This window comes from Mustela erminea, chromosome 10 (genome assembly GCF_009829155.1).
Source record: "Mustela erminea isolate mMusErm1 chromosome 10, mMusErm1.Pri, whole genome shotgun sequence".
Taxonomy (NCBI): domain Eukaryota; kingdom Metazoa; phylum Chordata; class Mammalia; order Carnivora; family Mustelidae; genus Mustela; species Mustela erminea.
This window is the reverse complement of record NC_045623.1, coordinates 91,573,650-91,695,545: the sequence shown is the minus strand read 5'-3', so window position 1 is coordinate 91,695,545 and position 121,896 is coordinate 91,573,650. Positions and strand designations below refer to the sequence as shown.

At 54.5% G+C, this 121,896-nt stretch overlaps 1 protein-coding gene, 1 long non-coding RNA gene and 1 pseudogene across 5 annotated transcripts; all 3 read right to left on the bottom strand.

Moving 5' to 3' along the window:
• Positions 1-914: 914 nt before the first annotated feature.
• On the bottom strand, positions 915-60,846 carry RUNX3 (RUNX family transcription factor 3). 4 transcript variants are annotated; one of them, XM_032361788.1, is made up of 6 exons: positions 60,706-60,846; positions 29,401-29,690; positions 27,341-27,497; positions 19,455-19,559; positions 8,791-8,949; positions 915-4,057 (listed from the first exon to the last, which is right to left on the bottom strand). In XM_032361788.1, exons 1-6 carry the CDS (start codon positions 60,761-60,763, stop codon positions 3,525-3,527), a joined length of 1,302 nt encoding a protein of 433 aa, XP_032217679.1. In that variant the 5' UTR covers positions 60,764-60,846; the 3' UTR covers positions 915-3,524. The 4 variants fall into 4 exon arrangements, with proteins under 4 accessions (XP_032217679.1, XP_032217678.1, XP_032217676.1 ...); XM_032361787.1 differs by lacking the exon at positions 60,706-60,846 and adding an exon at positions 31,393-34,540; XM_032361785.1 differs by lacking the exon at positions 60,706-60,846 and having other exon boundaries at positions 29,401-31,454.
• Positions 60,847-94,034: 33,188 nt separating this feature from the next.
• Positions 94,035-106,793, bottom strand: LOC116567914. The gene is made up of 4 exons (XR_004276423.1): positions 105,860-106,793; positions 103,634-103,744; positions 97,150-97,188; positions 94,035-94,470 (listed from the first exon to the last, which is right to left on the bottom strand). It is a non-coding gene; the product is annotated as an uncharacterized LOC116567914 (long non-coding RNA).
• On the bottom strand, positions 103,990-104,695 carry LOC116567913 (annotated as a pseudogene).
• Positions 106,794-121,896: the final 15,103 nt, after the last annotated feature.

The following is a 121,896-nucleotide window of genomic DNA, read 5'->3' as shown; positions in this document are numbered from 1 at the left end:
GGAGAGCCCTCGCAGAAAAATTCTGCAGCTGTGGCTGGAGGCTTATTGAGAGGCAACCTGCCGTCCCTGGGGCCCAAGGGGTGCCTTGGGGGCAGGGGCCTGGATCAAAGTTTTAGGTGGAAGAAATGGAAACTTCTGTTAGGTGTTGGGTTTCAGGTAGACCAACCTAACGGAAAGGGGCAAAGTCTTGGGATTAGTGTTGAAGTATTCTCATTAGAGAATAAGGTTTGTTCTTATGAAAATTCCCCTTGTCGGGTCCCACCTGGACAGGTACGATGGGGGCGGGGGCAGGGACCAAGGTGTCAGGGACCAAGGCAGGTGTCAGGGACCAAGGCAGGTCCCCATGCAGTCACACACACAGTGCCTGCCGCCAACCACAAACAACTCGGGAGATGTGAAGCCAGGTGACACCCCCCTCTTTGCACCTTAACTGTCTCATCTGCAAACTGGGGGAGTTGACAGAGCTGCCTGCTTTGTAGTTCAGACCGCTGTTAAACTGTCCCTGTTCCAGTGAACACAGGCCCCAGAGGGGGCCCCGCGGCTGCACTCCCTCCACCCACCTCTGCCCCTGCCTCCCTCCGAGCTGGGGGAGAAACATGGGGTACACTGCTCCTCCGGTCTACTTATGAATAGTCATGGGCCACTTGCGAGGGGCAGTGGCACCCTGAAGACCTGTTTGACGTTCCTCCTGGGTTTCGGCCACACCAGGAGGGGGCCTCGCTTGCCCAGAGCGGTCTCTGTGGGCATTACTGATGAAGCTGGATGCACGGAGGCCAGGGTGCTGGAGGTCTCCTAAGCAGTGGGTTTAGTCGGATTCTTGTTCCCAGATGCTGCCCTGTTCGTCCTTGGCCACAGTGGGAGGTCTCCCTGCCCTTCCCCCCGCCCCCCCCCAGCTCTAAAGTCTGGCACTGGGATCCTTCAACACATCTCAGAGTTATATTATTGTAACAAATCAGTCAAAATTCCATTTTACAGTTAAATAGACAGAGAATGAACAGTGTACCATACAGCAAGTTGTGCATCGAAAACAAACACATTAAGCAAATTATAGTGCAAAGCAGGTTCCACCCTCCCCCCACCCCCTTCCCAGCTCTGGGACGGTTTTACCGAAGATGTGCATGTGGCAGGTGTTAACACCTCGACATGACAGTATGTCACCAAGGGTCTGTACCCGCCACCACCAAGTTTACAGTAATATGGTTATCAAAACTTCTCCATTTCCTTGTGCTTTCTAAATCAGTGTGTTCGCCTGGGACAACTTTAAAGCAGCCTTGTAAATAAGGACCCATTTCTAGCAGCCGGAGCTGTCTGCACCCACTATGGGCCTTAAAACCAGACTCGGCATGGCTGTCATCACTTTTACTTGTGGGAGGGGGCGCGGGCATGTGGGAGGAGGGATGCATTTATTTCCTGTCTCTGCCCCTACCAGGGCTTGGCTCTCAGGAAGGGCTAGTAATCCGGAGTGGGGCTACAAAGTGCTGGGCACTGGGAACCCAAGGGTGCCTCCTACGCAGGCCTGGGGCCAGTCTGCAACCACGGAGAAGAAGCGAGAGGGGGGGGAGTGGGTGAGGGGACCAGGGCAATGGATTTGCAGCTGCTTCCTGAGAAGGGGTGGGGACCCCCCCCCGAGTGTGGGGAGTCAGCAGGACACCCCAGCAGCTATCTTGAGATGGAGACTGTTTTTTTCCAGTGAGGACAGGCCCAGAGAAACTGCAGCGGGCCGGGTGTAAGATCACCAGAAGGACTTCCTAACTCGCCAGAGTGCATAGCCAGGCACATCAGCTGCCCTCTGTTTCAGGTTGGGGGCGGGGGTGTGTGGCGTGGCTGGCAGAGAGCTCTCACAGAGACGACGATGGAGGAGGAAAGGTTGTCATATCCACAGAGGATGTGGCTGAAACAATGACTGAAAACCACACGCTACGTGCTGTCTAGCCCTGACAGGTTTTCTCAACCTTTTCCACTTCTGCCTTTTTTGAACTAAACTCAGACTCGAGTATCTGTGTAGCCTGAAGCCCCGGGCAAGTCCTGCTTTCCTGTCTGCAAACTGAAGGGGCAACACTTTCCTTCCTGAGGCTAGGGGCTGTGCCGAGCTGAGGTGCTGGCCGGCCCTTCTGCCGCCACCCCACTTCTCTACTTCCTCTTGGGTGGGTATCTGAGAGCCGCAGATGTGAGTTCTAGTGTCACCTGGGGTTCCCTTGGGTCCCCACCAACATGGGCCCTTGGGTGGGAGTTGGTGGGATGCCGGAGGGCCTGACAATGCCACTCCCAGAAGGCAGAGAGGATGCTGTTCGCTACTGCAAGGCTTTACCTCTAAGAGACCGGGGGTTTGAAAATATTTGATGTTTCTTATTCTAAAATCAGCTTTAAAAACTGGTTTTTGTCCAAGTCTGCTTTTGGAGCCCAGACCGGTTCAAGATGGAACCCTGTTAGAGGCTAGAAGATCTGACCGGGCCGGCCCACAAGCCTGGGGTTGTGGAGTGTGCACAGCTTGCCTGGACCAAGGTGGGACGGGGAAGCTGAAATCTGACCCTGTGACCTCTCACCAATGCCTTCTGGTAGGACCTTTCTGGGCCCCGTGCTCTTTCCACAAATGGCAATTCTGAGACCAGCCTGGGGGCAAGGGTAGGGGGGATCTTTGGCCCTCCACCAAGAGAACAGAGGGCAAACGCCTTGGGCTGGTAAAGTGCACAGAGGACCTGTCTGCAGGTGTTTTTCCTGGTTTTAGGGACCTGCTGCCATTGGCTAGTCTCCTGGGGGGCCTGGGACCCGCAGATAGCTGAGACAGGATGGGAGCTTTCGGCTGTTAGGAACTCTAGGGAAGCAGAGCTGGCGGGGGTAGGTCTCGGGGCGGTGGGTAGGGGGCGGGGGGGGGGGGGGGAGACTGGCTTGAGGGTGTTCTCATCCCATCTCTGCCAGTGATTTCCAGGGGCCCTTGGATGGACCCTGTCCCCATCCATACAATGAAGGGAAACCCTTTCAGGGGTGGAGAGACCTTCCAGTTCTGATTCAATTTGCATAAATGCTAAGGAAGGGCTGGGCCCACGGGTACAGGGTCTTTGAGGAAGGGGAGCGGGTGGGGAGGTCTTTCCAGGGCCCCGTGGGTCAGAGGCCAAGCCGTGTGGGCAAAAGCCACCTCTCTCTGGAACAGAGATGGTCTCTGCCCCAGGGAACCTGGGCCCTGTGATAGCACCGGGCATGGCTGGGGAGAGCCAGGTCATTCCGGGGGCGCGGCAGGAGGATAACCTTCCCACAGGAACGTGGGATGAGATGATGAGGGTCTGGGCTAGGGGCAGCGTCCTGAGGGAGGTCCCTACCTATCTGTACAATGACGTGGCTGGACTGGATGCTCTCAGAGCCGCCCACCAGCACTAGGCCCCAGGCCTTGTGGCCCCTGCGCCCATGACTGGCCTGGAGCGGTAAGTCCCACTCCTGCCTGGAGCTTCGAGCCGGGCCAGCCACTTGTCCGGAAGTTTCGTGGGATCCCTGCCTCCGCCGGGAGCCATCTGCTTGGACCCCGGGGGGGGTCAGTAGGGCCGCCACACGGCCTCGTCCATGCGGCCCGGCGTGCTCAGGGCGGTAGGGGAGTTGCTGTGGCTGCCGTCCGCCTCCACGCTGTCGCTCTGGCCGCCCAGGCTGGGGTTCATGAGGTTGCCCGCGGCGACAGAGGCGCTGCTGGTGCAGGAGGCCAGCATGCGGGTCGGGGAACGCTCGCCCCCGCTGCTGCTGCTGCCGGCCACCATGGAGAACTGGTAGGAGCCGGAGGACGCGCCGTAGTACAGGTGGTAGGGAGACGGGTTGGCCTGGAAAGGCCCGCTCTGGTTCTGCGGGGCCCCCGGGTAGGGCGGCGGGAGGTAGGTGTGGTGGAAGCGGCCGGTGGTGGGCATGCTGGCCACGCTGAGGCTGCCCGAGGGCGTGGCGCTGTAGGGGAAGGCGGCCGGCATGGCCCCGGGGTAATGCATCCTGGGGTCGGGGAAACGGCTCTCCGTGAAGGTCTGCAACGCTGGGAAGGAGCGGTCAAACTGGCGGGGGTCGGAGAACGGGTTCAAGTCCGAGGTGCCTGGGGGACAGCAAGGGGGACAGTCCGTCATGGCCTGGCAGCACCCCAGGAGGGCCTCTTGACGAAACGACCCGCGGAGGGGCGTCTGGGCGGTCCTGCTGGTGGGGTGCCTGACTCCGTTTCGGCGCAGGTTGTGATCTCAGGGCTGTGAGATTGAGCCCCGCGCGGGGCTCCAAGTTCAAGGGGAATCTGCTTCAGACCCTCCCGCTGCCCCTCTGCGCTGAGCACATGTGCTCTTTCTCTCTCTCACATAAATAAGGAAATCTTAAGTGGGGGAAAAAAAGACTGACCTCGGGGCTCTGTTTCACAGGCCATTTGCAGGACTCCCTGCTTCTAGATTTGCCTGGGCTCTTCCCGCCCTGGGCTGCTGGTGCGTTGGAACCTGCCTGACTCGGAATCCAGCCCCACCTGGGAGGCAGGTGGGAGCGGCTGCCTGGGCTGTAGGTGGCCATGGGGACCTCCCCGGACAGGTGGAGAAGGGGGAGGAATTTTCTTTCTCCTTGTGGAGTCCTCTTTATAGCCCAGCAGCTCAGAAGCATTCTAGAGCATGAAGGTGGGTCCCCCCACCCCCCGGGGCCCCTGGGGGTGTGAAGAGCCGCTTCTGCCTTCCTCCCTCCCCGTTAATAGCTCGTAAGACCGCGGGTAGGAAGAGTCTCCAATGGTGCTCTGAGCTTGGGAGCTGCAGCTTGCTTTTACAGATAAGGCAACTGAGGCCCAGGAATGGTTTTTCCTAATGATGCCCAGGAAGGACTGGAGCTCATCGTGGGGCCTCTGCTTTCCACTCCCTGCTGCTGGGTGCAGGCACCTCCCCTGCCCGGGCGGGGCTCAGGCAGCTTCCCTCGCCCCGGGCCTGGGCCTCCAGGGCTGTCCTGTAGACTGGGGCTGACTGGTGGCCCGACAGGGAAGAGATGCCACCTTCGTTTGCCTCAGCAACAGTGAGATGGCAGCTGGAGGGGCCTGGTGGCCCGGAGCCGGCCTTCACACGGAGGGACCCAGGGTTCAGCCCCAGTCCTGCCCTAGTGTCTGCAGGTATGGCTCTTCTCTGGACTCCCAGACAAGGGTCTCTTTGCCTCTGTCCCCTACTCTTGCAGTTGCAGCCCCCCCCCCCAAAACCTCAGCATTCAAAGGGGCTTTAGGATTGAGTCTAACCCCTTCGGCAGGAAAACTCAGGCCCAGAGAGGGTGAGGCACTTGCCTCAGGGTTACACGGCACACTGGACCTGGCACAAAATCCTAGGGCTCCTGTTTTGAGCCCTGACATGTGCCTGATAGGTAGCTGTCCCGTCTCTGAGGCAGCCCAGCCCAGCACTTGTCTTGGGTCTGATACTTACTGGGCAAGTCACTTAGCTGCTCTGTGCCTCAGTCTTCCCACATGAAAAAAACAGGCAGTGACAGTGCTAGGGATTAAGTGAGTTACTACACGGAAAGTACTTAGACCCGCACACAACAGAGGCCACTGAGGTTGCCCTGTGCACTGGCTGGGACACCTCTTGCTCTGGGCACCCAAGAGAACTGCCCCATGCAGGGCCCTGTGAGGACGCGTCCCTGACCCTCCTGCCTTGTGGCCTGGTCGAGGGGTGACTCTGGGCAGCAGCAGAGAGGTGGAGGAACCCCCAGCAGAGGTCCTAAGGGCAAGTTCGTCTGGTCCCCTTCCCTCGTGCCGCCCCCACCGAGCAGGACACAGAGGGAGACCGTCCCTGTCACGTGGGCGGCTCCCGGTGTGTGCCGCCTGCTCTGACCATGGCTTGGCTGGGGGCAGTGAGCTGCAGGGACCCTCAGGCCTCTAGTTCCCCCAACTCTGCCCAAGGTGCTGTGGGGCCTCAGGTGACACCTGTAACTTCTCAGGGCTTTGGGCTCTTCCTGACTCCACTGGGGGTGTTGCCTTAGCAGTGGGCTCTGGGTCTGGTCCCGACCGTGAATCAGAACAGAGCAATGCTCCCAGGCTACAGGTGGGTGGGTATAGGGTCAAGGGGCCAGATGAGTGGGGCCTTCTGGAACATCTAGTATTCTCTGTAACAGGGCCCCTGGCCAGTCCGTGCTGCCCTGGAGTGCAAGAGATCAGAGAGGTGCTTAACTCCCCACTGTCATCTCAGTATGACAGAGCAGAAGGCCTTGGGGACAGGGGCTGGCTCCCCGAGCAGAGCCAAGCACGAGGCTGATACACCCACTCAGAACGCAGGAAGTGAGTGCCGCTCACGCCTTGGGAGCGCCATTCTCCAAACAAAGGAAACCCAAGCAGGGACCCCAGAACGCAGCAGTAGGTCTGCAGCCCAGGAAACATAGGGCTCAGGAAGCTCAGGGTTGTGCAAGGTGGACCCGGGCCTGGTGTGGCCCCTGGAGTTCCCATGGGCTGTGGGCTCTGAGCTGGGCTCACCCAGACTGCCAATGTCCTCTCCTGCCTGGCTGCCAAGCTGGGGTGGTGGAGGGGGGAGTATCTGCCCTCAGCACCCCTGTGGGTGCGGCCCCCATTCCCCCAGCCCAGTAGCCCCGGGAAACCCGAGCTGGTCGGCTGAGGAGCAGCCAGTCCCAACACTGGAAGGAAATGTTTATTTTCTTCTCCAAATTGCCCCAGCTGCTGCATGGTGGCTGAATGAGGCCTTTGAGCCATGAGAAGCCCCTACCGTGGGCAGCCACAGCTGAGGGGGCTGGGGGCTGGCGTCTGGAGAGGTCGGGGCCTCAGCACTGCTTACTAGTGACCAAAGCCAGGGGGTCAAAGCTATTAAGGGGCGTTGAGACAAGTGACAGTGGGGTGTCACTTGAGGGGGATCCCCAGGATAGAGTCTGAGGGCGAGGGCTCATCCCACCACAGGGGCAACACCAATGAGGGGGCCCCAAACCCAGCCCTGCCAACACCCCTCGTCTCCCCACATTACAGATGGGAACACTGAGGTTCAGCAAGGTGAGGTTACCTGCCTGAGATCACAGCTGGTGCCTGACATAGCTGGGTCCCTAGCCAGGTCTACCTGATGGCAAGTTCACTCCAGAGAGCACAGGCCCGGGGAGGGGGAGAGCTGGCAGGGGCAGAGGGCCACACAGGCTGCCGTGGGTGTGGGTGTGTGTGTAGGGAGGGGCCACAGGATGCCACAGAAGGGGAAGGACTGGCTCAGCCACGCCCCATACAGGCTCAGCCTCCTCTCCCCACAGCCCCAGGTAGGGGCAGGGGTTCTGGCCTGGCCCTTCTGGACAGGGGGTGGGGAGGCTTGCCTCAGGCTCTTGTAGGCACCGATTTCAAAGCCATGTCCATGCAACTGTGGCCAGGGAGAGGTAGGTTTTCCTTCCATGGGAGCTGCTGCCCAGGAAGCCACTGTTCACCCTCACCTTCTAGATTCTGGGGCTCCCTGGCTGGGCTCCGATACGCACTGGGTCCCAGCTCTGCATGTGGCAGGGAAAGGCCTGGAGTATTAGGCTACTGCACCTGGACAAGGGCTGGCCTACGGGACATGGAAGCAAGGATGGCTTTCGGGCAGGGGGCGGGCAGGAACCTGGAGAGGAGATAGCATCTCCCGGTCTCTTGAGGTCCGACCCCCATGCGGCAAGCCCCCCTCATCGGGCTCTAGAGCCACTAACTGTCTCAAACTCACTAGCCCATGGGTCTCTCCTCACCTGAGGGGCTCAGCAGGACCAAGAATAGAAGTTTCCTGTCCCAGCAAAGAAGGGGTTGTACCAAGGCCCGGCCACTGTATCATGCCTGGCACACAAGGGCCGGGGGCAAGGCCTCCCTTAGTGGAGAGCCCCAGTTAAGCCCCAAGCTTGGCCTGGAGTCAGCTCGCACCCCTACCTCGGGCTCTTCCTGTGGGGGCTCCCTCGTCTGCACCCTCAGCAGTGCAGAAAGTTCCTGGAAGGAGGTGCTATGGGGACTTTGGACATGGTCATCGATGGGCTCTGGCCCCCACAAGTGGCTCTTCATCTCTTAGGCCTCAGTTCACTCATCTGTCAGATGGGTCGTAAGCAGGCCCCGCACGACCGGGAAAGAATGGCCACTCACGGGATTGGCTCTGTCCGGCACCGAGGACCAGGGCTCTCTGCCCCAACCCAATCCAAGGGCCCAGAGAACAGTCAATCCTCCTCACCCAGCCGTGTATGGACCTGCCCCGTGCCAGGCACCCGTCCACTCTGCAAGGCCTCAGTGTGTCTGCCACAACCATCCAGGCAATGGGGACACAGACGCTGTCTGGGGACCCAGCTGAGAAGCCTCCCTCGTCTTTCCTGTTTGGAAGAAGTCTCTGGGCCAAGGGGGGACTTTTCCTAGGCGTTGCTGGGTGTCCCCAGCGCTGCGACATCACTATGCCATTTACAAAGTTTATCTGAGTGCAGTCATGGCATCAGAATGTTGCCCCAGCCCCGGGCAGAGGCACCCACCACTGCCCCTCCCTCAGACGGGAGACACGTGGGCTCTTCAGCAGGGACAGGTCTGTCACAGGCTCCTTAGACAAGTCATACCCCAATTTTAACGGGTACACTCGGGGATTAATGCCTACGTCACTCAGGAGACCGTGAGCTCCCGGAGGCAGGGCCTGTGTCTATCCGTGAGGGTCCCTGGGCCTATCCCAGGTCTGGGCAGAGTATCCCTGGAAATCATCTGGAGGAGGCCATGAGCAGGACTGTCCTCCTTCATAAAACAAGGCAGTGCAGTGAATGACCTCCAGAGGAGCCTTTGTTCTGGGGAAGCAGGGCCATGCGCAGGGCCCCCTCCACCATCCCGCCCCCTGCCCCCCGGCTCCCCCAGTGCCGTACCTTGGATGGGGGTCTGGGCCTGGCTGCTATAGTGGCTGGTGGTGCTGATCGAGCCACGGGGACTGGGCGTGCTCGGCGTCACTCGCATGCGCAGCCGTTCCAGGTCCCCGAAGCGGTCAGGGAATGGCTTGGTCTGGTCCTCCAGCTTCTGCCGGTGCCCTGCAGAGCATGGGGAGCCCATCAGTGCTAGTTCCCAAGAGTCTCAGAGAGACACCACTGCCTCACTCTGCTGGGAGGTTCTCCCCGAGGTCCAACCTGAGACATCCGTAGGGCAATCCTCAGGTGACTATCAACCCCTCTGCTGAGGTTCCCCACGGGCTTTCTGGAGAATGGCCATGACATGCTGCCTTGGGGCTGTCGTGATGGTCTGTCTCACCCCTGCCTGCCTGAAGAGGAGTTCATGTTCTTCTATCTGAACCTCTAGAACCCACTGTGCAGAAGGGGAAACCGAGGCAGCAGGCCTGTGTAAGTAGCTCAAGGGGGCTCCTGTGGGACTCGGGCTGTCACCCTCTGCCTCCCAGTGTTCCAGACCCCCCCCCCCCCCGCCACTGCCCATATCTAGAAGAATAACGGGACGTGGCCCTGCAGTGGGACCACCAGGTGCACCAGCCCTAAGCCACCCTGGGACCCCCAGGGCGCGCCTCTCTTGTCCCCGCCTCAGACAGAAGGGAAAAATCCAGGGGGGTGAGAAGAGACATGGGGCACTTCCGGGCAGGGCTGAGCTCCCGCCTCTGACTGGAAGCTGTGGGCAGGGGACCAGTGCCCCTGGCTGGGGGCATCACACCTGGAGAAACTGTGAGCATTTCCCAGGACTTCCCTCCCAGGGACCACTCAGGAAGGGGTCCAGCTTCATCTCCCAGGCCCCGGGGGTGTGGGCCAGGTCGGGTGCTCATGCCCCTGCCTCTGTACAGCTAGCTGAGGCTCCCCTCACGGCTTCCTGAATGACGTCAAGCTTGTGGGGATGCCCCCCGCCCCGCGCACTTTTTCAATTACTCATTTTACATTTCATAAGTGACACACGAACTTCTACAAAAATGAAAGCATTACAGAACTACAGGTCAGGCTATGGCTCCTTTCAGACTATGGCTCCTTTGACACCCCCTAACTTCTGGGGAGGCCCCCCCATATGATCGGTTTGGTGGTCTTTCTTTCTAGTCTTGGAAAGATGTGTTAAAACACAGAGCAAGTTTCTCACAGACCCTCTTGAACGGTCTCAGCCTGGTTTGCTCACAACAGAGCTCCTGCTCTACCTCGGAAGCCCTCCCCGGCGCAGAGGGAAGGCTCAGCGAGGAGGAGGACCCAACACTCAACACTCAACACTCGCCAGCAGATGTCCCTTGTCCTGCCGGTCCTGGCCCTGGAGGCTGCAGCTCGCTCAGCCCGTCATGCCCTAGGATGGGTGATTACGTGGTTTGCCCATTTCCTCCGTTATTCACCTGCGGCCCTCCCAGGAACTGTACGCGTCCGGGCCCTCTTCACACCTCTTTGTGTCTCCCGTGCAGACACTAGAATGGGCTGATCATCCAAACACCAGCCGTTAGCCCCAGACCGGGATCCCAACCCTGGCCCGGAGGCAGGAGGCCAGGCAGGCAGGGCGGCCAGGTTCTCCTTTCACAAAGAGAACTGCAGCTCAGAGAGGTGAAGAGGCTTGCCTTCAGTCACACAGCGAGGAAGGGTGAAGGAGGTCCTGTATCTGGGGTCCCTCGGAGAAGAAACATGGGGAGGGGCTAAGGGAGAGGGAAGGCTTGCCTGAGTCCTCGCGTCTGCGGTGACATGCCAAGTTTTCTAGACTAACAAGGAGGGAAGAGGAGAGAAGTTGATGGGAAGGAAAACAGAAGCCCTCACTGTCCGTCCTGAGGCCTGGAAACATGCTGGGGGCCTGGAAAAGCAAGAAATGACTAATGACCGCCCTTGGGAACGAGGAAACCGAGCTGAAGGCCTCAGAATGGGTTTGATTCCTGATTTTCAAAATGGAGATGTGATGGATTCTGGCACCAGAGACGCCCATGCTCCCTGCCCATCCCTACCTCAGACGGGCATCTGAGGGCTCTCAGAGACAAGCATGTAGTCCTGGGAGGGCTCAGCAAGTCATCAGGAAGCAGGGAACCCACTTTCTCCTCGGAGGATGCCCCAGACCTGGAGCCCAAGGGACACTGTCAACTGGGATGAGACAGCTTGGCTTCTAGCCAGGCTCCCTGGGCTGCTCCCAGGACCATTGCAAAGGGGCCAAATGGAGGCTGGGGGTGACTTTAGCTGGAGCTGGAGCTGGGGCTGTAGGCTCTGATGCTTGTGGGGACCCAGCAAGTCACATAAGTGAGGCACATGGGACGGGTGGGGAGTTGGGGTGGACTGGAGAGGGTGTGCCTTGTGGAAGGGCCAAGTGCCACTCGGGCCAGTAGGGGTGGGGCCAGTGTGGCCAGAACTTCCAGTTTACCAGAAGAAACCTGCTTTGATGTGAAATGTTTATATGCTGGCAATTAATTCTAATACTGAGAAGAAAAAAAAAAAAAACCAAACCCCCGAACCAACTTGTAGGATGTGTCCCGCTTACGGGCTGCCAGTTTGCAACCTCAAAGTTCGAGATTTCATTTTCTGGTGGGTTGGGTAAGCTTAGCCACTGAGGACTGCTTAACAGATACCCCTCAGGGGGTGGTCACTAGGGGAGTGTCATGGGGCCTGGGAAGATGTGTTGTTGACACGGCTGCGCCGGCCACCGAAAATGGCAGGGCCATGTGGACAAGCTAGAGGACAAATGAATTCGGGACAATCTCAACAGGCAGGAAATCGGCCGGATAGACGTGGGGACTGCAGACTGACCTGAGTGCAGCTCGGGTGCAAAGATTCTGGGTGTCTTAGTCAACCACAAGCTTGCCGTGAGCCAATGGGGCCCCACGAAAACTGGTGCAAAACCTCAGGCCTTGTCATTATCGTCACTGTGGGACAAAGTCGTGTCTCTGAGTCACACTGTGTACCAAGTGTTTACAGTTACTCCTGCGGCCGGAGGAGGGAGGGCAAGGCTCATGGCCCACGCAGGTTCGAGGACAGGCCTGCCGCCTGTGCGGCCTGGCGGCCTCACTCGAGTCCCACTCCCTCCCCGCTGCAACCCGAAGCTGTAGTGTCCCCTCTATGGCAGAACAAGGTCTATGCGCGCGCTCCCTCCACGTGGGTCACTTCTACCCCAGCACATGCCATGGGAGGCAGGGCCACATCAGCGACGGGGAGTTGGGGACACACAGCCAGGCTGGCAGAGCCAACCCCGATGCGCGGGCCCCTGAGGCTGAGTCCGGGGAGTGTTCTTTCTCCTGATGGTCTCCTCTTAGCTCCCACTGTCCAGGGGGGGCTGCGGAGGCCTCTGGATGTGACCTAGGCGAAGCGGTTGGTCTGGGACAGAAATCAGGTCGTCTGGCCGGAGCCTTCGCCAAGGACACGCTTCCCGGAGCGGGGCCATCCTCACAGGACGCTGGGACTTGCTTCCTCGCCACCGTGGAACTCTGTGGCCACTGGCAGGGAGGGGCGGCGGGAAGCTGACGTGGCTCCACGTGGCCAGGGCGCCAGAGAGTCTCGGAGCCACGGGGCCCGGCCGCCACATTTGGAGCAGAGCGGAACTTCCCGTGCCCGAGGGAAGATGGCCCTACAGAACAGACCTCTTTGATTCGGCCGCCCACCGGGGGAGCTGGGGGGGGAGCTCTGGCCTCGCTCCCTCAGTCACCTGGGGCCCAGCCCTGTCACGCCATGCCTCAGTTTCCCCCCGCACAGCTGGCTCACGGAGGCCCCTCCAGCTTTGCAAGTCTCTGGCTGGAGATCAGGAAGCTCAGCCACCAGTCCTGCAAGGGCCTCCAGGAGGGAAGAAGGCTCAGCCTTCTCTCCACCCTCTTCTTGGGCTGCCATGCCTGGCACTTCTCAAGCGTCTCCTGCCTCTCACACGTCAGAGCCACAGCGCAGGCGCAGCCCCTGCTGGAACGCTTCCCTGCCCTTCTGGGCTCACCCCGAGAGCCCCTCCCCTGCAGGCAGACCCCCTGCCCCTGCCCCGAGCCCTTGCAGCACCTCTGAAGGCTCTGAGCAGCAGCTAGCATGACCGGAAATTAAAGCAGCAGCCAGAGCTCGCAGAATGCTTCCTCCGCTCCAGCATCTAAGTCACCGACGGCCCTGCCTGGTTCCACCTTGCATGGTCCCTGCTGTCCCTGTCCTGCAGGTGAGGAAACGGAGGCTGGCTGAGGGTCAGGGACGTGCTGAGGTCACGCAGATGGCTTGAGACCATCTCTTCTTCCTGGAGGCCATCCTGCTAGAAAGGGGCCCCGGTTCTGATCATCAGGGGCACCAGACAGTGGGTTCTAAGGCCTAGCCTGGCCCAGGGCCCAGCCTGGCTCTCTGCAGGGTGGGTCTGAAGAGAAGAAGGGAGGGTCTCAGTGGACTCCAGCAGAAGCCCCGTCCTACTCTGAGACTCAGGACCAAGAGTCCTGCTCTCTAACCACAATTTGCTCTGACTGACCTCCTCCTCTGGGCCGCAGCTGCCACACCTGTACTGTGGTTTCATACCGTCCAGCCCCCAATGTGTGGGTGAGCTGCAGGACAGACCCCCAGGGTTTAAAAGTAAAGCACTTTGCAGGGAGGATGGGGGACCACCTAAGTAAGACCCCACCGTGGCCCACCACACCAAGCCTAGTGCTGGCCTCCTGCACCTACAACATGGCTTCCCTTAGAGCTGTGACCCCCCATTTGTGGAAGGGTGGGTTCCAGTGGCCCAGGCCTGTACGAGTCAGCTCTCACCCACTGGTGATCAGGGGGGAGATCACTTGCCCTTGGAGCTTCAGCGGTCTCCTCTGTAAAATAGGAGATCTCATTCTAACTCCCCAGGGTGTGGACGTGCTGCAGGAATTAAACAGGCAGTCTGGCCTTGGCCCTGGAGGAAGGCATTCTGGGCTCCACAGTTCTTCCACACCCCTCCTGGGGTGCCCAGCCTCACACATGTATGAGGAGGGTCAGAAAGAGGGGAGCTGACACTGGGGCCCAGCCAGACTGGGTGATTCACCCAGGGTCACACAGCGTTGGAGGCAGACGACAAGGGCTAAGTTCTGGGTTGCGGGCTCCCTAACCACCAGTTCCGGGACATCCTTCTTCACCACCAGCTGGGCCAACATGGGGTCCCCGCGCCTCCCAGGAACCCGGTGCTTCTAGGGGAACCATCGGGGCCATGGCCCTGCCTTCACGCTGGCCCACCGCCAGCCCCTGTGATGAGAGTGGCAACCACTTGCACAGGCATCTACCATCTACCATGGGCCACTGTGCTAGGTGGGCCGTGCCTGTCTTCAAGGGTCACAACCCTCTGAGAGGCTGCGACCATTGCCCCATTTTAAGGATGGAAAGTGGAGACACGAGGTCAAGGTCACACCTGTAACTGTCAGCATGTTGCATGAAGCTTGGCTTCCCAAGACTTCCAGGAGAGGAGTGCTATGTTGACGGGCGGTGAGGCTCCACTAGCAGGAGGCCAGCTCAGCATTCTGCCTCCACTGGGTGGGAAAGGGACAGGAGGCAAAGGGGGCAGGCAACAGGGAGAACCAGAGTTGGGCAGGGCTCAGGAACAGGATGGGCTGCCGGGAACAATGTGGGCCCCAGTGACGGGGCCTTCACCCATCTGAAGACACTCGGCTGCCTCCTCGGCTGCCTGGCCCAGCTCTGGTGCGGTCACAGCCCAGACACAGCAGCCACTGTCCGCTCAGCCGCGGGGTGGGGCACCCGGGCCCAAGGCCCGCTCTGTGGCCTGTCAGGAGATTTACACCCGACTCTTAACAACCGCGCGCGGAATCGCGGGCGGGTGCTGGGCCCCGGGTGGTCTGCCTTGAATCGGCCCCCTGTGAGCAGATGAAAGCTGGTCGGTGGCTGGGCAGGGAAATGGGCTGGCGGGGGGCCAGCGGGCAGGGCGGCAAGCGGCTCCCTCCCAGGGCTGCAACTGGGGCTTCCAGCAGGCCTGGGGTTGATTAGGGGAAGCCGGGAGGTCTGAGGTTAACCCCTTCCCTCCTGCTGGGTGCACTCCCCTGGGGATCTAGGGGATCCTGGGAGCTGGGGCCACAAACTGTTGCTTCTCTACGACTCGGGTGTCCCTCTGCCTCCCCATACCTGGTGCTAAGAACAAAACTGTGGCAACTTCAGGACACTCAAAGGCCCAGAGACAGGCTTGGTTAGGGTCACTTCCCCTGCCCATGCTGTCTGGGGCCCTCAGCAACCACTGGCTCTGGGCTTGCTTCCTTCAGACCTCTCTGGTCCAACGTCACCTCCGCTCCCTGCCCACGCCCCATCCCTGCGCTCTCCACCGCTCCCCCCAGCTCTGTTTTTCTTCCCAAGATCTCTCACTACCTGAAATTAAGTCAGTTAATCATTTATTTATTTCATTTATTCAACAAAGAGTTACCGAGTACCTCCTAAGTGCTCACGTCTGTATTTTGGGGTCTAGGTCAGTACCTGGCAAAGCAGAGGAAAGAAACTCTGCCCCGTGGAGCATATACACTGGTCAGGGGAGATAAGAAAGAAACAGAATGAGTGAACTCTATAGCATCTTGGAAGGTAATCGGGGCTCTAAGTTAAATCGAGGCTGGTAAGTATGGGCAGGGGTGTGTATGATTTGAAACGACATGTCAGGGGAGGGCTCACTGAGAAGTTAGAGTAAAACCTTCATTCAGGGTGGGAAAGAGCAAGCCATGCGTCCAGGCGTCTGGGGAGGAGTGCTCCAGGGAGACAGAAGAGCAGTGCAAAGGCCCTGAGGCAGGGATGTGGCTGCCCAGTTGGAAGACCAGCCAGGAGGCTGGGGTGGCCAGAGTGGGGTAAGCAAGGAGGAGGATGGCAGGGAGGAAGGCAGGGGGTAATGGACACAGAACAGGTGGGGCCCTGTGGGCCACGGTGACTAGAGTACTGTTCACCATCTTTCCCTACCTCCAGTGTCTAAGACCCAAGAGGGACGGAGCCTGTCTACTGGGTTCACTGTGGCATCCCCAGCTTCTAGAATAGTGCCAGACACATGAAAGGTGCCCAGGAAAATATTTGTTGAAATCATTCCATTTACATTTTTGGGAAGAAAGGGCCCACAGGCAAGGTGCCTAAACCACCCGCCTCTGCCTCAGGCAGGATTAAGAACTTGGGTCCTACCCTTTCAGGTACCAGCACCTGCTAAGCCTGGAAGATGGGGGAGCGATTCTTAAACCACGGTCCTTGCCAGAAGTGCCAGGCCCTGAGCTGCCTCCTGTCTGAATCCTGGATCCTGCTCAGCCACCTGCTTTTTTAACCAGCCCCTGGTGACTGTGAGGGACACCAGCACTGAGAACCTCAGAAACCAAGGCCACACAGGCAGAAAGCCACCAAGCCAGCCTTCAAACCCAGCCAGCCACCTGGCTGCAGGTCGGGCATGCTCTGCAGGGCACCAGAGGGGAACGACCCAGCCACAGAACCCACAGCTGGGCCTCAGGGATAGGTAGACTCCCACTCCTTGGCTCCCAGGACCAGCCCCTACTCTCACCCCACAGAAGGCTCAGCCCTCACATGGGGTTGGGAGTCACCAAGCGGGAGAAAAGCCCAGAAAGGAAATCCTGTGATCATCCATGAGGGTTTGGGTACTTCCTGCGCGGCTGGGCAGCTGCAAGCTCCTTTCATGCCCAGGACAGACATTAATAGCTACTATCATCCCCATTTCACAGATGAGCACAGGGAGGTGGGAAGGCCCTTCCAAGGAGCCCTCACTTCCCTGAGTCCTAGACTGGAGCCCCTGGGGGGGGGCATTGAAGCTCACACTTGAGCAAGGGGCTCTGTATCCTGCCCTATCCCCTCCTGGGGTGACTGAGGACCTGTTAGCAGGGACTTTGCACCAGGCCTGATGCATGGGGAACGTCTAGCAACCAGCAGTGTTGAGCTGGTCTCTTACCTCGTATAGGTGGGGAAAGAGAGGCCCAGAAAGGAAGAGGATTTGTCCAAGGTCACACACTAAAGTCCAGGTCAGGGTTAGAAGCCAGGGTGCTGGTGAGACCTGACCTGCAGGCCTGGGTGGGCAGTGAGGGGCAGGAGAAACGCAGGGCCTCGGGACGGGCGGCCTGGAGAACTGCTCCCCACCACCCCACCCAATGGCGGCTCTTTTCTAGAAATCAGCTTCTGCTAAGATTTTGTTTGAACAAGTCTCTTTAAACACATGGGTCTGACCCAAGTCCAGGCCAACGGGCGCCAACCACCTCAGCACACAGAGCCAGCCTAGCCTCCGACTCCAGGCTATCTCCTGGCCCAGCTTCCTTTCCTTCCTCTTGCTGCCTCATCTCCCTCTGGCCTCTGCTGCTTTGTCTTGTGTCACCCCTTCCTTCCTCAGCTCACTGCCCAGAAGGGCTGTCTCAGGTCTGGGGGACCCGGGGAGAGAAGAGCAGGCAGAGGATTCGAACTAGGGGCTCTCAAAGGCAGACCTGAGTCTCTCTCCTCATCCAGGGGCCTCCAGGGGGAGGGTGGGCAGCTCTGGGCCGAGCAGGGCTGGACGTGGAGGCCCTGAGGGGTTTCAGGCATTGCTGGGCCCCAAGGGAACGTTCCTAGCAAGCTCCAGGATCCCCAGCTCGCAGGCCTCCATGGACCGGCTGCTTTGTGGAGTGGCTGCTAAGGGCGGCATCAACACACGGAGCCCAACCGTGGCTCCCATCTGCCCTGATTCTGCCCCTGGAGACAGACTGGCATGTCACCTCCATTACCCCTCTAAGGCCATGGCTTAGGTTTCTCAGCAGCCACGCTGCTGCTGACCCAGAGAGGGTCACCGTCCCCGAATGGTGGTGGTGGTGGTGGTGGGAACGCATGGCAGCGGTCAGGTACTGGGGATAACAGGACACCGTAGATCCAGTGACTCACCCGGATCCTCCCTCTGCCACAGCCAGATGCTAGCCACATGCTGTCACTGATCTCTAGGCCTGCAGCGTGGGGGGCATCACCCCACTTCTGGGAGGAGGGGTGGAGGCCCAGAGATGCCAGTAACTTGCCTGGGGTCCTTCAGCCAGGCCGGCTGACTCAGAACTTGTTCTCTGCACCATGGAGGCCTGTAACTCACAAGGGCTTCCCAACCATCACCACCTGAGACTCTTGGGACTCTTGGGATCACCCACCCAGTTCACAGATAACAAAACTGAGGCCAAAAAGAACACATGGGTTGTCCAAGGCCATGGAGCCCAAGGCCAGGGGCATGGATCCACCCAAGGCCAATCCTAACAGGAATATGGCCGGAGCAGATGTCAGCCTGCGAGCCTCATGGCCAGATGCAGGAGCTCAGGAGGTTGGAAGGTGTGCCCTGAGAGCCTACAGGGAGTCATCCCGGGCCACTAGGCCGAGCATTATGCCCTTCCTAGGTGGCCAGTCCCTGGAATGGAACCAGGAATTGGATAGATGGGGAGCCAAGCCAGCCCGATTCCCAAGAAGGAAGGGGCCAGCCCACCGGGCAGGCCTGGGTGGCCCAAACTGATGACACCCTGGCATAGCCACACCCCTGTTCAGAGCTTCCTGGGCTCAGGTCCCCATTATGTCTTCCTGCCCCAAGTCCACCCAGCTTAGAATGGAAATCCAAGACTGTCTCTGGGAAGACAGGGCACCTCTCAGCAGACCATGGGAGGCCCTGGCAGGTTCTCAACATCCCCTGGCCTAGATTCTCTCCTCACTCGAACTAGGGTGACTGTTTGACTCTGCTCTCACAAGGATCCCACGAGATAATGAATGCGAGAGGGTTTTCTGAACTGCAAAGGGCCACTATCACAAAGAGAAAGTCAGGGCCACTTTCCATACCCCACACTGAGCACGCTGCAAATCTGGGGGCGGTCCAGGCAAACATGCTGGTCGGAAAGCAGCCAGTCCAGAGAGGGCCAGCTGGTTCTCAGTTTCATTCATTCATTCATTCATTCATTCATGGAATGCAAGCCTCTGGCCCACTCTGCGGCAACCGCCCCACTCTCCAATTTCTCTGATGTAAATCTGCAAACTCCAGGTCCTTCAGCAGGCAGAAGCAATGAAACACAACTCTGATGCTAAAACACACACATCAGGACTCCCTGCACATAGTAGGTGCTCAATAAATATTTGCAGAATCAATTTGCATTCCTGAGTATGGGTTTTGGGGTCAGAGTGCCTGGGCTCTGTGTGACTTAAGTCACGTAACAGATCCAGAGAAAGTTTCCAAGGAGGGGATCCGGCCTCGCAGCCAGACCAGCTCCTGTTTTTGATGGCTCCCTCCCTCAGCCGCTGGCAGAGGAAGCTGGAGTGGAGCAGCGCAAACCTGGCCTGGCCCCCCTCACAAATACCCTATCTGAAGCCTGTTCCTTCCCTGAACCCTTTCCTCAACAGACGCAAACTGCAAGTCCATACTCCTCTAACTGTCCATCTGCGCACCCTTCCACGGGCAGGCGTTCCTCAGGGAAGGGCGCCAGGCTAATTCTGCCTTTTGCCCTCCCAGCACCCTTGCTGGCCTCCAGGAGTCCAGAGCTAAGCACAGAGGGTCAGGTGTTGCTGGTGTGTTTTGGGATGTGGAGCCCAGGACTGCAATCCCACGCGCGAATTCTCCAGGCATCCAGTGCCATCTGTCTGACCTTGGCTGCTGCTCTCCCCGACCCCCACTCCCACCCACACGGGGCTCTTCTCCCCCACCCAGGGGGCTTAGTGACTTTGGCACTTACGTCTGGGTTCTCGGGGTCCATCCACGGTCACCTTGATGGCTCGGTGGTAGGTGGCCACTTGGGTGGGGTTGGTGAACACGGTGATGGTCAGTGTGAAACTCTTCCCTGGGGGGAGTGGAGAATAAACGCAGAAGGTTGGCACCTGGAGCGATGAACAATACTCTGTTCTCCCTTCCAGAAGGGGCAGATCTCTCTCCTTTGAACCTGGCAGCAGATGGGGCTCTAGGTGAAGGTCTAGCTGTTGGCCTTGGCATTCAAGGCCTTGGAGGTCTGGCATCATCCTCCCTGCTTCCCTGCCTTTGTGCCATTCCTTCTACCCAGAGACCTTCATGATTTTGGAGTGGGGAGCGTTGAAGTATATTTATAAAAATATGCATAAAAATACAGATTTGGGGGGGCACCTGGGTGGCTCAGTCTGTTAAAAATCTGCCTTTGGCTCAGATCATGATCCTGGGGTCCTGGGTTAGGCTCCCTGCTCAGCGGGGAGTCTGCTTCTCCCTCTCCCTCCGTCTGTCCCCCAACTCCTGCTCATGCTTTCTTGCTTTCCAACAAATAAATAAAATCTTTTAAAAAAATACTATTTTCTTTTCCTGAAAGTAATTATGACTTTATAAAAAACTGGAGGGGAGCACAGAAAAATTACCTACAGTTCCACTAACCCAGAGATAAACACTGTTAGCATTTGGGTGTTTTTGGCTCTAGTCCCTTTTGGGTGGGTATGTATGTTTACAGAGTGGCAAGGACTCCAAAATACGTATATTTATACCCTGGTTGTGTTTTTCTTCATTTAACCTCACATCGTAAGCACTTTCTGGTGTCATTAAAAACCCTTCATAAACTTCATTTTAATGCTGCAAAATACTTCAACCCACAGAAGCCTCGTCTTTTCTTTATCTGCCTCCTTCCTCCCTGGGGCACGGGCCCTGCAGCCTCCTCCTGGCTGACTCCTGGTTGGGGGGTTGGGGGCTGGGAGAGCGCTGACTGGGGAGCTGCCGGCATTTCATTTGTAGACGCAACTGTTATTTCCAGAGCTCTGTTCTATTTTTAGATAGACATTTGGCTCCAAAGTCTCCATTCAAAATTCCTGAGAGGAAAAACTTTTAAAATAATAATTTTCTTTTTTTTTTTACTATTTAAAATAAAACGAAAATGACCTTTTGTTTACAAAAATCTTTGCCTCCATCTCTGCTTATTTCCTCAGAATAGATTCCAAGAAGTGGTGAGTGATTTCGTTGCATCAGAGGGCTGGGATGCATTCAGGGGCATTGATCGCTCCAGTGAGCGGACAGAGCCTCGGAGAGAGTCACCGTGACTGTGACTGCAGCGAGCCACCCCCGCCCCCCAGCCCAGCACAGCAGCACAGCCGCCTATCACACTCCTGACTTCAGTCTGCCTCTCTGCCGTGCCTAGGAAGATTGAAACTTTTTATCTGCTTATGGTCTGTCCCAAACCCAACACAAATGATCACTTCAGGTTCCTTCATGCTTTCCTCAGTCGTGTTTTATTTATTTATTTATTTTTTTCCTCATTCGCGTTTTAGTTCCGTTTGGAAATCAGCTGTGCAACCAGCTTCTCAGCTTCACATTCTGCCTTCTGACACCGAGCTGTATGGCATTTTCAGCTCTTGCCCCTGTTGGTGATTTCTCCTAGTGTTTCATGTTTGGGCAGCGCTCCCCACCTGAACTGTAACAAGCCGATAAAGGTTTACCTTCGATAAACAGCGTTCTCGCTACCTTCCACCTTTAATTCCTTGATTCTTCTGGGGGTTTAACTGGTGGGTTTGGTAGAAGGTAAAGATAAGGGCAACCCAATTCTCCCAGCAGCTTCACTGAAGGAGGAGTCGTCCCTCTCTCCGGCCCTCTTCTCTATCAGCATCAAGTCCCCCCCACCGTATGAGATCGGGGAGGCTGGGGTGAGGGCTTCGCCCATCTCCTCTAAGCTTGGCCTCCTCCTTCTCTGCCTCCGAGCATCCCTATCTCTGGACCTCAGTTATCAATCAGGGACTCCCTAAGGGCAGGGGCCTGCGGCCCAGTGCACCTGTGCCCACCCAGGGCGGGCAACTAAGGGAGGCTACCCGCAAAGGGACAGCACAGGAATCCAGTCCCTGCACTCTGGCAACTCTCCAAGGCGGGCAGGCAGTCTTGCTACCCCCCTTTTACCAGCGGGAGATGAAAACTCAGGGCAGGGAAGGATAGCTTGTGGTTCTCCTTGCCAGGCTGGATACGGTGATCATGTGAAAACTCGAGCCCCAGAAACAGGAAAATCCAGAACGAAAGTAAACCAGCCAGGCTTCCAGGACCGCACCACGGAACCCCAGGGTTTCTTCTGAGACACCGAAGAACTGGTGTATAAATGGGGTGGTTTAAATTGAGGCGTGACTCAAACTGGGCCAAAGTGGGGCCTTTCTGGAAGAATCTTCCTGAGCCAGCCCACTGAAGGCAGGGATGGAAATGTACAGCCCCTGCCCCTGGAGTCCTGGATCAGAGGAGATCGAATCCCTCACTCGCAGACTACAGGGGGCACTTCCCATGGTTTCTGGAAACCAAAGTGTATAAGGTCTAGGGAAATTCGAGGCAGGGCCCACCTCCCCTTCCTGGGATCTGCCTTCCCCTCTCTTTGGTCATTTTTCTCCTGGACTTTTTCCTCCCCTGCCAGACTCCCTATCACTGTGTAGACACTGCAGGGTGCCAAGTCAGATGGGCCCCAATTACTTAAGTGCTCCTGTGTCTCCCTCATTTCCCTCGGGTCTCTACTGAAAAGTCACCTCCTCGGTGAAGCCCTCTCTGGCCACTTTATCTAAAGCAGGCATTTTAAACTTGGCATCTGGGGCTCCTTCTTAGGATTAAGTGGGCCCTGTGAACAGGGACAGGAAAAAAAAAAAGACGGCTATGTTGTCTCTAACCTCTGGCTGCAATTTAGTATCTCCTTCAAGTATGGCCATGGGCAACAAACCACAGAGGTATTACAGAAGTCCCTGTGACCTTGTCACCAACAGACGTCACAGATATTTACATATCACATTACAGACATTGCAAATTTCTCTAAATATCTTTTATGCTCGTCACAACTTCAAAATCATGGTCGTCATCAGACCCATTGCCACATCTTATTATTTAAAACACTAATAAAAGAGCACATTTATCCCAATTTTTTTAGACATTTTGCTAACTGTGTTTTATTATAATTGGTTTCCATTGTAATCCTTTGTATTTCATTTATTCTTTAAAACACATTATTCCGAAACTGTCAAGTTGACCCATGGGGTAAAAAAAAAAAAGGTTAAGAAGCTCAGTGTGAAACATCAGGGACCCTCCTGCTCTCTCCCTACTTGCTCCAACTTCCCCCATCATGCTAATTATTTTTGGCAATTCCTTTACTTATTTTCTGTCTCCCTCTACTAGATGGTAAACTCCCTGGGCACCAGAACTTCTGTCTTGTTCACTGCTGTGTCCTAACCCTTAGGACAGCATCTGGCACATAGTAGGTGCTCAAGAAATGTTTGTTAAAATCATTAAGGGAGAGACAACTGTGTCCATTGTACAGATGAGAACACTGAGACTCACAGAGGGGCAATGAGTCATCCAGGTCAACAGTACAACAGTATCTAGGCAGGGCCAGAAAGGTTAGAATGTGCTGGAGTCCCCCGCCTCCCCCCCAGCAGCCCCCCCACCCCCGCCTCAGCCCCATACTAAGGACCCGCTCCTGGGCAGTGAGAGGCCTCCACTCTCACCAGGCAGCAAACCACAAACTACCCCTGAGGTCATCAGCCCTCCTCCACAGCTTCCTCCTGCTTTCCAGGCCTGGCACCACCCCTCCCCGGTGCCCAAAGAGAGGGAGGGCGGAGGACAAAAGGCAGGGGCTGGGACCTGGGAACAAGAGTGGAAGGGAGGGGTGTGTATCAGGTACCATGGGAAGCAGGGGTCCCCAGAACGAGTTGGGGGGAAGCTGTCTCCCTGAGAGCCCCTCAGCTCTCTCTCTTTGCCTGCTGGTGAACGCCTCCTCCCACCTCACCCCGTCTCGGGGCAGGAAGCTGTGATGATGGAGAAGGTGGAGGACTTCATGCAGGAACCTCAGGCAGACCTGCCATCAGCCAGAAGTCTAGGAACTGCTAACCAAGGCACTCCGGGGACTGGTCCTGGCCAGAGGGGAGAAGTCCCAGTCTGGAAACAGCTACCCCTCGGGGACTTGGGTGACTCCAGACAATCTCGTGGGCCCCTGGACCAATCAGCACGTACAACCAGGTCTGGCAGTGTGGCTCTGGGCCAGTCCCTGTTCCCCTCAGCCCGGGTTCTCATGTCAGAAAACCCCATCATGGGAGCCTCATGGATAGGAGGAACACATCTCAGGGGACCTCTGGGTTTTCTGGACATTGGTCAAGAAATCTATAAGCCAGACCCACACATCTCTCCTCAAATCTCCCTCTACCTACTAGCATTTCTTTTCAAACAGCTAATGACTGTTCAGGAGCTCCCGCTGTTTTCATGTTCACCTAGGCTGCCTCCTAGAGGACATTTTGGGAATTTGTGGCATGTGGTCCTCCAGAGGGGTGTAGGGGGTGTGGGGGGGGGGGTGGAGAGGAGCGGAGGAGGCATGGGTCCAGCTGGGTACAGGGCACCCAGGCAGTCATTCCTCCTGTGTGTGAAACACCTGTTACAAAGATTCTCCGAGCCATGAGCCTAACTCAGCTTTACATAACATAAAACCAAGTTTTTTGCACACTTTTAGTATCTGTTGAATTTTCCAGGATGGAAGACAGTTTTTCCCACCCCCCCCCCGAAATTTTGTTCAGAACTTTGCCAAGCACTGTTCGCCCCTTCAGAAAACCATGTCTTTGAAGGCAGTGGACTCTTGAGTCCTGCACGCCCAGGCTGGTGGTCTGCCGCGGCGCTCCCGGGGCTTCTGCTGGCTGGCCAACCTCCCACTCACCACAAGGTGGTCTCACCCCACATTTATATATTCAGATGAATATTTTATCACAAATCACTTTTTTTTTTCTCCATGAAAGCTATGGACTTCTATGGATTTTGAAACTGCATATAAGTAGGTACATTCCATTAGTTACACGTATCATTGTAGGACAATGAAAAGTGCGTTATATAGTATTTGTTGTAAGAAGAGTGGGAATCTCGGCCCTAATCACTGCAGGACACACCAGTGACTTGGTTTCTTTCCCTCCCTTCTTTCTTTCCCATCTTCAGGCTTATCATGAGGGCTCTGTGGTGGTGGTGTCTATGTCCTCCATGGAAACCTATCTTCCTGGAATTAAGACACCATCAAGGAATACGAGGCAAGGAAACAAACAGAAGTTTCCGTCTGGCTTCTCGATCTTGGCAGAAGTCCGAGGGCCAGGGAATGGCTCCGGGTCCCAAACTCCAACCTGTCTCAACTCTCGAAGCGCCCCACTGTCCGGGTCAATCACTGATTTGTCCTCTCGGTGGGAATTTCCCAGTGGGCAGCAGGGGCACAGCGGACAGGCTGCTGAGAGCCACAGGACCCCTGTGCCCTCCTTCTCACTGCCAGCCGCCTCCACTTCTCCCACTCCACAATTCACACCTTCTGGGTTTCCCCCGCCCCCGCCCAAACCGCACCATAATCACAGAATCAGTGACTATACCACTCAAAGGAACTTCAAAGATCTCCAGTCATAGGCATTCGATGTAACAAAATCTGTAACCCGTGTCCACCTCTCAATACGTGCCAAGTGATACACCGGGGCCAATTTCCTTAATCCTTATAAAACCTCGGGAGAGAGGGGTCCTTATTGCCCCCTTATACAGCTGGGAAAACTAAGGCACAGACAGGTTTAACCATTTGCCTCATGTCATCCAGCAAGTCACCGGCGGAGTTAGGACTGAATCCAGCTAGGCTGGTTGTCGAGTCCACGTTGTTCAATACTGTCAGACTCTGAGGTCTGAGAGTCTGCTCAAGTCCCCAGGTATTGGAACTCCCGCTCAGGCCCCTTCCTGCCCCCGCCCAGGACCAGGGAGACTGATGGGAGAAGGGCTGTGAGAATGATTTATAAATGGCCTCCTGCGTCCTCCAGAGCCATAACCCCAGCCTCAGCCTCGCCTGCTTCAAGCGCACCAGCTAAAGGGTGATTTGCAAACCCACTTCTCTCCCCCAAAGTCCTGCAGGGTGAGTGCAGGTCCGTGGGCATAAATGCCACAAAGAAATCACTTTACGCAGCAAAAAGGCCAGCCAGCCAGCCAGCCAGCCATGCCCTTGGTCACTTGGGATCACCGTGTCTTCTCTTTCTCAATCTCACCTCCCAGGACAGGGAGTGAGGTTCCATGTTCCTGATGCTTCGCTGGGCTCCCGGGATGGACCTCCCCTCTGCCTGTTCCTTCAGGGGCTGCAGCTAGGGCGGGCGGGCCTCCCTACTCCCCCCAACCCTCCATATCCTCATGCCACCTGGCCTGCACACCTGGCCACCGCCCCAAATTCAAGCTGCATCCCTGCCAGCCACCAACCGGTGGCCAGTGACTCTCCACTCAGGGTTGCAGCTGGGATTAAGTTGCAAAAGGCTGGAGAGATTGGGGATGACAAAAGGGGCTTGGAGACTAATTAGGAGCAGCAATGAAAGCTTAATTCATAAAAGCAAACATTTTCCATCCATCAACCTGCAACCAGTTAAGGGCAACGTTTGAAAGAAATCTGTGCGTGGGGAAGGGAGCCAACAGGAACAGGAAATGTTTGAAAGAATGTAAACTATTTCAGTTTCATAAAAAGTAACAAGTAAACAGTTATTACATGCAAATAATGCCCTGGTTTTAATTAATGCTGAAAAGTCAAAATATGTTTGACATTTGTATGTATACATTGAACGGCTGGAGAGGGAAAAATGGTGCCCAGATGCCCACTGCTGAGCAGGGCTGTCGGCTGGGAGCAAACGAAAACCTTGAGAAGGTCTTGTTTATTGGTGATGAAAAGTACAATTCTGCCTCAGCCTCTGTGGAGGCTGGGGGCAGAGGGAGCCTAGCGTACTTTCTTAACCCAACTGGGGGGGCAGGCTGGGTCTTGCGACTGGGCACTCCCCGCTTTTCAGCAGGCTGGTCTTAAAGGGCCAGCAAGTCCTTGAGCCTCCATTTCGCTGGGGCAGGGTTTCTAGGGCTTCTCCACCCAGAAGTGATGATGGGTTTCGGGTCCCAGCAGCCTCCCACCGGAGAGCCCTGGGGCAGGAGCCACAGCAGGCGGGCTGGTCCTGCCTTCCTTCCTATTGCCAGAGGCCAATCACACAGGCAGGGGGGCACTCGGGGCTTCGGAGCGGGGTGGGGGGAGGGTGGCAGCCTGCAGGCTTTCCCCGCATTGCATTCGTGTCTCTCCTAAACCACCTTAAGGCTCACAGGGCTGGGGAAACTGTGACTTGGGGAGACCACAGCTGGGGAAACTGTGACTTGGGGAGACCACAGCTGGGGAGAGGCAGCCTCGGCTGGCTCAAAACTTGAAGCTTGGGGAGATCCCAGCCCCGTGGGGAGAGTGGCTAGGGTGCTTGGGCCCCCGCAGACCAGCCATTCGTCTAAGCCTGCTGCTAAGCCCTCTTGCCACAGAAGACCTACGAGGTCCTCCTTAATCCGTGATCTCTTCCTAGTGTCTTTTATGAGGCCAGAACATTCAACCATCGGGAAAGAGGGGTGACACGGACAGCTACAAGAGTTAGTAAACCCCAGAAGCTGGAAGCCAATTGTGTCTTTTTCTGGCCAAGGACCCGCATCCTCAAAGGGTTTTGTGACACTCCCATGGGGCTCCAAACCGCTGTCTGAGACCAAGCCGGGCCTGGGCACTTGTTTCTGGGGCTCCCATTTGGGACCCGAAGGGCTTGCTCTCAGCTTCCTTCCTAGACCTCTGCCATTGCTGGTGTCAGGGTGCGCAGACTCCCTGCAGCTCACCTCGCCCACTGCGGCCCACGAAGCGAAGGTCGTTGAACCTGGCCACCTGGTTCTTCATGACCGCCGAGGCATTACGCAACTCCGCAGAGTAATTCTCATCATTGCCAGCCATCACGGTCACCACTGTTCCATCGGGCACGTCCCCCAGCGCCACCACCTGAAGGCACAGGGGTAGGGGGACAGCTTAGAAGGGTAGGGGAGGCCAGGGAGAGGCGGGGAGGGGCCAGGCAGCTCCCCTATGTCCCAGGTGCACTGCAGGATTTCTCAAAAGCAGACGGAGAAAAGGCTAAACCCCAACGGACACCCCCCCCAAAAAAAAACAAAAACAAGAAGCCGAAATCTCCACCTTCCACACCCAAATCCTAGCTCAACTGGTTAAGTCATGTCCTAAGAAATTATCCTTGCAATGAAATCTGCGTGAGAGCTGTGAATGAGCTCGATCACTGTGGCGTGGGGTGCAGTTCCCCTCTTTCCTTGGGCCTGAGCAAAAGAGGAATCAACGCGCTCCTAGCAACCACGTCCCTAAGTAAAAATAATATCAACAACAATAATAACAGGACGGGCTCCCCATGCTGAATTAAAACTAGAGCCCTTTGGGGTATAAAATTCGGCCCTGAAATGTGGCCCCGGCCCAGTCTGCCGGCCTCTGCAGAGACTGAATTCGTTATGCAGGGAAAATGCAAAATGTAAAACAAACCGGTGTTTTGAGAGGGGTTGTACAGAAAACCCCTTTAAAGAGAAAGAGGGGCTTTCAATAGGAGAATGCACCTGCTGGGAACTGCATGCTGGGGGAGGAGATGCCCCCCTAATATGATCTCCCCCACCCCTCACCCCAAGCAGCGGGCAGAGGCAGATGCCTTTTGAAAAGGAATCACGCTGCAAATGTAGTCACAGCCATTTAAACGTGGCCACCGTGTGCAAGGACTAGGGATCCAGATGGTAAAAATTTCAAGGAGAAAATGTTTGGGGTCTGATTAAAAAGGCCAGATTTCCTGTCAACATCCTGTCTTCTTTTAATTTCAAAGATTCCTTTTAAGCTCCAAGTGACAGTAAAACCTCCGATCTGAGGATTAAAGTCACACGGGCCTCCCCCTCCCCCTCCTCCCCGGGAGAGTTTCCCCACTGGCATTTTAAGATGTCACCCGGGAGACCTCCAAGAGCCACTCATCCTTTTTTTTTTTTTTTTTTTTCCCCCAATTTGGAGTCGTCTTAATGGGAGCAAGGACGGCCTCAGCTGCCAGGAGCCGCTGTTTCCAGCCACCTCGCGCACTCGCCACCCCCAGCCACTGGCCCTTCCTGCCCTGCCCTTTCTCACGGCAGCTGTGAGAGGTTTAGGGGAAAACCAAGGCGTTTTCGTTTCATCTCGCTGCCCCCTTAAAAAAATGAAAATGAAACAGTCGCCTACTCCCTAGCAAAGAGAAAAAGATCCTCTGAATGACTGGGGGGTGCCAGGGGTGGGAGCGCCCCCCCATTTTTGCCCGGGCGTTCGGGATTCCTGCCGCAAACGTTTAGGGTTCGGTGCCCCCCTTCTCAGTCCTAGAGTCGCCCGGTGTAAAATTTCAGAAGCCAGAGGTGGAGGGTGTGAGCAGGAAGTGTATCTGAAGCGGTGCAGGAGGAGGGGTGCTGGCAGGGGAGGTTAGGCCCTATCCACCCTCCGCACCCCACCTCCGGGGCCTCGCCCTGGTCCCGGGGCTCTTCTTCCCCTTTGCCCGCAAGGCTGTGTCGGAGGGATCCCGACTGGGGAGGAGCGAAGCCCCCATCCGCCCGTTTCCTCATCAGCGTCTTTCAGCCGGGCTCCCCGAAGGTGGAGGGGGCAACCCCCGCCCCCCGCCCCGAAAGCCATCTATGCCGGGTGCATCTGAGGGGGAACACCGAAGTCCCCTGGCGGAGCGCGCAGGAAGACCGAAAGCGCTCTGGGCCCGGCCGCTGGGTTCTCGCGGCGAGGCAGCGGGCACTTTCCCCTGCCTTCCCCGGCCGGGGCCCCGGGGCCCGTGGGTCCTGCAGCTGAGACGCCCGGATCGCCAGGGCCGGCGTCCGCCCGCCCCCGGCCCCGCACTCACCTTGAACGCGACGGGCAGCGTCTTGTTGCAGCGCCAGTGCGAGGGCAGCACGGAGCAGAGGAAGTTGGGGCTGTCGGTGCGCACGAGCTCGCCCGCGTGGTCCGCCAGCACGTCCACCATCGAGCGCACCTCCGGCCGGGCGCGCCCGCCCGGCCCCACGGCCGCCTGCGCGCTCAGCGCGCCGCTGTTCTCGCCCATCTTGCCGCCGCCGCTGCCGCCGCCGCCGCCGCCGCCGCCGCCGCAGGGGAAGGCCGTGGAGGGAGGTGTGAAGCGGCGGCTGGTGCTCGGGTCTACAGGAATACGCATAACAGCGGCCGTCAGGGCGCCGGGCGGGCGGCGGCGGCGCGGCTCCCCCGGGGGTGGCCGGCGCGGGCGCCTCCTCGGCCGCCGCTGCCGCGAGAAGCGGGAAAGCAGAAGCAGCCGGGCCGCGGCCTCAGGGCGCAGGGGGCGGCGCCCGGGGACGCCCCGCCGGGGGCCCGCCCGCAGCGAGAGGCCTCGCAGCCCCGACGGCCGCGCGCAGCCCTGCCCGCTAGTCCCGCATCCTGGGCTCGCGGCCCGGCTTGCGGCCGCCCCTCGCTGCGGGACGTCTGGCTCGGCCGCCGCGGGGCCCGCGCGGGCTGTGCCGCCGCCGCCGCCTCTCGCCCCCGCAGCCCGCTCTTGCGGCCGCCCCACCGTCTGCGCGGCCGCAGCCCAGAACAAATCCTCGAGAATCGAGTGGCGGCGCCGGGCCGGCCCGCGCCGGGTTAGTAACCGGGGGCCCACGGGGGCGGGGCCGGCCCGAGCGACGCGTCGCGCAGCCAATCGGAGCCCCATCGCCGGCACCTCGGCCGCGCTCGTGGGGGAGGAACGGGGACCGCCGAAGGCCGCCCAACGGGGAGGGGCGGAAGGCCCCGCCCCGGGGAGGACGCCGGGGTCAGGGGGCCCGGCGCGTTAGCCCAGAGCTCCTCGAAAGTTCGGGGGCCCCGGGGTCAATGCTAAAAATTTGGTTAAAACGCCCGGGCCCTCCAGAAGGCTCCTGGGCGGCTGCCTCTTGGGCGGCGGCTCCCTGACTCGGGGGCCGCAGCTTCCCTTCTCGCGCCCTTTCCCCACTGCCGGTAGCTGGGCCTTCCCCGCTCCGGCTGCTTTCGGCCTCTGATGCCTGTACTCTCTGCTGCGGGACGTGGGGGCTCCAAGGCCGGTGACATCGAGCGGGGAGCCGACCCCAAGAGGTTTTTCACCCCGCGCCCGGCGTCCCCCGCAGTCCCGCAAATTATTTCGGCCCAAGGGCTTCCACCGCACACGAGATTCCACGACCACCAGCTGCCTCTGCAGCTCCCAGCGCAGCGCGGCTTTGGGCCCGGCCTCGTTGGCCCGGTTGCCGACCAGGGACAGACGGGTGTCCTGGGCGGCGGGAGGTGGGGGGGTCTGGAATCTGGCTTGGCGGTGACAAACCCCGTTCCTCTCCGCTCCCCCCAAAGCAACTTTCAGGACCGAGCAGGCCTCGCTTCGTCGTCCTTCGTTGTGGCGGCCCGTGATTCTTTGAAAAACACGATGGAGCCTGGAAAACGCGAGTGTTCCCCCCTGATTTTTGCCCCGCGCATATAGCCATGGTCTCGCATCACGCAAGAGGTCGCGAGTCCACGGCAGGAAGACAAGCGTGCGGAGAACGAGGGGATGGCTGCCAAGCCAAGGGCCCCGGCTTCCAGAGGAGGCAATTCTTCCTCCGCGTGGATGCGCACCGGTCCCCCGAGGGCCTGCGCCTCCGTCTTACCGGGTGGTGTGCTACGGCCGCGCCACAGGGACGCAGACCTCTCTCCCTCCCGCCCGCGCGACCCATCGACTCCCGGGGCTTCATGGCAGGCAACCCTGGCCTCTCCCGCCTCGTAGGCCAAACGAGCGGGCCTAAGGACAAGCTGCAGCGGGGAGGGGAACTGCAAAGATCAAGCCCCCATTCATTCTGGATTAACGCCCCAAAGGTGCTCCCTCGAGTGCAGGGAACCGACGAAGGCGTACCGAGTCTCGGCCGTCTGGAGACGGGGCTGAGTATTCGTTGTTCTCGGCGCTTGACAGGTGCAGTGCAACAAATTCCAAGCCTCGGAAGCGAAGAAGGATAGAATCCGAAAGTGGCCGCCAGATCGCAGCCGGGATCTGACCCCGGCCCAGTGCGCGCCATTTCGTCGTTGCGGAACGAATTCAAGACCCGCGTGCGCTGCAGGGCGGAGAGGCTCCGGCACAACCTCGACCACCTGGAGAGCTGGTCCCTGACCCTGTCGTCGCCTCACGTCAGCCCCTCGGGCCATTTCTAAGGCGGGGACACCGAAGGACCCTATGGGATCTATTTAGAGAGCCTGCATCTCGGAGTTGCAGATCGCCGGGGCCACGGCCCTTGCACTCTCCCATACGGGGAGGCAGTAGCGGCGGAACCAGAAAAAAAACGAGGTACCGGGGCGTTGGCGCGTCGGATCTCTGGGAGCTTCCCGCCAAAAGGCCCACCAAGTTGTGGCCAGGTACGGCCCAGGGCCGGGGTGGGGGTGGGGGCGACCCGTGTGGCCCTGGAGCGGCTGTAGGGCCAGGACCCGCTGTATCAGAGGTTTGTAAATTCGATTGGTCTAGTGGTTTCGGTTTGCACCCGTGCCCTTACTTGCCCCTCCGCCTGATTTCTCCCTCATCCTACGGTGGGTTCACAAACGGACATCCTGAAAATGCGGTTCCTGTGGGTCTCGGCACCTGGCACAGGATCCGGCGTGGCTCCAGCCCTCCGGAGGGTACTCACTGCGTGTGGGCGTGTGGGCGCGGGAACCGGGGGACGCTTGGGGCTCCAGCCTGCGGTCGCCCGGGCCCTCCGGGCGGGGAGCAGTTTCGGGAGCCACCGCTAGTTGGCGCCTGCACTCTGCCCGCCGTGGAGTTGCCCGGCCAGGCCCTGCCCACAGATGTATGCCAGCTTCGGTCGCTTGTCTAGGCACAACGGGCCGCCTCCTAGGAACTGCGCTTTCTGGGCAGACGTTCTGGACAATTCCTCACCATCTACGCGGCCAGAATAAACCTATGGCTTTGTGTCAGACCAAAGGCTGCCCTACTTGCCCTGATGGACACGGATGCTTCTCTGGCACCCCACGGGCCCTGTGGCACTGGACCCACAGAGCATTCTCCCTGCCAGAAATGCACAGTCCTCTCCTTCCTCGTCCTGAGGGGCCAGAGGAGGACACACAGAAGAGCAGGCCAGCCCATTCCCAATTTCTACCAATGGCTAACTTACTTCCTCCCCATCCCTGACCAAAAGACCTAGGGCCACCTCTCTTTCTGTTTTTCTTTTTACCATTTCGAGAGGCAGTTGGACAGCTCCCACTCCCTTACGTGGGACACGTGGATACCCTATTCCTTCCCGTTTTCTATGGCTAGACGCGTCCTTTCCCTCTTCCGGTGGACTGGTGCACCAATCTCCCACTTTCTCTTGAATGGCTCCCAGCTAAGAGCAGCTCACATTGTCCACAGCAGCGTGAAGAAGCCAGGAGGTCTGGCGGTACCTTGACGCAGAGTTGGGTAAGCAAGGACCCAAACTGGGGCCCACAGCTCCCAGGACCTGGGAGCCACTCCTCCCACCAGCATCCTTTGCCCCTCCCTGGGAGTGAGATCACTGCGTCAAAACGACCCTGCGTCAGGGCGCCCTCCTCTGGCTGCCTGTGACCCCCTAGGGGTGTACTTTAAAAGCTTTGGTGGTAGCAGGGTGCCTGCATGTCTCCCCACAGGCCAGAGAGTTTACAAGGTCAGGTCTGATTCGTCAAGAGTCTGGTGCCTGGGATGGGGTGGGGATCCCCCAAGTGTGCCAGACACAGGACATAGGTGACATGGAAAACCTTCTAGGAAGTTCACTGGTTGTGGAAGGGCCTGAGATCTGCAGTTCCACTGCCTGTTTTCCTTTTTCCAGCACCTACCATGAGCTAGGGGACATTGCTTAAAACCTCTTTGGCTCTTGTTGATTTCATTCGGAAAGTAGGGCTAAGGATTGTGGCCTCCTCACAGAAATGTGTGTAAGGTGCTTAGCAAACCCTGGCATACAGGGGGTGCTCCATCCATGCGAGCTATCGCTGCTGTCACACTGAAAAAATAAGGCCTGGAGACCCCTCATTGGGGGCCCTTGGCAAGTCTCTTCCTCTTTGTGGGCCTCACACTTGTCATCTGTGAAATATCCAAGTCTCAGCTTCAAAGCTTGCCAGGACTTGGAGCCTAGTCCATGGCTATCCTGCCCCACCTTGGTTCTCCTGGGGGCTGCCTGGGAGAGGTCAGGACTGTCTGTGACCTGCCTCTAGGCAGAGCCGGCTTGCAGGAGGGTTTTCCAGCTACCATCACGGGGCTGCCTGAGCCTGGATCTTAAGAAGATTCAACTTCTTTCCCCTAGGCTCTTAGACCCTCACCCTGGAAACCCACTGACCCCTACCTCCTATCCCACTACAGGCATATACTCTCTTGACTAGGAACTGGGCCTCAGCTGATACTGTTAGCCACCACTCCATCCCCAAGGAGGTTCATGTTCCCTCTATCCCAAGTCTCATGGGAGCCCCAGTCCAGTTACTAGCACAGGACTGTCTTCTAGAAGTTAATGATTTCTTCCAGTCTGGCCTCCACACCCTCGGTCTGGTGAAGCCCTCCTGTGCCCAGTGGCCTGGAACTTAAGGTGGGACGTTTCTGTCCCTCCGTGGAGCCTCAGTTTCCCCTTCCGTGAATGGAGGTGGTTCTGATGGCTCTGCTTCACAATCCAGAGGATTAAAGACTCCCTCCAGGAGGGCAGGAACATTGTGTTTCCCCACATCTAAGGCCCACCTCCCACCGTTCCATGGGAAAGAAAATACTGCTAGTCAAACCTAGACTTGCTTGCATCCCGATTTCAAGTATGTAAGTTTATACATACGTATTATCACACACACACACACACACACACGCACACAAATTAGTGAGAAAAGGTCATGAAGAGCAACATTAATATGGTCAAGGGGTTGTTGCTGGCAGGGTTGGGGGCCCTTACCCCAGAGAATTCCTTCGGGCAGCCTCTCTGGAAGCCTCCTGAATGTGCAGAAGGACAAGTGTGCCTATCAAATTACAGGGTGGGTCTTTTTTTTCTCTTTTTCTTTTTCTTTCTTTCTTTCTTTTCTCTCTCTTTTTTCTTTTCTTTCTTTCTTTCTTTCTTTCTTTCTTTCTTTCTTTCTTTCTTTTCTTTTCTTTTCTTTTCTTTTTTTTTATTTTGGGAAAGGACCAGACTGTGAAGGGAGGGAGGGGGAGCTGGAGAGAGCGCTGTGGTTAAGGACACAGCTACTGGCTCTGCCACTGACTGCCTGTGGCACTTCCACACCTCCCCGAGCCTCCGTCCCCTGGCGGGGGAAAGCGGAAGAACAGCTACAGCGAGGACTGCCGGAGTGTTCCCGTGCCCAGGACCTGTGCTCTGGCTTTAGTACACGCTTTCATTTCACCCGGCAATTGTGTGGGGTAGGCCTTATGCCCATTGAAACAAAGAGAAATGTCGCTCAATATTTTCTGGGTTCGGGAGAACCAGAGTGGGGTTAAAAGGCTGATCTGATGCAAAATTTGGGGATCAGAGGCACCACCCGATTGTGCACCGCTGCGCTGGTTGAACAAAATATTGGGGAGAACTGATGTCTAGATAGTGAAAGTGTTTAATAAACGTTCGCGATCACGATGGTGGTGGAGCCGGTGGAGGGAGGGGGTGCGCAATAGACACAGTGAAATAGCCATCAGTGTGGAAATTAACAGACCCTTCCAGCCCAGGTTGGGAAGCAGAAAGGGGCTGCATGGGTCATCTGCTGAGGCTTACCTGCCTCATGCTCACCTCCGGCCTCAGAACCTGCCTGTGAGGAGGTAGACTCGGCTGTGGTCCCCAGTATACAGATGGCCACAGTGAGGCCAAGAAAGTGGGAGAGGCTTGACCTGTTTCGCTAAGGAAGAGCTCTAAGGGAGCTCTAAGGGACTAAGCTCTCGCAAGGCCAGGCGACTACATGGTGCAACCAAAAGCAGGGTGGGCTGACAGCCACCCACAGCCTCCACCCACTCTGCCTCAGCCCGCAGGTGGGCTGGGCCAGGACCCACCTGATGGTACCCGGTGCCTCACAGCCAGATGGGACCTTGAGCACCCATTGCTCTGGGGAGATGCCAGAGTCTGTGTGTCTCCCTCAGGTCCTCAGCATCCCTATCAGAACGGTGAGAGTGAGCTTCCATGGTCCCTAAAAGCACCCAGCTGGCTTCCTGTGGACCTCCAGGTAGGTTTTACTGTGACTTTGGGGCCAAGTCCATGGGGCCCCTTTCCCCACCTCCCACCTCCTCAGGTGGCACTGGGTCCCTGTTTTGTGCAGCCCTGGACCTCTACCCCAACGCCCATGGAGAGCCTCCTGAGAGGGCACTCAGCTTGGGGAGTTAGAGAGACAGGAGGGAAGGATGGAGAGAGGTGGTCTCAGCGTGGGCCTAGCCAGGGGAGAGGAGGCAGGCCCCATAGTAGCCAGGGAAGTGGACTCTGGTTGTCCATCTGTCCTCCCTGTTCCTCCCTTTCATCATTTATAAAACAGGAAAATAATTCCGGTAGAGCCCTTTGGTCTATGACTAATAATTGCCCTAATTAGTTGGAGTCCTGTCGTACGCTGGGACTTTTATTTCATTTATTGCTAATGTTCTCGGGGCTTCTGCAGGGTATTTAATTCTCTCCATTTTACAGATGGAGAAATTGAGGCTCAAAGAGTGAAGATCTTCCCCACTCTGGGCCTCAGAACTGGAGGGCCTTTATTTCAACAGGATTCCTTGATCCAGACTCTGTCTCTGCTCTGCTGGCTGGTCAGAGTACCTTAGCCTCTCTCTCTAAGTCAGTGAGGGGCAGGGTTACAGAGTGCTCTGCTGGCAGAGTCATCAAATCTGAGGATTCTTCGTTGGGAGGTAGGGACAGAGGTTGGTGAGAGGGCCCTGGGTGGCTCGGAACCCAGGAGGGTTCTGGAAAGGGCAGATTTTCCCAGGCCCAGGAAGGGGCTTTAGCCCCCACTCAGCTCCTCTGAGTGGCTGGCACTTCTCGCACTTCCTATTGTGGGGGAAAGACTGGAGGATTTTCAGGTTCAAAACATCTCCAAGCCTTAATCAGATGGTAAGAATAGCTGCCAGTCAGAAACCAATGTTTGGAACTGAATTGGAACCATGGGATTAGAATCTTGAGCTCTATTAATCGTTACTGACAACAGTTAAGCTTCCGGCATGCTGGGCCTAATCCCACACTCTGTGCTCATTTGTGCCTCACAGGACCCTTATTGGGGAGGTCGAGCATTCCCCCCACCAAAATCCTATAGGTGAAGATGTAAACTTGCCCAAGGTCACACAGCTGGGCAGCTGTGGAGCCAGGATTACAACCAGGCAGCCTGGCCCCACGGTCTGTTCTCGTGGACCAGAATCAGATGCTTGAAGTTCTAGTCATGGAAGAGAATTAGAATCCTGGCATGAGAATTGTGGGCAGGATTCAGAATTTTATAATGGGCTCTGAGATACCATATCCAAAATCTCCCATTTGTCAAGCGAAAGAACTGAGGGCCGGGGAGGGGAAGGGTCTCCTTCAAAGTCACCGCCTAGGCCAGAGGCAGAGTCTGGAACCCCCTCCTGCCCGCTCCCGGGGACCCTGGTCCAGGATGCCTTTCTCTCTGTGGCAGGCCCTCCTTACCCCACCGCCCACCCAGTGGCTCCCCAGCCCAGCCAGTCCCATTAGGGATTTTCCACCCCCCCCCAAAAAAGTCCTAATGACTGTCAGTCCTTGTGAAGCCTTAATTAATCTCAGAGGCTGATGGCTCTGAGGAGACCGGGGGCTTTGGCCTTACGCAGATGAAGATTACGGCTCCATTTCATGTGGTGGTGAAGGAACGCCTCAGACATTCCTGCCAGCAATAAAAGCCACATGGCTTTCCAGCGTCGCCCTTGGAAAAGAAAAAAAGCGCAGCCCTTTGCGGAAAGAAATCAACTATGTGCTGTATGCATGGCATGAGATAAAAACGGGGCATAACGAGGTGGAGAACAGTCGGTCTCTTATGCTGCTTCCCGAGGCCACCGAGAGTGGCAGGGCCCGGCGGTCGAGAGCCCAGCAACAGCCCCGGGGAGGGGCGGTGGGAGCCACAGTGGAAAGGCCTCTGCCCCTGCACCTGAGCCGGGCTTCAGATGCCCTCCATGCCCCGCTGGCCGGGCTGGCCCCCCGGCCAGTGAGTCCGGCAGTGACACAGCATCCTACTTGCAGAGGGTCCCGTGCCCGCTCCCCTGCTCTGCCGTCACTGCCTCAAAATCCTTCAGACTCTTTGAACCAAGGGTCAGTGTTTTCATTCTGTCGCCGAGCATCCCTAGATTAGGTAAGCCGTCCTGGCCCACAAGTCACCTCGTCAGCTGACAGCGACATCTCCCCAGGCCTGGGGAGTCATGTTCTTTTGAGCACCTACTTTGCCAACATCATCTGAGACGATCTCCAGAACAGTTGTATGGCTTGTGCTGATGGGGCAGCTGAGGCTCTGAGAGGCTTCCACGTGGCGAGGAAGCTGGATGTGGAGTTGGGTCCCTCTCCCTTCAAAGCAAGTGTCTTAACCACTCCACATGCTGCAATATTTCATCTTCACCATGCTCCGTGGGGGCAGCGATGGGCAGGGTCAAGCTCTTTTTTTTTTTCCAAATAACAGAGGCCAAAGAGGTGAGGTTGCTCAGGGGCATGTCCAGTGGCTAGTGGAGCATTCAGTACCAGGCTGCATGGTAGGGATGGGAGCCTGCATCCAGATGGCTGGGGCGGGGGTGGGGGGTTGTCCCGGTTTTAGAGTTGTTTGTTTTGCTCCTAAATGTGCTAGCTCTCTGTGTGGGTCACTGTCTTCAGTCTGGCTGGGAGGTAGCAGGAGTCCTGACGTCTCCCACCCCTCACCAGTGCTGGGTTCTAAACACCTGGAAGTTCTTCTCTGTGGCTTTCTGCACTCTTTCATGCCCTAGTTTCCCTCTGCCACCCTCCCTGGTTGGGGAAGCAGTTGCACCCTGTGTCTTGATCAACTTAAAGCAGTCCCAGTCCTCAGTGAATCCTAGAAAACTGTGGATGAAGGGGTCCTAAAGAGGTCATGACCTACAACATGGGCTAGGCCCAAGGCTCGTGGACCTGGCTGCTGGCTCCAGGAGAGCCGTCCCCTTATTTCTTGGTGGGTGACCCTGGACAAGTCCCTTCCCTCTCTGGGCATCAGACAACTTATCAGGGAGCTAAATGCATTGGGCCACACTGATCCTCAGGAGGACTGTCCATCTTCAATGTTCTAGAATTCCATGTTAATCCAGGACAGCTCTGGGGCTACTGAGGTCCCGGAGAGGTCAGAGGCATGCTCAGGGTCACGTAGGAGGCTCACTGGCTGCTGGACTTGACTCTGAGGTCCCTGTGTGCTGGCCCAGCTCTCCCCTGCACAAGACTTTGGAAGGCCCAGCCTTGGTCTTGTCCCCCCTCTCCTGCTCCCCAGTCCACCTCAGCCTGTCAGGCGCTGTAAGGGTCCAGGTCTGTAAGCCACAGCTAAGTGGCTTCTGTTTTTTTATTTATTCTGGGTGTCTGTTTTATTTTTATGCTTTAAACATATTTCTGTTTTATATACTCTTCTGTTACTATATTTTACAAAAAAAAAAATATTTAGAAAGAAAGGCAAAGGGAGGAAAATAGAAAATGACATACCCCTGACCCAAAGCTCTAAAGAAATGGACAAAAATGCTTACATTTTTATACAGTTGCAAAACTGCTCATCGTGTGTCAAAACTGGGGAGTGTTTGTTCTCGACCAGATCACTGTTTGAACCAGATTGTCCTGTCTACCAACTCAAACTCAGCCGAATGATCTGGTGGCCTCTGAAGCCATCCTTCTCAAGGCAACATCCCCTTAAGGGGCATTTCTGGGTGCTCAGCCCCCACTGAGCATGCTCTCTACTGAGCTCCTTAAATCTTACCAGTTGTCCTCCAGATCCGTGTCATTGTGCTTCCTCTATGTGCAAGGAACTAAATGTCACTGAGGAAGCCTGCTGGACCCAGCCAGGAAGGAGCAGAACTGGGGTTTGAACCAAGCTCTATTGATGCTGAAATTGTGCTTTGCTCACCCCAGGAGCTTCATCCCATGGCCCGGGCCCCTCAGTTACAATAACGAATGCTATCTACACTTTACAGGTATTATTTCGCTTAATTCTCATGGCCAGCTTATGGGTTGAGCCCCCTGTCAACATCCCCATGATAACACTAGAAAAACCGGGGCCCAAGAAGCTTGTAACTTGCTCCAGTTCACCCCACAGGTAAACGTGAGAGCTGAACTTGGCAGCCTGCCAGCCTGAGCTGGCTGAGCTGGCTGCATGGGGAGCGCAGACACCATGGAAGACAGAGCAGTGGCCCAGGGTCCACAGGGGACCCCGAGAGACCAAAGGCCAGCAGGGCTGGGTGGCTGGGATGGGGGGGGGTCAAGCAAGGGAGATCTGCTCCTGGAGTGATGCCAGCCTACCTACCTCTCCTTGCCTACCAGGCCCATGGCTCTTGGGGAGGTGCTCAGGATGTGGGCAGCGGCGAATAGACACCTCAGCAGGCCCATTAATCCCTGCCTGGCATGTCTAGGCCATAGGTTCAGACACGGGGCACTCTTTGTCACTGCCTGTTGGCCTGCATTTGTCACTGGCAAGGATGTGATGTTTAGCGCCTGGGTGTCTCTGACTGTACCTAAGGGGGTTTCTGGAAGGGGATCCTAGAAGGTGTTCAGACCTAGGGTGGGGGCTGGGCCTTCTTACTGCCCCATCTTTGAGGCCCACTCAAATCAGGGCTGGCCCTGATGATGTGACATTCCTTCAGCTCCCAGAAGCCTGGCCCCATCCCTAGGGGTGCAAGTGGAAATGTTTCCAGGCCTGTCCTCGGGGAGCCCTGCACCCGATGCAGGGAGCTAGGATGGACAGGAAGAGGAGAAATGGGAAGCAGATGCGGCAGAAGTTCTAGATCCGCTCGGTCAGCAAACACTCATTGAGCACCTTCAGCCCACAAGCAGGAGGCTGTCTTAGGTGCCGGGGGTACTGCTGTGGACAAGACAGGCAGTTGCCCCACGCAGCTTTGATTCGGCGGGGAAGGCAGAGGATAAACCAGGAAGTAAACAGACAAACGCACCAGTATCTGATAGCGTCTTGGGATGCTGGAGAAAATGATGAAGGCCAAGGGACGGAAGATGACTGGGTGGGGGCTCTGGGCCAGGAGGTGGTCTCCCTTACTTTAGAGCAGGTGCTCAGTGAGGGTCTCTCGGAGGAGATGATATCCGAGCCGAGACCTGGAGGCTGAGAAGGACCCAGTTGGAAGAAGGAAGAACTGCCTTCTCCCACCTGCTTTCTCCCACCCCTCTTTGGACCGGGCATGTCCACAGTTCCTAAAACATTTTCTGCCTTCTATCTCTTCTGCTTTTCTCACAATGGCCCTGAAAACCAGATAGGGAGACTTGAAGTACCCAATATGCAGCTGAGGAAACCGAGGCTGGAGTGAGAGGGGCTTGTAAAGTTTGATGCCTGAATGCCAGGACCAGACCCCGCCCCCTCCCTGGGGTCTGGGTCTCCTCCAGCCACCCCATCCGCCAGCTGGTTCCTCAATGCCCAGGTCTGGGCAGGCTGCAGCCAGAGGGGAGTCAGGCAGTGGGCATCGTTTCTCTGGGGTCATGGGGCTGGAAATGTGGGCTGCTGGGCAGGGCCCGGGAGGGACAGCAGCTCGGGGCTGGGAGGGGGGTCCAGAGCGGAAGGCGCCCAGCCCTGATTGGAACAAGGTGGCTGCACTGGGAACTCAGCTTGGTGTCATTGATCTAGCCCGGTGTTCTAGCCACCAGGCGGGGCCAGCGCCGGGCAGGCTGCCGGCTTTCCCAGGTGTGGGGACACCCTGGGGGAATGGCTTTTCATGTGGTCATGGGGTAGGCATGCCACCCAGCACGTGGGGGAAGCCAGGGCGTTGGGGGCACGCTGGCAGTTGGGCGGGGGTGGGGGGGGCGTGTCCTGGAGACTTAAAATCCCACAGCCAGCAAATGTCAGGCTCTGGAGACAGGGTCACAGACCTGAGGCGCTGAGACTGACAACAGTAGAACCCTCGTCCCTGGAACTCACATTAATTGAGTGCTCCCTGTGTGCTTGGCACTGTCGCCATCACCGCACCCGAGGAGGTGGGCTCTGGTGTCACCCCCACATGGTACGCAGACGGAGGCTCAGCAGGGTAGAGGACCTGCCTGCGGTCACACAGTTACAAGGCTTTTATCCTAGAATATATGATCCCTAGGATCAGAGAGTCTTAGGGGGTGGGAATCACAGCTGATCAACACTGGGAGGACCTTGAAGATCCTTGAGTCTAAGTCCCTTATGCCAGAGAAACAGGTCGGAGAAGGGGACATGGTTTCCTGAGGTCATAGCATGGCTAGTGGTCAAGGTCAGGACTCACCACTCACCTTGGGAGCTTGGCTGGGCCCTGAATGTGGGGTCCAGGGAGGGGGCACTGGACCCCTTTGACCCTTAGTTAAGACCTAGTCTCTCGCATGTTACCGAACTTTCTGGTAGGTAACTGACCGTTTCCTGCTAGCCCACAGGGAGTTCTTTGAAACATTTAATTGAATACCTCCTGTTGCAGGGAACCTTTCCTTCTAATCTTGCAATCCTTGTGGGAGGAGTTTGGTCGTTGATGGAAGTCCTCTTGGAGCCACTGTCAGTTTAGCAGAGCAGGATGGGGTTAGGGACAGGGTTTGGAGAATTGAGGGCCTGGAACAGGGGAGGGATTAGCTCTTTGGGATTCTGCACGGCCAGCACCCCCATCTCTCTGTCCTCATCTCCTTCTACCTGCCCCCTCCCTGTATGCAGCCACACTATCTTTCCTTGCTGGTCCTTAAATACCAATCCTACCCCTACTGCTGGGCATTTGCTATAGGGTTCTCTTTCCCTGGAGAGCCCCTCACATTCTGTCTGCATGGCTCCACTCACCACCTCAATCAGATCCTTGTCACCCTCTGTGAAAGACCTTCTCTGAGGCCCTGTGCTTCAATAATGGAGCCCAAAGGTGTCCACATCCTAGCCCCTCTAACCAATAACATGTGGCCTTACACAGCAAAAGGGAGTTTGCAGGTGTGATGAATGTTAAGGACTTCAAGATGGGGAGCTTATTCTGGACTATCTAAGTGGTTCTGATTTTTCACAAGGGTCCTTGTAGAAAGAAGTGGAAGAGGGAGGCAGGAGAGGACAGTCAGTGGGTGATGTGACATGGAAAACTGAAAGGGTCACCATGGAAGGGAAGTGGGTGGCCTTTAAAGGGGAGGAAATGGATTCTCCCAGAGCCTCCAGAAAGAAACACAGCCTTGCTTATACCTTGATCTTAGCCCAATAAGACTCACATAGGACTTTTGACCCCCCCCAGAACTGTAAGATGGTACATGCGTGTTGTTTGAAGCCATGAAAATTTGTGGTAATTTGTTATAACAGCCCTAAGGAAATCAATAGAGCCCTGTTCCTTGATTTATACTTCTTTAGCCCCTTTATCCTTGCCTGAGAGATTATGTCTCTACTCATGAACTATCTCTTCTCCCCCGTAGAATGTCAACTCCAGGCGGGAAGAGTTTTGTCTTTTCACCTGGTGTTGTCTTCCTAGTTAGAGTTGCCAGATTGAGCAAATAAAAATACAGAGAATCCAATTAAGTTGGATTTTGGACCAACATCAGGCACTTTTCTCGTATAAAGTTATCACAAATTTTGCAATTCTTTATACGTCTGAAGCTCAGATAATCTGGGTGTCCTGTATTTGGTCTGGCAACTCTATCCCCAGTGCCTAAAAACATGCTTGGGTACCTACAAGGGTCTCAGTAAACGTCTGTCCAATGAATGAAGTACATAAATTAACGAATGAATGTTAATTTCTAGTTTAGGAATCTGTTTGGTTTTCAGAGTGCCTTCTGGATAAAGGGTATTTAATAGCAAATAATCGAGGCAAACCGTGTTCCGGCCCTGGCTCCATACCTGGTGCTGTTCTGAGTGTGTTACAGTTGTTGCCTTGTTTGATTCTTACAGTAACCCGATGAGTTTATTAGCTCATTTTCCAGGAGAGGATACTGAGGCCCAGGACGTTTCCCAACTTGCTCAGATTCTAGCAACCATTTGAGTAGCTCAGCCAAGCGACTCAAAGTCTTTGAAGAACCTGGCTCGGAGAACATTCTAGGTTCATGTCCTGACACACTTTCTCACACACAGTAGATCCTCTCTAACAGCCCATGATGACTTTGCAAGCGGTACCCTCCCCCATTCTGGGACTCCAGAACTCCTGCGCGTGCACTAAAGTCCCATTCTAATTTCCCTTCATTAGGAGACCATGCTCCCAAGATGCCTCGGCCCCTCTCTTCGCTACTCTTGTGGCCCCTGCCCCTGACACTGACCTCCCTGAGATCAGAGAGGGGTCACTTTCGGCTCTTTGGCTATGAAGCTTAGAGCCTGGCTCCAGGGAGGTGTCTAGAAACATTTGAAAATGGATGGATGAATGAATGAATGGATGGATGAATGAATGAATGGATGGATGAATGAATGAGTGAATGACTGAATGAGGGAATGAATGGATGGAAGAGGGAATGAATGAACATTCATCTATTTCACACTGGGCTTTAGTTTTAGAGTCTATTAAAGGACAAGAAGAGTTTCTCATCCTCCCACCCCATCTCTCAAAACACATTTTTTTTTGATTATAAGAATAATACACATTCATTAAAGAAAAATTGGAAAATAATAAAATTACGAAGAAGAAAATTAAAACCACCCATAATCCTGCCACCCAGAACAATTGTTAACATTTTGGTTTTTAGCCCTCTGGTGCTCCTACTGTACGTATAGATTTAATTTCTTCTCTCCTCCCCCGACCTCCTTCTTTTCTTTTCTAACACTGGGAACATATATTACATACTGTTTTCAACCTGCTTTTGAAACGTACCAACATATTGTGTATGTTTCTTGCCCTGCTCATCAAATCCTCTCCCCCTTGGCAGGGCAAGCGTCTGTGCTGTAGGGCATGGGGGTGGGGGGGCGGGGCGGCGGGGGGTGGGGGGGAGATGTGTGAAGACACCCTGCTTCCCCTGCTGGACCACCGTAGTGTTCCCTTGTGGCTGTCCCTTTCGGGTGTTTGTGTGTTTGTTATGAAGGCACTGCCGGGAACACCCTGGTATACACGTCTTAGCCCCATTCCAGATTCCTCCCTTAGGACCAGCTCTGCGCCAGCCAGTTCCACTGGGCTGAAAATACCCATTTATTCAGCCATTTGTCCACATTATGGTCTAAGGCTTATGGTTTCCATCCCAGATACTTAGATCCAACCAGAAGAGCCTCACAGATGACTGCAATCTGAGGGTGCTTGTGACCTCAGGCATGTGTAGACCTCATACTTGTTTATAATACTCTACCTGAGCTCCCCACGTCCCAGGCCCTGTGCATCTCCATATGTCCTCACAAGCACTCTCCAGGGGCCGGCATAGCTGTCTCCCATCTTACAGATGAGGATCCTGAGGGTCTGAGAACTAAGTGGCCTGGCTGAGGTCTCAGAGCGGAGACACAGGGCACCTGGGATCGGCCTCAGGTCAGCCTGACTCCAGGGGAGGATGACTGCCCCACCCTCCTGGGGCCACACCCAGGCAGACCACTGATTCTGCTCCACGGAACTCTGGGCTTTCTAATCTGGGGCATCAAAGACCCTGCCCCACTATTCCTCCTGGCTGCTCCCCAAGGGGTCACAGTCCAGCATCCCTGGGAAGCAAGGACAGGGCTTTGATCTAAAACCTGGTGGCCAGATCCTGACCTATGTCCTGATGACACCGTGCCTCACCTCACCCTCTCCATCTGTAAAATGGGCGGGCAGATACTCAGAGGACAGCCCCCTGGGCTTACGGCTGCTTCAGCAGAGTGGTGGTGATACTCCGTGCTGAGTCAAAGGGAGAAAGAACTGGTCAGATGCACCGCCTTGCCAAGCCTGGTCCCAGGGGCAGGGGGTGATACTGGAGTGAGGAGCTCTGAGTACTAGGCTGGGCACCGGGAACCTGACAGCCCCAGATGGAGCCTGACCCCCACCCCCCAGCCCTAGCAGATGGGAGGCTATTTTTTAACTGACCCCACAGGAAGAAGAGGCCAGAAATGAGTTCAGGGGGTTAACCCAGGGCCATAGGGCCCCTTCCTTTTTGCATCTTCTTCCTCCACTACCCAGGGAGCTGTGTGGACTTCATCTGGAGCTCCCTGAAGCCTTCCAGAGCTCCCAGGTCAGACCGCTGGAGCTAGAAAGCCACCATATGGCCACAGAGAGATGTGTGGGGAATCTGAAACACCCAGAGCCTGCCTGCCTTCCTGCCACCGGGCTAGGCCACCTCCTCCCCTGCCACGTTCCTGGGGACATGGGGAGCCCTTCCCTGTCTCAGCCTCAGTTTCCCCACCTATCAGATGATGGGTCCCCTGGAGGCATCTCTGAGGCCTCTCCTAGCCGGGAAACGTAGTTCTCGGTTGAGGCCTGTACTCTGTGCCATCAGTCCGGGATTCCCGTGAAGGCTTGTCCCTCAAGCTCCAGCCCAGTGGACAGGGGCCACTGGCAGGTGTCTGGGGACTCCCAGGAAGAGGAGGGACTTCCTGGCCAGAGAAGCTGGACCAGCCGCCTGGGTAGGGGTAAAGCAGCTTCCCCTTGCGGCCTCCCTCAGACCACATCACCAGGTGTCCTTTGGTCCCCAGGGGCAGGGGTTCCTGAAAAGTCCTGGCGTCTGTTGTAGTGGGTGTGGCCGCTCATGCGTGTTTGCCTGTGCGAGCTTGAGCATGCTCCCAGGCGCTGGAGGGGTTGGGGAGAGGGCGGGGCCTAGGGAGGAGGCGGGGCTTTGCTGAGGGGGGACAGAGGCCCCTGAGCTACGACTGAGGCCCCGCCCCACCACACCCACAGGTCCTACCCAGAAGCCCTCGCTGGTGCTGGTCTGACCCCGGTGCTAAATGCGTGGGTGGGGGGAGTTGGGGGGGTGCGGTCGGGTGCATGTCCAGGAGGGTAAGGGTCCCCCAAATGCTGTCTGGGCCTCAGAAGGCTGGGACCCCAGGGGATCCGTAGCAGAAGCTGACTCTGACTTGCCTCCTTTTATTTATTGTGTGTTTAAAACAATGCTGTTAATACACAACATCAGTGGGTCTCTCACACAGCACACCCCGACCCCTGTGATACAGCTGGTTTTGACCCTGGAACAATGTGAGGGTGGGGGTGCTGACGCCGGTGCAGCATATAAAAATCTGCCTGTAAATTTTGGCTCTCCCCAAAACTTAGTTACTTTTCACTGGAAACCTTACAATAGCATAAACTGTCAATTAACTTGTATGTCACATGTATTCAGTACCATAAAGTAAGCTGGAGAAAAGGAAACGTTACCAAGAACATCAGAAGGAAGAGAAAATACTTTAACAGTACTGTGCTGTATTTATGGCGAAAAATAATCCACCTATAAGTGGATCCTTGAAGGTCAAAGCCGTGTTAAGGGTCAGCTCTAATATGAGCACGCTGGAAAAAATTGGAAACTATAGAAAAACACTCCAAAAATGCTGAAGCCTGAAATCTGAGAGCCAGGGTGAAAACTCTGAGCCTTAATAGAATCGTATCCATTCTCACACGCTGAGCATTTCACATGGGCTGCAGGGCGAAGCTGAGCACTTGTAGTACTATCTCAGTAAGTTCTCTGTACTGTCATTCTCCTCATTGTGCGGATGAAGAAACTGAGCAAAAGAGAGGGCAACTAGCCATAGGGGAGGGAGTGGCAGAGCAAAGATGCCAGGCCTGGCTAACTGGCAAGTGCAGATGCTCTCCAGGTCCAGAGCTGGGCTCCCTGAGCTGACTGTGTTTACTCATTCATTCCTCCCCCTGTATTTCCTGAGCCCCTCCTCTGACTTAGATCTAACTCAGCATAGGGGGCTCGGTTGTGAACAAGACAGCCAAGGCCCTCATTTGAGCCGTCTGAATGGGCACAGGCTGAGCCCCAAACTTGAGCAAAAGCTTGATCGCAAGTTCAGGTTGTCACCGACTGAGCCATAGTCTTGTCTCCCCCAGTCAGTAGGGGCCACTGTGAGCTTTTCTTCAGCCGTGATGTATCTTAATGCCCAGGTCGGAGGCCTGACAGGCCCACTGTCCGTGTGGGGAGGAAAGCCATCAAGAGCCTACCCGCCACTTCCGGCCCACTCTTCTGGGCCAAGCCTCCCTGGGGCAGGGGCCGGACGGAGTATTGGCCTGGGCCCTGGCCCAGCTGGGGAGGGCAGAGAAGTCCAGATCCCCTCTTGCGCTTGGCTGGGAGGCAAGTCTCTGCTCAAGTATGGGGCCGCCCCGGGAGTCTGAGCTTGTGTGTACCACTGAGGAGCCCCAGGCAGCCCTGCCCAGTTCAGGTCAGCCACTGGAAGGGCTTGTATGTCCCCAGATCCTTGAACTGGGTCTTCTCTTCCTGACAAAGCCCAGGACGCCCAGCAGACCACCCGAGGGGTTGTCACTCCTCTCATGTCGAAAAAAAAGCAACACGGGTCTGGGCTCCCTTGCCACCTGTGCTATATTTTGGGGGTCCGCCCATGTTCCCCCTCTCCTCAGACAGGGCCAACTACCCAATCTGTGGCATTCAGTACAAAATGAAAATATAGGTTCCCTGTTGAAAAGGCAAGAAAAAAGCTCCTAGCTTTCCCCCATAGTATCTCTTGACTTGTCATGATGTCTGTATTCGCTATTTAATGTTACATTCCCTTGGACATGGAGACAGTGTGCGGTGAGTGCAGACCCTCAAAGACATTCCCCCCGACCAAACCTTGGCATATGGGTCATGTGCCCCTGTCTTTCCCATGCCCACACTCACGTCCGGCCCTGCCTGTGTGGGCAGGACTGAGCCCAGGCCCCAAGTCCCCACATTCTCCTCTGTCTCATCCGACTTCACTTACAAAGCACAAATCCAAAGACGAAATTATTAAGAATTTCAAGATGGCAGCTGCAGAGCATTAACCCAAGCATAGGGGACCCTTTTGAGCTCAGAGCCCTGGGGTCGCCCCTGGGGATGCAGCCAGAGACACCGCCCCTGCCTGAGGGAGAGTCCCAGCTCAGATATGGGTGTCACCCCACCCAACTCCCATCACAGCCCCTGACATGCAGGGGTGCGGGGGTAGGAAGTGTGGAGCAGACCACATGCATTCGGGAACTGTCTTTCATGCACTGGGCTGTGCCTGTGGAAGGCGTGGGCAGAGCCTGGCCTTGAACCCCCACTATACTGCTTCTAAACGACGTGATCTTAGACAAGGGCCATCGTTTCTCACGTTCCTCCTCTGCCAAATGCGGATGAAAATATTGACCCTGTAGCGTTGTGGATCTTAGCGGTGATGTGTGTAAAGTGTTGAGCCCAGTACGGCAGGGTGAATTTCAGAGGTGAGTCAGGGCAGAGGAATGAGCACCAGGCAAGGGTGGTGGGCCCTAAAACAGGGGCAGAGGCACGTGTGGGTGTGTGCCCCTTACCCCACATGGGGCACCCCAGAGGGGAATTCCCGGGGACGTCTCCAGGCCAGTAGACTGGGGCAGGATGCTGGTGCACTCGGTGGGAGGGACCCCTAGGAGAGCTAGAGGGTCGGGGAGAGGAACCAGAGGGAGAGGCCCCCGCCGAAGTGCTCACAGTGCCATTACGAGAAGGATAACACAGGCCCCGGCCGGATGAGAAAGAAGCCCTTTGCCTGGGCCATGTATGGATCTGGGCTAGACAAGGGATTTTGGCCTGGCTTTCTCGGAGCACTTTCCAAGCTCAGTTCTGGCCATGTTGTTGCATGCCATCTCTAGGCCTCAGTTTCCCATCTACGCCCTGGTGAAGAAGAGCCACTGTACATCACGTGTCTTCTGAACGGACCATACACTGTGTTCTACACATCTCCCTTCTTTGGTCCTGAAATGGCAATCGGTCCATTTCTCAGATGAGGAAACTTGAAGCCCAGTGTTGGCTCACCCAGCAAGAAAGGGGTTCTGATTGGCCAGGCTTGTGGAAGTGCTACCGGCTCTTCCTGGGAAGGGGACCAGTGGAAGCAAAGGAATGCTTCTCCAGGGAGACCTCAATGAGCTCCTAGCCACGGTGCTGTGGTGAGGCACACAGGCTCCAGATGCGGGCTGCATGGGGTAGAACCCCAGCTGGGGGACCTCAGGCAGGTTAACCTCTCTGGCCTTCAGTTTTTTCATCTATAAAACTGACTTAATACTAGCATTTGTCTCATAGGGTCATGAGGATTCAGGGAGCAGAAGTGTGGAAAGCGCATCGCACCTGGCACTAATAAGAGCTATATGTCAGTGTTTGCTGCTGATATCCTAATCATTGCAGAGCTGAGCTGTTATAATTCTGTTTCCTAGACAATAATGCATTTAGGAATTCCAATTTTGTGCTTTTCCCTTTTGCACTGAGCAACCAGCTATTATCTCTTTCAAGTCTTGAACAATTTCCTCTGTCCTTGAAAAAATAACTCCCTGCCCCCATGGGGCCTGTAGCCTGGGTGGACTGAACACGGCTCCCTGGAGCAGCTTTTCCCAAAGAGGGTTTCTTGGCACACCAGCCCGAGGAGGAGCCCATGTTCCTCAGCATTTAAAAGCTTCTGAAAATCCTTCAGCAAAATACTCTGTCGAACATGGTTAGATACACTCTTCCCCAGTCTTGTTTGGTCACAGAGCCCCTTTATTTCTGCTCAGCACCTGACACCATCTGCCGAACACACGGTGGGAGATGCCCCCCTCATTTCCTGGTTTCTAGGAAATGGCAGAGCCGAGCGAGCGAGAACTCTGAGTAATGCCCCTCACAGAGAGGCTCGGTTCCACCCCTGCAGAAATCATCTGCACTAAAGCTCTTCCCTCACTGCTCTGCTCGGGTCCCCTGTGCCCTCCCCTTTGCTGTCTGGTTCAGTCCCCACAGCAGCCTGGGGAGGTCAGTAGTGTCGCTATCCCCATCTGACAGATGAGGAAGTTGAGGCTCAGGGAGGTTAAGTCACCACACAGCCTACTGGCTGATCTGGGAGACAAACCCACAGCTTCTGATTCTGAACCCCACATTCTTTTTCTGAACATTGATAGGAAAAGCACAAATAGATTTCATTCTGCCAGGATCAGTCTTCCCCAGTGATTTGCTTTTTAAAAATCTAAAGTGTTCCCCCCACCAACTATACACTGAATGTATTAGAAACTTAAAATCTTTAGTAACGTTTCACCTGATAACAAAGGCAATCCATGCTTGCTGTGTATAAGATTTTTCAAACCTTTTGAGTTGGAAACAGAAAAAGGCCATAATCTCATTCCAAGAGATAAAGCTGGGTGAGCATTCGGGCCGACACTCTCCTTGATCTGCATGGCCCAACAAAGTAGCTGTCATGTCCAGGAGACTATTTAAATTAAAATAATGAAAATGAAATAAGATTAAAAATTTGGTCCCTCAGTTTTGCTAGTTGTGGACTGGGCGGACACATTTTTAGGGACGCGTGGCAAGGAGCTACAGCATCGAGCAGCACAGACCTGGGACATTTCCATCATCCCAGAAAGTTCAGTTGGACAGAGCTGCTCTAGTCTTTTCCTAGACGTAGCCCGATGTACATGCATCGTGATTATTAACATTCCTGATGAGTTTCCTGGATATGTTGTATGTCTCTGCCTGGCCTCACCCACGGATGGAAAAGGTGCTCCAGAGACAAACACCAAATGCAGGGAAAAACAGTCTCAAAGGAAATAGACTGAATGATAGCGGTTTTCTCTGGGTGTTGCGATTAAAGCTTATTTTCAAATTTCCTAGATCCTTCAGGAGATCTACAACATAAAATGCAGGTGGGGTGGGGATGTTGATGGATTTGTTTTTTTTCCCTAATTAGTTCTCACTGCTTCTAAAAGCTTCAAGGTATGATCTTACCTGAGGCTTAACTTAGTAGTAGTAGTGTTTCTTAGATTGTCGACTTGTGAAGAGTGGAAGCCTGCACTAATTTTATTCCTTGGAATAAAACACCAAATTGGGAAAGGCAGACAGTGTTTTTTTCTCAGGCCCAGGGCCCTCCAGCCTAGGGCTGTTCTAGGTAGGGTGGCTTCCTGGGTACCCAAGCCACGCAGTAGTTCACAATGTCCTGCTTAGAAAAACCCCACGCTTAGTTTAATGCTCTGGGCTTGCCATCCTGAAATTCTGAATGATTTTTGTACAGGGGGCCCTGCATTTTCCTTTTGCACTATGCCTTGCACAGTGTGTCGCCAGCACCAGTGCTGGGATTCTCCCCAGAATGGGTTGCATTTTGACTCGGAATCATTGCCTTTGTCCTCCTCAGACCACAGACGTGCCCATCCGTGGAGCACTCACTCTACGTGCCTGAGAACAAGTATGCTTCGGTCTCTCAGACATGTGCCTAGAGAGTGACAAAAATAGGGCTTGCAAGTGGGCGCGGGAGGGCCCCTGTGGTCTCTGTTCACACACGTACCCATGCTCAAGGTGCACGTCTACGCTGGCCTATTTCAGAGGTGGCCCAGTGCATCATGGGATGCTCTGTCCTACATCACTGCCCAGCTTAGATCCTGCCTGGATTCCCTGCCCTGAACTCCATGCCCGACCTCTAGGCCTGGCCCACCTCTCCTCCAGCCTCTTCTTCCTCAACTTTCCCACAAGACCCACAAGCTCTCCGATCTCTAAGAAACCTGTTCTATGTGGCGTAGATCCACCCCTTAACTCATACCGTTAATTCTGCCTGGATCATCAGTGTTCCTTCCTTCCCAGACCTACTCATCTCAGACTCTACCCTTCCTGGGAAGCCTTCTGGAAGTGTTTGAGAAGGGCCTAGAGGTGTGTTGGTTGAATAGAGGAGGCTATAAATCACTTTGGCATCTAGGGGTGTCAGGGCTTCAAGAAGTGGCAAATTCCCAGGCCTTCAGGAAGAAGAGATGTCTGCCAGGTAGAAGGAAGAGGTTTGCTAGGCAGGCTTTGATGACAGACAGATTCTCACATGCATTTGGGCTTCACCAGCTACCAGCTGCATGACCTTGGGTGAGTCCCGTCCCTTTGCTGAGCCTCAGTTTCCCCGTCTATAATAACAATAATTCCTAGTGCATGGATTACTGTAGAGATGAGGTGAAATGAGATACTCATGCAAAGACCACACAGGGCCTGGCATACAGTAAGTCATCAGTGAATGCGGCTCCCATATCCCTTCCTCATTGTCTTTCTCCTCCTAAATAACTACTTTCGCCCAGTCATACCATCACTGAGTCTGTTCATGTATTCATTTCTGCAACAGAGGTAGGGATAGCTGTGATGAAGATTTCATGAGGTCATGGGAGCATTTATGGAAGTCTCAGAAGGCTGAGATTTTACATGGATAGGGAGGGCATAGACCAGAGGGATGCTGGCCTATCTCCCTGGGGCATTTTCCAGAGGCAAACTCTTTCCACCTATCACTAGAACTTTGGCTCTGGTGGCGGTGGGGGGTGGGGTGGGCTGGGGTTAGTGATCTTTGCCTTTCATTTGCTCCTGTATCCCCAGTTACCAGAACATTGTGTGGCATGCATACAGTTGATGCTCAATAAATATCCATTGGAAAATCAGTGGCGCCAACTGTACCTTATCACGTCCCAAGTCCTGGGCATGCCAAGAATACTGTCTCCAGATTAGGATCACAATGTAAGCCGCACGCATTTCTGAGTACCTGCTGTGTACATGGTTCTGCCCAGCCCAGGGCAGACCCTTCCTCTACATCCTAAAGAGGTAGGCCCAGGGGGAAGATGACAGAACAGTGATTTGGCAAGAGGAAGAGAGAAGAGGGGTAACCAGCAGGTCCTGGGCTGGCAGTTCAGTGCTTAAAGATTTAGAAAACACCAATCACCAAATAATTAGGGACAAAAGCTCCCTGCCATGATTGCACCATGTACCATTAACTACAAAGTTTGAGTATTTTCTTTCCAGTCTTTTTTCTAAAGCTGCCTTGCACTCAGAGCTGGCTTCCTCTCCTCTTGGGAAGGTAATGGCTGCTCCATAGAGGACCTCTGGGCCCCCTACCACTCCTAACATGGGGCTCCTCACTCCAACCTTCCTGGACCAGATAGATCTACCTAAAATAGGAGGGTGTGCAGAACCCTGGCAGGGGCTTTGCAACAACCCCCTTCCTCCATGGGCAGGGACCAAGACTCAGGTCCACTGATGGGGGACTGCAGGGAAATTCTCAGCATGGGGGGCACTTTCTGGGACTGGGGGTATTTTGGTGCCCAGGCAAATTAAGTTTCAGGCAGCAACATGACCAAAATGGATCTTTCCTCTCCTCCCCCCCACTACATTTCACCCTGTTTTCCATATGAGGGCTCCGAGTTTCCCCTTCCCTTAATACCTTCTGCTAGCTCTGCACCCAACCGCCTCTCTCATTTCAACTAAGGTGAGCGCCTGGCTGGCTCAGGCCTTGGAGTGTGAGACTCTTGATCATGAGTTCGAGCCCCATGTTGGGTGCAGAGATTATCTAAATAATTAAAAACTTGGAAAAAAAAAAAAGTGAGCAGACCAGCAGACCCACTGGTGCCAAAATATCATGACTACAGGGACCCAGATGGGCGCCCTAGAGCAGCCAAGTGCTCCCTGTGAAATTGTGGTCACCAGGTCACAGAGTGAAGGACGTTTGGGGAGGGCGATTTTGGTCACCCCTGCAAATCGTAAGTTATGGGCATCCACCCTTTCCGCCCACATGTAAGTCTGAACCTTTTGCCAAAAACACTTCCCAGACGCAAAAGAAAACCCCAAAGAGGAACCTAAACCTTCATGCCTGCGGTGCCGATTGGACGGGAGCACTCGGGCTCCCACCAGCAAGCGTTTCAAAGAATGAGCCAGCCGGCAAAGGGGGAAGTGAGGGGCCCTGCTGGAAACCTCCCAGGCTGGTCAGTCCTGGTTCATTCAGTCGCTTGCCCATTCATCCTCCCTTTCCTCTACCCATTTAGCAAAAAATAAAACCCTGGGTGGTCCTTCTTGACACACACAAGGCGGGGGCGGTAACGGTGAGTGACGGTGGGGCAGGGCATTCCCAAGGCCTGGAGGGGACAGGGGAAGGACCCAGGGAGGCACCCCAGGGGGGCGGCCAGTAAGCTGGGCCTTGAGAGAAGACAGGCAGCTGTCTCACTTTCCCTATCCCGCTCAGAGTCAGACAGGCTCCTGCCCAGGACACAGGGGAGGGGACATTAAGCAGCCACAGTCCCCAGCATTTATGGACGGCTTGGCTCTGCACCAGACCCCCATTAAACACATAATATAAATTCTCTTTGAATCCACCCAACAAGGTTTGAATTGGCTACTGTTTGTTCTCCCCATTTTAAAGATGAGGAAACTGAGCTCAGAGAGGTGAAGTGCTTTGTCTAAGGCCACACAGCGGGGAAGTGGCAGTGCCCGGCTACAGCCTGGGCTTGTAACCACATTTTATGTTGCCTTGTCCTCAAAGAACACCCTCTTCTCTACTACCCTCCCAGAGAGCCCTTGACAAGGGGCCCCACAGTCTCTCTACAGTCTCCTCCATGCTTACCCCTCTCCGGCCCTGAGAAAACCAGACGTGGGAACATCTGCCATGGCATGTGATGAAACTGCAGATGCAGAGCGTGGCTCCAGCCCAGCCAGAGACAAGACAGTGAGCCCTTGCTGCCTGCCGGCCCACGCACGGGGCTCCAGGGCAGGTCCTATTCACTACGGGAAAGCTCCCTTGGAGGTCCGTGCTCCCAGCCCTATTGCACAGAGGTGGAAACTGAGCTCAGAGAGGTGAATTAACATGTTGCCTGCTAAACAGCTCTGACTTGGTCAGCCTGACTCCTACACTGTGGGCCAGGTGGAAGGTTGTCGCTGGGTAGACAAGAAAACTTGGTTTCTTGCCGCTGGATTGTACCTGACACAAGACCAGACTCCTCTTCGGACCTCCGTCTCCCCATCTATTTAGTGAGGAGGTGGCACTCTCCGTCTACCCGGTCCAATATTTTCCTGCATTGGCTCACTGTTTCTGGTTCTTGTGACTTCTCAAGGTACGACCGGGTCTCACTCCTACCCCGGGCCCACAGTTCCTAGAGTTATCCGCGCTCGTCCCTTGCACAGGGCGGGTTGGGGGCTGCCTTTGGGAGGGGCTACTTCAAGGCCAATGACAGAGGGCCCAGGCTCCACTGGGGGCTAAAGCTCTTCCTTCCTTCCTTCCTCCCTCCTCTTACTTCCACCAAGTAAGGTGGGATACGGGGAATTAGGTGGGCACCAAGGCTGGCCCTGGGACTGAGGGCTTGGAGGAGGCCAGGACCCCTTGGTGGTGGCAGGTGGTCATGGGGAAGATTCCTGGCAGAGGGGGTGTTTGAGCTCAGTTTTGAAGATGGGATGAGACTCCTCAGCTACCAAGAGGTCACACTCTGGGTGGCGGAATTGAGGAGGGGCCTGCAGATAAGGCATTTCCAGGAGACAGGAATAACGCCTGGTGTTTCTGCCGCCTGGCCCTCCCCTGCCCCCAGCCAAACTCTGAGGCCAGGCCTCAGTTTCCCCTCCTACTGAGCAGTCTGGATTGGCTCAGAAGCAAGGCTGGTATCAGAGGCTGCTGCTCCCCTCTGCCTCTCAGAGCCTTCTGGAAGGTCAGGTTTTCAGGCCCTATTGCTCAGGGGCATCCTTCTCCCAGCTCCCCTCCCCTCCGTAACCTCCCCCACTCCCTCAGGCAACCAAGTAAGCCTCAGCTTTGATGCGGCCACCTCAAGCCTCAAGGCCCAGGCGTCAATGGGCCCTCTATGTGACCAGTGGGGCCGCTGGGGGCCGCCAGCTGCCATTGTGGGCGTGGGTAAGGCCCGGACACACAGTCCCACTGTGTGGGGCTGGTTCATGTCCGCCCAAACCCTGTGGCCGGTGGGGGGCTCCCAGGAATGTCTCCCTGGGGGGCTCTTTGGACAGACAGGGTGGTCTGGGGAGACGGGGGTGTGCAGGACGGCCTCGGGAGCCCTCGTCAAAGGGGCCCAGCAGACGTGGCGCCAGGTAAGCACCATAGTGGGCGTGGGGTGGCTGGCGGTCTGTCTGGTCAGTCCGCTCATCTCCCAGAGTTGGCGGGGGAGGGGGAGGCTGCCATGGGCACACCACTCAGGGTGACCCACTATCCTGCGGTGCCTGGGGTCTGGGAGTTTCAGGGCAAAAACCAAGAGAGTCCCCTGTTGTTGGCTTAGGAAAGGATAGTGACTGACCTCCTTAGTCTGGACAGTTTCCTCCCTGTCCGGTGACCTCTGAGTCAGACCATGGGGGCTAGAGCTACCCAGTGCCATTTTGTCCACCCCCTGCCTCCACCCAGGTCTGCCTCCTGCCTGAGAGGCCATTTTCCGTCTCTCCCAGGCGTCTTAACAGGAGGAGCTGCCAGCCGACTACCCAACCACTGCTGAGAGGATCTTGGCAGGACGGGTGGCCCAACACACCGGCTGTCCGTCCACTTCCAAGGGCTCCAGCCACCCTGGGGGTGCCCAGAGTCATCTCATTCCCGCCTCCACACCTTTACCCCAGGCTGTTCTCTCTCCTGGAATTCCTTCCCCCCTCTGTCACTTCTCCACCCAACCAAGACCAGCCCGAATGTCACTTCCCCAGGGCAATTGTTCTCCCTATCCCCGGGTGGGCTAGTCTAGTCCCCTTCGTTGAACTGCTGGACCCCCCATTCTTCCCTCCTCATAAAATCGATCACACCCCAGCTCAATTTTCAATTTCCTCATCTCTTTCCACACCTGACTTTGAGCTCTTTAAGGGCAGAGAGCCTGACCCAGTCACCCTCATATCTGAGATCCCAGCACAAGGCCAGCCTCACGGAAATTGTAAGAATGAGGGTGTTTATTTGCGATGTCCTCTGGGCCGGGCACCCTGCTCATTGAATTCTCTCCAGAGCCCCTTGAGTTCGGTATGATCATCATCCCCATTTTATTGATGGGGAAACAGGTAGAGAAAGGTGAAATGACTTGCCCCAGGCTACCCAATTAGCAAGGGGCAGAGTCAGATTCTGGAGCCAGAACTCGAATCCCCGTGCTCCACTCCCTGAGAAGTTTTTGTGTAATTACTGGATGCGTGGAAACCTTTGCCTCCCTTGGTTCTCCTAAATGCTACATGTTGCAGTTCAGACCCGTTTCCTCCAGTTTCCTCCCCAGAAGGGTACCCCAGTGGGGAGAGCTCTTGCCTGCATGGGTGTGGTTAAGGGGTGTGCTGCGAGGGGGACACCCCAGAGAAGGGCCTCATAGGCAGTTTAGGACAAGGGTGCCGGCCTTCCACGGAGCTGCGTGTGGGCCCTTGGTCATCCCCAGGGCCATTGCCTGTGTTTATCAGATGGGGAAACTGAGGCCCAAAGAGAGGAAGGGACCTGCCCATAATCATGCAGTACGTTTGAGTCAGAGCCATCAGCATCTCCATTTCTCAAAAAAAAAAAAAAAAAAAAAAAAAAAGGAATAAATACCCTTTGCCAGGGGCTAGTCCCGGCAGAGGAAGAGGGGGAAGAATGGAGAACTGCTGGGGGCCTAGGGGTACCCCAGGAGGTCCCTGTGCCCTCTCTCTCCTTCCATTGTGGTGCCTGCGACTCTACTGTCAGGCTGCCAGCTTCCTGGGTTGCGTCTTGTCCTCTTTCCCCCTCCCCCTCTACTTCACGACCTCCGCCCTCTTCCTAGTCCTCTTCTCCCTAGGACCATGAGTTTGGGGTCCCGAGGATGACCCCCGCCCCCTGCCGCCCTCCTGCTGAGGGGTTAGGCCTGGAGGTCCTGCTCTCACGGAATTTGGGATGTCTGCATGCTGGGGTGGGAACGCGGGACAGCTTTCCTGTCGCGAACCTCCAACGAAATGCAGCGTCTCCTTCCCCAATGATTTTGTCCCCAGTGGAAATCACAGATGTTCTTCCGTGTCGTGAGGGCTGCGGCGGAGGATCTGGAAATGCCATTTTCGCTTGTCACTGCCGTGCGGTGGCCATTGCTGGAGCCCCTGAGCTCTCTGCGCTCCGTGTGTCACGACAGAGGCACGAGGTCCCAGCCTCATCACTTACTTTTTTTTACAGCTTGATAACCGTATTTCCACAGATCTGGTCCCCTGCACAGTCCTTCGGATTTGGTTTCATGCCCTTAAAAAGTGTGCCTCTGAGAAGGCGTCTATAGTTTTCAGAAAGATCTGTGGCTCAGAACGAGTTAACGACCCAGCGTGGCTCAGTGTGGAGCCCAGCATTTTACCACCCAGAGGTTAGCTCTCTCTGGGGACAGACTCGGCAGCGGGAGCCCTGTGACTCTTGGGGGACAGATCACCCAAGTAATCATGCTGTAAGCAGGATGTGGGGAATGGAGCTGGGAAGGAGAGACGGGGCTAGCCAGTGTGGACCAATGCCTCAGACCCCAGACCTGGAACTGTCCACATGGACCCCGGCTTACAGAGCACATCTATGTCCCTGCCCACCAGGAATCAGCCTGCTGTGCCCAGCAGCCTCTTGTCTCTGGGCGCACATGGGGCCCAAAGCCACCAGCTCTCCTCTCGCTTGCCCTCCGAGCTGCTCTCTGCCCTCTCCGCGGCCTTAGGAACCCATCTTAGGAGGCAGCTCCCTTAGTCCAGTCTCCCCAGATTCCTTTGTTTTAAACCCTACATTTCTCCATCTTGCTCATGGAGGGAGAAACACAGATTACAAAGACCCAGCAAATGGTTTTTATAAACTCTTATTTTCTTGCCACAGACTGCCTTTAATTAGCTCTGGGGACTACAAAGGGAATAGCGTTATAATAGGAGCAGCTTGAAGGAAGGAGCCACGGCTGTCAGCTCCCAGACCTGAGGCTGTTGCCTGTCACCAGCCACAACCAGGTTTGGCGGGAGTGCATCCGCCTCAGGGACGGCAGCCCCCACTTCGCCCCCCAGTCCCAGCCCGCATCTGCAGCCGTACAGCCTGCCTCAGCTTCTCTCCATAGAGGAGGAAAAGGTCCCACCTCAGATAAGCCCTTGAAGAAACCTTTAAACAATAAGAGCCCAAATGTGCCTCTGCCCCTGCCCAGAGCTGGCCTCCCAAGGACTGGCTCTGAGTCACTCTGTTAGCCAGCAGCAGGACAGACTGACAGGCAAAAAGGCAGACAGATAGTCAGACCATCTTCTGTATCTCAGCTGACCACTTCAGCTGAAGAAAGGCAACAAAGTGCCCCCCCAACCCCCCAGCCCTTGGAGTTTTAGATACATTCAGCCCCTCTATTCTAGAGGAGAGCCTGTCTCCGTGTACAATCCCGAGGCACTACCTCATCCCCAGCCCAGCCACAGCCTCAGACAATCAGAATGCCACAGCCAGAGCTTCTCCATTTGGGACCATGACAGGTCACCTTCCTTGCCTAAGGCCACTGAGCAAGGTAGTCAAGACCTGGGGACTCAAGCTCAGGGCCTCTGGACCCCCCGTCTCAGGTGTCACAGCCTCATCTGGACTCCTGCTGGGGGACGACGGGGAGGACAGTAGCCGGCGGATGTCTGAGGTCAGGGCTCATCAGCCCTAAGAGCCAGGCAGAGGCAGGAAAAGTCTCTCCCCGAGTTCCAGCCTCCATCAGAGCTTCCAAGTGGGGGATCCTGGAACCCTATCCATTTTGAAGGACAGAGCCCAAAACTCTGGGTCACTTTAGGCCATGAATAGAGGCAAGAGCCACCTAGAAACACTTTCTTCTCCCCTGCGGCGGAGTCTGTAAACCTTCCCCAGGCCTGCTTCCCCGACGCTCAGCCAGTTTCTTGCATCCCAGAGCTATGCGAGTTCTCCACAAACGCCTGTGGCCTCCTTCTCCTCCCTCTGCTTCCCACCGCCCAGGATGACTTGGAAAGCCTGGGAGAGATCCTCAGAAAGATCTCCAGATTCATGGCTCTTGACAGAAGCTGGCCTGGCTCTAGGAGACCTGAGTGTGCCCCAGAGCCTGCGTCTGCCTGAGCTCAGGTGGAGGGTCCGAGCTCCCCGGGGTGGGCCACTGGCTGGGGCTGCAGGGTCCCGGAGCCCCGTCAGTGAGGCAGGAAGCCTCAGGTCACGGGAACACCTTCCATGTCCTCACCACCTCAGGACCCTTCGAGGTTGGCCGCTGAGGTCTTGCGGCGTCCATTTCCCCCACCACTTACTGTCCCCACCAGCTGAGGATAAAAGTCCCACAAAAGTCCACTCCAGGAGACCACGGAGGCCACCAACCCCTCTTCCCACCTCAGGCTTTCAGGAGTCAGCCGACATAGGTAAGCAGGCCGTGCACTTGAAGGCAGCCTGGGTGGTCGGTGGAAGGACGCGGTCCCGGGCTGGCCACAGCTCCCCACCCAAAAGGATCAGCCCAGGGCCCTGGGCAATCGTTACTCACCGCGGATGAAGGTTGGCGAGTAGGTCGGGAAGGAATCGAAGATGCTGTTCGATGCCATGCCCCTCTCTGAGGAAGGCGAGAAATCAGACCTTCCGGGGGTTGGCTTGGGATTGACTTGGTTGGCTGTTGTTTTATTTTTTCCTTGTTACTTTTTGAAAATAAAAGGGGGGGGTAGTGGTGTCGCTTTTTGTTTGTTTTTTTTGTTTTGTCTCTTTTTTTCCCCTATTGCTACGAAAAAGAAAAAAGGAAAGAACGCGAGAGTGTGTGTGTGAGCGAGAGAGAGAGAGAAAAAAAAAATCCCCAAGGAAAGTAAGTTTCTGTTTGTACCCAAGAATTTGGATTCCCAGTCCCACAGGAATGTCTAGCCACAAATTTTCAACAGAAGCGTATGCAGAGTGTATCATTAGATGGCGGGAAGGAGCCTTCGGCAGCCAGGGCGGAGGAGCTCGCTGGGCAGCGAGAGCAGAGCCAGGCCCAGCATCTGCGCCACGGGGAATGAATGAATGAGGCTCGCCCCTGACAGAGCCCGGGCTCCAGTGGGTGCGAGGGCGGCCCGGGGGTGGGGAGGACCAGGAGCCAACCAGCTCCCGCGCAGGGCCCTGAAGGCGGCTGAGGGCCTGGCCCTGTGGTTCTGTGGTTGAGGGACTAGGCCTTCACAGTGTCAACCCAACCTCAGCTCACAGGATGCAAGAAGCCAGCTCGCGGCCTTGGCCCATTGGCTGGGCTGGGGTCACCTGGGCTGTGATGTCACGGCCTCTTAGAAGATTCTGTAGCTGTCCTCTCTCTTTTTGGAAAAAAAGAAAAGAGAGAGAGAAGGAAAGAAAGAAAGAGAAAGAGAAGGGGAAAAAAAAGTGATGGCTTTTATTTGTGGCCTCAGCACGCGGCCCAGGAGCAGAACTGAAAGCAGGCGGAGGGGGTGGCTGGGCGGTGGTTTGGATCCTGTAAAGGAGACTCATTTTTAATTAAGGCCAGGGTTGGCCTGGGCGGGCTGGGAGCCCCTAGGGCCCTCACCAGACCCACCAGCGGGTGGTAGGGCTCCCCGCCATGCCCTCCGCCCCAGGGCTGCGGCTGACACCCGGCCACGGTCCGCCACCACTGCTGCCAGGGAACAGTCCACATGTGTGGCACTTCGGGGGGATTTCACGGCAGCTGGAATTAAATACAAAGGGAAGCACTCGAAGTGGCATCACCCCAGTGTGGCCTGCCCGCGGAGGCCTCCCTCGTGAAAGCTGGCAGCAGGGCCGTCTGTGCCAAGGAGCCCGCTGCGGAGCTCAGGTTCTGAGCCCTGAGCTTGGCGTTCAAGGCCCTTTGCTCACTTGCCCACTTTCATCTCCTCGGAGTTCTCTGTTTTAGCCGAGTGTGCCTGGCTCTCCTGCTTCCATGGCTGTCTCCTCCTTCCCCCCCACAACAAACACACCCCCACCATTACCCTTTATTAGGGCACTTTTGGGACTCTTCATGTCCCAGAAGGTTCAAGGCTCAGAGGGACTCCAAAGTAGAAAAGACATGGGAAGTGATTCAATCCTACATTCTGTCCCCAGAAGCCTGGGCAGGTGGGGACCAGAGTCGGGGCAGAGGTGGGGGCAGCGTGCAAGGTGGTGGTTTTCACAGTTTCCCTTGTAAGCTCTACTTGCCCATTTCGTAGGTCAGACACTGAGGCCCAGGATGCTGAAGTCAGCTTGTGCAAGGCCACAGAATATTGTGAGTGGAATTAGAACACTGGCCTCTGATTTACCAGCTTGGCCTCTGCTGTAACACCACAGCACCCTGCCGTGCCCTCTGGGCTCAGTCCTGAGACCTCGGGAAGCCCTCTGCCCCCCGGGGGCTGCCCCCTGGCCTCTCTCAGGGTGCCCAAGCTTGAAGCCAGGGCCCAGCACCCATCCTTGCACTTGTGGGGGTCTCTGAAGGCCAACAGAGTGCCCCTGTTGGATGGGCACGCAGAAGGAGGAAGGGCTGGTCTACAGCCCCCAGAGACCGGTTTCCGCCTGCAGCCACACTGGTCACCAGGGAGCAGTACACCCTTGGAAACTTGCTGCCTGTGCCTCCTTGGGAACCCGGTGAAGGCTCAGTATTTTGTTCCTCAATGGCGAGTGGGCGGTGGTAGTGGTGATGGGTTGTCATCTGTCTGGGGAGGAAGCAGGTTTATGGTAAAAGCCACAGGGTTCTGGAGTCAGAGTTGAGTTCCACTCTCAGCTCTGCTGAATCCCAGCTACAAGGCCTAGGGCAAGTCACTTCCCCTCTCTGAGCCTCAGTTTCCTTCCCTGTCAAATGGGGATTACACATTTCTCGGAGGGACAGGCAACCAGGTGATGTCTCCGTAGACATGTTTCCTTGCCAGAGTCTCCGTGACGCAGTTTGGGGTCTGTTATGAGTAGGCACAGGTAAAGAAGCATCGGTCACATAGGACGACAGACGGCCCCCACTGTGAGCCAACCATCTGGCTCGGCCTGGGCAGGGCTGTCTGAGTCAGTGGCACACGGTGCCTGCTGAGGGGCCCTGACCTCCTGGTTCCATTTGGAGTCGATGTGAAACAGATCAGAGACAGACATGGCAGGAAAGACCCTCTTTGACAGAAGTGGAAACTGAGGTTCCCCCGAGGGGCACCCTGTGAGTCAGTGGAACCCTGGCCCCCTGCTTCCCAGCCCAGGAGCTGTTTCCGATCCACCAACACCACCTCCAGTTTCTAACAGCCCACCCTAACACACTTTGCTGTTTTTTCCATGTGTCAAAGCGGGTCCCCCTAGAATAATCAGTAACTTGGTCCGCCTGGGGGACGTCCCCTCAGCTTCCCCGGGAAGCTGCGTCCAGGCCCAGGAACAGAAGGAGGCACAGGGGACTGTTCTGGGCCTGGGAGCACATCTACACAGCAGGTGGCTTAGTGTGATCCTGGGGCAAGGCAGCAAATGCTGCCCGGGTGCCTGGTTGGGTCCATCCTTCAGGAGGCTTCTGATCCCCGCATGCCCCCTCAGAAACATGTGCTAGCCTGAATGAACCCCTGGAGGCTGCTGGAGAAGCAGAAAGGACATTCCTGAAGCTTGACTTTGGAATACTCCTGAAGCTGTGAGATTGTGGGCCAGAGGATTTATTTTTCTGAGCCGGCTTCCTTGCCTATAAGATGGGGCCAATGGCAGCACCTGCTTCTTGCAATTGCAAAAAGGGATTAAGTGAGAAAATATTAGGAGCGCATCTGGCATAAAGTAATTGCCCAGTTCTTGGAATTCCCTTCCTTTAGCTCAGACTGTGCTCTCTCCCACCATGCAACAGGCTGCTGGGTATTCTCTTGTTCTCCACGGAAAAAAACGTCTGATACCACAGTGGCCTCTGAACCAATCAGATCAGGTTATTCTAGAAATTTGGTTGGGGAAGGAAATCATTAAAAAATAGTATTTATGGGTGTCTGGGTGGCTCAGTGGGTTAAAGCCTCCATGACCTCGGCTCAGGTCATGATCCCAAGGTCCTGGGATCAAGCCCCCAGTCGGGATCTCTGCTCAGCGGGGAGCCTGCTTCCCCCTCCCCCTCTGCCTAAATGAAAAATAGTATTTATGTGCCATAAAGCTTTTATTTTAACTTTAAACTTATAAATACGCATTCAATGGTCTTTATCTTGGTCTTCTGGCTTAAGCCAGCCCCCAAGGCATCTCCTGCCATTTCCGGTTTGGGCTTCTTTGAAGTGGCATGTAGTATAAAGATACCAACGAAGCAATCCGCATCGAAGAGAGTCTAGATTTTACTATTTCCCCCAATCTTTGACCATGTCCCACCCATACCAAATTCAATTTATTCTTAGCACCTTGCCTTGGCCAAGTCTTTCCAAGGTGTTCAACCTAGTTTCCTAGAAAGAGACACTCCTGTTTTACATTGTATCATTGGTAACATTGTCTTGCTATCAGTAAGGGTCCAACCAGGAAAACAGAAGCCGCTTTGAGTATTGGAAACAGAGGAAAGTTAATTGGGGGGTTATTGGCAGCACGGGCGATGGAAGAGCTGAGAAACGAAACCATGATGGTGGAGGATCCCGGAGATCAGCCACGGCAGGAAGCCACTGCCACCCTTTGGAGAAAGAGAGACACAGGGAGAGGCAGTGTCGCCAGCATGCCCGCCCCACCTGCGGAAGCAGAAACGCAGTAGAACAGAGTAGCATTTGCTGGAGACACAGAGGGGACTCAGCTGCTATGGCAATGCCCTGAGACAAACAACAAAGGGGCTCTCTCTTCCTCTCATCCTTTAACCTCCTCCCAGTGCCTCCCAGCTGACTTAATAGAACCAGAGCCCAGCATTACAGAGCCTAACCGGGAAGGGGGTAGAATGGAACTGAGGGCAAAATGGCCCCACACTGGTGTAATATCCAATGAAGTTTTGTAACCATGGAAACCCAACTGGCATCAATGGGTTTGAGAACAAACCCAACCGATGTTTGCAAAGTTGCCAGCTCAGCGGGTTGGTGGGAGCAGAAGGTGTGGATTCCAGCAAGGGATTTGCTAGCCAAGGGGATCGATTGGTCTACAACTCCGGTAATAGCAGTGAACCACATGAGTTGGTTACATGGAGATTAGTTAAGAAAGTACCTACTATGAATGGTGATAAAATCTGTTTTCCCAACCAGTGTGCATTGCTGAAACTTTCACCATAACCTTGGGTTACAGTGACTGGGGAGAGATGCCACTGATCATGAGAATTGGCTGCTGGGCTCGTCTAGGAACCTCAGAAAGATGGCACACTCAGGCGCTCATGGGGCCTTCCCAATATCCTGCAGGACAGGGCTGGCTCTCTTCGATTTTCTGATGAGGAAAAGGCTAATCCCAGGGATTAATCCCCAAGTTCTAGCTTCTAGGAGTCAGCTTGGATGAAAAGGGCAGCAGAATTGAGGCAGGTAGTGGTCTTAGAGTTCAAATTCTGCCTTTCCACCGGCAAATCACAGTGCTGGGCTCAGGGAAGGTGCAGGAGTGAGACACGGACTGCAGCCTGCCCACGGCTCTCTACCTTCAGGCTCCTGCATGGAGATATCAAGATAAGGTTCCCCCAGTCCCCTCCCCAATTCCCTCCAACCCCAGCCAGGTCTACACCCTGTCTAGCGTAGGCCCATGTTCAGGGTAGAGGGTGAGGTCTTCAGGCCACACAGCCCACCCAGGAGCCAGGATACCCAGGCTAAAGTCAAAGGATCTGCAGCTAAGAGCCTACCACTCAGGAGGCACATATGCTGAGAGCTTTATGCACAGTGTCTCCAGTGGTGGCCTTTCAGACTAGCCAACCATGCCCAGTTTCCAGGGGACCAGTCAAAGAGGCGAAGAGACCTGCCACGGTCACCACTTTGCAGGCGGAGGAAGCAGGATTCAACCCCAGCCTGCCCACCACTTGCTTTCTGGGCTCCTTCTCCCCTCCCCGCCCTCAGCCTCTCTCTTTCCTGTTGTTTGTTTAAAAAAACTGCTCACGGTCCCCCCTTCAGCACCAAACCCCTCCCCGTCCTCCTCCCCCTTTCTGCATTAGCCCCTGTCTCCGGCCTCCCCCTGTGCTGGACCCCTCAGGGCCACACCAGGGCAGCTGTGTGGTCACATAGGTTCGGTGTCACCAAGGACTTTATGACTGTCCTTGGCCACAGCATCTCCCTCACCAAGCACCCAGCAGCTCTACTCAAAGCTTTTCCTTCTGCCTGAAATTCCACCACGGGTGCCCCCTCTGGATCCAGATACGGGTTAGTCCTAAGTCCTGTGTTACAAAGGCGGACATGACTGGGCATGGGAGCAGTGGAGCCCCGCAGTGGGGTTGGCCACCTGGGGGAGAAGAATGGGGGCTGAACTCTACCCCAGACGGGGCCATCACCCCTCTTTCTGGGGGGAACGTCCCCCACCTCAACTAAAGGATCTCCGCTGCTCCTCCAACCCCCACCCCACTACCACCTTCGCACAAAGCCAACCAGGCAGATCCCGCAGAGGTGGTTCTCCCCACCTCCCCAGCCGGGGACACCGAGGCTCCCGAAGGAAAGTCCTCACACAGTCACGTGATGAGAAGGGGACTCAACGGCACACGTGCTGTTGCCATGTCCCCCGAACCCCTTGACCTCCCTTCTCTCCCTCAAGTCCGCTCAGGGGAGGTCCACGTGCTGGGGACTTGGAGGCAGAAGAGCCAGTTTGGACCCCGGCTTTGGGTTTCTAAGTCATCATGTGGGATGTCCGTTGGTCCTATAAGCACCTCACCACCCTCACCTGTAAAATGGGGAAACCCCAAAGCCCCTCTTTCCCAGGGTGTGCAGGTGAGGGGGGACCCCCGGGAAGGGCACGTGCCAGGCACTTGGCAGGGGAAGCTGCTACGGGTCTGAGAGCCCTGGGCAGCCACAGGGGTGGGGGTGGGATAGGGAGAGGAGGAGGGCAGAGCTGGTGGCCCGAGGGGCCATGGGACGGACTCACAGCCTTCCCCTGGTTCTTGGGGCCCCCAGCAGATTCCCACCACCCAGTCTCACCAAGGCCCTACTGGGAGAGGCCCTGACTCTCCTGGCAGCTAGGGGCTGTCCCCAGCAGAGGGCTGCCTGAGCCTCGGTCCCAGGCTGTAGGATAGGGCATGCTGGAGAGGTCACTCCGGCCACAGCACATCCTCCCTGAGACGCTGGTCAGTCCCATGGCCTCTCGCATTCCTTCAAGACCTGGAAAATCTTGCCCATAAGACGCTGTCCCCACTCTGTGTCCCAGACCCCTCAAAGGCAGAAAGAAAACCCCAAACTGCAGCCCCTTTTGGCTCCTAAAACCATCTTTCTCTGAGTCTTTCGGTGGAAAAATCTATTTTTAGCATCAAAGAGCTCTGCCAGGGGCCTAGACCTGCTGAAGGACAGCTCTGTGTGACCACAAAGGGGCGGGAGGCGGGCATTCCTCAACGGGTGGGGTGGAGGGAGTGGCAGGAAGGGTGCCCCCACCCGCAGGGCTGGCTGAGGGAGACCTCGGAGGGCCCCAGGTTGGGCACTCCTGCCCAGGGCTCCTCCCTTCCCATTCAGTGAGCTTTCTGGGCCAGTCCTGTGCCCCACCCCGTTCCCCCGTTCCCTCTCGCACAGTCTCCCCACAAACCCAATAATAACAACCATGACAATAATCATAAACTAGGGCTTACCATGGGCCAGGCATTCTTCCAAGAAGCTCCTGACAATTAATTCACTTAATTCTCGTGGTAATCTGACCATCGAACAGATAAGGATCTTGAGACTCAGAGAGGTTCCCTGACTTGCTTAGGTTCGGCTCAGAGGCGTGGAACGAGGACTTGAACCCCACAGCCCCATTTCACCATGATTTAGTTAAAAAGTCTCATTTTACAGCTGAGAAGAAGAGGCTCAGAAAAACAGATGAACTTGCTCCGAATAACCTGGATGTGAAATGGTAAGGTCAGGGTTCATGACCAGGCTCTCTGACCGTGGGCCCCTGCCTCCGGACACCCGGGACCTCGGTTACTCCTCCAACACGTGGGGTGTGTGTGGGGGAGGGGAGGTACTCTCCTTGTACTGAGAAGGACACTGAGGTCCAGAGATGAAGGGACTCCTTTGTGCTCGCGGAGTTAGAAGACTTGGAGTTGGAATTCCCGAAGATTTTTCTGCCCCTTCCTACCTCCCACCCTACCCCCAGCCCCCAACTCCTAACCCCCCGAGGGCTAGGCCCCAGGGGAAGCCACATCAGGTTGTAACATTTAAAAACTGATCTGGTCTTAAAGTTATCCCTCCGCTCTATCTTGTTCCCTTCCTCTCTCCTTTTCTCGATCATAATGACCCCATTTGCAGGGGTGTGCCGACCAGCAAATTTGCTGACCTAGGCAAAAGGGGGGGGGATGTCATTATGTGGTTGGGAAATGGTGGGGCATTTCATATGCCACCGATCCAGCATCCCAGGAATTTCAGTAACCCTCAAGGAAATGAGAGAATTAGCTACCATCCAGGCCTGTGGCTTCCTTGTCGCTGTGTGTGTGCATTTTCTTGTCTTTAAACTAGGGTGCTTTAAGCGTCTATACATAAGCGGTAGCATTGCAGGAAGAGGAGCTTTCTGAGGTGAGGAGAAAGCCCCTGTAGTCAGTGAGGTTACAGGCTGAGGCTGACACTTAGGGAAACCAGGCTCAGAGAGGGACAGGAACCTACCCTAGGCCACGCAGCTAAGGCCAAGATCTATATCCAATGACTCATCGCCTGATGCTCTTTCTGTGATGTCAGACTCCGCAACGGACTTGCTGTGTAAAATCAGACAAATTCCTTTCCTTCCCTGGGTCATTTCTCCTCATCGGTGGAGGGAGGGGGTGAGATCATTGTCCTCGTTTCAGTTCCCCTATAGACAAACCCCAAATCTCAGGAATATGTGTAAGCAATGTATCTGGGAAGTGACCGCGGGAAGCAGGGATAAGGGAGGGGAGGGTGACACAAGGAAGGAGAGGTAGCCCATCCATAGAAGGTACCAGAAATAAGCAGCCATTCTGGGCACCTGGAGCTCTGCCCTTGGGGATGCCCTGAGGACTTAGCCGCAGTACTGTGAGGAACTGCTCTGCAGGGGAGGGGGAGCCGGGGTATGAATCCACCAAGTCTTCTCTCTCCTTGGTTGAGGGTTGTTCTGTGAATAATGTCTCCCTAACAGTTCTCACTTTTTGCCCTGGCAAAGTTCACTCAAGGCCAGAAAACACTCTCAGGCCAACCTGTCCTGTAGGGGAACAGTCTATTCAGGCTGAATAGATGATTTCTAAGGCATCTCTCGGTGCTTGTAGGCAAGGAGTCACTGTTTCACACAGCTGTACCTTCATCTGTATCTGCTCTCAACCCTTCTAAACTACCAGGACGTCAGGAAACTGATGTGTTGGCACAGTTGGTGGGATTCAAGATCACTCCCCCACCACTTGTCCCAGGGCCTGAGATTCCCTTGTCCATGCTTCCGCTGTTAGCCCTTGGTTTTAAAATAGTGTCTGGTGGAACCCCTGGTAGGCAATACCTTGGGGTGGCCCGGAGCAGGGATGTACCAAGGATTAAGCTGAATGGAAGAGGGGGGAGTCTGTTCTCTCCATCATTTCCACCAGAGAAGACTGCTTTGTCTGTCTTTTTATTTTTTATTTTAGCTTTTATTTTTTTCAAAGTTATAAATGCTCATAGTTTAACGAGTCAAATATTTCTAAAAGATTTTCCTTTTCAGTCCTTAGAGAAACCATTTCCAATTCCTTTAACTGCTCCTTTTAGTATTTATTCTATCTCTCCAAAAAACATACTTACCAAGCTCATTGTGATTCTTCATTTCTAGGCATTACCTGTTGACCTTCCACCAGGGAAGAGGATTTGGCTCCCACCTATCTGGCCCTCTCTTTACCATGCAGGGCCTTTCCATCCTCTCAGGACAGTTATTTTAGTTAGGTTAATTGTTACTATTTGCCTTTTTTACAACTGGGTAAATGCTTTTGTCACAGCTGAGTCATATGTATGTTTTGATTACATTTTGATTACATTTCCTTGCTTGCACAGCTTTTTGTTTTCCCTGGAGTTGTAGTTTGTTTAGCTTTTCATTTGCATAATTTTCTGTGTACTTACCACTGATTCATCCCAAACTCTCCATGAGTTGTCCAAACCTCCTACTAGGAAATTCAATAACAACAGGTACTTTATTTAATTTTTGAAGTCCTCTTTCCTGGCACCCCCTACCTTCTCCAGTCTGGACGGGTTGCTCTCTAGCCTGTTGCTCAGCTGTCAACCTGGGATCTTCTTTCACTCTCAGTTGATCTTTCACTTTCATTCTCTTTGCCCCTCTTGCACTGGAGTCTTCCTTTCCTGTATTCTTTCTCTTTCTTAGTTTACTCCCTTTGACGGAGAACATCTTCTGGTAGCTTCCTGAGAAAGGGTACATTTATTTGTGAGCTTGTTACATCGATGATAATTTCAATCATACTTTATGGTTAGTTTGAAATAACTTCTCCTTTTCAGAGATCTTTTTCTATTGTCTTTTTGCTTTTTGTGCTGCTATTCTTAAGTCTGATGACATTCTAATCTCCAAGAACAGCCTGTTTTTTTCTCTCTCTGAAAACTTTGGAGATATTCTCTTTGTCCTAGGTGTTCTAAAATTCTACAATGAGGTGCCTTTCTGTGATTCTATTTTCATCCACTGTTGTGGACATTCAACCAACCCTGTGATCTGAACATTCACAGTGATCATTTCCAGGTAGTTTGAATGGATTATTTCTTTGATCATTTTCTCTTTCTTTTTCACTGTTCTCTCTTTTTGTTGAACTTTCTAAAATTCTAAATTATTTAAGATTCTAATATCTTTTAAAATTCTTTTTTAAATTTAATTTAATTTTTTCAGTGTTCCAAGATTCATTGTTTATGCACCACACCCAGTGCTCCATGCAATACGTGCCCTCCTTAATACCCACCACCAGGCTCACCCATCCCCCCACTCCCCTCCCTTCCAAAACCCTCAGCTTGTTACTCAGAGTCCACAGTCTCTCATGGTTCATCTCCTCCTCCGATTTCCCCCAATTCGCTTTTCCTTTCCTTCTCCTACTGTCCTCCATGTTATTCCTTATGCTCCACAAGGAAGTGAAACCATATGATAATTGACTTTCTCTGGTTGACTTATTTCACTCAGCATAATCGCCTCCAGATCTGTCCATGTTGATACAAAAGTTGGGTATTCATCCTTTCTGATGGAGGCATAATATCCATTGTATATATGAACCATATTTCCTCTATCCATTCATCTGTTGAAGGGCATCTTGGCTCTTTCCATGGTTTGGCAATTATGGCTATTGCTGCTATGAACATTGGGGTATGTATGGCCCTTCTTTTTACTGTATCTGTACCTTTGGGGTAAATACCCAGTAGTGCAATTGCAGGGTCATAGGGTAGCTCTATTTTTAATTTCTTAAGGAATCTCCACACTGTTTCCCAAAGTGACTGCAACATATTGCATAATCACCAAAAGTGTAAGAGTGTTCCCCTTTCTCCACATCCTCTCCAGCACTTGTTGTTTCTTGTCTATTAATTTTGGCCATTCTAACTGGTATCCCAATGTGGTTTTGATTTGAATCTCCCTGATGGCTAATGATGATGAACATTTTTTCATATGTCTGTTAGCCATTTGTATGTCTTCTTTGGAGAAGTTTGTGTTCATGTCTTCTGCCCATTTTTTGATGTGATTATCTGTTTTTTGGGTGTTGAGTTTGAGGAGTTCTTTATAGATCTTGGATATCGGCCCTTTGTCTGTAGTGTCATTTGTGAATATCTTCTCCCATTCCGTGGCTTGCCTCTTTGTTTTGTTGACTGTTTCCTTTGCTGTGCAGAAGATTTTTATCTTGATGAAGTCCCAAAAGTTCATTTTCACTTTTGTTTCCTTTGTCTTTGGAGACATGTCTTGAAAGAAGTTGCTGTGGCCAATATCAAAGAGGTTACTGCCTATGTTATCCTCTAGGATTTTGATAGATTCCTGCCTTACATTGTATCTTTTAAAATTCTTATTCTTTCTTATTTCCTATTGCTTAGTGTTGTGTTTTTTTAGTCTTTTGGGGGAAGGTATCTTTTTCTTTCAGTGTTTCTATTGAGTTTTTCATTTCTGTTAGAGTTATTTGAATTTGTACTTTTTGGGTTCTAATGATCACATTTCATATCTGTTTGTTCTTATTGCGTAGTTGCAGTACATTCTCTTATCTCTCTGAGGGTATTAATGATAGAATTTTTAAAAAAGATATAATCTCCCTGCCTGATGTGCTTCCTTTAAGTTACTTTTTTTTTTTTTCATTTTATTTTGCCTTGTCTTTCCTAGTAGAGGTTTTCGTCATATGGCTGATGATCCTTCTCTGTATGCTTTATTTAGTAGTGGGGGAACTCTAATAAGAAGCTCTGTATAGGGACGCCTGGGTGGCTCAGTTGGTTGGACGACTGCCTTTGGCTCAGGTCATGATCCCGGAGTCCCGGGATCGAGTCCCGCATCGGGCTCCCAGGTCCATGGGGAGTCTGCTTCGCTCTCTGACCTTCTCTGCTCTCTGACCTTCTCCTCGCTCATGCTCTCTCTCACTGTCTCTCTCTCAAATAAATAAATAAAATCTTAAAAAAAAAAAAGAACCTCTGTATAATTGTGTGGGACTGCCTGATTCTGGATTTCATATAGAAGGAATCTGGATCAGTCATTTCCTTGTTTCATATTTTTGGATCCTTCCCCTTAGTCTGCTGGGATTCCCTGGAGTAGACTCTTCTTAGAGGATATTGAAGTGACTGCCAGTGTTCTGGGGCAAAAGGGTCTTGAATGCATATATATTATTTTCACTTGATCCTTCATTTTCGGTGTGGTAGCTTCTGCCTTTTATGTGGCCGGTCCCCTCCTATCCAGAGACCCTCTGTTGTTTTCTCTCTCCAAAAAATAAGCCTCAACTATTCCAGTGGGGTGAGGGAGAGGATCTGAGGGTCTAACTACTTCCTACAGATTTTCAAATAGTCCTGCTGTTCTCAGTTCCTTCCTTACACATGTTTTGTGCCCAGTCCCTGGTTCTTTGCTGTTTTGCCATGTAGGAAGCTGAGCGGCTCCCTGGCTTTCCCCACAGCTCTGTCTGTGGGGAATTCACGTCTCTTGGGTCTGCCGAGTCAGTGACTTCTCACACAAATGATTTCCAGATTCCTACATGCTGTTGTTCTCTTTTTTCCTGTTCTCTTTGACCTTGTAGGCTCAGGACTAAAAAACCTTGAAAACCAAAAAACACACACCACCAGCCAACTAACATCGACACTCTATAGATAGGAAGCGGAGGTAAATGCATGCTTTTCATCCACTCCCTTCTGTTTTCTAAGTTGTGGGGAAGATTTTGTTTGGAATATCTTGTTTGTGTTTGGGGAGCCTCAATTTTTTTTTTAAAGCTGCAAATACTCCCCAAATTCACTTATAAATTATATTAACAAACCCAATCCAAACCCCTACAAGATTTTTTTTTTTTTTAACAGAACTTGAAAAACGGTTTCTAGAGCTCGTGTAGAAAAATAAATGGCCAAGAAGAGCCAAAATGACTCTGTAAAGAGAAGCGAGAAGGGTAAGGTCGTTCTGCCAAACACCAGGATCTGGGATGTCATGGTCATGAAGTCAGAGATGTACTACACAACTGGCCAATGAGTCAAAATAAAGAACCCAGAAACTGATGCCTTCTAAGAGCGCATTGGTCAGGATCTTGCACGAAATGGATGGTACCCTCAAAGGTCTAACCGAGGGGTCTCAGCGAAGCAACTTTTTAGGGACATGTGGGTGGGGTTAAGGGATCCGGCCTGGGATGCTGATACCCCTCTTGATGCCGTCAGCTGTGGGAAGCTATCTCCCAGCCCAAAGGGACCAGGAACTCAACATCCCTAGTAGAGGGGATGACTCAGGGAAGGAATGCAGATATAGGGCGAAGGAAGGCCTCCTGCCGGTGACTCCCACTGGCTGAGCCCCCACCCCCACCGCTGGGCTGGGAAGCCAGAGGGCAGAGACCCAGAAGCCAGAGGGCACAGAGCCCAGATGAGGCAGGCCATTGGCGTCAGCCCCTAGGTGTGCAGAGGAGGTAGAGAGAGGTGAAGAGCAGCTCTGAGGGAGGGATGGAGTAGAAGCAATACCTGTGGAAGTGGCCACCTACCTACCAGAGTCTCCGCCCAGAGTTCCCACGGACAATGCAAACGTCACAGCTCCCAAAGTGACTTCATCAGATGCCATCCCCCCTTCTGTGAATGGCACTGCCATCCACGCTGTCCCCACCCTGGATCCTCGCTCACTCTCCACTCTGCATTTACTGGTGACTTTACCCTTGAAAGAATCCTCATACCACCTCTGGGCCCTCCACCTGCCAGCCAGATAAGTGGGACACCTGTCCATATCCTATCTGAGCTTCTACTGACTTCCCACTATGGACAGGCAGTCCCGGGATTCCCTGCACGTGTTCCTCCCACCCCTGCCTTCCAGACCTCGCAAGATGTTTCTAGTGCTCCTGCTGCTTCCCATGTCGGTGACTTCACCCCTGCTGTAACCTCCCGTGGGAGGCCTGCCTCCTCCCTGCCGCAGCTCCTTGTCCTTGGAGAAGTTGCTTCTTATCCAGGCTCCTGGTCCTATCCATACTTCTAGCTGTGTCTGTTCCGTGTGTCCAGCCCCCTCCACCGGTGAGAGTTTTGGAAGACAGGAAGTGCGTCCCCGGCTCCCAGCACAGGCATCCACCAATGTTTGTTGAATGAATGCATGAGTGAATGAATGTCTCCGCTTTGCTGAAACACTGAAGAAGAGGGAGCTTGGATACTTGGGCCAAAAATTCATTTCATTTACTCAATACCTACATCTTGTGCACCTACTGTGTGTTACACTGGAAGCTTGGGGCTGGGGATACAACAGTGAACACAACAGGTCTGATCTCACGCCTCACAGGACTTAGAGTCTGATGGAGCAACAAGAAACTTCACAGAGCATGATTTCATTTTATTTTTATTTTTATTTTTTTTAAAGATTTTATTTATTTACTTGACAGAGAGAGATCACAAGTAGGCAGAGAGGCAGGCAGAGAGAGAGAGGAGGAAGCAGGCTCCCTGCTGAGCAGAGAGCCCGACGCGGGACTCGATCCCAGGACCCTGAGATCATGACCTGAGCCGAAGGCAGCGGCTTAACCCACTGAGCCACCCAGGCACCCGAGCATGATTTCATTTTAGTTATAAAAGCTTCATGGGGACAGTGACAGCTGTACTTGCGGGGGTGGGCCCACATGTCAGGGGGCAAGTTCTGGGCAGGTAGGCCTGCTGGAGGCACTGCATGGGCCAAGAACAGAGGAGGGCAAGAGGTTGACTTGGTTCAGGAGGTGATGGAAGGTGCTGGCTGGCCGGGAGGAGAAGAGAGGCTGAGCAGGCAGGCAGAGGTTGTCTCGGTGGGAGGTGGGTTTGAAAGCAATCCCAGGTGAGGACAGTGTTGACAAGTCTTGGAGTGAGGGTGTGACGTGATCAGAGTTGCATTTGTATAGTTTCCTCTAAAGAACTAGTTCATGGGGGGGGACGGGTCAGGGGTGCATGAGATCTTCAGCCCCTGTCGCTGAGGACAGGCTGGCATGGTGATTCCTCACCTCCACTCCCTTCACCAGCCTCTGTGGGTGGCTTCCTGTTAAGGTTAGCCCTGGGGTTCTGGTCCCAACCACCCTAGAGATGAGCCTGTCTCCTCTGAATCTGTCCCCATCCCTGGTACCACTCACGGGGGCTTCCCTGGAGGGCCCGCCACTTTGGAGAAACGGGGCACCCTCCCAGCTACCCACCAAGGCCAACCTGGCTCTTGTGGGTTGATCGGTGACTCCTCAAAACATATGTCCACATCCTAATCTCCGGAACCTTCTAGAGCAGAAGGGTGATTATTACCTTATATGGAAACAGATGGGATTTAAATTAAGGATTTTGAGATCAGGCAATTCTCTGGAATCATCCAGGTGGCCCTAACTGCTGTCGTATGTGTCCTTTGAAGAATGAGGCAAGGGCAGGTAACCCAGAAAAGAAAGAGCAGAGGTTGGAGGGATGTGGGCCCAAGTCAAGGAACATTGTTTGCTGCCTTGGACGAGGCATGGAAGGCCTCTCTAGAGCTTCTGGAGATGCATGGCCCTGCCAGCACTCGTCTTGGACTTCTGGCCTCCAGAACCATGAGGGAATACATTTCTGTTTTAAGCCCCCCAGTTTGTGGTCGTTTCAGTGGCCTCAGAAAGCTGACACGCATCTGAGACCCCTTGCTGGCTGGAATCCTGGACGGGCTACTCGGTGTTCTGCCCAGGGCCCAACAGCAGGGACCTCCCTTCCAGAAGGCCCAGCACAGGGCTCACCGCACCGCGGCTGCTCCACACAGACTCACTGAGCCGAACTGAGGTGAATTCACCAGTAGAAAGGCATGGCCTTGTTTATCCGGGTTCAATCCCCAGTCTGTCACCTCCTTAAGCTGTGTGTGTGTGTGTGTGTGTGTGTGTGTGTGTGTGTGTGTGTGTGCCCTCCCACGTGTGGCCCAACTCCCGCAACTGTGAAAAGGGGATGATGGCGTCCACCTCACAGGGCAGCGTGGATTCAGATGAAGCAGTGGATGGAAAAAGCCTGGGCCCTGGAAATGCTGCCCGTGCTGCCAGGGTCAGAAGGCCCTGTGGCAGCTGATGGCGCCAGATTTAACCGACAGCTCTGCCGTAGGCTGGCTGTGCCTCTTGGGCCAGTACCTTCACCTCTCTGAACTTTTATTATCAGCTGAGGGTTGGGAAGGCATCAGGGGATCGGATTGGGATGGCTAACTGGCAGACCATTTGTATCAGCAGGTCCCGCCTGCCCCAGGGACCAGGCCCACAGGCTCAGCGGTACCCTTCAGGCCTCCCCAGGGGAGGGGGGGGCTCCCTTGGAGTCCTCTCCTGGTCTATAGCCTTCCCCGGAGTGGAAGGTGCCCTCCAGGTTTCTTGAGGGGGCTGAAGAGAAGTTCCCTCCACCCCCATTCCCAGCTTCCAGCTCCCACTCGACCCCTGCCCCTCATGCAAAGACATCTGATTTCTCCTTTTTTTATTTTTTAAGATTTTATTTATTTATTTGACACAGAGAGAGAGAGAGATCACGAGTAGGCAGAGAGGCAGGCAGAGAGAGAGGGGGAAGCAGGCTCCCCACTGAGCAGAGAGCCTGATGCGGGGCTTGATCCCAGGACCCTGAGATTATGACCTGAGCTGAAGGCAGAGGCTTAACCCACTGAGCCACCCAGGCACCCCTGATTTCTCCTTTTCAAGGGAGCAGATCACAGACCATTGAAGCTGCCTCTTCCGAAGCCTGGGGCAGGCGGGGAGCGCTGGCAGGTGGGGTGTTGAGCTCCCCTCTCTGTGTACCTTCCCCGTGTTATCCTCCCTCCTCTGTCACCCTCCTCTGCTGACCGAGGTGTCACCATCCATCCCCACTTAATGGGTGGAATCACAGAGGCTCAGATCGGGCAGGTCAATGGCCCCAAGGACCGGGGCCACAGCCAAGCCGACTCCCCGCTCAGGCCTAGTTATGCTCCTCTCTCCTCCCTGACTACAGAAGTCTTCAGAGTTCAACGCTGAGCCGTTGGAAAGACCAAAGAAAATAATGTGTAATTGCCCTCGTCCTATTACCCAGAATTAAACACTGTCAGAATTTGGGGGTACAGCTTTCTCTTGAGTCAGTGTCTTTTCCTCTCTCCTTTCTGTCCCCAAATGTCATCACCCTGCCTAAATGTTCATCAGTTTTCTCCCACGTGGATAGATCCTGTCCTACAAAGGGCATTCTTTCCCTGAGTACAGAAGCTTTGGGGGGGGTCCTGAAAACCACAAACAAAGTCATGGAAAATGTGAATTTTCCACGGAGAGGGTCTCTAGTTCTCATAAAATTCCCGAGGGATCCTGGGAGGATGGCCCCACTCACAGACAGGAGCTATCCTGTGAGGAACAAACCATTTGGGCCTGAATTGAGGGATGACCGCCCCAGAAATGTGGTCTCAAGGTGCTGGAGACACCACCGCGGTAACGGTCTCCATCATACATGGGGGCGGATGTCTGTGACCCACGTGCATCTGGGGTTTGTGAAAACACGGATTCCCAAATTTGTAGCCCAGCATCCAGGTATCCTTGAGTGACAACTCTCCAAAGACCCCTGTGGCCCCGCCCATCCCATGCTTCCAATTGTCTGGCAAGTGTCACTTCTCCGTGAGGTACCCTTTGTTTCAGGGAGCCTGGGAGGCGTGTCCTGCCACCTCCCGTGTGGCTCCTGGGGGGCAGTGAGCCGGATGGAAGGATGATCTGCTTTCTTCCATGTGTCCCATAGGCCTATGATGTGCCAGGCACAAACCTTAGTTCTGAGATTCACCGTGAATGGTGAGCTGGGTCCCCATTGGTCAACAGCAGCAAAGGTAAGTGAGCTCTGGGCCAGGCGGGGTCCCACTTCTGGAGACCAGCGCAGGAAAAGGAACAGAGAGTGAGTGCGGGGCTGGTTTAGGTAGGTGGTCAGGGAGATGACATGTGGAAGCAGGGGTGGAGAGTGGTAGCGGGTGGGGAAGGGAGGGGGCCCGCCAAAGGCACGTGGGCACAGGGAAATGGGCTCTGGGCTGAGGCAGTGGCCAGAATGAGATTGTGCCTTTAGAAGGCTCCCGCCTCCCTGCCCTCCCCCTGTAGTAGGCTGGCTCTGGCACACCGAGGGTCAATCTAGGTAGCCCTCAGTCAAGGCCATTGGTAGGCGGGGGAGGTCGACAGCTTGCGCTGGCTCCGAGCCCGTGGTTGTCAGATCTGGCAAATAAAAATACAGGGTGCAAAATATTGCATGGGATATACTAAAACATGATTCGTTGTTTATCTGAAATTCAAATTTGACTGGACGTCCTGTATTTTATTTGGCAATCCTCTCTGGGCCTGGGTCATGGAAGGAGGTCTTCACCGCAACAAGGGTCCATTCATTTTTTAATGTTTTATTTTATTTTATTTTATTTTATTTTAGAGAGAGTAAGTACAAGCGGTGGGGAGAGGCAGAGGGAGAGGGAGGAGCAGACACCCCTCTGAGTAGGTAGCCTGCTGTGGGGTTCCATCCAAGGACCCCAAGATTACGACCTGAGCCGAAGGCAGCTACTTAACTGACTGAGCCACTCAGGCGCCCAGGTAAAAGTCCATTCTGAAGACATGGCTGGCGTGCTTTGCGATTAGCCTTGGGCTAGCAATGGGGAGCCATGAAGGGTATTGAGCAAGGGAAGGGAGGTCTGATTTGCATTCGAGAAGAGTTACTTGGGTGGGAGGAGGGGTTTGGGTGGGAGAGGGAGAGGTGAGGGGGCACCTGGAGGCAGGGGGATGTCCAATAGGGGGCACCCAGTCCAGAAACAGGATGATGGCTATGCAGGAGTGCGGGGTGGGAGATGGAGTCAATTGGCATTTAGGAAGCTGGGTTGAATGAATGGAGAATGCCTCTGAGTCTGTGGCGGGGAGCCTGGGTGAATGATGGTAGGGGCACCAGGCGGAGCCTGTGGAGTCCAGCCTTGTGAGGGTCCGGGTTGGTCCTGCCACGTCTGAGCAGGTCTCCTGCTGGAAGGGCCCAGCAGACAGGTAGATGGGTAGCTCTGGAGCCAGCAAGAGAAGACTGAGGACTTTGGTCATCACCCCCCTGCACATGGCCACAGAAATGTTAGGTGTGAAGAGATCTAGACCGAGGGCAGGAAGCTGGGTGCTGAGGGACAGGGAGGAAGGGGAGATCAGAAAGGTGAATGGGAATCAGAAAGGGAATACAGGGGCACCTGGGTGGCTCAGTGGGTTAAGCCTCTGCCTTCGGCTCAGGTCATGATCTCGGGATCCTGGGATCGAGTCCTGCATCGGGCTCCCTGCTCAGCAGGGAGCCTGCTTACCCCTCTCCCTCTGCTGCTCCCCCCACTTGTACTCTCTCTCTCCTTCTCTCACTCTCTGTCAAATAAATATTAAAAAAAGAAAGAAAGAAAGAAAGGGAATACAGAGGGGTCCCGGGGAGGTTTGGAAGGAAGGTGTCATCAATGCTGGTAAATGCTGTAGAGAGAGAATCTGAGATGTGACCATTGCATTTGGGGGCCGGGATGCTGGGTCACATCAGCTATGACTTCAGGTGAGTAGAGTTGAGGTAAGGCAGGAGAGGCAGCAGAAGCCAGCAGAAGCCAGCCACATTCACATATTCAGTCATCCCCTCATGGATTCATTCATCCTTTCAGGCTTGGAGCAGAGAGGAAAATGGCCCTCTGGGATCCAAGGGCTGGAAGGCTGGAAGGTGTGACCAGGAGAGTGGGGAGGGGGGACAAGAAGGAGGATGACTTAGAGGAGCAGAGAGTTCAACAGGAGACAAGAGGGGAACTGTCTGGGGCAGCACCTGGAAGCAGTCTTGATAGTGGGAGTAGACAGAGGGGCAGGCTCTCCTGGAGGGCTGCAGGGAGGAGGTGTCTTCTTGGGATACCCAGATTCAGAGCAGGTGGGGAAAGAAAGTCCCTGAAGATCTTGAATCTTCAGAGAACTGGTGAACCATGGCCTGGGAGACCCAGGGGCTCTGTGGCAAAGTTTGGAGTGGTAGGAAGAGGGTTGGAAGCTTGGGAAGCTCAATGACCCGCAGAGGAACTCTGGGCCAAAGAAGGCAGAGATTGGCTGCAAAAGTCCCAGGGCTGCAGTCTTCGCCATATCCTGCCCACTTCTTCCTGACCCCATCCTTCCAAATCCCTGTGTTTTCTCATTCTCTCCCCAGCAGAATCTATTCCCCTTCAGTAGTAGGAATGACCCCTTGGAGGCCTGGACCACAGAATAATCTTCCCAGCCTCCCCCTCCCCACAGCCCCATGCCTCCAACGCTAACCCATGGCATTCCACCCCACATTCTGGTGAGTGGACGAAACAGGCCAAAGTGGGGGGAACTGAGATGGTGGGATTTCGGGCCATGGGGTGCAGAGGAGAGAGAAAGATCTTTCCAGCAACTCAGAGCCAGCTACTCCACTCCGTGTGAGTGGACACGGCCCCGTGTCCTTCCCGGACCTGCCACTTTGGGGGGAATGATGACAGCCTGATACCCATCCCTGCCCACCAACGAGGCTAGAGTAGTATTTCCAAGGCAGAGCCATCAGAAGCGAGAGAGAAATCAAGACACTTCCCTCACCCGCTCTGTCAGCGCTGCACATGAAGGCACATCAGATAAGCTTCTTGTCTTGTATGTGGTCGAGGTGTCAGACGGCCCCGCGTGCTGTCTGCTTTCCTCCGTGGTTCTCACTGCTCAGCTGGGCCTCTGGGAAGCCTGGGGAGGGCGTGGGCAGAAGCCACTCACTTTTGGAACCAGGGCTGGGGTGGCATCCTCTGGCCCACTGGATGCAAAATGCCTGGTCCTCTCCTGGTCTATAGCCTCCCATAGCTCCCTGGGACTGGTAGTATCACCTCTGCACTCCTCAGCCTGGAGGTGGAGGGAGGCCTTCCAGGCAACCCTCACGCTGTTTCTCATCACACATGTTGTCCTGGCCCGGACAAAATAGGTTCTGTGTCTTTCAACCTCAAGCTCATGGTGCATGGCCCTGCTTCAGCACCCCTCCTCCAGGAAGTCCCCAGCTGCCAGTCTCATTCTTCTACTCTTTTGTGCTTTCCATTGCTGAGATGTCAGCTTCCATTTCCGGGTGTCTCCTTAGTGCCTGGCACAGAGTGCTGTGTGGCATAGGTCAGTAAATCCGTTCAGTGGCTTTTCTACTTTGCTCAGACTTGGCTTGCATACATTAAGCACTTACTATATACAGGCCTTAAATTTCACATTCTTGCCTCCTTAATAGTTGCATGAGAATGCGGCATCTTCACTTTCCATGTCAGGAAACAGGGCTCAGAAAGGCTAAGGAATAATCTGTAGTCACACAGACAACAAGTGTCAGAGTTGGGATTACTCTGGGCGGTTCCCAAGGTCAGAATCTGGAGGTTCCTACTCTGGGCTTTGTGCTTCCAGGTAGAACACCCAATGGGGTGTTGGAGGAAGCATACATGAGTGGTTTGCTGTTTCCACACTGACTTTGATTTCAACCTGCTCTTTCTTTTTCATTATTTTTTTTTCTTAGAACAGAAGAAATTTGTGTTCAGGTCTGGTTCTTTAATCCAGTGCTCTTTCCAAGACATTCCATTCACTGCCTCTGCTCCAGGTGGAGTGCCTGAGATAAAGAGAAGCACAGAAAGATCATCTGGTACCCCGTGCCTCCAGTCAGGACTCTTGGTCATTTCAAGTGATGGTTAATACTATGTGCCAACTTGGCTAGTTGGTTAATACTATGTGCCAACTTGGCTAGGCCATAGGACCCAGATATTTGGCCAAACACTAGTCAAGATGTTGCTGGAGAGTTAGTTTTTAGATGACACTGATATCTAAATGAGTAGCCTTTGAGTAAAGTGGGTCACTCTCCATAACGTGGTGGGCCTCATCTAATCAGTTGAAGGCCTTAAGAGAAAAAAGACTGACTTCCCTGAGGAAGAGAGAATTCTGCCAGCGGTCTGCCTTTGGACTTGGAGCTGCAACATCAGCTCATCCTTGGGTCTCAGGCTGCTGGTCTGAGACTGGCAGATCTCGACTTACCAGCCTTTACAATAAAGTGAGCCAGTTCCTTAAAAATCTCTCACGCACTCTCTCTATTCTGCCTTCCTCTGTGTTGGCTTCATTTGTGAGCAAGCTCTCCTCAGGAGGTGCAAAGAAAGATGCCAGAAGTTCTAATATTGTTAAGTTTAGCCAACCACAGAAAGGGAAGGCTTCCTTTTTAATAATTCCTGCAGAAGTTCTGGGATTGACATTCATTGGCTTGGCTCAGGTGACTATCCCTGAGACAGATGCTGAGAGTTTGCCTGGGCCAGGAGGCCAGGTGTCCCTTCTTTCTACGACCTGACAATGGTTCCTACATATTTGTTTGCTCCCTGCCTTGAGGCAGATCCAAGGAACTGAATTGGCCTGAATTTGGAACTGCAGATCTGAAGGAAAAGCACACTAGCGTGATGAAGCCTAGGGATTCCTTTGAAGGGGGTTGGAGCTGGAACCAGAATTTAAACATTCCTGTGGAAAGCAGTTTGGCTAAAAACTGAAGTCTGGTTCATGACTCCTCCTCACCCCTCATAGAACTCAGGAACCCTTTGCCCAATGCTTGAATCGCTTCTATAGTATTTCCAAGTGGTTGAATACCTCTAGTGACAGGGGAGCTCATTACCTATCAGGGCAGTCCATGCTATTTTTAGCTACTTTTGACTAGGAGGAAGTTCTTCATCATGCTGAACTGAAGTCTGCCTCTATACTTTACTCATCAGCCCCATTCTTCCCTCTAGCCACCCCCACAACTTCCTGCCCCAGTCCAGCACTATGCCAATCCCTCATCCACTCTGAGCCCCTCCAGGCCTCTAAGTCAGCTCTTCTATCAGCTACTCTCCAGATGCTGAGCCAAACACATTACTCATGTTATCTTATGTCTGCCTCTTTGATGTAGACACTGTTATTGTGCCCATTTTAAAGAGGTGGAACTGAGCCTTAGAGATGTGAAGGGGTTTGCTTAAGGTTACCTAAGGAATATGAGCTGAGTAGAAGACCTGCGCTGATGCCAAAACCCAGGTACTTTGCCACCAGGTTACAGCACCTTCAACTGTTTCTCAAATGACATGGTTTTAAGAAGAACCCAACCCCTCACAACACACACACACACTGTCTTTGCCTTTTTCTGGTTGTGATCTGGTAGACCAACAGTTCTCCAAACGGGTTTTCTGGGGCTGAACTGTATTGGTAAAGACTCATGTAGTTTCATATCATGGAACTCTCTCTCAAACCGGCTTCATTATGGGCTCATATAACTGAAAAATTCCAGGGGGTTATGGCTTCAGGCATGGCTGCATCCAGAAGTTCAAACAATATTATCAGGGATCATGCTCTCTTATTCTCCTTCTACAGCTTTCCATAAGGCTATTCTCTGTCTTGGCCTCATTTTCAGGCAGGCCTTTCCCTTAGAGGCCTTCAGCAACCAAAGTTTTACATTTTATCAGTTTAGCAATCCCAGAGTTCTAGGCAAAGTCCCAGAATTGAGTCTCATTGGCTTGGCATGGGTAATGTTCTCTCCCTTAAGCCAATGGCTGGAGGTGGGATCCGGTGCTCTGACAGGTCAAACTTTGGTCACATGTTTATCTCCAGAGCTGGGGAATGGTGTCATTTCCACCCAGATCACATGGACCGAAAGTATGTGTGTATTTGTTGGGGAAGAGGGTGTTGGGGAGTTCTCGAGAGAGAATAAAGGTGGCATTTACTGAAAATGCAAGAGTGGGTAGCAGCAGGTACAGACATAGAGGTCCACTCATGAGCCAGACCTTCCCTATTGCTGGGGGTTGGAGGGTGTGTATGAGCCTTATAGGGGAGAAGGAGACTCTCACCTCCTTCTTCTGGGTGCGCTACCTTTAGTAATGCAGCTAAGAATCCCAGTGTCAATTTTAGCAGTCAGCCAGTCAGTGCCTCTCCAAGGCCTGGGCCCCTGCCCTGCGTGCCACAGCTCAGACCAGCCTCTTCCTGCAATACTTTGGACCCATGTCCGGCCCCGGCACAAGTATCCCTCTGACACTTCATCTTATTACATGCAAACAGAAGCTTTGCCGAGGCTGGAGTCTTTGCCTGTCTTGTTCTTTGTTGCATCCCCAGCACCCAGAACAGTGTCCAGCCCATACAGATACCCAGTGAGCGTTTGTTGAATGAATGTGTAAGACCGGCCATGGCTCCAGCCAGCTGAGACCCCAGAGCGAGCCCCTAACGAGCCACTGCGGGTGTCTGTAAGCTTGGGCACTCCCTGTTGGGTCGGACATCACAGCTGACGATGGGTACCTCCCACGTGTTGAGCATAGGCCATGGGCTTCTTGTCCGCCTTCCCTCTTAACCTTCTATCCTGATAAGAGCCTGGTGAGGCGGATGCTGCTTCCTTCTCTGGCAGGCGAGGAACCCGGGGGCTCAGAGGGGTCACTCCCCCAATGTCACATATCCAGCGTGTGCAGAGCTGTTGGATCCCACACCAGAGGACAAGGCTGGAGCCTTATTCCAAGTAGCTGCTGGTAATAACCACAGCAAACCCGGACCGAGCAACCGTCACGTGTCAAGTGTCCTACAAGGGTTTCACGTGTACGGTCTCATTTCATTCTGTCTTTACAGCAACTCGGCAGGGCGGAGGCAACTGTATCCCTTTTCACTGGCCAGGGAAATGGGGTGCAGGGAGGTTAAGTGACATGTCCAAGGTGACACACTAGTGAGTGGCTAGGCTGGGATCTGAAGGTGGGAAGGGTGCCGAGTCTTTCACTGCCTCCCCCAGGGTTCCCCGCTGGCCCTTGTGTGATGACTCTGCCAGGCGCTGGGGGTGCAGCTGAGCAGAAGGGCCCTGGCCCCCCAGTCAGCACTCCAGTGGAGGCATCAGAGAGAAATAAACCACAAAGCGAAAGGGAAGGTGGGACATGTCAGATAGCAGAGAGCATTACAGAGCAAGCAGCAAGTAGGTAAGTGGACGGAAAGTCACGCAGGGGTCAGGAAGCCCTCCCTAATGAGAGGACATCGAGCAGAGACGTGAATGAACCGAGTGTGTGCACTGTGCCCTGACTGCCTCTCAGGCCGAGGAACAGCACGAGCAAAGGCCCTGAGGTGGGAGCAGGCTGGCATGATCCAGGAGCCGCGCAAGGACCAGTGTGACTGGAGCTGGTGACTGGGGCCCGCGGGTGGGAAAGGGGCAGCTGGAGAGTAACCCAGGCCAGACCCTGTAGGGCCTGAAGCTTGCTGTGGGGAGCTGGCCTTCTCTTGCCAGGGAGGGGGATTTTGAGCAGAGGAGTGACCCGGTCTGACTCGTGAAGAGGTGAGGCAGAACCATCCAGAGGGAGCACGGAGGGGAGGCCGTGCCTCACAAGAAAGCCCGGATGTTGTTTCCAGAGGAAAGGAGGACAGATGCGGACACATCCACTGCCGAGGGAGGCAGCTCCCTAGCTCTGCAGAAGAGAAGGCCGAGGCTTCCGAGGCTGCCGAGAAGGCCTTCTGGTGTGGGGCAGCCTGATCTCCAGGACCCTCCTCCCACCTCCTCTCCTTACCCTGCCGGTCCCTGGAGCCACTCCTGCGCGATGACAAGGAGGTGTCCTGCCTCAGGTGCTCGAGGGCCTGACTTCCCTTTCCAGCTCCTGTGCCCCTGTGGCCCCTCAGCCTCCTCAGGACCTTTGAACACACTCTGACTAGTCCAGCCTCCCGGCCTCTGCTCCCTGGACGGTCCTCCTCACCATCCCCAGGGTCGCAATCCCACCGGCCTGTAAAGGGGACCATACCACACGGCAAGAAGCTGCCTGTGGGTTTGTCTTCCCCACTTGCCTGGGAGCCCCTGGAGGCTGGCGGGGGGCGGGAGCGGGGGGGGGACGCATGTTATTTCTCTGTGTCCTCAACACCTAGCCTGGGCTGAATGGTGAATGATGGATGAATAAATTATGATTAAATGATGAAAGGGAGGGGTGAAGGAGGGAGGGAGAAAAGAAGGGGAGGAGAGAGGGAGGGAAAGAAGAAGGGGCAGGGGGGAGGGAAGGAGGGAAGGAAGGACCACCCAGCTCCAATGTGACCTTTCCTGGGAGCCTCCCCTGATTTCCATGTTTCAAGGCCACATGTCATTGGTTTCTTAGTGCCAGTCATTTCTGGACGTGCCACCTCATCTTGCGTTCCTGTGACTCCAGGAAATCTATCTTAATCATCTCGATCTTTTCCTCTGGCCTCCCCATCCCTTCCCATGCCGTCCCTGCCATGTTGTGCTCACAGAGAACTCAAGGACTACACACTGAGTTCAAAGGACAAGGGCCTGGGGCCCCCTGGGTGGCTCTGTGGGTTAAGCCTCTGCCTTCAGCTCAGGTCATGATCTCAGGGTCCTGGGATCAGCCCCGCTCAGCAGGGAGCCTGCTTCCCCGCCCCCTCACCGCCCCCTCACCGCCTGCCTCTCTGCCTACTTGTGATTTCTCTCTGTGACAAATAAATAAATAAAATCTTTAAAAAAAAAAAAAAAAAAAAGACAAGGGCCTTAGAAACATAGGAGTGTCCCCGGCAGGAGGATCAGTGCTTTCCTACTGAACGGAGGGTGAAGCTTAAATCCCTTTTTCTTTTCCAGGGAAACCTCAGCCGGCAAGGGGAAGTAAAGAGGACCAAGGGGACAGGCTTCAGAGCTGTCCCAGGGAAGAAGGGGCCCTGTGGTAGTGTCCACATGTGGGCACTTCAGGCAGACTCTGAGCTCGGTTCCCCAACAGCCCTCTGGGATGGGGATTCGCCTTCTGATAGCACAAGTGGGGAAACTGAGGACCGCAGACCACTACAAGACCAAGGCCACACAGCTATTAAGAGACAGGGCTGGAATGAATCCCTGGGCAGTGGTGTGCGGGTGGTAAGCGGGCTCTTCAGAAGAGATAAAGGGAAGAAAAAAAGAAAGGAAAGAGAAGAAAAGGAAAGAAGTCCTGATTTGTCATGTCAGCCAGTTTCCGTGGTGTCAATAGTCCCGCCGAGGCCAGTTTCCAGCTGCCAGCACCGGGCCCGCGAAATTCCCAGATACGTCACGGTGGCCTCCCACAAGCAGCACGCAGCCACCGCCACCACTGTCTGTCCACTCGCCCAGCAGGTCTCCTCTATCTGCCCCGGCCTGGCCCAAGGTTGGGGGGTAGCTGGACGCCAGGGGACCCCCGCTGGCCGCAGGTTTTCCCCGGGGCCGTTCCCAAAGCTTTCCACGTTGGTTCCCTCCCAGAAGCCCCTTATCCTGCCTCTCTCTCTCTCTCTCATTCTTTGTCCTCCTGACACGGTTTCCCTCCCGCTTCTATCTTCTCTCTCTCTCCTTTTCTTGAGCTCTCCCTCCCTCTCAGGAAACATTTCAAAGTCTGTTTAAAAAACAACACAGTGACTGACTTTACAGGTTTTTTTCCTCTCTTCTTGAGAACAGGACGTGAGAAGGCCAGGTTGAATTTCCTGTGTGAAATGATGTGGGGTTTCTGAGCAAAACAAGGGTCAGGCTGTGGACCTGGAGGAGCCGATGCCAAGGTCAGCTGGAATCAGGCCTCAGACGGGACGGCCCACGGGGCGCCCAGACCCCTCCGCCCTTCCTGGGGACAGGTTTTCTGGACATGTGCTGGGAGAGAGCTGGGACGGGCCCAGAACATTCCACCGCACACCGCGGTTGCGCCCCATTCATCCAGGTCCTCACCACAGAATGGGGGGGGGTCCCCCACCAGTCCGGGCCCCGCTCCAACTCTTCCCACTGTGGGTGCGACTCAGTGCGAGTCAGACTGCCTCTCCGAGCCTCAGTGTCTTCGTCTGTAAAATGGGGATGAGGAGGCTGACATTGGGGTCTGTCCCGTGAGATTAAATGTAAGTAACACTCCCGGCGGAATCCCTGGCAAGCAGGTGACTGGGAGGTACTGTCAGCTCTCTGTCCCAGCAGGAAGAAGCAGAGGAAGGTGTTCTATAGAAATACCGAGTGTCATCTCCCCCGTTGTATGGCAAAACCATGAGGGCTTGATATTCTCTTCCAATAATTGGCTTCCAATTATTGGCCTTCCAATAATTGGCTGTGGGGCCTTAAGCACATTACTTAATCTATTCGTGCCTCAGTTTCCTAATCCATAAAGTGGGGCTTGTGGTTAGGACCTAGTAAGTAGGAGTATTGCATGGATTCAATGAGTTAATATGTAAAAACAATGCCTGGTCTATAGTAGGTGCTAAATCAGCGCCCGCTGTCATTACCAATTTACACGTCTCGAATGGGCATCAAACAGGAGAACATTTGTGACGTTTCCTGGTTAGAATCATGGAAGCTCCTGGTGGGGACAGTCGCCATACTGGGTCCTCACAGACATCATCGTTAAGAGGCTCTCAGTCTCCCCGTGCTCTGCTGGCATCCTCATCCGAGACTTGGGGTTCTAACAGTCCCCACCTGATAGGAGGGGTGTAAGCACCCCTCGAGCAGCACTTGGAAACCATGGAAATGGTTATTATTCTTTCTCTTCCTCGTGACTCAGAGTCCACATGCTGTGGACAGAAGGATGATGCCTCTGTGCCACATTGTGACCTGGGGGCTCCTGTTCCTGGGGCTCAGGTGGACCTGGGCATGCCCTCAGCAGTCCCCGACCCAGACCTAGCCACCCAGGACCTCCCTGATTGGATTGGGGGTGGGCATATGACTCACGCTGGGCGGCAGAGAGCCCAGTCCAGGCAGAGGGATCACAGCAAGCATGCGGTCTGCCTTGATGTCTGTTGGGGGCTTGTCGCTATTCCAAACAAGTTTGTGCATGAATTCCTTGACCCTTCTCAGCATATTTCTCCTTCTTTTACGTGAGGAAACAAGGAGTCAAGAAGCCTGACTTCTGGTCCTGGTTCTGCCACTGACTCCCTCTGTGAGCTTGGGGAGGTTGTCTGATTTATTCACTCAATAGTCACGTTAAGTGTCAAGTGTTGAGAAGTTGTTATACTCGCTAACATTTCCCGAGTCCTCATTATCCACCTAGGGCCACGCTAAACACTTTGCATCTGAGAGAAACACTCTTATTCCCATTTTACAGGTAGGAAAACTGAGGCCCCCCAAAGTTCACACAGCTGATACATGGTCGAGCTGCGATGTGAACCCAAGCATCTGATTCGCTGGCCATGCCCTTAGACTACTAGCTCTGCCATCTCTATGGAGCCAGAGGATAGAGTGTCTCTGTCCTCATGGAGTGAGGCTGGGAGCTCATGGCCCTCTTTACGGTTTTCTGGTTGGCTCTGATTTTAAGGAGGCAGAATGTGCTGTGTCCCTGATCTGGGAGTCCCAGTTCTGACCTCACTGACTGGCCCTGGGCAGATGGGCAGATAGCCCGATGGCCTTTGGCTCCTCTCTGAGACTCGGTTTTCCTCAATCAATGAGCTATGTTTTCAAAGATGCTCTGTGCTCTTCCCACCTTCTGGGAACAGTTAGACCCTTAGCACACCTCCGCGGTGATCCCTTCTCACGCTGTCCATTCCTTTCACCCCCAAAGCCTGGCCACTCCTCTAGGGACTCACTTTTCAAAACAGTAGGCTGTGTATCTCCTGGTCTCCCTTCCCTAATGGTGGCTGAGGTAGGCGAGATGGAAAGGCTCTGGGTTGGTATGGATCCCCTGCCCCCAGCCACGCATGCCTGTCTGGCCTGGTGAGGGGCAGGGCTGTTTTTATTGACTAGTGCTGTCAGCATGGGTCACAACAGCAGCTGTTTTCCTACAAATTTGAAATCAATGGGACTCAGCCTAGCAGATACGTGCGGGTAGAGAGTTTAGAGCCAAGAATAGTTCCCTTAGAGTTTCAGAAACACTTTGCTGGGAGGATCAGCTGGTGTACGGCAGGACTGCAGAGCATGCTGGGAAGCCCGGGCCTGTGGGGAGGAAGAGCCAGGGGCCAGGGGCACCTTCTGGGCTCAGGTCCAACCCCCATGCTTTGGCAACTCTGTGCTTCTACTCATTGTTCTTCCCCTCTGGTGAGTAGCCCGGTGGCACTGCTCTGACAGTTCTGGGCTAGGGTCATCAATCTGGTTCTAGTCCCCCTCTGACGTTGACCTGCCATATGACCTTGGACAAGTCTCTGTATCTCTCTGGGCCTCAGTTTCCCCAGGGGTCAAAGGAGGAGGTCAGAACAATGATCAGTCAAGGCAGTCTGCTTTGCTCTCAGTGATGGTGGTAACAATATTCCCTCCTACCTGGGCACGTTGCACTCCCCAGGGAGGGCTCATGGAGTGGACATAGCCCTTGTGGTGGCCTAACTGGTCTGTATCACACCCAGAGTGTCAGTTACTGTCCCCTATCCACACATTCCTACCCCCTCCTGGCAACTCCCCTTCCAAAGGCCTCATGATACCCAACCCCCATCCCTGGGGCCTGCCCTGGCCTCCTAAGAAGGCTGGGGCTCTGCACTGGGTCAGGGAAGGGGCCCTGGGTCATTAGCTATTTCTATGGGGATAAGGCTGACTTCCAGAAAAGAGACCTCAGGAGCTGGGCCTTCAGATAGGGTCCTTACGATCGCCCCTAGAACTGGGCTCTAGTATTTGCTGGGCAGGGAACACAGGGCTGATGGTGTGGGCTGGGTCCCAAGCCCTGGCTGGACACACTCTGGTTTCTGGCCTTCAGTGTCCCCCCCTGCAAAAGGGGTGTGCTCAGCCGAGACAGCTTTAAGAGCCTTCCAAGCTGATGTCCTCACATGGATGCTCTCTCTCTGTTTTCACATTTCCTTACCTCCCTCCCTGCCCCACCTTTCTCCCCCTCTTCCCTCTCTGTTACTGTTCCCCTCTTGGGATCCCTTCATCCATTCTACCTGCAGCAACCTCAGGTCTCCTGAATCAGCCTAGCCCTTCCCTCCCTTCTTCCCCTCTACTCTTTAAGAAGAAACTTCAGGGGCACCTGGCTGGTTCAGTCAGTAGAACATGTGACTCTTGATCTTGGGGTTGTGAGTTCAAGCCCCATGGACTTGGAGCCTACTTAAAATTGAGGAAGAAGAAGAAGAGAAGAAGAAGAAGGAGGAGGGGGAGGGGGAGGGGGAGGGGGAGGGGAGGAGGGGGAGGGGGAGGAGGAGGAGGAGGAGGAGGAGGAGGAGGAGGCAACAAAGAAGAAGGAGGAGGAGGAGGAGGAGGAGGAGAAGAGCCCTCCAAATCACAGGTATGATTACCTGTGTGATCATACCCTACCCTGCTCAATAGCCTCCCTGGCTCCCTATTGCCCAAGACATAGAGATCCAATCCTCCAGGCAACACTTGAGGCCCTCTGTGCTCTGCTCCCAGCCCTCCTTTCCATTCCCATCCCCACCCTCCCCATGTGGAGCTCCCCAGTCACAGCAGGCTGCTCTCCCTCCTCAAACAGGGCCCCAGGCCTCCCCACCTCTTGGCCTTCGCTCTGGTCCTTCCATCTGCCCATGATGCCTTCTCTCCTTTTCCCTTCTGTCTAACCCTGCTTCTTCAGGACCCCCACCCAGGGCACGTCAGCCATAGTTTCTGGTGATCAGAGCTCCCACAGCCCTGACTGCAGCCTCCTCCATGCTGCAAGCCTGGGTCAGATTCGAGCAGGCCCCCACAGTGGGGGGATCATTCCATGGTAGGGGGTCCGCCAACTCCTCCCAAACTCCAAGAGACCGTGTGCTCCCTGAGGGAAGGGCCTAGGTCTTCTTCATGACACTCCTCAGGGCCTTGCTCAGTAGGCAAGGAAAGCACCTGCTTCCCTGAGCTGGTCTACCCTTCCATCAAGAGCATGAGTAGTATGTTTAGAAGGGGGTTGGGTTAAATGGAAATGAGCTGGAATCAGAGCCTTTATCCTAAACCAGGTGGATTTGAGTCAGATGGGCCCGCCACCCATGTTGGGTTCAGCTGGGTTATCTGGCCTCAGTTGGATTAGTTAAACTGAATTAATTGGATTGGGCTAGTTCATAGAGTTGGCTTAGTTGCAAATGTTCAGTTCATAGCAATTTGGGTTGGATGACTTGAAATGGGTCAGTTGAGTTTGGCTAAGTGGGCTGGATCAGGTGGGTAGGGTAGGGCTTCTTGAGTTGGTCCGGTTGGTTGAATTAGGCTTGGTTAGATGGGCTGAGCTCATTACTTGGGTTGGACTACTTAGGGAAAATCATTTGTTGAGTTGAATCAAGTTGGAGTCCTTGGATTGGGAGAGTTGGATGGGCTGGAGCTGGGTAAAGGGAGTTGGATTGTGATAGTTAAGCTAGGATATTGGGCTGGCTTTATTCATCTGGATTGGGTGAGTTGGGTTGGTTTGGGCTGCTTTAGATGGATCTGGCTGGTTAATTGGCTTCAGTTAGGTTAGTTGTGTTAGGCTTCTGAGTTGTGTCTTAGGCTATAAGAGAACACCATAGACAGGATGCTTAAAAAACAAACATTTGTTTCTCAGAGTGCTGGAGGCTGGAAGTCTAAGATCAAGGTGCCGGCATAGTGAGGTTCTTGATGGAGACCCTCTTCCTCATTTACAGAAGGCCATCCACTTGTTATATCCTCACAAGGTGGAGAGAGAAAGTTCTGCTCTCTTCTTTCCTTTATTTATTTTGATTTATTTTTTAAAAAGATTTTTATTTATTTATTTGACAGAGAGAGAAAGAGAGTGAGCACACAAGCAGGGGAGCTACAGGCAGAGGGAGAGGGAGAAGCAGGTTCCCCGCCAATCAGGAAGCCTGACACGGGACTTGATCCCAGGACCCCGGTATCATGACCTGAGCTGAAGGCTAATGTTCAACTGACTGAGCCACCTAGGCACCCCTCTTCATCCCTTTATAAGGGCACTAACACCATCATAAGAGTTCCACCCTTAGGACCTAATTATGTCCCAGTGCCCCCACCTCCACATACCAACATATTGATGATTTAGGCTTCAACATATAAATTCAGAGGGTATGCAAATGTTCAGTTCATAGCAAGTTGGGTTGGATGACTTGGAATGAATCAGTTGAGTTTGCCTAAGCGGGCTGAATCAGGTGGGTAGGGTAGGGCTTCTTGAGTTGGTCTGTTTGGTTGAATTAGGCTTTGTTAGATGGGCTGAGCTCATTACTTGGGTTGGGTTAGTTGGTTGGGTGATTGGTTTGGGTTGGCGTGGGCAGGTTTAGTTGGGTAGAGCTAGTGGGATGGGATGGGTCACTTGGGTTTGTAAAATTGGGCTAGCATAGACAGGTTGGGTTGGTTGGCTTGTCTGGCTTAGGATAAGCTGGCTTGGTGGGCTGAGTTCTGGGCTGGCTGGGTCTGGCCTGGGTTCAGGGCTGGCTGGGGGATAGCCACAGCGCTCTGAGTTCTGCTCAGTCTCCAGCTCTGAGCCAGGGCGTGTAGGGGGTGGTGGGCGCCTTGGCCACAAATAGCTGTGGGGAACACAAACAGTTTGGTCTTCAAAGACCTCAGTGGTGGTGGCTGTAACTTTCCACACGGCCCCAGTAAGCACATCTCTAAGCCTCGTGTTTGGGCCCAGCTGCTGCTTCCTCTGCAAGCAAACCACAAGGTGGGGGGCGGGAGAGGTGGGGAGCATGGGGGTTCTGAGCCCCTCCTCGTCAGGCATCCCCCAGCTTAGACACCCTGTGTTCTCTGCCAGAAAAGAAGAGAATGACCCCATGAAAGGGAGCAAACTCTGCAGGGGCCCCCATGTGCCAGGGCCGACGGTGGGGAGGATGAGACCATGGGGGAGGCAGGAGCATAGTGGGGGTGATGGTTAATCAACAGGCTTGAGAGAGCTGGGCGGTCCCAGGGACTTCGGTTTCTGCACAGCTGTGGTGAGAGCTGGGCTGGACATTCGTTCATTCGTTAATTCATTCATTATTCATTCCAAACACGATTTCTTGAGCACTCACGGGTGCAAAGAGCTAGCAGGTAGGAGTCAAAGAAAGGGATGATGATGATGGCTATGAAGACAGCTGCGGGAACCCTGCCAGCCCCTGTCTTCTTGCTCCCACTGCTCAGACCCCTCTGCTCTTTCTGAAGGAACCCACTGTAAACAGCTCAGAGCCCTCCTGGGCCCAGACATTCTATGCCACGTGTCCAGAGGTACCACAGTGGCTCAGCCCAGACACCAAGGCCTGGCACTCGCCCTCACCCAGGCAACCCCTTCCCTGTCTCTGATCTTGTGCAGTCCCCCACCTTCCCACCCATGCCAGCCAAGCTGCCTCTTCCCAGGTCCCTGGGAAGGCAGAGCCTCTAAACCCCAGGGGCCTCATAGATTGTCAGATTGAAGCCTGCACTTCAGAGATGAGGAAATGGGGGCCCAGAGTGGAGGGGTGCCTTGCCTTTGACACACAGCACATCAGAGGCAGAGTCACAGCTCTGTCCCGATGTCCCAATGCGCATGCCAGAAGCAGCCACATGGCTCAGTGGAAAGTCCGTGTATTTAGGATTCAAATGACCCTAGCCTTGCTGTTTACATCTCTGCGGACTTGGATGGGGCCATGCAGCCTCAGTTTCCTCTAGGGGGATTGTTCTGAGGCTGGACAATTTGCTCATCAGGGGACATTTGGAAATACCTAGACACACTTCTGGTTGTCGCAAGGAGGGATGCCACAGGCACCCCGTGGGCAGATATGCTTCTAAACATGGCACAGAGTGCAGGACAGCCCCTCACAACCACGATGAGCTGGTCCCAAATGTCCGTGGTGCTGAGGTTGAGCACTTCTGTTCTATGATGACCAGCCATCCCAGTTTTTCCAGACTGAAGGGGTTCCCTGGGACATGGGACTTCCTGTGCTAAAACCGGGACAGTCCCAGGAATCCAGGGCGACTGGGCACGCTAGCCTCCTCTTGAGAATGGGCCCATCGTGAGCTGCCCCCACCGCAATGTCGTAAACCTTGTGTGAGATTCTGCAGGTCGGGGGCACTGCACGGTGCCAGGTCAGGCTGGGCCCGCCATCAACCACATGGGTACCATGCTCGCTGCGCAGTGCTTCCCAGACTCTGCCCTCCTGACGTATCCGCTTTGAATGTTCCCTCCTTTGTGCCTGGCCCTCCTCCCAAGACTCCCAGAGGGAGCTCCTTTGGGAAGCTGTCTTTGACTGGTCCGTCTTAGGAGGCTTCTGACTCCCGGGGCTTCCTTCCACCCCGTCTGTCCTATGTGGTGTTCCTGTCAGCTCTCAGGTATTAGGAGGGTTAAGGGTCTTTCTTCTTCCCGGGTAGCTGAACTCACTGTTCTGGAGTTATCTGACTCCCTGCTGCCCATGCCCCAGCTTGACCGAGAGCTCTCGGAGCACGGGAGCCGTGTCAGGTGTCTGTGCCCCGATGCCCAGCCCAGGGCCTGGCACAGAGGAGCCGAGAGCAAACTGGTTAAACTCCCTGAGCCCTCACCAGGTGGCAGGTGCTGCTGTCCTCAGCTCCTAGAGACCTGGATCTCTACGCCAGCCAGCCCCTCCCCCTAACATGCTGGTGGCAGGTCAGGGCTCCCTGCAGAGGCTCAGCCCCGACCTTTGCAGCCTTGAATGTCAGGATTGAAGTCGGGAAGCTGGCATGAGGCTTACAATGCACGGAGTGAAGAGCTGGTTTCAGCGCGGTACGCGGCTGTGAGTGCATCTTGGTCAATTACGTTCACACGAAGGATGCTTTTTCTCGGTGTACAAATGCACTTTGACCCCTGAGGGCAGAGGTGACAGCTTGGGCCTCTGGATGGGCTGGGCCTGGATGCTTCCCTGCTGTGTAAGTGGGTTAATGCTCTGGCTTCTTGGAGAGGCCACCCCAGAACCCCCCTCCCATCTGCTCTGGTTCCCCCGAGCACCAGCACCCCTACTCCCACAATGCCAGCTGGCGCAGGCCGGGCAGGGTGGATTTATTTACTCTTTGCCGATGCTGGTTTTTCTGTCCCTGAGGTGAAGGCTTGCTGGTTGCCCATGTTTCCTGCCTGGGTGTTCCCTGCCTGGTGCCTGGTGGACATGTCTTCCAGCCGCCCCACCCTGGCCCCCCTTTGCCCTTGCCACAAGCTTTCCCTCTGGTCCCCTCCCCAGCCACCGGAAGTCAGACCCAGGAGCCTCCAGGTCCCCTCAGGTCTTTTAAAGCAGGAAGTTGGGCCCCACCAGCTCTGGCCAGGTTGCCCTTTGGCCCCGGTTGGGATGGCTGCAGAGGACACCCTGGTCAGCTCCACCGAGTACAGCAGGTCCACTGTCCTGCCCACTCCAGCCAGGCAATCAACTTGACAAAGAGATGCTTTCTGCTTCTCTGCCTCTGCCCATTGTTAAAGAAGAGCACCCTGAACTTGGCGGGTGGAGGTTGGGGGGTGGGGGTGAGGCAGGGACCCGTCTTAAACTCCTTGACTTTGGGCCTGATGACTCAGGAAGAAACCGAGCCGCACCCCACAATCGGGCAGCAGGCCACTCTGTGGTGAACTGTCCTCCCAAAGATGCCTTTTTTTTTTTTTTTTTTCCAAATTTCAGTCATTCCGGTAACAACCTCATGACTTTTCTTACTCTAAATTCATATCACACATAATATTCCTCATTTAATATATAATTTATATGTATGAATTCTTTTTACTTCACTAAACTCAGCCTCATCCTTAGAAATCTTACCTGTGGAACCACAGATTTGATTCGCTGGAGATTTTCTCCCTAAAGCAGAGGAAATAACCATGGAATGAGCAAATGCTGGGCCATGTACCATCTCTAACATAGTTGTGGGGAGGCAACAAGGGGGTTATTCCTGGGGAAGGACCCCAGGACCCACTGCTTCTCAGACCTCTGAGAGGACAAGCCTGGTGCCTTGGGAGACACGTCTAGCTACAGAAGGCCTGAAAGATGCCTAATGTTATGAGGGCTGCAGGGCTCTGTCTGTCCCACTGCTGGGCACAGCTAGATGAGTTCTGGAGTCTAGACCTCATCATAATGACCCCAATATATTAGCACAGCCTTTCAGGGTTTGCAGAGCCCATTCCCAAACCCTAGGCTCACTGGGACCAGCCTAAGTTCACATGAGCAGAAAGGATAGAGCTGAGACAGATGGTCAAGGTCCCGGAATGTGACAGCTGGAAAGTCCAGCTTGTCTGGTCTCATGCTTCCCAGAAGCTGGTCTGTGAGGTGGTTTGAGGGGCCTTTAAGGGGCCTTGACTCACAGAGGGACAATGGAGTACGCCTCCTGTTCTCTCACGCTTTGGTTACCAACAGGGCAGAAGCCTCAGTTAGGGGTTAAGGGGTTTTTGACACACCCCTCTTTTCCTTGCTGGCATCCCGCCCAGACGTAGAGTCTCAGAGCCAGGGGCTTTGACAGGAGGGTCTCTAGCTGGGGCTTTGTAACTGTTGTGGTAGGAGGCATTCTAAAATGGCCCCAGGATCTCCGCCCCCAACCTGTGTACATGCCCGTTCTCTTGACTGTGCACAGAACCTGGTGAATGTGACTTAGTTAATCAAGGGGTGTTTATTCTGGGTGGGCCTGGACTAATCAGAGGAAGCTTTACAAGAAGGCTAAGTGTCAAAAAGTGTGTTCCTGGGAGCCTGGAAAATACCAAACAACCACTCTGTGAACTGCCTGTGGGCGGCCACATAGGAAGGAGTGGTGGGGGGCTCGGAGTGCTGGAAGGTAAGAGTGGTCCCGGGCTGACAGCTAGCAAGAACACAGATGCTGCCACACGGCTACCATGGGGTGAATTCTGCTACCACCAGTGAGTTCGCGAGAGGCGCCTCAGTCCCAGGGAGGTTTCAGCTCTTCCAACAGGCTGGAATCAGTGACCCCGTGCCTGGACTTCTGACCTATGGGAGCAGTGAGGTAATACGTCCATGTCGATTTAAGCTGATAAGTTTGTTCCATGACAATTTTTGCTTTCCTTGCATTGACTTTCGTAGTTACTTGATATTGGTTTTCTATTTAGTGCAGAGATAATCAGGTTTCCTTAAATCTTTAAAAAGGGAAAATCATTAGAATTCTCTGATGTTCATACCATCCAGAGGTATATTACAACCCCTCTCCTTGAATCTGGGGCTGGGGGAGGGGGGAGTGTGTCTGCTTCTAACATTAGAGTGAGATGCAAGTGACAGGATGTGACTTTCATGTTAGGTCATCAAAGGCCACGGGGCGTCTGCTTGGTTCTCTTGAGACACCTGTGCTCGAGAAGCCAGCTTTCACGTGAGACCTCAGACTACCCTGAGGCCACCAAGCTGGAGAGCCGTGTGTCAGTACTCCACCGCCAGCCCCACCGAGCTCCTAGCCGCCGGCCGGGGGGGTGAGTCAGCTTGGACATCCGGCCCCATCAAGCCTTCAGATGAATGCGGCCCCAGCCAGCATCTGACTGGACCTGCCTACAAGGCACCCAAGAATAAGCACCCTGCCAAGCCCCTTCTGAATTCCTGACAACATGGCCAACAAAAATCAAATGGTTGTTTAAAGCTGTTGCATTTTAGGGTAATTTGTTAAGCAGTAGGAACAACTGGACAATTAGTAGACAACGTCCACATGATTCAAAAATCAAAGAGTCTGAGTGACTGGGATCAGCAGGCCTGCCCAGAGGCTGGACATTGATGGGCAGCTGCAGCATCCCGGTCACAGCCTCCCCAGTGACGAGCGTTTGACGAGTGCCTACTGCATGCCATGCCTCGTGGGCAGTGTGGGCATGTGTACCAGAGGCATCAGGGAAGTGTGGGGGGGTGGCAGCCTAATTTGAAGGAGGGGACGCAGATGAAGCTGCCGGCTCCCAGCACTATAGGTGCTCAGCCAATGTTTCTTGCAATGAACCACCTCTACCCCCAGAGCGGCCATGCTGCATACTCATTCATTCATTCATTCATTCACCCACAGGCACTGTGACCAGGCACTGTGTGACCAGTGGCTGGGAGACCCGCCCTTGCCCCCATGGCAATTGTCTCCCAGTATCGTACGGAGGGTCAGTCTTGCCGAGTGACGAAGGAGGCAGAGCATGGAGGGCGGGGTTGTCAGCAAAGGCATGCTGGAGCGCTTATGGACCTTCTCGTTATTTAAACTTAGGCACACACCCTTCTATGCATGTTAAAATATTTTTACACCTATTTAAAGCCAATGGATGACATTCCTACTCTCTCTATTTTCAGATAGGGCATTGACGCTCCGAGAGGTGAGTTAACTCGAAGGAAGGAGGCAGAGGAAGGACTGGAACCCACGCCTTTCCGAGCCCAGAGCCCAACTCCATCATCTGTCATGCCTCCCAACGCACCGTAAGACTGAGCAGACAGAGAGGGCGCTCCACGCAGGAAAAGTGCAGGAGCAAAGGCTGAGAGGCAGGAATCTGCTTCCTGCAGCTAGGGAAGACGGAGAAGAGTGGGAGGTGGAGGGTTTGGAAGCCCCCTCAGGATGTCTGCAAGCAGCTGTGCTGTTTGCGGCCCCGCCCAAATCATTAGCACTCAGTTCTCCTCTCGCCATTTCCCCCCTCTTCCCCGCCTCTCTTTCTCTTTCCTTCAAGGAATTTCTTTTCTTTCTTTCCTTCTTTCTTTCTTTCTTTTTTTTTTTTTTTTACAATGTAATGAGTCTAAATACTCATGCGGGTATTTGTGCGCGTATAAATATTTTTAACAAGGTAAATGTCTTTAATCAAAGCTGGCCCCCCTCAAAGGTATTTGTTTGCCAAATGCACAGAAAAGATGGAGCCTTCTTCTGGTTTCCAGCTCACAAATCACTTTGGCCCAGGAAGGCTTTGTGATGGTTGGGTTTATGAGAAACAGTCTCCCTGGCAGCCTGAGACACGTGACCCCAGAGGAGGGAGCTCGAGTATGGGGCCAAGAGGCCAGGCTCTCAGGGCACAGAGTGGTGGAGCTCCTTCTCCACTCCCAGAACACAGTCCTAGGCTTCTTCCTCTCCCGGGAGGCAGGAATGAGCTGCGTCTGCTAGAACTGGAGGGGTCCTTTTCTTTCCCGTGCAGGTGAGGCCCAGGGAGGGTATCAGACTTGCCCAAAGTCATGCAGTCAGACCCTGTGACAGACTCCCAGTGCAGGGGTTTTTCCTCTACACTGGACTCATTCATCCGCAGGGTAAAGGAGCATCAGAGCGTCCTCAGGTCCCCATCTCCACCCCACTGGAAGGAGAGAGAAATGTGTGGAGAGATGAATGTCCTGAGCCAAAGGGCTGGGGAGATAATAGGTTTTTGACATGGTTTTCTCTGGTTTTGGCTGCCCCACCAGGTCCCAATCAGGCCAGCCCTAAATCGGGTCCTCCTGATGCCTCTTAGGGGATGAGAGAATGAAAGGAAGGCTAGCTGGCCATGGTAAAGCCAGGGGAGAGCTGAGGTGGGAGAGCCAGACTTTGAGAAGGACGCCTGGGGCTCTGAGGAGAGCACTGCACAAGGAGTCCAGCGGTCCCGCGTGAGGAGGACACTGCTTTCTCTGCGAGCGCAGACATTCCTGTAATCCACTCAGGGAGTATTTGCTGAGGGTCCAGATGCCTGGCTCTGTGCTAGAAAGGGGGAGAGGATGAAAACAGAGCCGACTCGGTTAGTCCCAGGAACTCCCTGTTCAGCAGGGGAGAGAACCCATGGGAATATTGTCACGGTGTACAGTTTGGCCAGGACCAGGAGGGAAAACAGAGAGGGAGGGCTGTGCGGGTTGGGCTAGAAGGGGTGGGAGAGGAAGCTGACCAGGGAGACAAGGGAAGGGCATCCCAGGCACAGGCGCAGCACAGACAGAGACCTGGAGAGGGGCGAGGGAGGGGTGTGAGCCGTCCTGCCCAGTCGGAACAGTCCTCGGGAGGGAAACGAAGTTTGGAAAGTGTGCTCGGAACCAGGTCAGGATGGTTCTTGAGTGACCGGGGAAGATTTTGGACTTTTTTTTTTTTTTTAGGCTTGAAGGGTTTCCAGGGAGGACCTGTCAATAAGCATGTGAAGTGGAAGAGTCACCTTTGGAAAGTCTAATGCCCCTCTAATTCTTCAGGGCTCAGCTTCCTTCTGCTCGGGTAGAGGGAACTGACCTTGATTAGGACTAGCAAATAGACGGCACATGTGGCGCCCAGCATCGATAACAGGCATAACTAGTCGCTCCCCGCACCCTCTCGCACTGAGCTCAGCCTCAGCTCCACAGCCCCCCAGCCAGTCTCTACCACCACACGGAGATGGCCGGCAGGCTGGTGCTGATTGGCCATTTCTCAAAAAGGTGATGTTGGGGATCTAACTGCAATGAAGACAGCAGGAGACAGAAGACAGAAGAGCTTCTGTCTCATCTTGCCTTCTGATCAGCTCACCACTCAGGGCACTAATCCTGGCTGCGGAGAGATGGAGAAGTTCAACGAGGCCTTTCTGCAAAAAGCTTGCATCCCAGCACCAAGGGCTTGACTCCACCTTTCTGCTACATCCCACCATCCTTCCAGTCCAGATGAAAGGGGCTGATTTAGGGGGCACCCTCCAATCTTGCCCCTGTCCCCAGAGCTGCTAAGGGCTCTCTCTCATCCCTGGCCGCAGCCCTGGTGGTCCTAAACACGGAGTGTGAAGAGCTCCTGGTTTTGTTGGCACAACACAGACATCCAGTTAGTTAGAAAAACATGTGGCTTACTCTTCCCTCTCTGGGTCCTCCAGCCACCAACTTCTAATTCAATTTCCCTTGAAAAACAATGGTTTCAGTGGAGGGAGAAACAAGATTTTCCGAAACTTTGTAAAGCTTTGCAAAATAATTACCCCCGAAACTGGCAGACTCCCTGCCGGCTGGATTTGCCCCCTTGTTTCCCCCTGGAGTCGCCCTCCCAGATCGGATCCTGGGCATCCTCTGGGCATGGGGTACCCGGAGGTCACTGCTCTCCCTCCTGGTTGCTCATCTCCTCTTCCAGTGAGGACTGGTCTGGGAGGCAAGAGGGGAGGAGAAGGTGGTCTCTTCGTCCCCCACGCCTGGCCAGGCAGGGACCAGATTTTGATGGAAGCTCCTTGAGCTGGTTTCACCTTCGTGGTGCCCTGGCTGCTTCCATGGATGGGACTGAGCCCCGGGGAGGGTGTCTGACTGCAACCCCATCGAAGAGTGGAGGCCGGAAGGAGGCACCGAAATGTTCCCCAAGTCCTGACCCAGAGAAATTACAACATAATAAGTGTTTATTGTTTTAAGCCATTCAATTCAGGGATAGTCATCTTTTTTTTCTCGTTTTTTGATTTTATTTTATTTTTTCAGTGTTCCAAAATTCATAAGGTAATGTACCAGACCAGCCCTCTGTCGACAGAGCTCCCTGCTGATTCACAGCAGCCAGTTGCCTCGCTTTGTTAAGAAAAATCATCTAACACTTGGAAATAGGCAAGGAGTAGGCGGCAGGTCTCTTCATTGTCACATCAGGGCTCCATTTAACAGGCCTGCCTTGGGTGCTTAATTATCTGGAGGGATGTACCTTTGGCTTAGTGTATGCTGTTAGAAGGTGTGACTTTAAAAGTTATATGTTGGGGCGCCTGGGTGGCTCAGTGGGTTAAAGCCTCTGCCTTTGGCTCAGGTCATGATCTCAGGGTCCTGGCATCGAGCCCCGCATCGGGCTCTCTGCTCAGCGGGGAGCCTGCTTCCTCCTCTCTCTCTCTCTGCCTGCCTCTCTGCCTACTTGTGATCTCTGTCTGTCAAATGAATAAATAAAATCTTAAAAAAAAAAGTTATATGTTAACTTATGGATTTCTGTCTAACAGAGAACCCCCAAAGGTTATGGTTTGTTGGCCCTTTAGGACATTAACCAGTTTTGTATCTAACCGGGCCATTTTCTTCTAACATTCTTTCTCTAGTATTCTTTAATGGTTCCCCTAGTATCCTTTGAAAGAGCATTGCCATCTTACTGCTGCTCATACTCATGAGTTAAACAAATTTTTACATTTGTTCAATCTGTATTTGCATGGGAGTCCTACTTTTATATATATATATATATATATATATATATATATATATATATATATATATACCTTGACAGGTTACATACCTCCAGGAATGGGGAACTCACTACCTTTCAAGGACCTCAAGAGTCGTAGGACAGCTCCTAGAACAGGTTTAGGAGTTATTCCTTATCCTCCTAGCTACATCCTCTAGCTATCATTCTTCACTGAAGGACAGCCTCAGGAAGGGAGCTGAATCCCTAATCCCTGTGGTATCTACTCACCCCACAGAGCACAAGTACCGGATGCAGAGAGATGAAGAGACTTCCACAGGGCCGGCCATCATTCTGCAAAAGCCTTTCCCAGGCTTACATCCCAGCATCAAGGGCTTTTCACTATAGAGTACATATTTTGTAACCAGAAAAAGAAGTTATTAAATTAAATTAAATTTTAAAAAGAATTAAATTATTTTTAGAATTTAATTGCTATCTATAGTCTTAGAATGCTATCTAAATGCTGTGTCTGTGAGTGAATGGAGAATGGGTAAGTGAATGGGGAAGAGCTATTTCTTTTCTTTTTTTTTTTTTTTTTTCCCTAGGCAAAGAACTTTACTAATCTTGTTTCAAACTTTATTCCCAGCTTCTTCAGCTTAATTAGCTGCAAAGAATGAATTGTGTATAAGCAAAAACTGAAAAGAGCTGCAGTGTCCAAGGGGCTTGGGCTTAAAAATATTAGAGATCTAGATTTTATCAGATCCATGAACAAAATTTTAAAAAGCAGTCATAATATAAAATAGCAGCTCCCAGTAACTTCAAGTTTTATCTTCTTCAGAAGTTGACTCAATTCAGTTTGCTTCATTCTTGGAAGCGTCATCAAAATTCTCCACAAGATCTGGAACTTCATCATCCTCCTCCTCTCCGGTAGCAAGTGGTGATTTTCCATCCACAGATTGTTTGGGCAGAGCTTCAGCCAGTCTTCTTCAACTAGTCAGACTGCACCAAGTTGGTTTAAGATACTGGGTAGCATTTCTGTCAGCTGCTTCGTCTCAGCATGGCCTGTAATGGTGAAAGGGTTCGCTGCCAGCGATGCCTGAACTTTGGGGTTGTTAAAGTGGATCACTGTTCCTTGGTTTGTGAACATATTCACTTCTTCAATACCAGAGATATTGTTTACCCCTAACTTCTTTAAGGAGAACTGAAGTTTTTTTTATCATCTGCTGTAGCTGTTCTATGAATCACCTTCTTCCTTCGGCGAGCAGTTCCTTTCCCACCAATGCACACTTGTGCTTGCAGTTTGGCGAGTTTCTCCTGGTTCATGATAGTTTCTTTCATCTTGCTGGAGCGGAAATGGGACCGCGCAGGGGACTAGGATTGGTGCTCAGGGGGGTCTCGGGCGCACCAGCTGAGATTAGGTGCACACACACGGGGATGCAAGATGGCAGCTACGGAAAGAGCTATTTCTGATGCACTGTGCACAGGCCTATGCAGTTTAAGGAACTGGAGATTGGCAGGGGTCCACTCTGACCCTCTACCTAATCTCTTGTCTTTAGGATTTGGAGGGCTATCACCTGGTAGTATCTCACTGGTTTCCTTTCTGGCCTTGTGGCTTTTGGGATGAAGGCCAAATCCCCACTTCAACCCTCTCTGTATGGCCCACCCCTGCACCCCACCCTCTTTTGTCTCATGCCAACCTCTCCTTTGCCCCCTTCATTCCAGGCACACTTTCTCTCCCTTAGGTCCACTATGATCCTCTGCACCACCTGGTCTTTGTCCATGCTGTCCTCTGTCTCTGTGTTGCATCCTTCTTCTGCTCCTGGCCTGGGCCACTTCCTGCCTTCATAGAGGCTCTCAGAGCACCTCTACCCTGCCCCTCCCCCCTGCACTCATTAGGTGGCAATTTAATATTTCTTTGTGAATGACTTGCTAGTGGCGGCCTCCCCTGCTGGACCGTGGGTCACAGGAGGATGGGGGCCACCTCTGCTTTGTCCTGTGCTTTGTGCTCCAGGGCTCACACTGGACCTGGTGAACAATGGATACTCAGTGCCGGCAAAGAAATAAAGATTTCGTGACAAGTGGTGGCAAAATGGGAAGCTAGCACCAAAGCTGCTGGGCTCCAGGTCCAGTGCTCCCTTTGCAGCCAAGCGTCGGGGGGGCAAACTTGATTCTTGTTAAACTGGATGAGAGTGCGTTGGCCTTTCACATACCCACAAGCCGTGACTCAGGTTATATGAAGTACAATCAAATGGTCCCTCTTTTTTTCTCCAAAGACAGCAGTTTACTAGCCACAAGAGGCCTCTTGCCGCCTACTCACACCTCAGCTCAGCCAGAGGGTTTTATTTAAAAAAAATATGTATAACACAATGGAGGTAAATGCTCATTGAAAAAAATGCAAAATGCTACCAAAGTGTGGTGAGAACAAAGTGGAAGGTCTCCCGCCGTCACACTCCCAGAGGTAACCACTGCGCTGTCTAAACTGTGAAATAACCATAACTGTGATCACAGCTGACTTACCTGGGCCTACTCGAAGCCAGGCTACTTTACATCTGAGGTGCCACAGGAGCCCAGAAGGTAGGTACTTGGTTTTCACTCCCATGTCCTCCACAGAGAACTGAAATGTGCAGTGAGCTTGAACAAGTTGCCCAAAGTCACACAGGCAGGAAGTGGCAGAGCCGGACTGGATTCCAGGAAGAGTGGGGACAGTCTAAGTGCTTCATCTAGAGACCTCTTCCTCTTAAGCAGGTGTCTACCCTTAACATCTTAGAGCCCCGATGTTCAAGGATGGAGTCGGGACCTAAGCCTTGACTGCTCTTTCTCTGCTCTGTGACCTTGGACAGCTTACTAAACCTCTCAGTGTCCCAGTTCCTTCAGCTGTTAAATGGAGAGCAGGGTGGTTCCACTTTTGGGCTGGCTGCCCGTTAGGGGACAGAAAGTGACTGGAGCACAGGTCGGCAGACAGCCGGAGGTGTTCAGGCTGCGCTGCAGGTGTTGCTGTCATCCACACCAGGTGCGAGCTGTGCTGGGGGCACTGGGAGGCAGGCTTCTGCTCCCCTGCAGCGAGCCCCAGTCCAGAGCAAGCAATGACACCTGCCCCCACCCTTCTCTCTACTGGCAGCTCAGGGGCTGAGCCCAGGCTTTCTGAATTGTAGCAGGTGTCACTGCGACACAGGACAACAGCTGCCACCGTACGGCATCCCCGGAGAGCTGGGAGCTCTACAAAGACCTTTCTGCCCATTTCAGTCCATCAGGGCTGCCTTGGTTGGGAGGTTGGGAGCCGGACGGCCCTGAGTTCAAGTCTGTCCTCTGGTGCTCCCTGCCGCGGTGCTGTGGGCAAGAGGATTTGCCGTTCCGCCTCAAGGTAGGCACAGAGCGAACGTGCAGCAGGAGAACCGAGTGAGCTGAGACCCCACCTACTGGAATCGAGAGGAGAAACAGAAGACGCATGCGCACGCCGTGCCCTACGTGCACCTCGTGATCCGTGAGGCGTCAGCCGCAAGCGTGACGTCACGAGCCCTTCACCATCGCGTCACAGTTAGACCCAAGCAGTTAGTATGCTGGTGAGGGAACAGAGGCTCACCGGAGGCAGTGACTTGTCCAGAGCTGAATTTCTGGCATTTAATGAGCTCTGTTTCCTCCGAGGGGACACCCCGAGCCCCAGGGGAGCCAGCAGCCTCCTCTGCACCCCAGGATAGGCCCCTGGCCGCTGCCTCCAGTCCCCCTCCTCCCGTAACACCAGGTCCCCCTGCTGCAACTGTAACACCTCGGGCCCCCAGGACCCTGGGGAGGGGGCCCTGGAGAGGGAGGGGAAGGCCGAGAACTGGCCAAAGGAATTCTAGACTCCCAGGTTTGGAATGAGAGAAGCAGACATTCTTGAGACAGTTGGGCCCCCATGTCTGTCCCACCCTTTTCGAATAAGCCCGAAGCAGCTTGCCCCCTGGTGAGCCAATCAGTAGTCCAGCCTCTGCTTACACACCCACCGGTAGGGATCCTGCTGCCTCCTGAGGCCCCCGCTGCACCCCGGGCAGTGCTGGCTCTTGGGGGCGCATGGGAAGGCGGCCATGGGGGCGCCCATGGGCTGATGGAAATGAATCCGTTTGGAGAAAGCCCTGGGGCAGAGCTCACTATACCCTCCCCGCCGATCCAGAGGCATGTGACTAGCGGAGGTCCCTTCCCAGGACTGCCAACCCTACTATTTTCATACCAGCTCGTCCAGACCTTCCTTGGCAAAGGAAGGTTAATCCTCCCAACACCCTCGTGCGGGGAAGGTTAGGACTATCTACGGATGGAGAAAATGAGGCACAAGACAGGGCAGCGCCATGTCCAAGTGCACATGGCAGTAAGTGGTAGAGGTGGGCACTGATCCTACCTTTGGTAAAATGCCTGAGCCAGAAGGCTCCTGACACAGGATCGTCGGTTCAGGGACTTTCAACTGACTGCTCAGTGGAATCACCTGAGGTGGGGACACCCCCAAACCTTAGTTATGTGCTCTAAAAGACCTCCCCACCAGTGTAACCAGGGTTGGGAATCACTGAGGGACCCAAGCCATCATTTTTTAGGTGAGGCAACAAAGGCCCAGAGAGGCCAAGTTGCTTGTCCAAGGTCACACAGTAACTCGGTGGTATTAGAACTGGGTCTTGGGGTCCTTCAAACCAGCAGGACTCTGACACTTCTCAGGGCTGCTGCAGAATAAACTAATTGCATTTGGTTGGTCCTGTCCTGCCTACCCCCACCCTGTCCACACCCACCCCTGGCTGCAGCTGCCCAGCCCCCAGCCCGATTTCTCCTCTGGATTGGCTGGCTCCTCCGCATTTGGAAGCAGAGGGAAAATCCACCAGCAGAAACAGTGGCAGGCGTGGGGTCCTTTTGCCTCAGTCTGTGGGTTTGTCTTCCTCTTACCTTTCATGAGATGGGCTGGAGGATAAACAGAGCAGTGTTCCTTGTAAAATGAAGAGGGGCCATACTTCTGCAAAGACGCTGGGGTTGGGGGGGTGGGTGTGAGGGGAGCCCATCTGGGGACCCCCTGGGCCTGGGCTCCAGCAAGCGAGGTTGTCAGTATAGTGGGGACACCCAGCTCAGTGCCCTGCAGCCAGGCTCCTCTCACCACTTCCGTTTTGCTGGTCAAGTGAATATAGCCTCAAACTGCCCCCGAGCTGGCACCCTGCAGCAGATGGGGCCAGTGGTCGTATGGTCCTGGCAAGATCAGATGAGATGAGACGTGTTGGGGGGCTTCCTGCAGGCAAGTGTAAGCACCTGTTGTTATCACAGGCCTCTCTCCTGGGGCTGGGCGTGAACGTGTCCATCTCCGTGCGGCCCTGACTAAGTGCCTTTCCACCCTGAAGCCTCAGTTGTCTCTTCTGTGAAATGGGAGGAGGGTGATTTCTGGCGTCCTTTCCTGCCCAGCTGTTCAGAACTGAGTTTTTACTTCTTTCAGACCATGTGGCAGTCACATGTTTGGAGCAGACAAGGTCAAGAGCCACACCTGGCATCTGACTCTGATCCTTTCGGCACTGTCAAGGCAGGCAATGCTGACTATTCCCCACGCGGGATGGGACACAGCTTGGAGGCCCAGGCTAGCCCTCCTGCCTCAGCGGTGCAGTATCTTCCTGGTCTGGAGGCTGGTTCTGAAAACCTACCATTTGTCCACACCTTCTGAAGCTCCCGTTTGTTGACCACCTTCTGTGTGACAGGCCCTGTGACATGGTGTGACTTGGTCAGAGTCTCAGTGGGAGGAATGAGCCCGGTACTGAGGCCTGTGTAGCTCTGAGTTTCTGCACTTGGCCCCACACTGCTTTATTTTGCTAAAATAGTGCTCATGCTACATTTATAAATGTCTCACTACACTCCTGAGAGTTAATGGCAGTTGGTCAGAAGAAGGGTCCCAGAAGCCAAACTGCCAGGGTTCAGATCCTGGCTCTTGCCTTTGCTGTGTGACCTGGGGCAAGTTTCTTAACCTCTCTGTGCCTCAGGTTTTACACCTGTAAAATGGGTTACTGACTTCCTTCCAAGGAGAACAGTATAGAAAGGGAGGGGTCTGAGGGTGAGGTGAGTAAATTGACAGTTTAGAGTTCTAACACACTACGTTAGCTAGTGGTCAAGGTCAATATCAACAATGACAATGATGGGTTATGGGGATAAGTATGTGTCTTTTATATGATGTGATGAAATGGCACTTTACCTCTGCGGTCTCCCTCCTCAAGTCCTGTAACTCCAGGCTAATCATGGGAAAAACACGAGAGAAATTCCAATAAAAGGACATTCTACACAGTACTTGACCAGCACTTCCCAAAACTGTCAAGGTCATTTAAAAAAAAAAAAAAAAGGAAAGTCTAAGAACCTGTCCGAGGCAAGAGGAGACTAAGGAGACAGGACAGCTAAGTGTAGTGTGGTATCCTGGGTGGGATCCTGAACCAGAAAAATGACATCAGGTAAAAACTACAGAAATCTGAGTAAGGTATGGATGTTAACATCAACTCATTAGTTGTAACAAATGCTCCATAGAATGTCAGGTATTAATCAAAGGGGGACCCAGGTGTGTGTTGGGGAGGGTATATGGGAACTCTGTATTATCTTCTCAATTTTTTCTGTAAATCTGAAACTTTTAAACACTAAATCTTATCTTTTTTTTTCAATGGGAAGAATGAGAGTCCCTCTCTCCTAGGGTAGTTGGAAGGATAAAAGGAGCAAGTACATGGAAACTGCTTTGAACAGACTCTGGTCCAGGCTAAGCACTCCGGGATGGCTGACGGTCATTATCATCACTGGGTGGGGGTGGGCCACCAAGTTCATGCACTGGAGGGTCGGGTGGTTCACTCCCCACCTCAGGGAAACCATTTCTCCTATGATTCTGAGAGGGCAGGTCCGGCTTTCTCAGGATTTAGTCACCCACCCTGTTGCAGTCAGCCTGTGTGTCCTTCCCTGGGGCCTGGGATGGGCAGAGGAGTGGAGGGTTCCCTGCAAGGAGCCGGTATGGCCCCAGTCTCAGAGCCGGCAAGCCCGGGGGGACCCCGATCCCCGCCAGCTGTGACCTAGAGCAAGCGAAGTCATGGGTCTGAGCCTCCGCTTCCTTTGTTGTGAAGTGGGGGTATTGGCCTCAACCTCGTGCGGCCTGGCTGGGGAATAAGTGCTCAGATACAGGAAGAGTTCCGGATGGGGGCAGGGGTGAAGCTAGCATGTTGAGGAGTGTCCTGCATTGGAACGATGCCCACGATTGTCCCTTGCTTAGCATCCCCATCCCCAACCCTGCAGAACGACCTTTCTCCTGGCCTCCAGATGGTTCCTCTCCTGCTCACGTGGGACGAGAAGGGGCTCTGAGCACAGGTGGACTAGAACCAGGGGGCAGATGGCTTTTCTGGTCCCACAGGAGGCAAGTCCAGAGAGAGGCAGGGCCTGAAGGCCATCTGCTTCTCTCCAGAGGAGAGGGGTGGGGTTGTCCTGGGGGCAAGGAGGAGAGCTGAGTGTTGGCACTCTCCAGGCTTGCTGGAGCCAGACAGTGGGGGTATGGAAGATGGCTGTATGGCGCAGGGAGCCCCCAGCTCCTGCCTCCAGAGACTCCAGAGCCCCGGTCTGGAGACTCGCAGCCCCATCCATGTCCCAGCTCATCCTACCTCCCGCAGCCACACCACTGCAACCCTGGTCTACAGGCTTGAAATCCATTTGGTCCTTTATAGGCAATTCATCGCCTTGGAGTCCTCAGCCTTGACCCCAGCCACAGACCAAGCCCTGATTCATCTTGGCACATCGCCCTGGCCAAACCGAGCCCTGACCCTGCTCTCACATGGACCCATAACCACAGTTCTGACCCTAAGCAACCATGTCAGAGATGTAGATGTGACTTCTGGAAGTGCCCAGGCCACTCACTCCCTGGGGCTGGCCTGTGGGGCCAATAGCATCGTCCCCAAATGTGAAGGCCATCCACACAGTTCTATGACAACCCGGACACGCACTGCAAAGCCCTTGGCTATCCCTTGGGAGACATGGGCCCCGTACCACCTTCTTGTGACCTGGGCATGCCCAACCCTCCTTGGCCTCAGTTTCCCCTCTACCCTCTGAGAGATGAATGTATGACCTTTGAGGACCTTCCCAGTTCTGACAGCTGGTGATTCAGGAGACATGAAATGTTCTTGTGGGCCTGTTTCCAGACTTTTCCTGCCTCTTACTTCCCTAGTCTGAATCCCTTCCACTCAGCTCTCCTGGCCTCAGGCTCACAGCCTAGTAGTTAGAAATAGCCTTTGGGGCCACACAGACCTGGCCTCAAAACCCAGGGAGGGACCTCAGCAAGTTTCTTTGCCTCTCAGAGCCTCAGTCTGCTCATCTGTGAAATGGGCATTTTGAATTTTGGGAAGTCTCATGTGGGTGTTGGGAAGCGTTTAGCACAGAGCCTGGCATGAACAAAGGGTCAGAATGTCAGAGCCGAACGTACTGCTCCTGTGTGGAGTTCCTGGGTTTTACTCAGGTTCTTCCCTTTCTCAGTGGGGAAACTGAGGCCTAGAGAGGTCAAGCTCCTTGTTGACAGAGTGGGACCAGCAAATCCTATGGTCCACCCCTAACCCTCTCCCTCTGCATGCCAAGGAAACCATCAGAACCCTGGGCAGGTGGCCGCTGCTCTCTGAGACTCAGTTTCCTCCTCTGTGAGAGAAGGATGTGGAACCAGTGGGACTTCCCCCTCCAGCTCCCAGAGCTTCTCTGGCTCAGCTACTGAAGAAGACAGGAGCGTGCTGGGGTAGGAGGTTATGGTTGGATGACAGGCCTTGAGAAACCTCTGGAATGTGGGTTTGAAAGTTTGGGGCCCATTTTTGCTACAACAGCTCCCCCTTCTCCCCTCCTTTCTTTTCATGACTTTTCACCAACTGTTTCTTCCCTTAATCCAAACCATTGTTTTTCCAGGGTGAAATTTAAATCAAAGCCACATGGTTCCCCCAACACATGCACACCCTTGCCAAATGGAAGCGTGTTCTGGGGGAACAGTAACACCCCTTGAAGAGGACTCTGATCTCTTTGTGCGGATCACCAGGCAATGGGAAGATCTGGGGGGCTTTGAGTTGGCCTGACGATAGTGGGCTCAGAAGTTTCTAGACCCGGGGCGCCTGGGTGGCTCAGTGGATTAAGCCGCTGCCTTCGGCTCAGGTCATGATCTCAGTGTCCTGGGATCGAGTCCCGCATCGGGCTCTTTGCTCAGCGGGAGCCTGCTTCTCTCTCTCTCTCTCTGCCTGACTCTCCGCCGACTTGTGATCTCTCTGTCAAATAAATAAATAAAATCTTTAAAAAAAAAAAAAAGAAGAAGAAGAAGTTTCTAGACCCTAACGTGACTCAGACCAGGAGCAGGGAACAGGAGGTCAAGAACCCCTTTCCTGAGCCTAGGGTCTCCATCTTATAAGCCACAGCACATGGGATGGTGCCCGGAGCCCTGAGCCCCCATCTGGGGGTGGGTGGGTTCACAAGTCAGCACAGCGGGGCTTGGCCTTTTAGGTGACGTGAGCATGGCGGAAGTGTGATCCCTGGTTTGTGTCTGACTCTCACTTGCTGTGTGAGCCCAGACAAACTCATTAACTTCTCTGAGCTTCAGCTTGGTAAAATGGACGTCTTGCCAGACCTCTCTCTTGGGGCTTCGGAGAGAGGATGCAGGCAAATGGTCAGCAGGACAGAGCCGAAGGACCAGGCATGGGCTGCACAGTGCAGCTCCCAAAAGCAGATTGGGAGGCTGCAGGGGGGGATCTCCGAGAAGAGGGAGGGAGATGCCACGCACGGTACCAGGAGAGGGGGGAGAGAGAGCAGGAGGGGCAGGCACCGGGAGGCAGGGACATCTGGACACACGAGGGCCCTGGAGCAGAGGATCACAGGGCTCTGAAGGGGGCAAGCTGCACTCCTTCAGGGAGGGGAGGTGGAGGGAGCCAGGGAGGTGGGGGAGGAGCCCCAGCCAATCTTCAGGGACCCCTCTCCAGGGGCTTCCCCAGGCCTTGCCTCTGCTTTGCATAGTCTAGCACTCCCAGCTGTGCCCCTGGGGAGGGGTGAGGTCAGGACAGCAGGGGTAACCTTCCCCACCCCCCTGCACACACAAGAGTTAGCCACCTGCCCCCCGGGCGCATGTCTCCAGAAGGCCGGGCCACCTGCGGGGTGAGCACACGCATACGCATAGGTCCCCACGTCCAGGCACACAGACTGAGACATGCATGCAAATTTACACACGCTAGACTCCTATGCAAAATACAGACCCAGACAGGCCCTGTCCCAGAGACACAGCCCCACACCGGGTCAGACCCACCTGCGCGAGTGCACGGGCGTGCGCATGCGCGCGCACACACACACACTCATGCAAAATGAGAGCCAGGGAGGCCTTTGGCAGCGCGGGCTCTGAGAGGACAGCCTCTCCGCTCCTTTCTCCTCTCCACAAACAAACAGCACCTCTCCGGTGTCGGGCCCCGAGTCAGGCCCCAGACAAAACAGACACAGTCCCCACTCCTGGAACTTACATTCTAGTGAGAAAAAAGAAATCGATCATACTTGTTGAAATAATTATTACTCTTCATATAGTCACGTGATTTTATTCCTTTAATCCTCACAACGACCTTCTGGAGTTGAGGGTATCTGTGTGACAGATTAGGACAAGGGGGCCTGGAGAGCTGGCGTGGCCTGCTGGAGGCCCCTGAGCTGACAAGAAGCAGCCCCACTCAGAGGGGTGGGGACAGGACTCTGCTTCCCCCTGCGGTGACCTCCACACAGGCCAGAGCGGCTCTGGGGACCGTACCCCACCTGGGGGGAGATCTACTTGTGGAAAGGCCTGGCTGCTGCTGTTAGCTCACCTGTGACGCTGGACCAGCCACTGTCTCCCCACTTTGTCTGCATCCACTGGACGAAATGATTCTGCCGCTCTTACAGAAGGGGACACAGTGTCTCCGTGAGGACAGGCGGCCTTATGAGGTGCAGAGCTGGACACTGCGTGCAGGACCAAGGGCCTCCTCCACCAGGGGTCAGAGAAAACCAACTCCAGCACCCCAGACCCTTCCATCAAGCAGTCAAGGAGACCTCCCTGACCCTGGGTTCAGTTGGACACAGTGCTGGGCACAGGGGTGGGGTAAGTGGCAGACCCAGGGGGCCAGCCAGCCCCATCGGCTCCAGGCTCAGCCCCTAAAATCCCGCCGGGCCAGCCTGTGGGCTCACACTGCCTCCCAAAGTACCTTGAGAGTCACCACCAAGGACTGCAGGGGCCAAAAGAGCCCTGTTCCTTGAGGGCCAGGGCAAGAGGAAACAAACATTTAGTGCTGTGGTGGCTGACTGCCCTTTCCCTGCAGCAGGGAGGTGTGGGGGGCATCCTTCATTCAGCCCCGCCCCAAGTGCTGCATCATTTCTGGGGGCCTCTTGGAAATCACCCTCTTCTGGGGCAGCGCCTGCCCGCTAGCCACTCACAGTCTGTCCTGGAGCTGCTTAGTCACCTGACGAAGCTGGGGAATCTTATAAAATGCATATTCCTGGGCCTCTCCAAATTTACTAAATCATAATCTCAGGGCTGGAGTCCCAGAATCTATATTTTTTCAAAGCCCAGAGATCTAGAGACCTGAAGAAGCCAGCACCAAGAACCCCTGGCCCAGGGCCCTGAGAACCAGGGTCTCCTAACTTATTAGTCAAAATTATTAGTCTTATTTAATGCTGGATCATTCCTCAAATGATCTAGTAGGTGCTCAGGAAATGTTTGGTAGTGATGCCGGCCGGGGCTGTGTGGCAGAGAGGTCCATCTGGACAGCCACTGGCCTGCTGTGTGACCTTGGGCAAGTCACTACCCTCTCTGGGCCTTGGCTCAGATAGTTTCTAAGGACTGGGTTGACAGTGAGCACCTGGGTGGTGATCTTAGTCCCAGCCTGGGAAGGAACAAGACTGATTTCCCAGGCATCTCTGGGAGTTCCCTAGGTTACCCTCTGAAAAATGGGCCCAGGACATTGAGTCACTCTGAACTAAACTGGGCACAGCCTGGACGTAGAGGGCGCTATTCCACACCTAAAGGGAGCACCCTTGGCCAGCCCCTGAACCCCAGCCTGGGCCCAAGGGCTGCGCTTGAGAGAAGTGACGACCCTCCTACCCCTCCCCCCACCACACACACACCATGGGGAGGCCAAGGTGGTGGGCGAGGAGCAGGTGCTCAGGCTTCCACTTCTTAGAATCCCAGCAAGGCCTGGGTGGGTGAGCTCATTTACGGGAAAGGGGGATGGGGGCTCGATGTTCTCACCTGGCCTGCTTGGAGGGGGCAGCAAGTGCGTCAGCAGCCCCGGGGCCTGGCCTGCCTCCGGAAACGCCGCCCAGGGCTCAGTCACGAACCCAGGCGGGCAGGGGGGGCAGCCAGAGCACTGAGGGGAGTCAGGTGACCTGCGAGGAAGCTTGGCTGGAGGCCTGGAGGCTGCACCGGGGTGCAGAGTGAGGTCAACTTCCCCCTTCCTGGGCTTGTGCCCCCACACCCGGCTGTCCAGCTGGATGTCTCTTCAGCTATCTGTCTGTCTGGCCTCTGTCCTCCAGCCCCCCAGAGGCTCAGGACCTCTGCTTGGTCCCCCAGTGCCTGAGAAGCCTGAGTTCCCATCAACAGCCAGCCTCCAGGGGCCTTCAGGTCAGGGTCCCCCGTCAGATTAGGGTGCAGACCCCAGCCAGGGCCTGGTGGGGAGAGCCCTGCCTCCCCCAGCCCTCTCTCTCCCTCCCTCCTCCACTTCTCTGCAGCTATTTAAAGCAAGTGGTGGCCGTGGGAAACTTCTTCAGATGTGTGGTTTCGTCTTCTTCAGCACAGGGACTGGGCGTCTGCTCTCTCTCGGTCTGGTGACTCACCCAGAGTGAGAAAAGCCTTTTTGTTGCTTGATGCTCGCTCGAGGCTCTGTGGTCTGAGAACCTGGCCTGATGGGGCCTTCCCTCGCTGGGACTCCTGGAAGGCCTTGGAAGTGCCCGGAGCGGCCCCTTGGTCCTGTCATCAGACCCAGGGAGGCCAGGGGCTGAAACATTCTGCTGGGAGGGTGCTTATCTTCAAAACTCGTCACAGCCACCACCTCCTCCAAGAAGGCACCCTTGATTCTTCCAAAACCTCTAGCCATCTCCCCCTGAGCAATGCAGTCCTCTGCCCTCAGTCTTCCCATCTGTGAAGTGGGGCAGTTGAGTCCAAGCTTACAGATCTGCATGGAGGTTAACTGTAGGATGCTCAGCGTGGTGTCTGACACACAGCAGGGACTCAGTGGGTGCGGTTTATCACCAGTAAGATTCGCCAGCATTGACTGAGCCCTGATTTTGTGCCAAGCCCCAAGTAAATGATCCCATTTACTTCTAACTCTCCTAGGAAGTGCTTACTAGTAGCACTCCCGTTTTACAGATGAGGAAACTGAGGCACAGGGGGTCGAGTATTGTATGTGTTATCTCATGGCTAGTAAATGCAAAGCGAGATTCAAAACTGGGTGATGAGATTCAAACCCCCACAGAGCACAAGCCACTAACTGCCCGTCTCAGGTGCTTGGCACATGGTAGCTGAGAAAAATTTGGATTCTAAGAGCTATGAAGAGCATCTTCCTTCTGCGCAGAGCCTTTACAGGCTGTTCCCTCTACTTGGAGACTGACTCCAGGCTGCTTGCCTGTCCATATCCTCCTCAAGCTTGAGACCTCAGCTGGAACATCACTTCCTCCTGAACTTTCCAGGATTGCCTCTCAGGTGCCCTCATGGCACACGGCCCCTCTCTGCCTGCTTATAATTGCCTTTGGATCATGACCAGTGCCTGGGTTCCTACCTAGACTGTGAGTCTTCCTGGCACACAAGAGATTCTCAAGGCTGTGGACTGAGTAAGTGCCACCAGCGTGTCCAGCATCTGGGCAAAGCAGAGAGAAGCATTCACCGGGAAAGTTTTCATGCAACATCTCTCTTGAAATAGAAACCCCTTTGGGAGAAGCAGGCCCTTAGACCTGCTGCTCCATAAGGCTGTAGGGGAGACAGGAGGGTTCCAGAGGGGGTTTGAGGAAAACCCGGTTTCTCAGGACAGCACATGGTCACCCCTCCACGGACATGGGCATCCCCGGTCATGTGCTTCTAGCCCTGGAACATCGTGGAAGTAAGACAGAAGGAGTATGTCCTGGGCTCCCAGCACTCCCTGCCACCCCGGGAAGAGGCTGCTGTCCCTTGAGGAAGGAGCCCTCAGCTCTGTCCCTGGGGGTCCAGAGGTCACCAGGGTCAGGCCAGATGTCCCTAATTATAGGCTAGGTGTGGGGTCAGAGACAGGTGCCAGGGAAGAGGTGCGCACAGAGTCTTGGGTCTCCAGGGTCAGAAGGGAGCCGGGCCCCCTGGGGGATGGCTTGGAGAGTGAGGCTGGGTGGCCCAGCCCGATGGAGCCGTAGCTACTGTCTCGTGATGTCCGGTCAGTGCTTCAAGAACTGCCAGCAACACAGAGCGCTGTGGCCTCTGATGTGACCAGTGACCCTACTACTGGGTGGGGACAGGCCTAGGTGCTCGGGCCACGGAGCAGCTGGGCCAACCGAGGCCCCCCCCCCCGTCTCTGCGCTAGGGAAGGGGCTATAGCCACAGCAGCCACATCAGCAGGGACAATGCAGTGATCAGTGGGCGCAGCCACGCCAGCAAGCCGCCGGGTGCTACCGCGCGGAGGACCAGAGCAGCCACACCAGCAGGAGCGCGGACGGAGAGGAGCGCGGAGGACCGCAGAGGCAAGCGATGCTCCGTGTGGCGAGCGGATGCTGGGGCTTCGGCCACTGCTGTTCCCTCCTTCATGCAGCTCCAGCTGCCTCGCAGGCTTCACCGGAGGCGGCAGTCGCCCAGGGAGGCATGAGGAGCGTGGACATGATGGGACACTGCGGTCAGGAAGCTGGAGGTGGCAGGAGAAAGGCCCCAGGAGCGGGGCGGGGGGCTGGGGAGGACAGAGGCCGGCTTGGACATCGGGGGTTGTCCTTCCCAGCCCCAAAGGGCCTCTCGTACCCCCTCCTCCCTCTGGTCCTCACCCGGCCCAGAACAGGGTCTGTTGCCCTCCTGGTACACAGAGGAGAACTCGGGGGCTAAGGAAAGTCGGCAAACTTGAAAGGTGGGGAGCCAGGACCTGAAACCCCAGGCACAGGCTTGTCACTTGGGTGAGATCGAACCCATCCCTCGGACGCTTCGGGAAGAGGAAGCGGGTAGGACGCATGGGCAGCAGGAAGCTGCAAGGAGAAACAGGGCGTGAGGCGTGGAGACGGTGGGCCCTGAGAGGACCTCGCCTCTCTCAGGGGGTCTCCACGTGTCATCTGCAAAACCGCTTGGCCTCGCCATCCCCACGGGCCCTCCCGGCTGGGGGCTCTACACCAGGAGGGATGGCATGTGGCTGAAGGAGGGGGAGTGGGTTGCCGGCACAGGCTGTGGCTCGCTGGGACCTTCACAGCTCTATTACCCCCAGTGGAGGCCAGAGCAACTGGGGGGGGGCGGGAGAGGGGAGACTATACTTGACTGGGGGCAGGGGTTGGGGGTACAAATTCTGGCGGTTCAGGCATGTGGAGATGAACAGAAGCTGTGCAATTGAGCCTCCCCACCCCACACAGGAAGGACAGTCTTCACCCAGGCCACAGCTGCCTACCTCTCGCGGAAAGCCACAGATTCACTGAAAACCCAGGCCCCTGCTCTGCCCATTTCCAACTTCCTGTGCTGGCCTCAGAACTATACGTGTCTCCCCACTGCACAGAGGGGAAGGCTGAGGCCAGCAAGGGCGAAGGACTTGTCTGAGCACTTCCACAGCCCGCCCCCAGGAGACCATGTCAGAGCAGGGACTAGACTCTAGATGTCCTAATTTGTGGGTCCCTGCCCTGTGTCCCCCAACTACCACAACCACCAAAACTAAAGATTTATCAATGGCCCCAGACACTAGGTCTGGTCTGTCCTGTGCTGATCAGACATGGGCCCAGCGGCATCTGATTCCTGCTGCAACGCCCCCGACCTTGCCCTAAAGTTCAGCCTTGTCAACCCCAGGGGCCTGGGAGTCCCCCAGGAGTGCCTGCTTCACTGCTACCCAAGCAGCCTCCAGGAGAGCCCTGGAGAGGCCAGGCCAGAGCTGAGGAGCCAAACTCTTCCGGGCCCCGGCAGGACCAGCAGCTGCCTTCTGAGATCAAGCTAGAGATCAGCCTCTTCTCCCCGAGTTCACTGCCTCACACCAGCCTAGGGACAGACAAGAAGACAGAGATGCCAGCTCGGCTAACACACCCTTTGTTCTCAGTTCTGCTCTTTGGCGCTGGGTTCAGAAGGCTGGGTCCTTTAGAGGCAGAAATGCTTCTGAGAAAGTTCCCTGTGAATCCCAGAAGGGAAGTTCGTGAAGGATTCTTAGACAGTGGGGAGCTGGGGGTCAGGGGATGAGAGACTCATGCAGGGCCACACAGCGAGTATGAGCAGAGCTGATAGGGGAATCCACCTGCTGTCCCCGAGCCAACACTGGCTCCAATCAGATAGCTGAGCTGTCCTGACACCTGGCTTATGCATGATCCCGGGACAGTCCAGGCCAGTGAGGCTGGGAACCTCCATCCACAGCTCAGAAGCCCACCAGGTCCACAGCATCCCCACCACACAAGGGAAATCCCAAAGCCAGACGGTTGTGGAAATAAAGTGCCCACTCCTCACGCACTTACACTCCCCCTGCCCTTTGCATATGACTAGGAAATCCTGACATGGAACCCTGGCCGGATTCTAGTCTGGTCCAGATAAAAAAAATTTCCGCTGTGGTTTGGAATGGACCATAGCCATCACTTCCTGGGCCCCAGTGGACATGAGGGTCAAGCAGAGGACTGGAAAAGGGGGTGACCTCACCATCAGGCTCACAGAGACAAGTGAGGAGCAATGGCATGAGAGACTGCCCACTGAGGGTCCAGTCCTGGCTGCACCACAGACTCACCATATGACTTCCAGCAAATTCCTCTCCTCTCTGCTCCTCTAGAATGAATGTTGCCTCTTGGCTCTTCCTGTCAGGGAATCTGTGGCTTTGAGTATTTTACTCTCCTAAAGGAACGGAAGGTAAACAAGGGAGACTGAGGCAGCAGGTGCTGAGAAGGAGTGGGACTTTGAGCCCGGAGTCCTAAGAGCAAATTCTGGTTCTGTCAGCTACTTGCTGTGTGGCCTTGGACAAGTGACTTGACCTCTCTGAGCCCCACTCTTTGCACCAGTGAACACTACTATAACACTAATCATCACAGGATTTAAGCCCTTCCTCTCTGCTGCTGTTCTAAGCAATTTCTCACAAGACACCCCTAACCACCAGTGGGGTAGGGGCTCTTACTACCCCTTGTGGGAGATGAAGGAACAAATCTTGGTGGCCTGGGATCTGAACCCCGACTGTCTGATTCCAAATTCCATGATCTTCAGCACCTGCTATACAAGAGGGGTCATCGTGAAGATTAAAGGAGAGCATCTGAGCCAAGTTCCTCGCTCACGGTGCTTAGCACTGGAAGTTATTATCTTATTATTATTAGTTTCTCATCCCACTGTGCTTTCCTTGGTTAATGTTGTGGGCTTGCTTGCTACGATCCAGTGACCTCCCATGCATCTGCAGAGTGACCCCCTGCCCTCGATCTGGGGAGCACCTGCTGCCCTCTCTGCCCTCTGGCCCTCAGAGCTGTGCCCCTCATCGGGCAGGGGGCTGGAAGGAAAGGCCATCTGCCCTGGGTCCCCTTGGCCACTCTCAGCATGCAGGGCCCCCAGTCCCATTCTTACTACACTGTCTGTCGGCTGCCTCCCAACTCTGGGTAGTTGGGTCCCTGGCACTGCTGGGTACACTCACAGCTTGGATGCGTCTCTGAGGTGGGTTTTGTTTGCGAGTAGAGCAGCTGGTTGCATAAAGGAGATCTCGGGAATGTCTGCCCTCGGGGCCAAAAAGCCTGGCATTAACCTGCCAGGCTTTGGGGTCAAGTACACCCAGGGGTGCGCCAGGTACTTAAGCAGATGCAGGGACTGAGGCTGTCAGAGTCCAGGGCAGGGCCACAGAGAGGTGTGTGAGGATGAGTGCAGCCAGTAGCCAGCTGGGTCTGGACCTCACTTACCTGCCGAGTCCTTTAGGTAGCCCTCAGCTCTACGGGGAGTACTGGGGTTTGGAATCTAGACAGAGACAACGAAGGTTCTTTTCCCCAAATTATTCGCATTACCCACTCCCTCGGTCAGCTTGTTTGCTTGTCCATCCAGTGGTTCAGGCAGAAAGTGTTTATGGAACACCTGCTGGCGGTTGGCACCCGTGACCCACCTGAATCCTGGCCTGTCACACCTCTGAGAGTGCCCCACTGATGTCCCCGGCTCTCCCCCCCTCTCCTCCACTCTCCTGTTTGGCCCTCGTCAGGCCAAGGAGTGCGGAAGCTGGTGTGGAAGTCAGAGGGGTCGTGGTTGTCACCAAGAGGGAGACTGGCTGGTGGTCTTCAGCTGTGAAGTTGGCTTTGGTTTTTCGGTTGAGAATCACACCCACACTTGCGACCTGCAGGAAGGAAGGTGATTGGGGCCAGATTCTGTGTTTCTGGAAACACCACAGGGTGGTGAAAGGTTTTCCAGGCCCTAACCTCAAGCCAAATAGGCAAGATTTTAATCACTGAACGGTCATTAG

Coding starts and splice junctions, on each gene's coding strand:
- RUNX3 (XM_032361785.1), bottom strand. CDS start 30,213: ATGGGGCTCCGATTGGCTGCGCGACGCGTCGCTCGGGCCGGCCCCGCC. Junction 27,498..29,400: donor CGCTGCCCGTCGCGTTCAAG/GTGAGTGCGGGG, acceptor CTGTGCCTTCAG/GTGGTGGCGCTGGGGGACGT. Junction 4,058..8,790: donor GGCCCAGACCCCCATCCAAG/GTACGGCACTGG, acceptor GCTGTCCCCCAG/GCACCTCGGACTTGAACCCG.